The 126,557-nt window shown below is 41.0% G+C and overlaps 1 protein-coding gene across 8 annotated transcripts; it reads left to right on the top strand.

Annotated features, from left to right (window-relative positions):
* Positions 1-11,037: 11,037 nt before the first annotated feature.
* Positions 11,038-115,265, top strand: RNF13 (ring finger protein 13). 8 transcript variants are annotated; one of them, XM_037908267.2, is made up of 13 exons: positions 11,038-11,188; positions 11,482-11,653; positions 14,302-14,452; positions 21,497-21,624; positions 25,679-25,759; positions 40,970-41,095; positions 77,663-77,750; positions 80,371-80,461; positions 83,396-83,501; positions 91,755-91,848; positions 92,178-92,315; positions 110,928-111,008; positions 113,788-115,265. In XM_037908267.2, the coding sequence occupies exons 4-13, from the start codon at positions 21,511-21,513 to the stop codon at positions 114,150-114,152; spliced, it is 1,284 nt and encodes a 427-aa protein (XP_037764195.1). In that variant the 5' UTR covers positions 11,038-11,188; positions 11,482-11,653; positions 14,302-14,452; positions 21,497-21,510; the 3' UTR covers positions 114,153-115,265. The 8 variants fall into 8 exon arrangements, with proteins under 8 accessions (XP_037764195.1, XP_037764198.1, XP_043379103.1 ...); XM_037908270.2 differs by lacking the exon at positions 14,302-14,452; XM_037908269.2 differs by lacking the exon at positions 11,482-11,653 and having other exon boundaries at positions 11,040-11,188.
* The last annotated feature ends 11,292 nt before the right edge of the window (positions 115,266-126,557 follow it).

Raw genomic sequence — 126,557 nt, 5'->3', positions numbered from 1 at the left:
TAGACAAGGCTTAAGAGATCATGTGCCTCCTTCATGACATGCCTGTCCTAATATGGAATTTCTCCCTTGTGTCTGAATTAGTGGGAGTATGAATGTCAGAGAATTTAGCACTCAGGAAGAGTGACTGAGTACTGGAGACTATAGGCCTCTGTTTGTCCACGGAACACGCACAGCACAGATAATGACAGGCCCAGCCTCCCTATATCACAACATTTAATGAGTCTCATCCTTGATGTGCAGGGATTACCTCTGAAAGGGTGGTTAAATGATAGCCTAATAATGCCTGTTTGTTCCTTGGACACCAGTTAGGGCAGTGGAGTTTATGACACTGACATTTATCCACTAGGAGCTTGACTGAAACCATCACATTAGTTTCACATAGGCAACTTAACAGTCATCAGAGGAGGAAAAAAATGCAATAGTTATTTACCAGGGTTCTAGCTGAACCAGTAACCTAAAGAAAAAAGCATCCTGTGTTGACTTACTTCAAAGCTGGTAGATTACAGATCTCTTTCCCTCACCTCCACCCCAGTCTTTGTGATTCCAGGATTCCAGGTTGCTTATCACCTTGCAGGATCAGGTCTGCTGTCTGTAAAGTGCAATGCTTGATGTGTTTTTTCACTGCAAATTAATGCTTAAATACTCTTTAGAAAATATTAACACCAGCATTCAAAAATCTTAAGTGCATTTTAATTTAGTAACATGGCTTAGTATCTGACTAGTGAACCTACTCTATGATTTATTTGAGCATAAGCTTTCGTGAGCTACAGCTCACTTCATCAAATGCAACCAATGAAGTGAGCAAGGAATGCATCTGATGAAGTGAGCTGTAGCTCACGACAGCTTATGCTCAAATAAATTGGTTAGTCTCTAAGGTGCCACAAGTACTCCTTTTCTTTTTGCGAATACAGACTAACACGGCTGCTACTCTGAATACTGTATGATGGTGTCTAAAATAAAACAGAAATTTGATTGCTAGATAAATCCTAATCCTAGGATAATTCTGCCTATTTTAAGAATGGTTAGTCAATCTCTGTTCTCTTGGTAACAAATGCCAGAGTCTTCAGAAAATCCCCAGCATCAAAGGGCCTCTGAAGATGTTAGGGATATTTTATGAAACAGAATTTATATTTTTACCACAGTCCTTTATAGGGCCTGAAATGGCAAATAATATTGAATTTACTGGTGTTTTGTTTTTTTCCCCTCACTGAAGCGATTCATTTTGTATGGAATTATATACGGAGCCCAATTCTGCAATTTTACTCAGGCAGATTTCCCATAGAGTATTTTGCCCTAGTATGGACTGCAAGATCAGCTCACAATATACACTACAGAATTTATAATATAGACAGGACCATGCAATTAAAATGTAACTGACAGTGAGATATAGTACAGAAAGACACAGGCAGAGTATTATTATTGCCCCTTTGAAGTCATTCCCCCTCCAGCAACAGTTTTCCTTGTGAACTAGGAACTTTTATTCCATGTTTCATTATACCCTTCTAAAATGTCTTTTTATCCTCATTGTAATGAAGCTTAAATGACTCACTGCTGATGCTTCTTTAGTAATAATTAATAAGCAATTTCAGCCAACCACCCTTCTGAGCTGCTGATTCCTCACCTATTCTCCCAATCATGCTCCCACTTACCCATTCTAGCTCAGGACTCTGCCCCCATTTCCCGCACTGACTAATGATCTCTCCATCTGTCCTCTTACTCTCCCTGATATCAGGGCCTGTCAGAAGCTCCTTGCCCATATATAGGAGCGTTGTCAGGCTCTGTGCACATTACAGCCCCATTTTTGCACAGCAGATGAAACGAGTGAAGGCATGAGACTCCCAGGAAATCTCCAATTTCCTGTCCTGCTGTGTACAATCCCTCCTCTCAGCAGTATAGGTCTCTTAAAGATAAAGGATAATAAAAAGTTGCTTTCATTGCACCTTTTATCTGAGGAAAACAAAGTACTTTATTTCTAAATGATCATAACACCTCTGTGAAGTAGGAAATATTATCCTCATTTTCAGGGCCATCCCTAGACATTTTGGTGCCCTACACATCCCCCCCGTGGGGCGGGAGGGCTGGGGGGCGTCCCCAGGCCTCTGCGGGGTGGGGCGGGGCTGGCCCCAGGCCTCCACGGGGTGGGGAAGGAGCAGGCTTGAGGGGAAGGAGGGAAACCGCCCCCCAGCACAAGCCGGCGGAGCGGGCTGGGGCCAGGTCGCTCCACTTCCTGCCGCCCGGTGATTGCAGGGTGGGCCCAACCCCGCACTCAAAGGGTGGCAGGAAGTGGAGTGACCAGGCCCAGCCTGCTCTGCTCCCCTGGCTCCCAGCCTTGGGGGATAGGAGGGAACCGCCCCCCAGCACTCACTGGCAGCCAGCAGAGTGGAGCTGGCTGGGGCCAGGTCGCTCCACTTCCCACCACGCGGTGAGTGCACTGCGTGCCTGACCCCTGCTGCAGTCCCCTGGGACGTTGCTCAGGGGAAGGGGTGGAGTGGGAGTGGGAGCGGGGCTGGGGTGGAGCAGGGATGGGAAGAGGAGGGGCAGGGCAGAGCAGGGGCGGAGTGGGGGTGGGGCTGGGGCGGAGCAGGGGTGGGAAGAAGTGGGGCTGGGGCAGATCTGGGGTGGGGGCCATGGGAAAGAGGCAGAGCAGGGGCAGCTTTCCTGGGCGGTTCAGCCAGCCAGGGGATTGGGCTAGCCGCCAGAGCAGCATGCAGGTGCGTAGGGCACCAAGAAATTTGGGGCAATTTGGTACCCCAAATTTCCTGGTGCCCTATGCAGCTGCGTACTTTGCGTATGGGTAAGAATGGCCCTGCTCATTTTACAGCTAGGTAAATTGAAGCACAGAGAGACTAAGTGACTGTCACTTACCATGGGCTACACAGTGAGTTGGTGGTACTGCCAGGAGTCCTGACTTTGTCTCCCGCATATAACTGCTGATAACATTCTACCTCTGTAATGCAATATACAGTATTGCAATATGCTACAAGAGAAACTGCTAATGTAGCACAATCTCTTTCCTTTTAAAAAGAAAAGGAGTACTTGTGGCACCTTAGAGACTAACCAATTTATTTGGGCATAAGCTTTTGTGAGCTACAGCTCACTTCATCGGATGCGTACTGTGAAAAGTATAGAAGATCTTTTATACACACAAAGCATGAAAAATGGGTGTTTACCACTACAAAAGGTTTTCTCTCCCCCCACCCCACTCTCCTGCTGCTAATAGCTTATCTAAAGAGATCACTCTCCTTACAATGTGTATGATAATCAAGGTGGGCCATTTCCAGCACAAATCCAGGGTTTAACAAGAATGTCTGGGGGGGGAGGGGGTAGGAAAAAACAAGGGGAAATAGGTTACCTTGCATAATGACTTAGCCACTCCCAGTCTCTATTCAAGCCTAAGTTAATTGTATCCAATTTGCAAATGAATTCCAATTCAACAGTCTCTCGCTGGAGTCTGGTTTTGAAGTTTTTTTGTTGTAATATCGCAACTTTCATGTCTGTAATCGCGTGACCAGAGAGATTGAAGTGTTCTCCAACTGGTTTATGAATGTTATAATTCTTGACATCTGATTTGTGTCCATTTATTCTTTTACGTAGAGACTGTCCGGTTTGACCAATGTACATGGCAGAGGGGCATTGCTGGCACATATCACATTGGTGGATGTGCAAGTGAACGAGCCTCTGATAGTGTGGCTGATGTTATTAGGCCCTGTGATGGTGTCCCCTGAATAGATATGTGGGCACAGTTGGCAACGGGCTTTGTTGCAAGGATAGGTTCCTGGGTTAGTGGTTCTGTTGTGTGGTATGTGGTTGCTGGTGAGTATTTGCTTCAGGTTGGGGGGCTGTCTGTAGGCAAGGACTGGCCTGTCTCCCAAGATTTGTGAGAGTGTTGGGTCATCCTTCAGGATAGGTTGTAGATCCTTAATAATGCGTTGGAGGGGTTTTAGTTGGGGGCTGAAGGTGACGGCTAGTGGTGTTCTGTTATTTTCTTTGTTAGGCCTGTCCTGTAGTAGGTGACTTCTGGGAACTCTTCTGGCTCTATCAGTCTGTTTCTTCACTTCCGCAGGTGGGTATTGTAGTTGTAAGAATGCTTGATAGAGATCTTGTAGGGGTTTGTCTCTGTCTGAGGGGTTGGAGCAAATGCGGTTGTATTGCAGAGCTTGGCTGTAGACGATGGATCGTGTGGTATGGTCAGGGTGAAAGCTGGAGGCATGTAGGTAGGAATAGCGGTCAGCAGGTTTCCGGTATAGGGTGGTGTTTATGTGACCATCGTTTATTAGTACTGTAGTGTCCAGGAAGTGGATCTCTTGTGTGGACTGGACCAGGCTGAGGTTGATGGTGGGGTTGAAATCATGGTGGAATTCCTCAAGACCTTCTTTTCCATGGGTCCAGATGATGAAGAGGTCATCAATATAGCGCAAGCAGAGTAGGGGCGTTAGGGGACGAGAGCTGAGGAAGCATTGTTCTAAGTCAGCCATAAAAATGTTGGCATATTGTGGGGCCATGCGGGTACCCATAGCAGTGCCGCTGATTTGAAGGTATACATTGTCCCCAAATGTAAAATAGTTATGGGTAAGGACAAAGTCACAAAGTTAGCCACCACTGCAATCCATGAAACTCCGACTTGGTGGCTGCCTAACTCTCTGTAGAGTTAGCACCTAACCTAGGCATCTGAGTTTTAAACACTTGGGCATGCATAGTGCTGCCTTGCTCTAGGCACTTGGGTACATATCTCCTGCCTAAGTCCCAGAGTGACTCATGAACTGGAGTGAAGACAGATATTAAGCCACTTAAGTCACATGCAGGGCCTCTGAGCATACCTATCAGGTCCCATTCAAAACTCAGCAGGGAGGGCGAGAGAGGCAGTGCTAGCACCCCTGCCCCTGCAGCTTTTAGCCCAGCAGTGAGAGGATTTGCCTGGGCTGTGGGAGACCCAGGTTCAATTCCTCCCTCTCTGCCAGAGCGTGGAGAAAAGATTTGAAGACTGGAGTCTTTCACTTCTCAGGAGAATGCTCTAACCACTGAACTATGGGATAGTCTGATGTGGATTTCTTTTAATCTCTCCTGTTGAAGGTGTTCCATTGTGAAAAAATGACTGGAGCAGGGTGATCAAGCCCTGGGTCTCCAACTGCCAGGTGGATGCCCCAGCCACTGGACCACAGAGTCATTTCCTCTCTCTCGCCCAGTTGTCACTGTTCCACTTCCACTGTGGATAAATACTTAAATAGTGATTGGGCCGGGGCATCCACTCTCCCAATCACTCTCATTATTTATCCAGAGTGGAACAGCTTCAACAGGAGAGCCTGAGGGAGCCTCACATCACAATATCTCAGAACTCAGTGTCAGAGCACTCTCCTGAGAGGTAGATCCTCCTGATAAGTTCTTTCTCCCCCTAATAGAGAGGGGGAACTGAACCTGGGTCTCCCACATTCCAGGCACATACTCTAGTTACTAGGCTAAAAGTTATAGGGTGGGTTAGGTGCCTCACTCCGCACAAAGCAAGGCGGTAGCACCCCCCTATGTCTTGCTTTGTATGGAGTGAGGTGCCTAAGTCATTCCCACAAGAAGCAGCTTACGTACCAAAGGTGCCTGACTCTCCAGGGTCAGGCTCCCATTTGTGGATTGCAAGCAGAGATAGGCATCTCTCTGCTGCCCGGACTTAGGTGCCCATCTCTGAAAGACAGGCAAGGGTTAGCATACACCCCTGTCATCAGCATCTCTGCACTTAGCATGTTGGCTTTTGTTGATCACATTTTAAGGCAACTCTCTCTCCCCATTCATTGTATAAGGCAGAACCTAGACACCTAACTCGACTTTGTGTATTACAGTGTTGTTGTATGATTGTTTTAGGCACCTAAATGTGAAGTACTGTGACACTCAGTGTTGCAACACAACTCCCTTCATGGATTCCACCCCAAATGTTTTTCTTGTGTTCTAGTTAACATGGCTTGTTTGGCTGATTGATTACTATTCTTTGCAGTTATTATTGCAAGATTTTTTACTCCTTGTAGGGTTTTGTTATTTTCAGCCTGAAAGGCTTCTCACATAGAGAAATCATCTCTGCGTTGTAATGAGATGTGCAGCTTTTTGTATTTTGAAAGAAAATTTAGAAAAATGTGTAATCGAAAGTTATCCTTCTGTCTCCTAACTCAACAGAAAGTAAAGCTGGTGGTTCTAGGAAAAGCTGTTCCCCACAAAGCTACTATAAACAACACAGCAACTGACAATTTTAATTCTAAGAATTCTGCTGTATTTTGTTGAAAGGGACATATTTTTAACCTGGCCTCTCATTTTGCATCCACAATTAATTGCGGGTGTAAATGACAATACTTAGGTGTTTAACTACCTGATCTGTAGAAATTTGGACCCAACATCTAAACTACCTCAGAGTTGGTTGGAGCACCAGCTGGTGGGAAGACTATGGCAACAAGGTTCCACAGGGAGCAGCGTTGCCAGGGGTGATGGAGATGACTAAAGAAACACAACAAGTTTTTGTGGATACAGACTAACAAGGCTACCCCCTGATAAACAAACAAAAATTCTCTATGCAGGTACCCCTGTGATTTGCAGTTACCAAGATGTCCATGGAATTTCTTTGCCATCCAAGATTTGGTGGGTCATTTATGGGTTTTCAGGGGTCTGGTGGGTCTTGTCATATTCCTGCTTCAGGGTGGGTAAGCTGCAGAAAGGCAAATCCACATATCCCTGGATTGAATTAACTGCAGGAAATTATATGTACTAAAATTTGGAGTTTCCTGGTTTTCCTGCTTATAATTATATATTCCTTACTCTACTCAGGGGAAACTTTAATTGTATATATACACATATGGACAATGACAGATAAATATTCATTATCGTCCCAATTCAGCAAAGTACTTAATTAAGCCCCAGCCTAATTAAGCACAAGTAGTCCCACTGAAGTCAGTGGCATTACCAACATGCTTGAAGACAGACATGTGCTTAATTGAATATCTTGCTAAATCAGTCCCTACCTGGTGATTGACTTCAATGGGTATTTTGCCTGAGAAAATAGTGTAGGAGTGAGTCTTATGAGGGCCGTCCCACATTTTATATACATCTTTACTTCCATCCCACATAAACCTGCTGTGATCTCTTTCATATTACTGCAAGTTATTTACAAAAGAAATGCTGATACTAGAGAACATGTTATTTACCTAAAAGAAATAAATTTTACATATTTGTGCATTTTTATGTCTACACCTTCCTTTCAAATTTTTCCTCTGCTTTTGGGACATGGCAGTTAAGAAATAAGAAAGTATATTAAGAGGAGCGAAAAAAAAAGCAGAAAAAGGAAGAGTGGAAGAAGCCAAAAAGGAGTGATGGGAAAGGAAGGGAAAAGAGAAACAGCAGGGAGGAAAGAGAAACATGGGCATGAAGAAAAGAGAACAACAACAGTTGGATAAGTGTCCACATAGCAACCGATTTATTGTCCCTACACCTTGTAATCACAATTCTTTCAAAAAGACAGCTTGTTTATTAAAACAAGTGCAAAGAACTATACTGTACATGTTTCAAAGAAAAAAAAATCCAACAAAAACATGGCAACAGTGAACTAAAAGGAATGCATGTTATCTACCTACATGGAATGTGGAATTTGTGGGAGCCCTGAGTATGACTTTCTTATAGTCCCATGAGTGTGAAATTTACTCCATTAGCAATCTACAAAACCTACCACTACAAAATATTTATTGCAGGCCCTTTCCTAGCAGAGTTATGCAGTGACTCAGGAATCTTGTGGCTGGCCAAAACAGAAAAAAGGCACAGCCATCCTTGGAGTATGTAAACTAAAAAACTCCTCTACCTGTGTTATTTATGCCTCTCCACAGCCAAAACATAGGCTTAAAAATAAAGACATAAAATAGGCTTACTTGCCTAATCTTCCACACTCCAAAAAAGTATATCAGCAAAACCTGTCTCCCTCTAAGTTGTGGGAAGGGTGCTAATTATATATCCTCCCCAGCAGGTTTTGTCAGGACTACAAACATGGCTCTAGGAGGGACTACATTTCCCAGCAAGCCTGGTACCCTTAATTTCCCGGAAAGACTGGGAGGGAAATACTATTTGTCAGTCATGGTCCCTCACTGCAGCAGAGGAGATACAAGTTCCAGTCCCCCCTACCCATAGAACTTCAGCCTAGAGCACTAAAATTAGTCAGCAGTGTGGGTTTCTTTACAAATCCCAGAATGCTTCCTCTGAATCCGCTTTCTTCTCAGCAACCAGGTGCTGTTCTAGTAAAACCTACAAGTTAAAGGGCAAATATACATTTAAATCCCTTTGTGGGAATAAATGAATCCTCAGATAATATGCCCAAGCACTATGGTGATAAACACCTTAGAAATACATTAAATACTATATAATTATTCTTAGAAGAAACAATAAAGAATAGTTAGATAAATACCATTTATGCTACAGCCAGTTCTGAAATAAAACAGACATTGCTGATGCTTCAGTAATTTCATAATAAATATGAGGTCCAGTCTTGCACCTCAAAAAACATACCACTGAAGTCACTGAGTGTTTTGCCTGAATAAAAGCTTTTTGTTTTAAGGTAACATTTGCTATCAAAATCCTTAACTTACATTACTCTAAACACAAAGAAAAATACTTTTCTACCAACTATTCTGTGTTCTCTTTTTCATCCTGTGTTGTCATCATCTCCCTAATCTGAGGCAAAATCTGTTTTGGGGTATTTATTCATATGCACAATTGACCATTTAGAAACCTAACTGACCAATTGTCTGTGCAAACATGTTTTCCTGCACAATCATGGCAAATGCTTGTTTCAAATATCTGTGCATGAAACCAATCATAGCTTTTGTTCTTTTTTGTTTCTGAAAATTTGGCTCTTAAAACCCACATGAAACAGACAGCATCTTTGTTTGCTCAGATAGCTTGCTTGACTCACCTACAAAAGAGTAAAGTGCATCCTCTAACCTATGAAGGTGGAGCAGAGTCTAACAAGATTTAAGCCTATGGTTCTAATGAATATAGGTACACTATTCAAACCATGATGCTTAGATCACTAAGCTCTTCTCTCCACAACCCAGATTTTCAGTGAAAAGTGAGTTATACAGGGTAAGATAAGGATCATCAGACTTCAGGTTGAAGGATGATGGCTGAAATTGCAGAATTTCTCTTGCAACATCAAATTTAGTCAAAGGGCACAACTGGAGAACATGGAATTCTACTGAGTCAGAAGCTAGCTGGGAAGTATTATTTAGGTCAATCTTTGTTGCAAAAGAGGTAAACACAAAGGGACAAATTCAGAAGTGATCTAAATTACACATTGAATGGTGGGAGTAATTTACAAGCCACTGGAGCCTTACCAGGAGAAAGAGGAGTCATCCGTAACATAGCAATTAGCAGTAGAATGTAGGGTAAAGTAAATCTCTTTGTCCTATTTTATCTTACATTTGCCTTTCCTGCTGTCATGGGTGTGTAGGTTACAACCGCTCTCTGAATTTGTCTCAAAATATTTATAATGCATAATCACCTCTAAAAGCATACCTTATACCTAACTCATTATCAAGCATTAGTACCTTTCATTCTAAATGTTTGGTAATTTATTCCAGGGGCTTTCAAACTGGGGTCTGGGTCCACAGACAATGACTAAGGGGTCCACAAAAGGTTGCCATTACCACAGAAAAATGGTTTTCAATGCGTGGTCCACGAACCATTGAGGGTCTGCAACCTAGGTCTAATATTTCCAAAGGGGTTCACACCTCCATTTGAAAATGTGTAGGCATCTGCAAATGAAAAAAGGTGCTCTATTACAAGGGTACCACCTCTTTTCTAAGAAGGCTGATTATATATTACTGGCCTCTTCTACAGTTCTCTCCCTCAGTGGAAATGTCTCTCTCTGAGAAAATCCTTGTGTGGTAGAAAGAAAAGGAATACTTGTGGCACCTTAGAGACTAACCAATTTATTTGGTTAGTCTCTAAGGTGCCACAAGTACTCCTTTTCTTTTTGCGAATACAGACTAACACGGCTGCTACTCTGAAACTTGTGTGGTAGGTACATCTGAAATCTAGTCAGGAACAACCTAGAGCTGGCAGTAACTGAAAGTTATTGGTAGGGATATGTAGGGATAGCTAGCATCACTAATTCACTGAAAGGCAGCAGCACAGATGAAATTTGGAGAAGACAAGAGAACCCACCCCAAACCGAAACTGACCACATAAAACGAGCTCAGCCTAGCCTATGGCAACTCTTTCTACTGTTCGCAAAAAGAAAAGGAGTACTTGTGGCATCTTAGAGACTAACCAATTTATTTGAGCATAAGCTTGCGATGCATCCGATGAAGTGAGCTGTAGCTCACAAAAGCTTATGTTCAAATAAATTGGTTAGTCTCTAAGGTGCCACAAGTACTCCTTTTCTTTTTGCGAATATAGACTAACAGGGCTGCTACTCTGAAACCTTTCTACTGTTGTCCTTTTAAATCGGGGGGGGGGGCACTTTCAAGGTTGGAAGGTCAAACCCGTGGCCTCCCAGCCATGCTGCCCATGCCCACGCTGTGCTCTCCCGGCGCGGGCAAGGACCCCGCTCTCGGAGCGTTGTGCGCAGCGTGCTAGGCATTTCCACTGGCCGCCCACTCACAAGGCTGGAACTGCCCAGCCACGGCCCTGGGAGCCCGGACCCCGCGCACAGGCGGGCACGGCCCCCGTCCCAAGCAGAGGAGAGGGCTGGGCAGACACGACGTGGGTGAGGGTCCCGGCCCGCGCAGTGACGTCACTGCCATCAGGCCAACGAACCAAACGGCCGTCAGATCGCACCTGGGTGGACCTGTTGGTCCTTCCACTTCCCCCCGCCTGCATCCCCCTCCGCCTCCTCCCCACGCCAGCCGCTCTCCCTCCGCTATCTCGCTCTTCTCCTCAGCGGCCTCTGCCCGCTCCCGCGGCCCCAGCAGCCGCCCTCAGACTGCAGCTCCCTCCTCTCCTGGCCCGGCCCCAGCATCACGTGGAGGCGGGCTACGTGCGGCCCAACGGGGGCGGATCGGCCGGTGAGTGACGAGCCGGGCGAGCAATTCCTGGCGCCTGGGCTGGCCTCTCCGCCTATGCGGGGGCCCGGGGCGGGATTTCCGCCGCGCTCTGGCTCCGCGTCTCTCAGCTGACGGGACAAACCCATTTGTCATGGAGTCGCTGTAGGCTGGTCCCGGCGCTCGGCCCCCAGGTAAGAGCTGCCTTTGCTGCGGGGATGGGGGCGGGCTCCGCTCGGGCCTCCCGGCCAGCTCAGCCTGGGTCGCTGCTGTCACGCTGCCGCCCCCAGGGCTTGTGGGAGGCTAATGGATCAGTTGCCCCGGCGAGCCGAGCTGCACCGGCTTGGGGGGCCAGGACTGCGAGCTGGTTTTGCGCATTGAGGCCGAGCTAAGTCTCCCCAGGAGCAGAGTCGCTAGCAGCCCAAACGCTGGAGCTGTTGCTAACTTTCACTTCAGCTGAGTCTGGCATTTCCCTTCCCTCCCCCAGCCTGCAGCGAGCTCAGGGTAAGCAGAAGAGAGAAGAACGAGTGAGAAGAACAAAATGCTGACAAAGCACCACCGATTACAGCTACAGCCCGGGCTGGGGTTTCACTTCTGTATTTCTTGTGTGTGGTTTTCTCCAGAGCTGTCTGGCCGGGGATGCTGACCATATTTATGAGGTAGTGATTATCTGTGCTCTCCCTGGCGACATTTGGCAGCTGTGTAAGGGGGAGCAGGTACTGGCTGGAGAGTGCAGCCTAATGCCGCCAAAACTATTAATAAAGAGGTCCAAACAAACTGGTTGGGATGTATAGACTCTGTTTACTGTCTAGCGCAATCCATGCTTTGGTTAACAAAATCCTGAGATAGTGAGAATACAGTGCCGTCTGCCATTCTTCATAGCTATTCACCAGTAATGCCCCTGGTGCTTTTTAGTTTTCACTCTCTGCGCAGGTACCTGTCCTAGCCCAGCCCCAGAGGTAAGGCCATCCTGGTATGATACAGATTCAGATCTGGTGTGTTCTGATGAAACTCAATGCACTGAAATGCTGGGGGGAGTATCAACAGAATATTATTAACATTAAGCAGCTAAGGTGGGTTTGTTCTCTAATTGTGAAACTAACAAACCTCCCCTGCACCACCTGGAACTTTTTAAGAGAAATTAGAATGTAAATGAAATGAGTGATCCAGATATTAATATTTCTAAGTGTTTTCTTTGCTAATGATGAATAGCAGCAGAGTTTACCAAAATGCAAACTGAATTACAAAACTATAGGCAATGGAACAAATTCAAGCCTCGCATAAGGCTTCTTCAGTTGAATTACATCAGGGATGAATTTGGTCAGATATTAGGCAGTTCACATGATGATTTCACATGATGTGTGTACATGTAAGTATCTTTGCCACTGGAGGATGGATAATCTGAGGTAATAGGGCAAGGACTATCATTTGGATGGGGACTTTTTATTGTGTGGCCCACACTTTTAACAGTTAGTCTCATGGTCCAATCTCTCCTCTCCCCAGACAATTATTCAGCACCATCTCCCCTCTCTACAGAAAATCATTCAGCACCATCTCCCCTCCCATTGGTGCCTGTGCAGACTTTCCCTCCTGTCTTCAACCACATAAGTTCCTGTTGCACCTACAGCAATTGCTTACATGGAAAATTAATATTAGGAAGATATTTAATATTTTGTAATAATCTCTAATGTAATTTAGTAGGTTTGAATAAGAAAACCAGATAGCTCTCTGCAAGCCACAGTATGCTGTGTGTGGAGCACCAGTGGCCTATGGACACTGATTTATATGAATATTCCCTGATAACAGGGAACAGCCAATATACAATTATGCCTTCTGTAAATGCTGCAGTATTCTATGTTCGGTAAAGGGTGATTGGTCCGAGGTTCCATTCACCATAGGGGCAAGCGATTTGCCTAACTTCACTTTGTTTTCTATCCCACCACGAAGTTTCTTGGTTATAGGGAGCACTGACAGCAACAGCTGGAGTTAGTCTAACATTTTCCCCCATAAGACCCAATTTTCAGTAGCTTTGTATCTTTCCCAAACTAACTGTGCACATTTAAAAAAAAAAAAAAAAATTGATACAAGATCTCTGCCTCAGACTGATTTTTTTTTTTTTTAAGACGGTTACAGCAAAAGTGGCTTAGCCATTTCTGAGAACAAGATTGGCAAAACAACTTATTTTTTTCTCTAATGCTAAATTTGTAGCACCATAAAAGAAATGGTTGTATCTCCATGCAGTGGAGCAGGACTTGACATTTGACAGGGGGTTGCTTGGGGGAAGGGAGGTGCTTTTTACTCTTTATCAAAATATATAGTGAAGAAGAGCTCTGTGTAGCTCAAAAGCATGTCTTTTTCACCAACAGAAGTTGGTCCAGTGGGAGAGATTCTCAGCCCAAGTTTTTATGTGCATTCTGCATTGAGCATTCTCTAGCTCTAGGGAATTCCTACATGTAAACTGCACTGATCATAGTCTCAGGACCCACTCAGCTTCCTGCTTGGCAGGCACAGAGCTAGAGTTTCGGACAGGATATAGACACTGTAGCAACAGTGCCCTCACTTCTGACCTCAGGGGAGGTCCGCTGGGATGGGAGCACAGGAGGATGCCTTCTGCTGACTGATGGTGTTAATTATGTGTACTTCATAGTCTTCATTAAAGTTTCACACTCCTAAATCAAGGAACAGCCAAGTAGTAATCCTCCCATTCTATAGTTGGGGTAACAGACGTTTCAGATGGTTGCTTCTGGCAGAGTTGAGAACAGAACCCTATCTCTAGTATGGGAGACATGTATTATTCACTCAGTCACACTTAACACTTTCTGTGTAAAGAACAATCTACATGCTTATCTGTGCTGTGTCTACAGTCACAGTCCACTCCAGAGCTAGAAATAGAACCCAGGTATCCTCATTCCCAAAGTTTCGCAGATATCTAGCAAATAATTATATAAGCCACTTGCAAATTGTGTGTTGTATTCCCCTCTTGCAGTTGGAATACTGAATTATACTATACTCTTGCTAACAGTTGCTCCTTTTTAAAGTGGTAGAGATCTGTGCTTTGAATCTAGAACCCTGCAGATGATCCCTTTGAGGGTGAATAGGGTTCCAACATGATGGAATCCATTTGCTTCTTTAAAAAAAGCACCCCAAAACACACCACTACGGAAATTACATAAAAAGAACCTCTAAGGAATAAAGTTTGAAGTCCAGGAAATGCCAGAATTGGCTTAATTCAGCCCCTTTGTGTATATATATTATGATGCAGTCTTTTGTTATGTGATCATATACTATGTGTTCTGCAACTCCCCAGCCTTATTCGAATGAGCAGGAGTCGACAATGAATGAGGCACAGAATTCTGAGAATTGAAGAGATATTCTTTTGTGTTTGAGGCACTGTACTGGGACCCATGAGAACTGGGCTCTGTTCGTTGCTCTGCCACAGATTTGCTACATGATTTTAGGTAAGACAATTTTAATGTGTATGCACAGTGGGGCTGAATTAAGGTTGTCTGTACAACCTTAATTCTAGTATTTCTTAACTTTGAGTGCTTGACTTTTCAACCTTAATGTTGTTTTATCATTATTTGTATAACTGCAGTAGACGTAATGTTTGCATATTCACAAATTTCCCTCCCTTATGAAGAGTTTTCTTCAGGTGGATAGTCATAGCCCCTGCATTTTCTGTACTTCAAACTATAGCTGACAAATTGTGATAAGATGGAACTAATAAGATTGTGGTAAGAGAAACTAACCAGTAACAATTCTATGTATTTATGTAAAAAATAAAAATTCATGGATTACAAAAGATTTTTTTTTTTTAAGAGACAGATTTGTGTGAGTTCAGTTTCCTCTATTGCTCTGTCAGTCAACAGTATTACAAAGCTTCATGGGTCTAAATTGCTATGCCAGAGTCACAAAATTACTTGCTTCTAAAATGTCAGCTCTTCCTTAACTCCCATTAATAATGAATTAGAAGTACTCTCTCATTTAGATTAAACTTAAGCCAAATGTATCCAGAGAAGACTCGCCTTTCAATGTTCACTAAAATGCAGATGGAAACCACAAAAAAATAAAAATAAAAGGTGGGAAAACAGCTGCTCCACTGAACGTGCAACTTTTGAAGCTTACTCAGGCAAAACTCCCTGTGATTTTGATGCAGGACTGCAGGTTATAAAATGTAAAAATATACACATTAGTGCAATTCTACAGCTAGTCAGTTAAAATAAATCAAGAAATGCAATGTTAAAGTTTCAAAAGCATCATTAACTCAGTCCCCTTGTACATGCTAGATGTTATATGGATTTACATTTTACAATCTTTTTAGCAGGCCTGATCGTAATTTGAAAAGAGGCTTCCAGTAAGGAAGAAGCTAGTATAATGTTTAGAGGATAGAACTGTGAGTCAGGAGTTTTGTACTCTGCTCTGGTACTGACTGTAGTAGTCTTGTCTGTGACTCTTGGTCAAGTCATCAAAGTCGCAATTTTCAATCCTGGGTGCCTAAAATTAGGTGCACAAATCCTTGTGAAGTCACTTGAACAAGACTACTTATTCAGAGGAGCTGAGTACCCACATCTCAGTGGAGTGCCTCTTTAACAGAATTTTACAGATTGATAATACTTTACTATCTCACAGGCATGTTATGAGGTTTAACTCAGTTTTTACTAAGTGCTTTGAGATCCTCTGAAAATAAGTGCAAATTATTAACAGTAAAATGAGGCACTCAAGTAAAAAAAAAAATCACTTGTCTGATTTTTTTTTTAACCTATTGTTGTAACACCCAACACTAGTGTAAATGAAAGAGTTTGGGAGGAAATTATCCTATATTATACCATTTTATATATAGCTAGTTTCACTGCTTCCCCTATATAGTCAGTAAGTTTTCCCTCTGCTGTTTGTGCAAGCAATTGTAAAACCAGGGACATTGCTAGAGAGTCAGAGGCAGGTGTGGAACCTGCAACTCACTTTAACTCAAATTGACTAGATATGTTGGTTGTGTCCCATTAGCTACCCCACAGGTAGGTTGTAAGGTTCAGTTCATGGTTCATAAAACACCTCAAGATCCTCTTGTAGAAGGTGTTCTAGAAATACAATGTATCAAACCATAATATTAGCCTAACACACAACTAGAAATGACAGTAAATACATGTTCAGTGTCACCTAGTAATGCTGCAGTTGGGATCTTAACTTTTGGAATTCCTGACGTGTCTATATTCAGGCTTAGAAGAATTTGATTTTTAATTGATAAATGTTAGTAAACATCAATTTCACTGTACTCAAACAGGAAAACATATTTCCATTGGTAATCAAAATTTACAGACAGCAAAGAAGGAAAAATGCTGCTTGAGAACTTAGTTTGATTTAAGAATATTTATTTTGTCAGCATCACACGCTGAAATATACAATTTATGGTTTCAACAGTTAAAAGCTTTCACTTTTTGAATCCCAATGTTTGTCATTAAATTCTCTCCCCTTCCTTCTCTGCCTCCCTAATTTCAGCTGTGAAAATTTAAAATTAAAGTTTTAAAGTGCTTTAAAAAGACATTGATATGTCAAAATTATAAAAAATTGAATTTTGCCAAGCCTATTTATATTTAATTCTACTTACTTATTGCATTAATGTAGTTTCTTCTTCATTTAATGTCCTTGTATTTTAAAAGGAAAGAATCAAAGATTATCTGTGCTTAATATTGGTATTGATGCAAACTGGGCTTTGAAGTTCATGTCTTAATGAAGTAAACGGGGGGGTTAGCCTTAAAACTGAGTACAAGTTGCAACAGGGACACATTTAAATTGTGTTGGGTGGGCCTTTATTAAAAGGGAGATCTAGATCCTGGGCTTCAGCCAAGGACCTTTTATTGTAGCTCAGGGTAGAAGGTGCAAAGATGGCTTTAAATTGTGAGCTGAGCTAGACCGCTGATACAAATTAGATTGGAGTAAGGGCTACTCTAATTTATGGTGGCTATCAGCACCTTCTGGGGCTATTCTAGGAGCCAGAGATAATCTGGGAATTAGTGACATTCTGGCTACACCTCTTTCTGGTCATGTCCTTAAACTGGCTACTGGGAAAGGGTTGCTATGGGAGCAGCATCCTCCAGCTCCAGCTGGAGGAATGGCAGAATTTGCCCAATGCTGTTATGTGATCATTATCTGCCATCCCAGCCTTGAAGGGATTTGTGTCTGTCATATTCAAGAATGATCTTGTGTTTGATCATATGGTCTTGTCTAATGAAAAACAAGCAAGCACTTGTCTTAAGTATTAATGTATTTTCACACACATGTGGTAATTTAGTCTGGAATAAAGTTTCTCCACAAAGGATAATTCTTTACTCTTGTTATAGACTTGACCACGTATAAAACCAATTCACTGCTCAATCTAACCAATCTATTAGCTGCTGAAATTAAAAAAAAAAAGTAAGTCTAGGATCCAACTGAGTGTAAGTAAACCACACTTGGTATCCTTAAAAACAATGAGGAGTCCTTTTGTGGCCCATTCATGATCTTTTTGACTAACTGAGAGCAGGAGCAGGCTAATTAACTGATCTGTAAATCAAACGTTAGCGGTATGGCATAGTTTATTGTCCTTTAAAAGTTTTATGGAGTAGAAGGAGGAACTTTAGAGTGACATCAACGGGAGTAGTCAGGGTAAAAATATTATGTAAATACCCAAAAAGTGTCTTCGGTTAAAGACACTGATAAATTAAAATTAGATGTTATTTTTGTGGAACATACAATGTTAATATGGAGCTATATCACATCACCCTTTCTGAAGCAGAACTCCCTCTGATTTCAGTGGAGAATTCTGTTTAAAAAAATATCGTTAATACAAGGAGTCATGGAGAGCGACTCTAAATTAAATAAGTTTTCTTTCAAGTCCATCATGAATAATCCAGAAGGGAAGGGATTCTAGATTTACATAAACAGAACAGACTGTGAACACTTCCTGTTTTATTTGGGTCCTCCAGAAGACATTCCTTAATTACTACCTGTTTTCAACTCCTCTTCCCCTACCACCTCTGTTCTCACTTTTGTATTTTCCTCTTTTCTTCAGTGTTTACTTTCCATTTAGTTTTGTTTTTATTTATCTCGTTATTCAGTGGGATTGACATGCATATATTCTGTGTTTAAATAAATCATAGGTAAGTAAAAGGGTACAGAAACTAATATTTTTTGTATACCAACAGCCCATCCCTTATTCTGGGGGCAGACATGGGGTAGTGCCCCCCACATCTAGTAGGGGGAGGAGAGTCAGGCCAGGCTCCCCGATCATTCCTTGGATCCAGCCTTTGGCCCATTCCTCATCTCACCCCTTGCAGGCAGAGCAGACTTCTGTAGCTCAAGTGGTAGGTTCAGTGTTCAAACCATGGTGATTATACATGATTGGGGCGTGTTACAGTTGCACATAATGAAATTTGTTCGTACTTTTTAAAAAAAAACTCAGTGTAGTTTAAGGGTTGTTAAAAGTCAAACATTCAGAAGTTAGGAAATGTTAGATTTATGGTTACCTGTCCACTTTTAATTTGGCCTCCTTATGTGTATGCATTATGGTAGTTTTTAATTACACGCCATTCCCCCCCCCGCCACAAGATACTCCCTATTAAGTGCAGAGGGAAACAGACTTAATGTTTCATGGGCAACATAAATTTAGCATTTCCTGAGTTTACAACCTAAATAATTCTTTTTATGTATGCAGTTATTCAGTTTTTGTATAACAGTAGCAACTCGAGGCCCCAACTCAGATTAGGATCACATTGTATTAGGTACTGTACCAGCACTTAGTAAGAAATTATGTTTGCCCTGAAGAGTTTACAGACTAAACAGGTAAGTCAGACAGAGGTTGAGAGAAAGGAAAGTAACACAAAGAGTTACTAGAGAGATGTTTGGCAAATGTCATGTTAGTTCCATTTAAAAAAAGAAAAAAAATTTAACCAGAACTGATCATACATACTATGCAAGTATATAAAATTTTCCATCTCTATTACAGTCATTAAAGACATGTTAAATGAGTTTATGAAAGCCATAAATCTCATAACAGGTTTGAAACAGGTGGGTTAGTTTCTTTTCAAAGCCCCATTGGATTTATTGGGGCTGGGGGGGGGGGTGGGAAGTGTGACTATCTATGCAAGTAAGGATTATTATTCACGTGAGTGAGGCTTGCAGGCCCCTACCTTGTATTCTGAACATTTCTGAGAAGGCATTCCTAAAAACAATTGCCTAGCAAACCAAAAAAGCCCCCCAGAACAATGAATCAGGAATTTTAAAGGGCAGTTCCTCTTTGAAAAGTGATTCAGCAGAGCAGACTTGCTCCCTCTGGTTATTCAAAGCAAAGTTGTTAATTTTAGTGGTTTAAATCTGGTTTTTAACATTGTAGAATTAACACAACTATGGAAGACGGAGCTGAGATCAATTCCTTCTTACACATCTATAGAATTGTTTAGGAAGAGCCAGATTCATAGCTTGTGTAAATTGGTGTAGCTCCATTAAAGACAATGATCTATGCATGTTTACGCCAACTGAGGATCTAGGTCAAGTGTTACAAGTAATAGGTCCAATCAGTTACACTTGTGCAAACCTGAAAACAACAGGGCTGCACAGATATAGCACAGCAATATGAATAATTATGCCCTATTACTTATTATTTGTATTATAGTGGCACCCATGGGCCCAGTCATGGAACAAGGCACCATTGTACAAACACATCACAAAGACAGTCCTTGCTCCAAAGAGCTTACAGTGTGTGAGGGCAAAGATTTTCAGGAGTGACTAGATGTTTTGGGTGCACAACTTGACACCTTAAGGAGATCAGATTTTTATAGGACAGCTGCCGAGCACATTCTCAAAAGCAAGTTCATGTAAGACAGTGGTTCTCAAACTAGGGCCGCTGCTTGTTCAGGGAAAGCCCCTGGCGGGCCAGGCCGGTTTGTTTACCTGCAGCGTCTGCAGGTTCGGCCAATCGCGGCTCCCACTGACCGTGGTTCGCCACTCCAAGCCAATGGGGGCTGTGGGAAGCGGCGCGGGCCGAGGGATATGCTGGCCGCCTTTCCTTGAGCCCCCATTGGCCTGGAACAGCGAACTGCGGCCAGTGGGAACCATGATCAGCCGAACCTGCGGACGCTGCAGGTAAACAAACCGGCCTGGCCCGCCAGGGGCTTTCCCTGAACAAGCGGTGGCCCTAGTTTGAGAACCACTGAATTAGAGAACATGCTCGTTTAAAGTTGCACAGTGCTCCCTTATAACATTGTTTGTCCGCTACTTGCAGAAAGAGCAGCCAGTTGGAGCTAACTGGTGGGGGCTTGGAACCAGGGTTGGCTGGCAGCCCCCCTATCAGCTCCCCTAAGTTCCCTGTGCAACAGCTGCCCAGCAGGCTATCAATTGCTGGGCAGTCCAGCTTTCCCTCCCTCGACTGCCAGATGCTACTCCTGCCCTCCACCTTGGAGCCTCATGCTTGCTGTGCAAGTGGGGTGGAGGAAAGAGGCATGCTAATGTAAGGGTGTCCCCCTCTCCCCTGCTCCTGCCCCACACTCCTTTACCCTTCTCCACAGAGTGGGAGGATACACGACAGGGCTCAGGACGGAGGGAGCTTGCTGGCAGCAGGTACTGTCTCAACTTGCTGATCTACTTAAAAAGGCAGTTTACTTAGAGTGGAGTCAGCGTACTTAAAGGGGCAATGTGCATCTCTCTCTCACGCACACTGTGTGTCTCTCTGTCTCTCTCTACCATGCTGCCTTCCCTCCCTCCATTCATGTTGCCTTGTAGAGTGTGAGGCTACATTAACAACGTGTTAACCCTTGAGGGCTCAGCGGAGTGCTAGTTCATCATTTAGTAGTAAGGCATTCCCTGGGAAATATCCTACCCTCTGACTTCACCACCTCAACCAAACTTCACAATCATCATTGCTGTGTACAGTATTAAATTGTTTGTTTAAAACTTTATATGTATATATAGTGTGTGCGTATTATATATACAAATAAAACAGTCTTTTGTCTGGTAAAAAAAAAAAAAATTTCCCTGGAATCTAACCCCCCCCATTTACATTAATTCTTATGGGGCAACTGGATTCACTTAACATCATTTCACTTAAAGTAGCATTTTTTCAGGAACATAACTACAATGTTAAGCAAGGAGTTACTGTAAGAATATGCATTATATGCATGTCCACCGCTTAATGCCAACAGTTAGTTGCTTGGATAGCTGCATATTGTCTGTGTAAAATATTTTCATTGTTCCTGTCAGCTGAATATCTAACCATTCTAGTGATCTAGACATCAAATGCCATGGAAGCTACATTCTTTGGGAAAACTGTACCTAATTGTGAAATAATATCAGATAAAGGTTTCTTATCAATTAAGAATAACCATAAAAATCTCTTAAAATATTCCTTTGAAAGACAACTTTTTAGCTAATCTAAATAGATATTGATTAGTTTGCTCTGATCAATAGGAGACTAACCAATAAGGAAATAATATCTGCTACATAACATGATTTATTTTATTTTGTTTTATTTACAGATATTTAATTTAAAATGCTGTTGTCAATAGGAATGTTAATGTTGTCTGCCACTCAGATCTACACCATCCTGACAGTTCAACTGTTTGCTTTCCTAAACCTTTTGCCTGTGGAGGCAGACATTTTAGCGGTAAGTGTAATAAATGTTTTTACATGCAAATGAATGGGAATTTCTTTCAGATTTTCCTACTTATAAATCATATCATGCGATACATTTTAAAACATTATCAGTCCAAAGTTAATAGCACCTATATATTTTACCAATTACATGAAGCCTATTCAAAAATAAAGGTTAGGCTTTTCAGAGAAGGTTAGGGTTAGAGTTTAGTGCTGAAATCTTTTTGAAATTCAGTGTGAGTAAGGCATTTAACTCCCTTAGGATCTCCTGAAAGTCCCAGCCAAAATATGTAGGACCATCTCATGCTATAGAACTTTAAAAAGAACTCCCCGCTGATTTAATTTAATTGTCAAAATAAGTAGATAGCAGACAATAATACTTTCTATGGACTTTTAAAAACTCCTGTACTGCTGTTTGCATGTGAGAATTCTGTCCAGAGTAATTTACAATATGATCATGGGCAGTGAGAAGAAGATTGTCCCCTCAGATCCTCATTTATTTACATTGAATTCTGTAGTCATGAAGATATGGCATAACATATTAGAAAGGGTTGAATACCATTTGGATATAGCAAGTTGTGTTCCACCCAATTGTGATTAATAGAGAAACTAGTGGAAAGTTCTTTTTAAAGATCTGTGGCATGATATGGTCTTCTATTTTCCAGCTGAAATTTTCAAGGAACCCTAAGGGAGTTAGGTGCTCTACTCACACTGACTGGTGTTAGTATGAACAGTAATGGATACAGACTGAGTTTTTATTGGTATATTAGAAAACAGAATAAGGCCCTGATTCTGCAAACACACACATGTATGCTTAACTTATGTACGTGAGCAGGCCCACTGATTGCAACTTCATATAGGTGGGTAGTCCCATTAAACATGTGTTTAAGTACTTGGACAACTGGGACCTGATTTGGGAGTAGAAAAAGCAAGCTGTTATCCCTAAGTGTTGTCAACATATACACTCTCACACATATGCACACACCCCATCCCCAGCAGAATTAAATGTTAAGTAGATATCATCTCAGATGATCTCATGGTTGGGTACTGTATAATGTTAGAAAAGGGGTTCACCACTTATTACTCTATTTATGCATAACAGTTATATGAGGGAGTTACATTTTTTCTGTTTGGGACAGGTGTTCAAGCCACTGAAAAAATTTCATAGCTCTAATCAACTATTGTGTTACCCAAGGAAATTATTATTAAGATAAACTGAGGAGAGAGTGAGTCTCAAAACAGGATGATTAAGTAATCAAATGAAAATGCATAAAGTTACAAGTTCCACAAGTTTGTGGTAATACAAGGTTGCCAAATATAGAATTGTGTTATTTTGTACTTAGGATGGTTTTACTAGGTCACTATTATCACTTTTCAGTATCTCTTTTTAGCTGGATATTTTAGAAAAAAAATGGATAGATATGAACTGCTTTATTATGGAACAGCTAGGTGTGAAACTGGCTTTCCATTAAAAGCCTTATTCTCCCTCCCCCAATCCTCCCCACCCAATCCTCCTATCGCCCTTTCCCAGAAGGAAGAGAATCTTTCTGCATGCCATTTTTCATGCTAGGATAATTTTTTGTGTGTGGGGAAGTTTTGGTAAAATTCAGAAATGAATTTTTTTTAAAGTTAGTGTTTTGAAAAATTACTTGAAATGTACTTTTGAAGTTTTGTGGGTTTTTTGGCAGAGTGACAGAGGGGTGTCACTGTATCACCAAAGGCCTTTTTGTGAAGTGTCTTGTAATATTTTAGGAGGATTAGTGGGGGAATTACAAAGTACTCTATTTAAAACAAAACAAAAAACCCTTGCAATACCTCATGCTAAATTAAGGAATGATGGGATTAGCAAGGGTCTCATTAAAGCAGCGTTATACAAAGGAAACAGTGGAATGAGAGTTAGGGGCCATCAATGGGAAAGGAATGCTTGCCCAGCCACACCATGCAGAACTGGAAAATTGAAACTCTGTAGATAGCTTGAGAGATTTTGTAAATTAAGGATTGTTTGTTTTTTTCTCCTCAGGGCTGAAGAATGTTTAAGATCCCCTGTGCACGGGGCTGGGGTGGGGAAGTGCTTTGCATAGAGGAGTGCGTGCTTTAAAGTGGCAGGATATAGAGTGGGTGTGTAGGGATGTGTGTTGCAGATGCATACAGACTTTACCTGTGGCAACAGCCCGGGCTATTTTTCTAGAAAACATCTTCAAACTTCTTTTAAGAGTTTATAAATATAAGTGGACGTGCTACTGACACCTTGAATAGTTTGGAGGGTGGGTAGGTGATGTGGGGGAAAATGGTGTGGGAATTGTCCCTAAGGGGCATAGTGGTGGAGCAGTTGTTTGTAGGGGATGTGGGCTGGGGAGCAGGAGACTGGTTGGCACAGAGCTGTGCTACCTGGTCTTAATACTGGGAGCCTGGGGAGGGCAGGAGAAAAGGATGCTTGGCGTGATGCAATTAACTGTGGAGGGCAGCAGGGATGAGGGTATGTAGAGAGGATCAGGGAAAGACAGAGGTTCTTATTCATATAGCGCTTAACGTTTTTATATCTAGGCATTTAAGTGCTTAAAGTTTTAAAGTGTGGATAAAAGCTTCCCCTCCCCCCTTAAGTTTAACTCCATTCTCACTCACCATCAGTCTTACTGATCTCTTTTGTAAAGTACTACTGATGAAGAGTGCTATATAAGAGCAAGGAATTATTAAAGCTGCAGAAGGGGAGCCCTGCTTTGATGGGCCCCAAAAGATCCTTCAGAGTAAACTTAGATATTTGCAAGCAAAAATTTGTATTTAACAAGTTAAGTTCAGAAGTGTGTCTTGACAGTCAGTGGGATTTCTTCCATTGACTTGAGTGTATTAGGTACATTGATGTTAGTCCTAGAACTACAGTTTGAGAGCTCCTCTGTCTCAGACTTTTGCTCAGATGATGTCTCTTCCTTATGCACTAAATATAACCATATCTTAACATTTGAACTATATTTGGCAATCCAGGGGTGTAGGCAGCATGAATAAAGCTTTTAAAACTATTTAAATTCCTTAGAAACAACAAGGAGTCTGGTGGCACCTTAAAGACTAACATATTTATTTGGGTATAAGGTTTCGTAGGTAAAAAAAACCACTTCTTCAGATGCATGGACCAGTGGGTTTTTTACCCACAAAAGCTTATGCCCAAATAAATATGTTAGTCTTTAAGGTGCCACCAGACTCCTTGTTGTTTTTGTGGATATGGACTATCATGGCTACACCCTGATACTTAAATTACTCAATTATTTTTAAATCTTAAAATCGATCTTGCTACAATAAAGAACTTTTACAAGTTTGGGGTTTTCTGCAGAAAACTGAAAATCTGCCAAGATCTGTTTTTGCCCTGTTTATTAGAGACTTGTATGGTACCCACCCACTACCTGTGGCCTAGGGCAATAGAAAAAAGAGTCACAGGGAATAGGAAAATGTGGCTTATGCAGTTTTAGAGCCATTATGCAATGTTGTGTATGAGCTTCCATAAAAAAACATTTTAGAACTTAACTGTTTAAACTGAGTATCTTTACTCACTTCCCTAAAATCTTTGTAGGGTGTTCAGGATTCCCTCCTGGGACATTTTAAAAAGCTGGTTAATTTCAAAGTGAAGAAAATCCACTCTTCAGAAACATGTTCATGAGGCATAGAAAGATGTACCCTTTGCTCAAAGTGCGCTTTGGCTACAGCCAGTTTTTTGCAAAAGTGGGTTAACATTAGTGCTTGAATTGAAGGAGAGGTTTTCCCAACATTTAGTGGAATTCATGTTACTTTCTTGTTGTTAAATCATTCCAAATAAAGGAAGACTCTAGAGAACTTTGAGTTTATTACATGGAATAAAGCTCTTCCATCTGACATACTAAAGCAGATTGGGTTGGGCAATATGTGGATGAAACACCACCAGAAAACCCGGAGGGACTGGAAGCAGCAGTGTTTATGATTCATTAGTATAGTGTTAGGAGGCACTATGTATAGTACATTTTTGCCCTAAAGAATGAGGTTTTTCTTGTGTTTTCAATTTGATACATGTTATAGATCTGATTTTCTTTTATATTTATGTTTAGTATAACTTTGAAAATGTAACTCAGACATTTGATGATCTACCAGCAAGGTTTGGCTACAGACTGCCAACTGAAGGCTTGAAGGTAAGAAGCAGCATCTCTGAATAAACAAAGTATAAGCTAAAAGAAAATTCTTAGAATGCATTTTGTGTGCTATGTAAATATGTTGAAAATAACTTTGTCAACACTAGCTTAAAGATAGATTTATAATTTTCACAGATATACTTTAATAGGGGACTAAAAGAGGATGTATGATGGGGTACTATCCTCAAGCACACCTCCTTGTGTCCATGCAGGAACACAGCCCTCAGCTCCCTGTTGGTGCTTGCAATCATTTAATCTGACGCAGATACTGAGAACAAGTCCTTTGGGGGGGGGGGGGTTCAGTTTATTAACTTCTTTTCTAGAGTACAAAGGATCCTCCTTTTAGCCCCTCAAGTCCAACCCTTCTTCTCACTCTAGGGCTAATGACAACAAGAGTCCCAGGAGTCCTCCAGCCCTCCTCCAGGGGCCTGTGTACTTACCTTCCTTGCATCCAGTGGTTCCACAGCTGTCCTCCTGGGCCTGTGTTCATTCAGAGCTTCTAGCCCTGCATTAGGCAGCCCTTATCTCTAGGCACTCCATGTCCTGGGAGCCTTCTTTCTCTGGGAGCACATCCTTCAACTGAGCCCTGGTAGCCTTTTCAGGTCCAGGTGCTCATTACTCAGTAAGCTGTCCACCAGCCAACTAGGCAGTTAATTGCTTACAGGTGGGTTTATTCTCCTTAAAGAAGCCCATCATGCGTAGACTGGGCCATGACTCCCCTTAAAGGGGCCAGCCATCCCATGACAGGATGCATCTGTTAGTCTTGTTTATATAGGAAAAATATGGTATGGTGGTCTACCATATAGCAAAGTCCTACAGTTCACACTGATTTTTTTGGATATAGTATGGACCACATCTTGCAAGTTATTGAGCTCAACTACTATCCTGGCCTATAGAAAATGTGGTTGTCAGAAAAAACAGCCTGAGTGGCTACATTGTACTAAGTTACTTTGTTTTTGTGATAAAGCCTTTCATGTTTATTTTAGTGATAAGTAAGTTTCTTGTAGTCAAACATTCATTGCACTGGTCCCTATCTGAGGTACATATTAAAGGATGTCTGCAACAGATGTGCACTTATTAAAGTGTACATTTAAACAGATCCTGGAGCTATGCAGACATGAATCTAGCATCCTTGTATTTCTGTACTACACTGTGCTATCACTGAATGATTATTATAACTGAATTTAGCTGGGCAGGAAAAAGGTTGCCGCTACATAGCTCTGCATTAAATTATCTTTATAGGTTATGAAAGCTGAAATTATGGAGCTGAGTTCACAAACTGACTGACAACCCACTTCCTTAAAGAGACAGAATATCTTCAGAGAGACAGTTCTTTCTAGATGAGTTCAGGCAGACTCTTCTAAACCTTGATGATAAACTTAGCAGATGGATTATTGTAGGAGTGCACCTGCAACTAAACCTGAAGAAAAATGCTTTTGACAGACACCTTACCTTCTACAAAAGTGTAATTTGGGAGCAACCACACCTGATGACGGAAGATTGAATACAGGATGCAGAGGGGTTGGCCATAAGTCTATGAACTAGCATGTCTTCTGAGTGCATGCATTCCATAATCTGAATATATGAAGAGCATATTGCTAAATACATACAGGCTCCATGAAGAGTCTGGCTTTTCATGTCCTCCACCTGGCATATCATAGAATCCTAGAACTGGAAGGGACCTCGAGAGGTCATCTAGTCCAGTCCCCTGCACTCAAGGCAGGACTAAGTATTATCTATACCATCCCTTACACGTGTTCGTCCAACCTGCTCTTAAAAATCTCCAGTGATGGAGATTCCACAATCTCCCTAGGCAATTTATTCCAGTGCTTAACCTCTCTGACTGTTAGGAAGTTTTTCCTAACATCCAACCTAAACCACCCTTGCTGCAATTTAAGCCAATTGCTTCTTGTCGTATCCTCAGAGGTTAAGAAGAACAATTTTTCTCCCTTCTCCTTGTAACAACCTTTTAGTTACTTGAAAACTGTTATGTCCCCTCTGTCTTCTCCTCTCCAGACTAAACAAACCCATTTTTTTCAATCTTCCCTCATAGACCGTGCTTCCAGACTTTTAATCATTTTTGTTGCTCTTCTCTGGACTTTCTCCAGATTTGTCCACATCTTTCCAGAATTGTGGCACCCAGAACTGGACATAATACTTCAGATGAGGCCTAATCAGCACAGAGTAGAGCGGAAGAATTACTTCTTGTGTCTTGCTTACAATACTCCTGCTAATACATCCCAGAATGATGTTTGCTTTTTTTGGAACAGCGTTACACTGTTGACTCATATTTAGCTTGTGATCCACTATGAGCCCCAGATCCCTTTCCGCAGTACTCCTTCCTAGGCAGTAATTTCCCATTTTGTACATGTGCAATTGACTGAGGAGAAAGGGGAAGTGATCTCACGAGAAGTATTCAAAGTATGGGTCCTACTAATAAAGTCACTTAGTGTTGCAGAGTATAGGGCAGAATGCACTTGGTCCCTGGGCAGGTGTGCAACCAGAGTGGAGGCAAGAGGACACAATGAAGAAAGGAGGGGAGGGAAAGAAGAGGGTAAAGGGAACCTCCACATAGTACCTGGATACAATGAAAGTCTTGATGCTCAGAACTTCAGGAGGAAGCATATATGGCAATGTTAATACTCCCTCAGAAGGGACTGGGCCTGCATCACCCATGTGCCCATCTCTATTCTGCTTCTGCTGGGGGAGTGCATACTGTTCCCTGTAATAATGTGGCATAATGGCTGCTCTTCATCTGCATTCTCCTGAGTTCCTGGAGGCATTATGCCAGTATGATGGCCACCACCTTGACTGACACCAGGCATTGAACTGGGGATCTCTAGAGTCAAAAGTATGAGTCTCTACAGCTTGAGCTAAACAGCCAGGTTGTTACACTGACAGTTGTAATAGCTTTGCCTCCTCTATGGATTGAGCACAAAAGGGAATATTACACCAGCTTGAGGCACAGCATGTCTTGGAGCTCCTTCTGAGTAAATACAGAGCTCCACTAACCCCAACACCAGGTTTCACCTTAAAGGCACAATTGAGACCTGAGATGCTGATAAAAATGTGCATCAAAGATCACACCTCTCATAGTATCAAATAATTTGTATTGTTAAATCTTTATTGCCTTTTTGCGGGGCCTTCACACTGTGGCATTTACATTTTGAAGATTCATCCCAAAATGAATAGTTTTCAGGCCATACCAATATAGACTCTGGATCCTGTAAACACAGACCTTTTCATCATCTTTTGGCTTTAACGTGGTACAACAACTTAACTTAGTGTTGGGTAACTCTGGGTTAACGGTCAAAGCCCAACACCAAAATCCAAACTAGTACTGAGATATGAATACAAATATAAACAAACACCTCTGGTGAAACTCCAGTGATTTTAGAGAAATTGGCCCCTTTACGGACAAGAACATATAAGTCCCTACCTGAGCAAAGGCCAAATCTACAGCCCCTTGAAGTCAATGGGAATCTTTCCATCTACTTCAGTGGCTTTGCATTAGGTAGAGAATTAGCAATGTACTACTTAATTTATAAATTAGCTGTCCAAAAGCCATCTCAAAGGCACAGTTTTTTGTCTGTGCCTGAGGCCATGCTAAGCTGTACCTGATTTCTTTTTCTTTCCTTTTTTGGGTGCTGTAGTCACAGCTGGTAAAGCGCAGAAGAGAGGCTTAATGGGCAGTCACAATCACTGCAAAAAGCAAATTTTGGTGACCTTTTTTGCAAAAGAATTCTTTGTGTGTGCTGTAATCATGAAATGTGAATACAATTTAATATTTCCTGAGATTCCTGAATCTTTTGAATCTGAATCCTACTATTGGATTGCAGCATGTCTTCCTGTTAGCTATTTTCCAGTTTATCTTTTAACATAAATTAGCATTAATTAAACAAACATCTATATAACTCATAGCTGTAGCTTCTTCAACAATGTTATGTTAGGGCCATAAATGTATTCGGTCCTTCACTTAAAAGGGCTCTAGATTTCTTTGTAGTAAGTTTCTTTATGATGATGACAGAAAGGATTTGTTTTTGCCAGTCTGTAAGAGAATAGGATGCAATGAACACCTAGAGAAATTGTGCTGAGTAAAATCTTGCAGGTCTGTGTGAATAATCTAATGCAATCAAGTACAGTATGCAGACTGTGCTTCGATATGCAGCAGCTAACATATTGCTAGATTTTTCCTTAGTGACAAATTATACCCCGTAGTTCTAGAGTACAAACGAAAGCAAGCCTTCTCTATGCTAAACACCCATTGATTTTAATGGGATGTTTGACTGAAGGACTTGCAGATTTGGATCAAGATTTTTAGTATGATGTTCTAATGTATTACTAAAAGAAAAGGAGTACTTGTGGCACCTTAGAGATTAACCAATTTATTTGAGCATAAGCTTTCGTGAGCTACGATGAAGTGAGCTGTAGCTCACGAAAGCTTATGCTCAAATAAATTGGTTAGTCTCTAAGGTGCCACAAGTACTCCTTTTCTTTTTGCAAATACAGACTAACACGGCTGTTACTCTGAAACCTAATGTATTACTATAATACTATTATACATAATATCCTTCACAAGTCCAAAGGCACAATATGAAATAATCCTAAAAGCAAGAATAAGCATTAGTACACTGGACTTCTTTAACCTTAACTTAAAATCTGACACTGAATTATTAACAGGGAGGTGTTGCCACAGCCTAGAAGCGTAGTTACAGAAAGCTGTAGTTCCTTGTGTTTCAATGTTGGATTTAGAGCACACTGCTTATTCAAACCAGTGTGATGCTAGGGATGCTGTGGTGTGAATGATAACTCAGTAAAATATCCAGGACCATGGCCACTAAGAGCTTCCTATAGAAGTTTAAAAACTGATATGATTTTTGAGAAGCTAATGTAACGATATTAATTTAGGACTAATATTCTGAGATAATCCACTGCTCATGCAAATTTGAGCTGCAGCATCTGATATGAGTTACAACCTGTGAACAGCAGAGAGGAAGCCCTACAAAACGAGAATTATAGTAATCTGATCTTGTGGTGGGTGGGGAAGGGAAATCACTAATTTCCATACCAAGATGTGGCCCTCAGGCCAAAAAGTTTGCCCACCCCATCTAGGATAATCAAGCCAGGAGCAATAGCACCACAGGGTATAAGAAATAAATCTTAGGGTCCATTCCTGCTCCCCCGATGTCAGTGACAAACATCCCATGGATTTAAATAGATACAGGATTGGGCCCAGTGTTAGACAAACTTATCGTAGAACTGGAAGGGACCTCAAGAGGTCATCTAGACCTGTCCCCTGCACTCATGGTAGGGCTAAGTATTATCTAGACCAGTGCTTCTCAAGCTATCTGATGTGGGGGACCGGCATTTTTTTTTTCCAATGTGCGCGCAGACCGGCAGCCGATGGTTTGTGGACCAGCACCAGTCTGCAGACCACCACTTTGAGTAGCACTGATCTAGACCATCCCTGACAGGTGTTTGTCTACCTGCTCTTAAAAATCTCCAATGATGGAGATTCCACAACCTCCCTAGGGAATTTATTCCAGTGCTTACCCACCCTGACAGGAAGTTTTTCCTGATGTCCAACCTAAACCTCCCTTGCTGCATTTTAAGTCCATTGCTTCTTAACCACTGAGGACAGGACAAGAACAGAAATTTTTCTCCCTCCTCCTTGTAACAACCTTTTATGTACTTGAAAACTATTATGTCCCCTCTGAGTCTTCTCTTTCCCAGACTAAACAAACCCAATTTTTTCCAGTCTTCCCTCACAGGTCATGTTTTCTACACCTTTAATCATTTTTGTTGCTCTTCTCTGGACTCTCTCCAGTTTGTCCACATCTTTCCTGAAATGTGGTGCCCAGAACTGGACGATACTCCAGTTGAGGCTTAATCAGCATGAAGTAGAGCAGCAGAATTACTTCTTGTATCTTGCTTATAGTACTCCTGCTAAAACATCCCAGAATGATGTTTGCTTTTTTTGCAAAAGCGTTACACTGTTGACTCATTTAGTTTGTGGTCCATTAAAAGCCCCAGATCCCTTTCCGCAGTACTCTTTCCTAGGCAGTCATTTCCCATTTTGTATGCGTGCAACTGATTGTTCCTTCTTAAGTGGAGTACTTTGCATTTCTCAGTTTCATCCTATTTACTTCAGACCATTTCTCCAGTTTGTCCAGATCATTTTGAATTATAATCCTATCCTCCAAAGTACTTGCAACCCCTCCCAGCTTGGTATCATTTGCAGACTTTATAAGTGTACTCTTTATGCCATTGTCTAAATCACTGATGAACTAGTCTAAATCACTGATATTGAACAGAACCGGACCCAGAACTGATCCCTAAGGGACCCTGCTCGTTATGCCCTTCCAGCATGACTGTGAACCACTGATGATTACTCTCTGGGGAAGGTTTTCCAACCAGTTATGCACCCACCTGATAGTAGCTCAACCTAGGTTGCATTTCCCTAGTTTGTTTATGGGAAGGTCATGTGAGACAGTATCAAAAGATTTACTAAAGTCAAGATATACCATGTCTTCTGCTTCCCCCCATCCACAAGGCTTGTTACCCTGTCAAAGAAAACAATTTGTTCTTGACAAATCCATCCTGACTGTTACTTATCAACTTATTATTTTCCAGATGTTAGCAAATTGATTGCTTAATTATTTGCTCCATTATCTTTCTGGGTACATGCTTGATTACATTAAGAAAAACCCCAACCTCCTAATTACCGTGGTCCAGAATGTGGCTAGCCTTTACAGAGCTATACAGTGTGGGAAGGCGCTACTAGGCAGTAAAGAACTTCCTCCCCCATCACATGGATCTGCTCTGCCCCATCCCTACACTGCATTGAAACTAAATATCACAGTTTAGCCTATAGTCAGTGGGTGAAAAAAAATGCAGTAGGTGTGTGTGATATAAATTTTAGTAAGTCATCTGATACAGTGCCTATAAAACTCACACTCCAAATTACTTCATGTTCACTTGAATAGGAATGGCTTGAAAACTGGCAGAAGCCTCAGAAACAAAGGGCACTAATAAAGGGCAACATGCCACATTGCTGGGAGGTACGTAATGGGGTCCAGCAGGAACTAATGCTTGCTCCCATCTTATTTAATAAGTTAAAATGAAAGAGCAAGGTAATGAAATATATATGAGATACTAAATTGGGAAATGCTGTAAATACTGGAGATGACAGAAATACAAAGGGGTCTAGAGAGGTTACTAACAAGGACAGAAAATGGAAATCAGCTTGGAATAATGCAAGATAATACCTCTGGGGAAAATACATTAAATATCTGTTTCAAATTAAGGAAGCAAGAATCGCGAGTGCAGGTTTGTGCTATGTACTCAGGGGAACAGAGAGAGTAATCCTTTTCTCTGAGGCTACAGTATGACGATACCTGGAATGTAGGCAAAACATACAGACAGAAGAGAAACAAAATGGATTCAAGAGGAGGTGGGAAAAGGGTGATCGAGGAGGGGTGGATTTATGAATAAAAAGATTAGCGTGTGTCAAATAAGCATGTCTCATCATGAGTCTATTTCCAGGTAGACAAACAGGTTATACTTTTAATGTCAGCATCACAATTAAGCAGCCCCTTAACCCAAGCCCTGCAAGCCTGGGTCAGCAGGTATGGGCCAGCTGCAGGTGTCTAACTGCAGTGTAGGCATACCTTGTCAAGCACCTGTACAGGAGTGGGAGGGAAGTCTCTGTAGCATGTACTGCAACAGAAATAGGAGGTGTTGTGTAGTGGACAGGCCAGGGAACCAATGGTTCGAAACAGGGAAGGAATTGTTTTTTCTCTCACCATCCCCCTGGAGCTCAAGGAGGAAATGTCATACAGTCAGACCATTTAAGCAAGGTCTTAGACCATGTGTACATTACTAACCTCACAGCTGTACTGGTACAGCTGTGCCATTGTAAGGTCTCCCATTTAGCCACTCTTTGCTAGCAGGAGAGAGCTCTCCTGCCGGCATAATTAAACCACCTCCCAATGAGCAGTGTTAGCTATGCCCGCAGGAGAGCCTCTCCTGCAGACATAACTCTGTCCACACCAGCACTTTTGTCGTTGAAACTTGTGTCAGTGAGAAGGGTGGCTTTTCTCATACCCCTCACCGATAAATGCTTTACCAACGAAACTGGTAGTATAGACACCTGCCAGTTGCAAAAGCCATGTCTGCGTGACTTCACAGGAGCCTTTATGCCGGGGTGTGGAAACATAAAACCAAAAACTGACATGGAGGCACAGGGCTTGACTTCTCATTGATTCCCTGGTATCCGTGCAAATTCCAAGGGATCTCTAGAGTGGGTGAGCCATCTTCCTTGTGGGGAAACATCCCTCTCTCAACTGAACAACTGTAGAGAAATCTTACAAAAGGAACCTTGTATAAATTCACACACCCCGCCCCATATTTTCTTTTAGGAGGGTGTGACCAGGACTAGTTGTGTTTAAACTAAGATTATGTCTATACATAGCACTTCAGTGTAGACAATCATTATAGCAACAGGAGGAGTTCTTCCATTGCTGTAGCTAATCTACCTCCTCAAGAGGTGATAGCTAGGTCAATAGAAAAATTCTTCCATCAACCTTCTGCTGTCTACACCGGGGTTAGGCTGGCATAGCTACATCTCTGTGTTGTGGATTTTACATCCCTCTGAGATATAGGTATTCTGATGCAAGTTCAGTGTAGACCAGCCCTGAGATACAGAGAAATTAATTTGCCCAAGGACGTACAATGAGCCGGTGGCAGAGATGAAAAAGAAATAAGGATTCTTAACTTTTGATCCTTTAACCATTAGACAGACTGCTCCTCTTGATTTATTTAAGCCAGTTGCAGATGAGTGATAGGTGTAAACTGTCCTGATCCTTTATTCCTGAAAGTAGTACTAAAACAGTTTCATTTTTCTGTTTATATTAAGATTATTAAAAATTGCTGTTATAGCTGCTGCAGTAGATTCAAAATGGTGGTAATTATTATTTGATGCTTATGATCAGGCTTTGTCAGTTGATTTACCGCTTGTAAATATAATTATCAGCTACTGAAATAGCTGGTTTCGAAAAGAGAACAACAAAAGTAGGAAATTCATCTTTGGCTTACAATGGTCCATTCATATGGAATCCTCTCTGGCTGAGAGCCCTTGTATAACAGCTCCTTCATTAAACATTCTTCATGTTAGATTTTTGGTTTTTTGAAACATACCCTTCAATTTCTATATTTGCATGTACTTAACTTTAGCAGCTATTTTTCTGTAATGTAGCCTGGTATGACTTGCCTAAAGCTTCTCTCTAAAAGGAGATTAAAGACACAGATTTATTACTCTAGTTAAAATAAAGTGAATATTTTATAAGCAATTACCTAACAATAATACTTGCTGTATGAGTCAGTACCTTTCCATCCATTGCAGTAAACTTGGGGGAACCCAACCTTAGCTGCTTGCACAATGATGCAGAATTTGTAGTGGATATTGCTGATAATAGTTCCAGACAGTGCAATGTGTCTGTCATCACAAACTCAGCAAAGCCCCGATTGCTTAAAGGGACACTAATTTTAAAGATCATATATTTTTCAAAACAAAATATCTTATCTCTAATTAGGATTAAATCTAAAGAATTTTAAAAATCAAATTTACTTTTCATGCTTTTTATATTTTCCTTGGACAATGAAAAAAATTTTGCTTTGGTTTACAGTCTGTTTTGCTTAGTGGAGCTCCTACATTAAAACAATGCTGCAATATTTGGGTTGTAGTACTCTAAAATAATGACACGTTAATGAATGTTGACTTAAAATGGAATTTCTGGAGAATTACTTTTGAAACCTGCATTGTATTAAATGAGTTCTTGATAAGTTAAATAAACAATCAGTAACAGTAGTTGTTGATTAGACAATTACTTTGAAGAGTTACTATACTATACTTTTTAATTTTAGCCACAAACAATACAGTCCCTTTCTGGAGAGAGACAGAGTTCTGTGAAAATTGAGAGAAGTCCAAGGAACATGTATGAATGATGCTAATAACCTAATAACCTGAAAAAATACAACTTGACCATTGTAACTTCAATTTTCTGACCCACAACAGCACAGCTTTCTATAATTTGCATGTACATGAGAAAAAGAGTAAATGCTTTTATTCTTTTCCTGTTTCTCCTCTTCCCTTCCTACTCTCTTAGGCCTTGTCTACTCTACAAAGTTATGTTGGCAAAAGTTATGCTGCTTTAATTAAAACCACTCTTGCATGTCCACATTAGTTCCTTGTGTCAGAGTGCATCCACCTAACAGCTCTTGCATGGACACAGAGAGCAGTGCACTGTGGTAGCTATCCCACTGCACAACTGGCCACAGGGTGCTTTGGGAAGGGCTTGCAATGCCTTATGGGGCTGGTACAGTGTCACATGATGCAGGTTTCTCAATCCCATGGTTCCAGGAGCATCCTAGATTCATAGATAGTAAGGTCAGAAGGGACCATTATGATCATCTAATCCGACCTCCTGCACAACGCAGGCCACAGAATCTTACCCACCCACTCCTGCAAAAAACCTCTCACCTATGTCTGAGTAGCTATTGAAGTCCTCAAATCGTGGCTTAAAGACTTCAAGGAGCAGAGAATCCTCCAGCAAGTGACCAGTGCCCCATGCTACAGAGGAAGGTGAAAAACCTCCAGGGCCTCTTCCAATCTGCCCTGGAGGAAAATTCCTTCCCGACCCCAAATATGGCGATCAGCTAAATCCCGAGCATATGGGCAAGATTCACCAGCCAGATACTACAGAAAATTCTTTCCTGGGTAACTCATATTTACCATGAATATTTAAAGATCAGTTAATTACCAATCATGTTATCCCATCATACCATCTCCTCCATAAACTTATGGAGTTTAATCTTAAAGCCAGATAGATCTTTTGCCCCCACTGCTTCCCTTGGAAGGCTATTCCAAAACTTCACTCCTCTGATGGTTAGAAACCTTCTTCTAATTTCAAGTCTAAACTTCCTGGTGGCCAGTTTATATCCATTTGTTCTTGTGTCCGCATTGGTACTGAGCTTAAATAATTCCTCTCCCTCTCCGGTATTTATCCCTCTGATATATTTATAGAGAGCAATCATATCTCCCCTCAGCCTTCTTTTGGTTAGGCTAAACAAGACAAACTTTTTGAGTCTTCTTTCATAAGACAGGTTTTCCATTCCTCAGATCATCCTAGTAGCCCTTCTCTGTACCTGTTCCAGTTTGAATTCATCCTTCTTAAACATGGGAGACCAGAACTGCACATAGTATTCCAGGTGAGGTCTCACCAGTGTCTTGTATAACGGTACTAAAACCTCCTTATCTCTGCTGGAAATACCTCTCCTGATGCATCCCAAGACCGCATTAGCTTTTATCACAGCCATATCACATTGGTGGCTCATAGTCATCCTATGATCAACCAATACTCAAAGGTCCGTCTCCTCCTCCGTTACTTCTAATTGATGTGTCCTCAGCTTATAACTAAAATTCTTGTTATTAATCCCTAAATGCATAACCTTACACTTCTAACTATTAAATTTCATCCTATTACTATTACTCCAGTTTACAAGGTCATCCAGATCCTCCTGTATGATATCCCGGTCTTTCTCTAAATTGGCAATACCTCCCAGCTTTGTATCATCCACAAACTTTATTAGCACACTCCCACTTTTTGTGCTGAAGTCAGTAATAAAAAAGATTAAATAGGATTGGTCCCCAAACTGATCCTTGAGGAACTCCACTGGTAACCTCCCTCCAGCCTGACAGTTCACTTTTCAGTAGGACCCGTCGTAGTCTCCCCTTTAACCAATTCCTTATCGACTTTTCAATTTTCATATTGATCTCCATCTTTTCCAATTTAACTAATAATTCCCCATGTGGCACAGTATCAAACGCCTTACTGAAATCTAGGTAAATTAGATCCACTGCGTTTCCTTTATCTAAAAAATCTGTTACTTTCTCAAAGAAGGAGATCAGGTTGGTTTGGCATGATCTACGTTTTGTAAAACCATGTTGTATTTTGTCCCATTTACCATTGACTTCAATGTCCTTAACTACTTTCTCCTTCAAAATTTTTTCCAAGACCTACCATACTACAGATGTCAAACTAACAGGCCTGTAGTTACCTGGATCACGTTTTTCCCCTTTCTTAAAAATAGGAACTATGTTAGCAATTCTCCAATCACACAGTACAACCCCTGAGTTTACAGATTCATTAAAAATCCTTGCTAGTGGGCTTGCAATTTTGGGTGCCAATTCCTTTAATAGTCCTACTAGATTGTCTGTCTGTCTGTCTGTCTGTCTGTCTGTCTGTCTGTCTGCTTTTCAACTGAAGTGGGGGGGCAGGGAGAGGAGAATGGTGTGTCTGGGGCAGGAGAGAGAGCGCAGGCTGACCGACCTATCCTGGGGGAAGGGGACCCCCCCAACACACACACACCACACATATCGGCCTCCTGCTCGGCTGTGCTCCGCACAGCAGTCTCTCCCTAAGCAGCCGACTCTGCCTGCCTACCTACCTATGGTTCTGAGATTCCCTCCAAGTTCTCCCACAGCTTCCTTAACTGCCTGGATTGGCATCCTGAGCAACTGTGTAAGCTCTCTGTGCTGAGGAATGTCAAAGCAGCACAGCAGTCTCTACCCCCCCGCACCCCCCCACCCCCCCCCCCCGACCTCCCGTACCCAACAGCAGTCTGCCTGTGGCTGTGTTCCTGGTGCAGGGCAGAATAGGAGCATTCCATGTAAATGATTTGCTCTTTGTTCCCCAAATGGAGCTGCACACTCAGCTGTCAGATACTTCCTGGAGCTTGGAAAGGGGAGGGATGCATGCCTGCAGGGCAGCAGAGGTCAAAACCGTGAGCAGAGCAGTCACTGCAGGCATTGTGGGATAGTAGTGGAAGCCAGTTACGTTGACAAAACAAACAGCAGTGTCTACATTGAGGCTTTGTCACTTTAACTTTGTTGCAAAAAGCTTTATGCCTCTCATTGAGGTAGTTTTATTTTGTCGGCTAAACAGCAGAGGTTTGCCGCCAAAAGTAGTTTTGTGGTATGTACACCTCTCCTGTTTTGTTGGCAAAAGGCAGCTTACTTTCCCCCTTAGAAACAGAAGGCCTGCAGCTATGGAAAGTTACAAAATGAAAGTAAAGTAGAATCTTTTAATGTCCTTATATTAACATTCAAGATCTCCACTATGCTAAAAAGGCTTTAGCATGGCTGACTGTCTGGTATTGCTCTACTATTGATTGCCTAGTGTTACTCTTCTTCTGCCTTGTCCAACAGGCAAACAACATTTTATACTGCTTTAATGATCTTGTACATATCATCATATGGTGAAGCATTATTAATTAAAACCAATTAAAAAAAATTGTCAGACTGGCTTGCCCAGTAAGGTGTAGTCTTGACAATTCATGGATTGAATAACAAAAAAAAAAAAAAAAGAAATCCACTCAGTATGTTCAAATTATTCATGTTTCAAACAATTCCAGGCACTTTCATTATGTCTTGCTAAGCTTCAGGCTTAAACTTCCTTGTTACCATTAGGAGACATTCAACCTTTATATTTAGGATATAAGGCTGCAAAAAGACAATTTTTAAAAAATTGATTTTTGACATCTGATATAAAAATTGTTACAATAAATTATCTTACAATAGTTTTTTTTAAAATTTTGGACAACATTCAAGCCTGCATGTCTAAAATTAGGTGCCTAAATCTGTATTAAGGCAGCAAAATAAGCAACCTGCTTCCTCAGAGGTACAAAGTACTTGCAACTCCTAGTGATGTTGAGAAGCAATAAATACTAAGCACTTCTGAAAATCAATCCTGAAGCGTTTCAAATTCAACACGCAACAATAATTCTGGATTATTTAACACATTTGAAAAATGTTGATTATGATTCTGAACCTGACACTTTCCCTTTAAGGAAATCAAATTAAGATACAGCTCCAATTAGATACAGCTCAGATGGCATCAGTGCCACTGACTTTTTCCACCACCCTTTCAAATACCAGAAGTTCAGGAATGCCAAAATATTGTATTGTATATTGAAAAAAAATCTGTTAGGGCCCAGTTGTTTTCTCTGCTTGATAAGTTCAGGGGACCTAAAGTGGATGAAAATGGTGTATGGGTCACACAAATGAGCTGAAGCGTTCTGAGGTATATTCCCACTTCCACTGATACTTGGGAAGACCTTCTTCAGATACTCCATGGGATCAACTCTCCATGTTAAGAGTAAAGTGCCAGAGATAGGGTTAAGGTTGCTCTCCAGAACATCTTCCACCTTTGACTGACTTGCAGTGTGAGGTATGCATAGCATTTCTTTCACCATTATCTTATGTTGCTTCCCTGTCAGCATTGTGAAACCTTCTCATGAAGTAATAGTCTCTGGGTAGCAGCCAACATGGAACCACGGCAGCTCAAAGAGGGATTAGGGAGTAGTGCCAGGACATTCAAGCACTATAAACATGTCTCTGCCCTTGCCAAGGTCCTAAAAACTTCAGGATTTTTCAGTGGATCTTAGAGCATCTGCAGATTAAGAGGGTCACACCCAATCTATGTCCCATGGTGGTGTGCAAACCCAACCTTATGGTGGGACAATCGAAAAAATGCCCCAGGCGTCAACATTCATGGAATTTCCTGGTCCTTTTATGATTTTTCCCTCTTGTGGGGGATGTTATGGCCCTTGTCAGAAGTTAAGTGTGCATGCATCACTGCAAACCTTGTAAAAACCTTGCACGTGTAAATGCAAATCTAGTAAGTACTTTCACAAGTGTAGAGATGTTCCTCGCCTTCCCTCTTTGGTAGTGCTTGTTGGCTTAGTGTGCCTGTGGTTCTGTTAATTACAGTGAGCAGCCTTAAAAAATTCATCTTGATAATGTTATTGTGCTATGTGCAGTGTTTCCCATACTGAACTATAGATACACTAGAAATACTGAAAATTCTGAAGAGACATTAGTAACTAGTGTAAGCCAACAGGAAAATTAAGGGCAACTAATGGATATATTCAGTTTGACTTTGTGTTTTCTCTGTAACCCCAAGCAGCACTTTGATATTAAAGATCCTATGTAAATAAATAAAATATAATATACAATGTATCACTGTGAATTTTACAAGATTGAGCTCCAGGAATTTGCTTGGCTTTCTTTTGAAAGTATGATTTTTCCCCTAGCACTTGTGTTGTGTCACATAGAGCTAGAACTGATAGTATGCTGTCACTTTGTTTCAGGGCTTCCTAATAAATTCAAAACCAGAGAATGCATGTGAGCCCATAGCACCTCCACCACTAGAAGACAACTTCTCTCGTGCTTTCATTGTGTTAATCAGAAGACTTGACTGCAACTTCGATGTTAAGGTAGGCCTCTTTCATTTTAAAGGTTTGTAAAATTTAAAGCTGCTGGTATTTCTGAATGATGGCCATAGTTAATGTCAAAAAGGGCTCTCCCTGACACATGAAATGAAAGAGTCGCATAATCTAGAGGCAGGCTACAGTAATCATAGATGTTGGTTAATTTGTGGCTTTTCACTTAATATTAAACTTCATGTTATTTTATGCACCGTTTGTTCAGGAAGTAACATCTATAGCCAGTAAGGATTGACGCATCTAAAGTGAAAGGCTCTCCATTTGTGAGGTTGGAAAGTTAGAGACTAGAATTATTTGTTTTGGTGAATATCTAGCTTTAATATTTATTACTTTGATAGAGTGAAAATGGGCCCACTATATGGGGCAACAAGGACATGCTAGCCTCTTGGGCCTTCTCGGCCCTACCAAAAATGGTTCATGTAATTTGCCACTGATTTTCATAGGATAAAACAGGGTTCAGGCATTTTTACCACCATGTGGTTTGTTCAGAGCATGGTTATGTGATACAGGAGTTAAAACTCCTGAACTCTGTCCACAGTATAGTTTTCACTGTTGCTAGTGCTGGCAATGAATTGTGGTCCTATATTTACTAGTATAGAGGCAGGCTTTCTGTCTTGTAACCTGGCTCTGTACCAGACTGAGACTTCCACAAGAACTTCACAGGTTTAATATAAAATCTTGCCCCTTTCTGTGTATATGTTGTAGTAGGGGCAGAAGGTAGATATAGCCACTTCCTTCTCACCCCTATGCAGCTTCAGGACAAGATTACAAGAACATTATACTCGGGGAACAAGCTACTGCTTTTACTAGTATGTTACAACCTCAAGGGGATGTGATCTGCTAGCTTGGGGAAGTCAGGCCCCAGGTTCCTGGATGCATGCTGCAGTATGCAGTACTAGCTGCTTATGTGTTCTACTCCTTTTTGGAGCAGCAGCAAGGACACTCAAGAACATATTTTTCCCCCTGGCCACCCTGAGTGATCCTGTCCTGAGCTGACGAGAAGATTCTAGTGCTGAATGTATCATCAGACCCACCATGCCATTTGCCTTTACATCACTCCTAGGAGTTAGAGCAGAATTTAGTCCTTAATACCTGCATTCTTACATGCTGTAAGAATTGGTGAAAAATTAAGCAATTGGTTAAAGTTTGGTGTAAGACAAAGGGGCATCATGATGTTCTTAAATTGGACCTTAAGAATGGCAAACAAGTTGGAGAAAAATGGTGGGGGCTGGAGCACCCATTGGCAGCCCCCCTACCAGCAGCCCCATCACCCCCCCGCCACCTGCCTGCCGCAATCAGCTCTTTTGTGGCGTACAAAAGGATAATGGGGAGAGGGGAGAGGAGCAAGGATGTGGCGCGCTCGGGGGTGGGGGCGGAACAGGGCGGGAAGAGATGGGGCTGGGAGGGGGGGCAGGCGGTCGAACACCCCCTGGCACAATGGAAAGTCTGCGCCTATGAGTTGGAGGGTGTGATGTAAGGTGGAGGGTGTGATGGAGGGTGATCTGGAGTGAAGCTCCTTAGCTTACACAGATGACATTGTATAAATGGCAAACATGTTTGAATTAATGATACTCTTCGCTACCTCTGTAAATTGGTGTAGTCAGCTTGGACTTAACAACCACTTCATCATCTTGGCATTTATTTTGTCTTGGAAAAGGGACAATAGATTAAAGTATTGAAATGCAACAGTGAAGTCGCAGAACAAGTAAAATCTTGTGTACCTAGGAAGCTTGATAAGTGCCGATAGTTCCAGCAACGATGTGGTTAAAAGGAGATGTGCTGATAAAAATAGTACGTATGGTATCAAAGTGAAAATTTATCAATCCAGTGTACTAACAGTATTACTCTGTGGTGTAGAAGCAGTTGCATTAAATGAAAACAGACATCAGAAGGCCGGAGGCAGTAGAGATGAGAGTTATTCAGAAGATGTCAGGTGTAAAGCGGAATGATTTTAAGACAAATAAAGTTGGAAGGAGAGTAGGATATGAAGTCAGCATAAGGGATTAACTGCATTCAAAAACATTACAATAGTGGGGACGCTATAGAAGACAAACAGATGATAGGATGTTAAAAGAGATTGTGTGAAAACAACCAAGACTGTCAGATCTAGAGGCTGACCACTGACTAGATAATGAGACGTACACAGGAACATGACCTGGCTGGGTATAATGGAGGAATAAACCATGACTAGGAATGAATGGTGACATCATGCTGCTCTGTGTCTGAAAAGATGCTTTGATGAGAAGACTTTTACATTTTATTGGTGTAATAAAAGTAAAAATGTGCATTAAGACTGTTACTAAATTTAGTTGAGCAAATTGTTTTCTGTGGTTACATGTATGCAGCTTCCATTGCAGTCAGTGCGCCAGATTTTGGGCCCATTGGAGTCCATGGGTATTTTGCCATTGTGTTCTACATGATAAGAATTTGGTCTAGTGAGTGTTTTTGCATGCATATATAGGGCAGAATTTGTTCTTATAAGTACCACTGTACTTATGTCACTGGTAAAATTGCTACCTAATCTCTAAGTATGTATTTAGCAAAGAGAAGGTATTTATCGTAGGATAGTCAGATACTTTTCAACATTTATATTGATTTCTTGATTGTAGTTTCATTATCACGTGCTTTCACAAGCAGTAACTAACCTCATTTAAAAGGATTTCTGTACTGGTGTTGAGATATGCTGTGCTAACCCCTAGAGGCAATAAGGGGGGTTCCATAGTTACTAAAAAGTTATCAGGAGATTTGAGGATATGGCAGAAAGAACTAGAGATTAATAACAAACATTTTTCCAGTTATTGTTGAAATCTGTAATTCTACTGCAATTGGGGTGTAATGTTGGAACGAGTCAGTGAATTTATGGCCCTTTTTAAAAAAAAATGCTATTCTGTATTTGCAGACAGATGGTAAAAATTGTGTGTTACTTTTTCTCCATTTAATCCATGTCTTCCCCATCCCTCTTATTCTCTTGCCACCAGTAGATACAGCAACTGCTAAGAGTCATCTTGCTAGTTATAACTATAGCCTTTTGTGCAGGCGTTCCCAAACTTTTTCATAGTGTGGACCATGTCTTAATAGAGAGATTTTCTCATCGGCCTCAAGTCATCCTTCTGTTCACCATTGTGCAGACCACCCACCTCTTCATTTGCTACTGCATGACATCTCTGTGCAATTCCAGCAATTTTGTAAATGGAAAAATATTAACTCTTGGTAAATGGGTCACTATTAGATGCATCAAGTGTTTTGTCCCTTTGAAAAAACTTAATCAGGCTCTTAATTTCATCTCCTTCCCATTTATTCTTTTTCCCTTGCCTCCTGCCCTTGGCTCTTTGCTGACTAGTCCTCCACTCCCCCCGCATATACTTTTCTGCCACCTTGTTCCTCCTGCTCTCCTTGTCATACTGCTCAGCCACCTGGTCCTCTTTTGCCCACTGCTCCATACAGTGGTCACCCTTAAATTTGTCAATTATCTTTGACACCTAAATAACTTTACTCCAATATTTGCAGTATTCAGGATATTTGCTATAGTAAATATAGGGAAATGCATTGGAATATTGCCTCTGCCTACTTGTTTTCAGCTGTTTCTTCAGGACTCCAAACTCTTCTTTGCAATCCTGAAGATGCAGTGAGAGCCAACACAATTTAAATATGTTGCCTATAATTTCTAATCTCACACAAAATGGAGCAAAAATTCTTTTTAGGGAAGAATGTTCATGGATGGCAGTGCCCTAAGTAATGGTTTAATTCCTCCACAATGAGCGCACAGAATTGGTTGCAGATCAGCAAACTGAGAAGCCTATACTCAAGCAAGAGTCCATATACTTCAGGAATTGGCAACTACATTGTGTCATCCTCTCCCCACCTCCCGGTCCTTTGGGGCATTAGGGTGTTGTTAAGCTGCAGCAGCCCAGCAGAAGTGGTATGGAGCATTCTATCTGTGTAGGTAAACATGGGCAGAATGGTAGGTAGCAGGGTAATCTTTGCTATGCCTGATTTAGAAAGGAGGATGGATGGATGATTTGAAGGCCTAACAGGACCATTGTGAGAGTCTTATGTGGCCCTCTGTATAACACAAACTATAGAACTTGCCCCAAAAGAATTCCTACAGTATATGTCTTTAAGAAAAAACATTCAATCTTCATTTAAAAAATTGTCAGTGACTGAGATTCCACCACAACCCTTGGTAAATTGTTCCAATGGTTAGTTACTCTCACTGCTAAAAATTTACACCTTATTTCCAATATGAATTTGTCTAGCTTCAACCTCCACCCATCGGATCATGTTATACCTTTCTCTGCTAGATTGAAGAGAAACCCATTATTAAATATTTGTTCCTGTAGTGGTTTATCAGCGGGGATTCCTCACCCTCCAGGTCCGTAGGAGGCCACTCCGGCTCTGTTCATCGCCTACTGTGGGGAATTAATGGGGCGACAGTAGTCTACAGCTGGGTCTATAGCACGGGCCTGTGGTCAGGGGCTGAGCAACAAACACAGTCAGGGAGCCCAGGCCCTTAGTCAGGACGGGGCACTAAGAGTCTATGTTCAGGGTCGAGCAGCAAGGGGTTCGGGCATCCTAGCTCCAGCGGATGGCTGACAAGCACTGGCTGCTCAGCCTAGAGAGGCGGAGACCACCACCCCAGGATTGGGGTGGCGGGGGGGACATAGGCCCACCCACTCCACTGTGTCTCAGCCCAGGGCCCAAACAGTGGCAGAGGGGTCTGCTACTGTGTGAGCAGGGATCCTGACCACAACACGCTGACTGGATTTACGGCAACAACGCAGCTGGACTAGGGACAGCTGTCCCTGGGCCACTTCCTAACTCCCCTTCAGGTTATACCTGGGTTTGTAGAGGGTTGTCCAGATTGTCCAGGTAGAAGGTCTGCGGTAGTCCTGATAACTTCTCCAAAGACAGGTCGGCGTATGGCTCCAGCCAGTTCTCAGCTCCACAGCAGTCTCCCAGCCCAGGAGCAAGCAGGAGGCATCTGGCTCCTCCAGCAGCTGCAGCCCAACTGAGCTCCCAGACCCACCTTCTATACTGCCTGTCCTTCCCATGACTTCCAGTGGGAGGGGTAAATCCAGCCTGGCTTCACCCACCAGAGCTCAGTGAGGGACTCCTCACTCTCCAGGTCCATGGGAGGCCAATCCAGCTCACTACAGTTCCCCATAAAGATAGTTATAGACTGTAATCAAGTCACTTCTTAACCTTCTCTTTAAGCTAAATAGATTGTGACACTCAAGGAGTCCAATAAGACCTGGTTTCTAACCCTTTAATTATTCTTGTGGCTCTTCTATGAACCCCTTCCAATTTATCAACATCCTTCTTGAATTGTGGACGTTAGAACTGGACACAGTATTCCAGCCACAATTGCACCAGTGCCAAATACAGAAGTAGGAGCGTCTCCACCTTTCTCACTACCACTCACGCTTATTGCCACAGACTAGTAGTTGGCATACATGGATGACAAGGCCCAGATTTATTCTGTTAGGACCAAATCCTGTAGCCACAAAAGTCAGTGGCAAAACTCCCAGGGATTACAGTGGGACCAGAATCCGGCCCTTGAATAATAAACAAGGGAGACTGTTTTCTGCCTGGGCAGAAAAATATCTGGGGTTCAGAGCTAACACAAGGAGAAGAGTTTTGAGTGCTGGTGCAACGCAATCATGATGGAGAGGACTAAAAAAGAAAAAATTGCATTAGGTATTTGTATTGTAATAGTAAAAACTATTGTCAAAGCATTAAAAGTGCAGCTGAGCTAGTACACAGAGTCAGACAAAGTGCTTAGTAGCTGCAGAGAGCCCACAAATCCTATCAACTTCGGCTATGGACTACACTGCTCAAAATTTAGCTTGTTAAGTTTACGAAAGGCAAAATCTGCAAACATTTACTGTTGAAAACTCTAAGTGTCTGCACTTCTTTTAAATAGATATTTGAAAATGAATATACATCAGTGTAACATTAGTGGAAATCAACTAATATACTCCGTTTTGAAACTGTGTGGTTTACAGTTAAAATGATTGCTTTGTCATCTGCAGATAAGTTTGACTTGTTCATTTTCAGGAGCTCATTAAGGCAAAGATTTTTCTCTTCATTCCTCCTGTTGCTGGCACCCAGTGCCGAGAGGCAAAACAACATCAGGGTTTGGTTCGCTACCTGGTGTGCTTCACCCAATAATCACAACGGGGTGGAGAAGCAGAAAAGTTTATTTGAAGCTTCAAAAAGGTACAGGGAGAAGAGAATCTCAAATCCTGTACACAGAGCAGGAAGTTACACAGGCTTTTATACATCCTTTCTTCAGCATACTTATCCAATAGCAAGCTGCCCTAAGTATCCATATAGCCAGCCAATCCAGTTACCAGCTAGTTCCATTGTTTTTTGTATCATTTGTTAAACTATACATAAAGCTGCTTTATTCAGCATTTTTCTTCCATATCTGCCCTGTTTGGCCTTGTTTAGTTTCAGGCAGTCTGACTCTGCAACATATTGTTGCAGATCCTCAGCATAACTGCTGTGAGTGCCTCCAGGCGGGGGGGCCAAGGACACTTGGGCCTAGTACGCAGAGCTGCTGCGAGTGCCTCCAGGCGGGGGGGGCCCAAGGACACTTGGGCCTAGTGCGAGGGGGCTTCATCGATACTCGTGGTCTTCCAACCCCTCGAGTTACCTAGTGGCCATGCCCCAGTGTCCCCAACACTCCAAAACATCTTAATTGTACTGACAGGTTTCAGAGTAGCAGCCGTGTTAGTCTGTATCCGCAAAAAGAAAAGGAGTACTTGTGGCACCTTAGAGACGAACAGATTTATTTGAGCATAAGCTTTCGTGCGATGAAGTGAGCTGTAGCTCACGAAAGCTTATGCTCAAATAAATTTGGTAGTCTCTAAGGTGCCACAAGTACTCCTTTTCTTAATTGTACTGGTATGTGAAGCCCTATTATAGCAAAATCTGTTAGTGATTATTTTAAAATCTTTTGATATAAAACATTTACTGTGGTTCTGTTATTCTGTTGCCTTCCACTATATCCCAGGACCATGAACAACATTATAGATAACAGTGATTGGTGGCATGTGTTTTCATAGATGCCACACTTTAAACTTTTCCTTTACAGTACCCATTCTGACCTGTAATTATGGATGCAAAAGTGTAATTTGTGATGTGATATACAATATTTAAACACAAGTGTACGTTCTCTATTCAGTACATCCTGGACCTGTTTTGGTGTTCACATTTTAGACATGAATCAGAAGGAGACCACCTTTCATTTAGGGAAAATGTTCTTCCATGGCAAAAGAATTTTTTTTCAGAAAGTTGCAGTGCCTTAGTGCGATACTGAATTGCACTCTTTGCTTTTGTTGGTGAACATTATTAACATTATGACAGATTGAACTCGGTCAATATGTTTTCTGCCTTCCACTCTCCTTTTTTTTTTTTTTAAAGCCTCTTTCAAAATGGCAAGTCATAGATCAATGGAAATATCAAAGTTTGTCACGGAAGTTTTAAAGGAACACTTATAGGAATGCTTTGAGATGGAATAATTTCATGGAACCTAATCTAGTATGATCTTCAACCAGTAGATAGGTGTCTCTCATGCCTTGTTTCGGAACAGGTGGCATTTTGATCCTGACAGATAATCTTGTCTTAGTAATGAAATCTTTAGACGCTACTGAATGTCTTAAGATTTTTGTTGGCAAAAAAAATAGTAGCATTCATTTGCAGTTCCACACCCCATGCTCTTACCTACTGCTGCTTTATTTTTGTGTTTTTAAAAGGTTGTCTGGTTTTCTTTCAAGAATCTTATAAACAATATATTGAAGAAGTTGTTCAGAGCTATTCTCCTCAAGAGGTCAATAAAGGTTACAGTCAAAGGTTTTGTTCATTGACCTTTTCAGATTCCTTTTACATTTGGCTGCCCATGGAATGTTTGGATTCTTCAGTCTTTGCTATTTTTAACATTCATTTCTTTTGCTAAGGTGTAGGTGGCCATCTTGTCTGAAGATTGCACTAGTAACCAGAATAAAGTCTGATTTACTAACTTCTGTAACCTGTCCTGTGCAATGACTTAAAGTCCATGCTAATTTTTATTTGGTTTGAAACACCAGGGCTAATCTTGTATGGATCTACATTGGTATACATATAGACACAGTCCAGTCTACGGTTATATCTGTCTCACCACTGGCCATTAATTTTATTGTATGTATTATTTCGGTTATGGTACTTACGTAGGTAGACTTATTTATTTACCCTGCTATCTGGTACCATCTTATTACCTGGGATCCTAAAGTTTCCAGTGTTCAGACTGGCCCTAATCCTCAGCTATTCCACACTGGTGCTTAACAGGAACAGGGAGGCTGCAAAGGTGGTTTTGTTCTTTAAATCATCTCTGTGGTCCTCACATTCTGGAACTTCAATATCAATTAAAGCAACCTGAGGGCTTCTCTATCTTATATATAGGCCCTAGAATGCAGAGAATACTCAAAATACAGTGTACTCCCACCCCTCTCCTCTCCTTTCCTTTCCCTATCCCTGACATGCTTCCTGTAGTTGGAGTGGTCCTGCTTTAGAGCTGCTCCAGCAGCTCCTACATTGTACGGAAGCCCCTTTATGCAGAGGTTATTCCCCAGGAACTGTTTCCTCCCTGATTTAAAAACCCTGTTTTGTTTCCAGATTGGTATAGAGGCTTAGCACTGCGGAGAGATGGGGCCACTGTCTTTAAGATCACATGGATCGGTCCCAGAATCTTTTATATTTTTTTACATTTTTTCTCTGAGCAGTATCAATGGATTGTCATATTTCCATATCTGGTACCGAAACGCATATGTTGATCCAACAGACTGCAGCTGCTCCCACTAAACTGCGTGATCATCTTTCCAGTATTGAGACTTGGAAGTCTGATGATTTTCTTACTGAATCTGGCAGGACTGAACTCTTATTTGTAAGCCGCTTTAAGTTCAGGTAATTATTTAGCTTCCTTGGTTAGTTCCATGGGGTAGTAATAGAGTTTCATTCTCCTTATTTTCAAAGTTGATCATTTTTTATTGTGAACCTCTCTTTTAGACTCACATTAGCTAGAGCATATGTCAAAGCTTGATCCCTGTTCTTCCAGTGAAGGAATGTTGTTGATATTCAGTGAAGCATTGATCCTCCAAGCAGCAGGGAATACTAATTTCACTGTGATAGCTTCCCTGTCAACCATCTTGTTGTAAGACTGCACAGCCTGCCTGTCTCACTGAGAAAGTGACAAGGCCCCAAACTGAGTGAGAAGGTAACAGATAGGGACAGCACAGGAGAATTTGAACTGAGTGGAGCTAGGCACTGAGAAGGCATAGGCTCTTAATGTAATTGTTAATAGGTTGCTAGACTGACAAACTAAAACCTCTATAGTAGTAGTAATGTTTTTTCCTGAAAAATTAATAGACCAAAAATTTAAAATGTTAACTGTCTACTCAGAGTTAAAACCCAGTCTTATTATGAAGGTGGAAGACTAGCAGCAGGTTAATTAGAGATTGGAGTTGTACAGAATCGTGTACAGAATGTACAACTAGGTGCTTTGCAGCTAAGTGGTGTACGTATGCATCTGGTGCAAGCAGGTCACAGCCCTCAGTGCCCATGTACAGCATCTTGAGTTCAAAGTTACTGAAGACACAGAATTGGACTGAACTGTTTATACACCATCACAGATCCTAGTGAATGCCCTTCTGGGCCACCCACTAGGACTGCTGTGAGGAGAATCCAAGCTTCTGTGCTCTGGATTCCCTGGAGTGTTTCATGCTTCTGGAGCCTGAATGGAGTCCAGCCACTGCCCCAAGCTTGGGGTCGCTAGATCTAGCAACTCCTCTCCCAGAGTATTGGAACCCACTGTCCAGTTGCCTCCTCCCTCCCCACCCCCAGATGGGCACAGTGCTGACCCTTTGGGAGCCCCGGTACTCAGATAAACCACTTTCCCAGAACTCCACCCCAAAGGTGAGAAGCTTTTGATTTAGTTTAACTCACTCAGGAGACACACACACACTTTGTTCAGCCTTTTAAAAAAAACTTTGTGCTATTTATATTTAATTATGTAGAGGACAGGAGAATTTAGATCACAAAAACAATAAAACCAATAAATGCAATGTCCATCACTAGCTCACTCTTCACTGAGGAGTCCTTAGGAGGGCAGGGGTCACCTGTGTTTTGGCAAGCAGACAGGGTCCTCTATCTTCATGCCTACTCTGCCCCTACAGCACATCCCTCATCTTAATCTGGTTCAAAAAACAGCTGTCCCAGTCTCTTCCCCCTCTTCCCGTGAGTCCTTTTGTAGGTTCTTGCTGCTTTTGTTCAGCCCTTTAGGAGAAATGGGAAACTACCAAACTCCCCTCCCTATAGACAACAGGAGGGAAGTCTCTTTTTCCAGGTGGAGCAAAACTATTATCCCACGGTGTTTTACTTTAAGTGCTGATCATTCACCATTGTCTAGGGCCTGGCAGAGCCATGACACATCCCTGCTAACTCATGGTGGATCCACATGCATATACAGCTTTCCATGACATAGTAATTTCCTGATACAATTGTCATAAAATCCTCCAAAATGCAGAAGTGGTAGACACAGAACACTCAATTAATCATAGGTATAGCCTATAAAGATAGTTTAGAGCAAGCCCACCTACAAATTGACTTCTCAGATCCTCCAGTTGAAAAAGCCAGTCTCATGCTGGAAAGGGCGCCTGTGTGGAATGGAGAGAGACACCGTCTTAGACAGGACTTTCCTTCTGACAGAGATAGTGAAGACTGATAATTCCTCACACACAGTGGCTCCAGAGGATTGAATTTCAATACAGAGACAGACAAGCTGTAATGAGTGGCGAGTTGATGTTCAGAAATATAGACAATGGGTATGTGGTTACTGTGCAAACTGCATGATGACTTACTTGCTAGGTACAAACATCAGAATGAGACCTAGTGGAAGGGGAAGATTATTCCACAGCTGCCTGCTGTAAGGTTCTCACACCTTTCTCTGAAGCACTGGATACTGGCCACTATAGGAGAGTGGATACTGGACTATTTGGACCTTGGATCTGATCCAGTCTGCTAATTCCTATGTTGTTATGATTATGTACACACCAAATTTAAAAAACTAAAACCTACTCCAGGTTACAACATAAAATCACACATCTGAGCAAGATTTTTAATGGCTAAAAATCCCTATTTTTCATGTTCTACTTACTGCAGAAGTCTGAATGAATTTTCTTTAAAGATTTTTTAATTCATTTCTGGTTCAGAAATTTCAGCCTAAAACAGATTCTTTGGGAGAGTTTTTAGCTCACTGACATTAGGAGCCAAGAATTAACATGCCATTCCACCCATAATACTTTGCTCTGCCAAAGCCATATTTAAAAAGCCCTTGTATCCTTCCAATCTCATCTTATTTCCTTTGTTCAAGCTATCCAATAGACATGGGCCCTCCCCTGACTTGGTCTGCTATGCTTCCCAACTCTCTTTCAAGTCCTCCCTTAATTATGCTTATTTTAAAAGGCCTATAAAACCTAGCCCTCCCTGACAAAAGTGTACTTTTTTAAAAAAAGTAGAAACTCCAGAACAATTAAGCCCCACCCCGCAAATAAATAATAAAAAACAACCTATAGATACACGCTAAAATTCACTGTTCATTCGTTTTTGCTTTATATTGCATCCCTTCCCCAATCCTTTATCTGTACATTGCAAATTTTTTATGACAGGAATCGTGTTTGATTACTTATCTGCAAAGTGCTTAACACATTGGCGCTACGTAATACAATTTTATTAGTAGTATAATCTTTAATCTGAAAGTATCTAAATTCAGTTTAAACAATTTATCCCAATTTTAAGGAGTCCAGCGTTGGATGTTTTTTTTTGTTGTTTTTTAAAGAGAGTTATTTATAGGTTTGTTTTGATCTACCTTCATAGTTTTAAAGGAGTCTTTTCTTTAAGCATACTCATAATTCAGATTAAATTATATGATATGAATTAAGAACAAAATATACATTCAAAAAAAATCTGTGACAAATATGGGATTTTTCAGACCCTGCATCGTGTAGGTCTCATCTTAGAATTTCACAGTTGTGTGCAATAATGGAAGAAAATTGCTGTTACTCATTTCCTTTTCTTAGTAAGTGTGTTGAAGAGGGAAGAGAGAGTTTTAGCAATGGAAGTGACAAGATGTTTCTCTATTTGGAATCCAGTATCATGGCCTGTGAATCTCCCAAATGATTTGATGCCTATGGAAGCAAGGACTGCAAAAATGCAATTGCCAGTTTCCTTTAGGATAGATAATTGTTATGACAAATAGTACAGTAAGGTTATCCTCTTAATGAAGGAGGCACTGATTTGGTTTTATACCCCCCACTCTATTTGTTGGCACATATTCTGCCGTCAGTTTCAGTTACACATTGGAAATCCAGAATACCATTTATTGCAGTGGAATTATTCTGGATTTACCTGGGGGTAACAGGGCAGAATTTGGCCAGGTGTGCTTTAGAAACACACAACTAGCCTTGTGCATTTTGCATGCTAACCAGCAATGACAGGAACAACCAGCAATGTTTGATACAGCACTTGGGCATGTAGAATGTCCACTGGAGTTGTGTGTAGGGCATTCAAACATTACATGGAAACAGCTATTGATGAGGAAATATTACTGATTTTGATGGGCAATCACTCGTTACCGAGTATGATCATCTTCCATGGGACTTATGGGTCCTCAGGTGGCTAATAAGGCCAATCCTTGAACCACAAGTTCTAGTGCAATGAGGGCAGATGTTTTCAGACTCAGCAGAAGTCTGTTGACCATGACTGGAAGCCAGTCTCTCCTTCCTTCTGTGCCTCTTATCCTCTTCAGCTTGTCTGCGAGCAAGTTGAAAATGCAGGGGACCATCACGTAGGACTTCACTCCATTTTAAGCAATCCTTGGCAAGTGTCTCCCAAGTGTCAATGTCAATATTACACTTTTTTAGGTTGTCCTTCAGTAAATCCTTATAATGCTTCCGTTGTCCACCCACGTGACAGTACCCTTCTTTCAGCTGAGAGAACAGGACCTGTTTTGGGAGACAGTGGTCTGGCATTTGGACAACGTGACCAGTCCAGCGGAATTGCTGATGGATGATCATTGCCTCGATACTGGTGGTCTTTGCCTCTTCCAGGACACTAATATTGGTGTGCCTGTCTTCCCATTTTATCTTCAGAATCTTTGTACAATATCATTTCTTAACACACAATTTTGTGCATTTCTATGAATTTGCTGGGCAGCTATGGCCAAAGAATATTGGCAGCTGTTTTGGGAGCATTTTCAGAATGATTTACAGTATTCAGTTCGTAAGTTGTATTTATTCTAGAGATGAATGAATGCTAAAAATGGAATTCAAAATCTTCAGTTATGGCTTGTGTGTTCTAGGGAAGAGAAGCTTGTGCTCTGTTTTCAAGAGTGATGGGGTTAAAGAAATGTCTTACATGCCACCTGCATGACAAAAAGATTTGTTTCATGATCTTGGTAATATAAAAAAAGTTCAAACTTTAAGATTCTTATAATCACATTTTTTAATTTTATGTCTATAACAAGGGAGCACAGACATGATAAATAACTGTACATATTCCTAGCTTTGTATTTTGGCTTTTCCCTTTCTCAGGGGGATGGCATTTTATAAATAAAGCATTATTCTTGAAAAGGATTCTGCGGTTTTCTGAAAATTGAACTTGTCTCCTTCAACTTACCATTGACCTCGTACTGGATCTCGAGCACCCTGAATAACAGAAGGTCAATGGGAGTTAGTTGGAAGAACTGAGTACCTTGAACGCACTCGATACTTTAAAAGGTTCAGGCTTTGAATGTTTTGACATGTTGCTCAAAACTGGAGATGAGGCCAGATAAAGAGCAGCCTTCTTAGCCCGTATTACCAAGTAGCTTTTTCTGCCAAGTATGGTATGGAATCCTGGGGCAGATCTACTGTGTCAGAAAGCAGTTGCGATATGCTTCTGTAGAAATTTCCATTGCTTTTGAGACTCAATTTATATTAAAATGTGCAACTGAAGCACTTCAAAATTATTTCACTGATTAGAGTGGGTTCACACTTGGGCAGTTGTAGATCACTTAGATATTTTTAGTGCATTTCCAATTAAAAGTACCAGGAAAGGGAAGTGCCAAGTTGAATATTAGGCTGTTAAGTTTCAGAATGGATTTTCCTTCTGTGTGTTTTACATTCCTATCGGTTACTGATCTATGTCAACAGTTAAAACTATTTCTGTGATTTTATGGGTGAGTCAGATCCTCAGTGTAAACTGGCATAGTTCCGTTGGCTTCAATGGAGCTATACCAATTTACACCAGCTGGAGGGTTTGTCCCCTTCTGTTTCTGCCTGTATCTTCTGTACATATGCCATGGCAAAGGCCTCTAGTAGGAATAAATTAGGTTAGCAAAAGAAATTTTGTATTTTCCATCTTTGCCAACACTATTTTAGTATGAAGTAAGTCTGTATAGTGTGGATCTGATTTATGAATGTGGAAGCGATCATTCCCCTCTATTCAACACTGGTGAGGCCTCATCTGGAAAACTGTGTCCAGTTTTGGGCCCCACACTACAAGAAGGATGTGGAAAAATTAGAAAGCGTCCAGCGGAGGGCAACAAAAATTATTAGGGGACTGGAACACATGACTTATGAGGAGAAGCTGAGGGAACTGGGATTGTTTAGTCTGCAGAAGAGAAGAATGAGGGGGGATTTGATAGCTGCTTTCAACTGCCTGAAAGGGGGTTCCAAAGAGGATGGCTCTAGACTGTTCTCAGTGGTAGCAGATGACAGAACAAGGAGTAATGGTCTCAAGTTGCAGTGAGGGAGGTTTAGGTTGGCTATTCGGAAAAACTTTTTCACTAGGAGGGTGGTGAAGCACTGGAATGCATTACCTAGGGAGGTGGTGGCATCTCCTTCCTTTGAGGTTTTTAAGGTCAGGCTTGACAAAGCCCTGGCTAGGATGATTTAGTTGGGGATTGGTCCTGCTTTGAGCAGAGGGTTGGACTAGATGACCTCCTGAGGTCCCTTCCAATCCTGATATTCTATGATTCTAAGCTGCTTTCAAATGTCAAATTTGCATGCCCACTTGATCTTTTTAAAAGAATAAAATTATATTTATTTGCAAACATTTGTTTGCTGTTAACTGTGTCAAAACAGTATATTCTTAAGATCTTTTGAATTCATTCAAACATTCAACTTCCCAACTGTCAGATGTACCTTGGAATCTGCCAAAATTAAGAACAGTCTTATTTATTTATAATTAAAAAAAAACAAAAACCCAGCTCAGTGGGTATGAGCATGTCTCCCTCTTGAGGCTGGCCTTAACTATAATGCTCTGCTCCTATGAATAATAGCCTGGATTAATATTCCATGCATCCATATAACTGCATGATTATAACACTGAAAATTATATGCATTTTGCAATCCCCTTACTGCAGAAGGGGTACAGTATCTGCAAATCTGACTTCATCTAGTTGTCTTTGCTTCATACTAAAAGAGAGACTGGTTTTGTATTAGTTGGTGAACTCTAACTTAGTATCCAGCATATGTCTCCTCCTGGCTCACACCTCTTTATCAGCCTGATTGTTTCAATCTTCAAATGAATGCCATATCTAGTCATTGCTGTTAAATATTTATTTTTGTAAAAGGCTAAGAAGTTGAGTGGGGTGGGAAATTGTTTACTGTGCTGGGAAAATATTTGAGATTTGGGAAAATTTTTCTATCCCAAATCATGACAAAAAGTCAATCTCAATTTTTCATTTAAATGATATACCGAAGAAATAATGTGCATTCTGGTCAGTCAAAATGTTTTGTTTTGATCATTTCAAAATGTTGCATTTTGACTGTTTTTGTTTTAAAATTTTAGCCAATTTAAAGTAAATAATTTTGAAATGGAAGCTAGAATTTTAATTCAAAAATGTCAAAAGTTTTCAATTGTTGTATGCAGTGTTGTAGCCCTCTTGAACCCAAGATATTAGAGAGACAAAAGTGGGTAAGGTAATATCTTTTGTTGGCTGAAGAAGAGGTGAACACAAGATCAAAATCTTGTGTCTGACTAACAGAAGTTGGTCCAGACACGCTTTCGAGCTTATCTCTTGAATATGAGCTGAATATAAGAGGCAACACAGCCATGCCGTTGTAAAGTGCATAGTGTAGACATAGACACCACCTATGTTGACTAAGGCTATGTTATGTTGCTACAGTAGCACAGTTGCAGCATTGTAGCTGTGCTGCTGTGTAGACATAATCTTAGTTAAACGGGCAAAACTCTTGCATGTAAATTAAGCCTAGGTTTCTTGTCATGGTGATAAAGTCTTAATTTCCCAAGAGAGTGTGTCCAGATTGACTTTTTGCTCTTATTTGTACATGGAGGTATTTCCCCCTTTATTTGGCATAAGAGTCACACACTACAAAGAAAATTAACACATCACTATACTTTCTCTTGCAAAACTTTTCACATTTGTTACCCAGTATAACAGCACTACATCACTGCTGTTTTCACCAAGGCCTAGGTGCCTTTTACAGATGATTACCTTCAAAATGAAATTAAGCATCTGATGATAGCAGAAGTGATTATTGTGACTGCTGTATATTCCCATATCACAAGCATTATTCCCGATCTACAGTAGGACTAAACATCCGCAATATAAGTCATCTAAAGAAAAACTCATACAAAGTGTTGACATTTCTATGCTGCTTGCTGCCTTTTAGAATCTATCATTGAAATCAGTGTGGCAAGATTTAGGTTAATAATTGTTTAAGTCAGGAATATAAAAAGCAAATGATTATTCAAGATACAGATAGGCTGGTGTGTAAAGAGTGATTAATATATAGACTAATATAGCCTCCATTTTATTTCTAGTCCATTTTGCTCTTTGTAGTACTATTGTAGCCGTGTTGGTCCCATGATATTAGAAAGTGGGTGAGGTAATAGCTTTTACTGGACCAACTTCTGTTAATGAAAGACAAGCTTTTATGTTTACAGAATACTGTGTAAGCTCAGAACCTTGTCTCTCACCAACAGAAGTTGCTGCAGTAAAAGCTATTACCTCACCCACCTTGTCTTTTTGCTGGTCAGCCATTTTGCTCTTTCATTCCCACTGTATGCATACCTCACTGTAGTGAGCCGTCAAGAGGAATCAGCATGAATCAGGGCTTTCCAGGACTGATCATTTGCTCAACATCCTTCTTGAAAAAAGATGCAGGCTGGAAGCATTTTAATCTCCATTGTTATAGTGCTTTCCCTTTCTTCTTTTACTTCCCGTTTTCCTCCTTTTGTCCTCCTTTTCTCTTACTTCCCCACTGCTTCTCTCTCCCCTCTCACTTACAACCTGGCCTCTATCTGCTACACCCACTAATGCACTGTCAGGCCATACTGAGGAGGTGGATGCAATGCTACCTATCATGAAGGTAGAAGTACTGCAGCACTTCCTTTTCCTGACTGTCTGGTGCTTCACCATAGCATACCAGCCCATCATGTATATTCCAGAAGTCAACAGCCCCTGCAGCCTCCCCACAACAATCTAATTGTTATATTTCTGATGCATTTTGATTTTTTATGATTTTGCACTAGCAAATCTGTGAAACATTTCATAATTGCTAAATGCCTAACATATTAGTACCTCTTTCCCCTTGCCTTAATAAAGGTAGTTTATTTCATACATTATGTTTCCTCTGAGTAAAGAATTCCATCTTAATTTGTTTTGTGCCTAGCAATATCCCTTTTTTTCTTGTATTTAACACTTGTTCAAATAGCCCTTGAACATCCATCTTCTGTCCTCTTAAGAGTTTAATACCGCAGTAAAGTCCCCTCTCTTTCTTGTTTTCCAAAGAATGCCAGTTTACTATAACAGTACACTGTGATCTTGATGCAGGTTGACATTTCAAGTTTCCTTATGGATTTCTGTCCAGTGTCCAACCATACTGTGTCCTGCCCACACACATGTAATTCTCTTTTGTTTTAAGTCCCTAATACCTTCGCTGTCTGTCACTTGTAACTAGAGCCTTTCTGTTTGGGGCCTAATTCACTGGAATAATTGAGGGTGGTTTTTGATTACAAGATCAGATTGAAGGGGGAGTGTCACAAAAAAAGTGCATTGTGTATGTGGGGGGAGATCGTTTTGCAGTGTACTGTATCTGTATTACTCACATCTGTGGTTTAAAGCATAATACCTTCTTCCACTGTGACTTGGATACTATGGGCAGTCACCTCTCCCACCAGCACATCACTAGTTCTAGGAGCCATAGTTCAGGCTCAGGTTTGCTGACAGTGAATTTTAGCAGATTCCAGTTGCTTTCCTTCAATATGACAAAAAACTCAATTAACTGATGTTTAATTTTCATGCTACACATTTGTGCATTTCACACTTAGTTTTTTTTTTTAATGTGTCCTATCATTGAATAGGTAATGGAATCAAAGGTTGTGACAGTTACTATGACATTCTAGCTTCTCTGTAGTTTAACCTAATATAGATGTACCTGGTCAGATGGATTCAGGAAAGTCATGGAGCAGTCTCAAGACCTTCACGGGAAAATCCTTTGTTGCTAAGCTACCATAAAGCAACTGTGAAAGAGGAGGAGGGAGCGCTAGAGCTGCTATCTGACTATAAGTCTGCTGGGAATTCTGCAGAACTATAACAGCTGTCCAGATGCAGTCTAAAGAACACCAGGAAAGGCTGTTGGAGTACAAGGAGCTCTTGACCTGAAGTTGCGAAATTCAAGTTCAGGGGTGGGAACAAATAGTAGGAATCTGAGTCTAAGGCTGATCTCTATCAGGATGTTGACCAGAGGAATCCTAGGCTAAATATGATCTATTTATATATTGAAATATTTGTGTATGTATTTGTCCCTCCTGGAGCAATAAACTGCCCTTGTTTGTGAACAATCCATTTTTTAAATTTAATTTTACACAAGCAAGATTTGCACACCTATCACAACACAAAAATAAAGTACTTATGCAAGTAATGCATTCACAGATAATGTTACATGGATATGGATAAAACTCTCCACAGTTAACAAGTACCTATGTACTTACATGCCCCACCCATCACCATGGTGCCTGAACACCTCACATACATTTAATTTAGCCTTAATATCATTGGGAAGAATGGAAAAATATTACTATCAGCATTCTACAGATGGGGGGAAAAAACAGGCACAGATAGGGTAAGTGCCTTACCTAAAGTCAGAGGCATGTCTGTGGCAGAGTCGGGAACTGAACCCAGTTCTAAGTCCCCACCCAGGCCTTAAGACACAAAGAAAGAAGTATGTGCTTGTGGTTGTTTTGATTAACTTGGGCTTGTACCCTTTCTAGCAACTTCACAGTCCAGCAGAGTTGAAACCACTAAATTTCACCTGGTTTCACATCAAAATCTCAACTTTCCCATAACTTTGATGCTAAACAATGTCATTTCTCTTTTGACATTTGACCCAGGTTGATGTAAGAGATTAATGAATTATAGTAAACCTTTCAAATAGAGATAGGACTCCAGCATGTAGAAGGCACACATAACTAGGTTGTTTACTAGTCAAAAGCATAGGACTGTTAACTGTTACAATCTTACACACACAGATTTGTCAAAACAAACAGAAGCAGTGAGTTCCTCACAGTCAGTGGAAGTTTGACACAAAGGGATTACAGGATCACTTCTTTGGTCAGTGTTTAATCCATTCTTGCCCCTCTGTAATTTCTCCTTAAATATACTTAATCTCTCATGTAGCTTGCTGTTAATGTCCATGGCAAAATGGATTTCATATACATTTCTTTACCAAGCACAGATAACATGATCAGTAGTTTGGTAACAAACACACACAGGGCTAGACTCACTAGCAGAGGATCTGTCCTCCATTTCTTACATCCTAACCAGTCATGACTTCTGCCAGCACACATTACATACTGTCCAGCAACGTGCCTTACAAGTACATATTGCAGCAGTTTGTACCGTTATGTGACATATGTGAGCTGAATGATATGTCCAGCTGACTTTCTGGCTAGGACATGCCACTGGTCAAAAAATCATTGTGTCTGTAAACACCCACCAATGCCTATATTTATGAACATTTTACATTCGGTTGTGTATTCCAGTTTGTGAAGTTCTGAAATAATTAAAATGAAGGGTATTTCTCATGTTTTAGTAATTTGTCTTGAATTATAATTGGAATAATTTCTAACTAAAGTATATAATTCAAAAGGAAGAACTACAGGTAGTTGAGAATAAACGTTTCATTGTTTTATGGAACTCAAGTCCTTCAGAGTGTCAAACCCACGTACTGGCCAGATCCTCAACCATGGCCAAGAAGTGCTTGGTGCAACATGCAGAAGAGGAGAAAACAGTGTTTTTTTGACAAGACCCCAATTCTGGGGCTGTTCTATGTCAGTCCAGCCTGCAGACACAAATTAGAGCAGCCTCCTGTCTACTGTAATTTGTTCTGACTGACATCAGACCCAAAGGATTGTTCCAGCAGCTGTTCACAGGAGAACAGTAGTCATGCCCTTGGTCCCTAGACCTGCCCCAAGTGATGACTGGAAGGAGAAGGGATGTGGTGTAGGAGCCACTACAATGGCTGTGTAGCACATGATGTCTCTACTCAGGGGTGTTGTTTTGTATCCAAGTAAGGCAGCTTCATGGGAGCTTCACAGTAGTGGAACAGTGCAAAACTGCCCTAATGCCTCCAAGTGACTTGTAAAATTGTACCTGTATGTAGACAGGGTTAACTAGGCGTCTGTGAATGCTCTTTTTTAAATTCTAGAAGTACAACATTATTAATTTCTTCAGCACTGACCATGTATTCAGCAATCTCCAGTGCTTTTCAGGCTGTAGTTGTTTATAACAGGAATGTAGGACTAAAGTTTTAGGTATGATACTGCATCCTCAAGGCTTCCAAAGCACTTTGATTTAAGTCAGTAATGTATAGTATGTATTATACATATGCATTCATTCTTCTGCCACTGAAATGCAGCCACCTTTGGTATGATATGCAACAGTTTAGTAATGCACAATAACTACTCAGGTAGTTAGGAAACAAAATAAAAAGAATGCCCTCTTCTCCCCCTCAGCCCCCACTCCATTTACATTTTGGACAGTTCCTTCATTAAATTAAATCAAATGGGAACAAATTTGTGTCAAGTTTATTGCAAAATACATTACATAGTACATACTGAGTCAATGGCAGGATTTTTCATTGAAGTATAAATTCATTTGCTCTTGGCTAGAGTTAATATCCTTGAAACTTTTCATAATTTGTATTGACATTGATGTTGTAAAACAGATTTCAGCATATTTTAGATTTCATACACAGTAGATAGTTGAGTGCTCAAAAATGTATCTCTAAAAGCTGTAGTGGTGAGTTAACCCATGTGCATGCACAATTGTCATATACATTTCCCCTTCATGCACACTGCTGTATTGGTAAGCGGTTGTGAGTTGTAGGCATGCCTGCCCTTTCTTATGATAGGGATTTTTGCACTGGTGTAATTATGCTGGTATAACTCCCCAGTTTAGGCTGGGTCTACGTTGCCACTTTCAACGCTAAAACTTTAGTCATTCAGGGGTGTGAAAAACACCCCCCCGAGCAACAAACGTTTTAGCGCTGAAAAGCACCAGTATAGACAGCGTTTTATTGCCAGGAGCCACGCTCCAGGCAATAAAGCTACCACCATTTGTTCGGGTGGGTTTTTTTAAAATCACCAGGAGAGCTCTGCCCTGGTGATAAAGCGCGTCTAGACTGCCCACATCACAGCGCTGCCGCGGCTGTAACGTGGGCAGTGTAAACATACCTGTAGATGTGATGCATTGGTGCAAAGTGAGCTAGCACTGGTGCAGTTTACCCCACATTGATGTAGCTACCCTGCTGCAAAAGTCCCTAAAATACTAATGGCCTAAATTTAAGGGATTCATAAATATATACACAGGAAAGGGATGGAAGATTGAAATGACCATTTTTGACTCCCTCAGCACTTGTGTATATTAGTCTCTGTATTTAGCCTCTTATATCCGGGACATCCTCCAGATATATTTTATTACTAATAAGACAAGTGAGGGGGCAAGAAAGGAACAAACATGAATGATGAAGGAACTGAAGGGCTGCAGTGCTTCTGTAATCTATTTTATAATCTGCTAAAAAAAAAATTGGCAGGCTTTCCCCTCTTAGAGGTGTCATAGCAGAGGCAGCCGTATGGTTTCGTATATCAAATTTATTTACAAAATATGCGTTTAAACTGGATGTTGGGTATTATGAGTAAGTGAAAATAAACTACAGTTGTCAAACTACATGGTTCTTTTCCTTACTAATTCTCCCAATTCACTCATTTGCAATGGGTCTCCCAGTCAGTGCAAATTAAAGAGGTTCTACTGGGCTTTAAAAGCCAGCAGTAATCATTGTAACCTACTTTTAAGGTGTACTTGGAGCCAGTAGAATAGCTGAGAAGAAGAGTAACATGATTGTTGAGATCAGAGAAATTTAAATGCACCATTGAATTGAGTGAACTATTACTATGTGTAGGTGGTTTAAAGAGATAAATTCACTAACCTTTGCTAATGTGGCTGTGCTCTTATTTTATATACTCCAAAATAGATACCAACCGTGACGCTGTATGGAATCTGGGGGACAATTGAGGATATTATGAATATAAATATTGTAAAATTGTAATGAGTTATGCCAGATATAACATTTTTGCAGATACCTTACATGGCCTAATTTGCCAGATGTGATAATCTCATTTATGTGTCTGTATCACCTTTGCATTATAGGTCAGAGATATGTATATATGTCTGTTTCAAAACTTGTGCTATGCTTCTGAGTGACACCCCCAGACAGTTTGGCATCAGCACTGTCTAGCCTGCTTGATGGCCCATGGAGAGCCATCAGCTACACAATTGATCCACTGAGAGAAGGCAGATACACCTTATGACTCAGCAAGGCATGCAGGGACGTGCCTGTGGACAGAACTCTGAGGCTTTCAAGCCATGTGCTGGACAGCTTGTGTTTCAAACGAAGGAAGCATAGGCTGCATGGCAAAAGACTATAAAAGACAACTGGATCTTCTCCATTTTGTCTTCAGTTCTGCTTCTTACCTCTGGAGGAACTTTGCTACAAACTGAAGCTCTGAACAAAGGACTGAATTACCCACCCAAGCTGTGGATGTATTCCAGAGGGACTTTCAAGTCAGCAAACTCACCAGTACTGCTAGGAACCTGATATATGCACTTTGAAGTCTTTGTATGTATGTAACTGTTTTACCATCTCTCTTCTTGTTCTTTCCTTTTCCTTTATAATAAACCTTTAGTTTTAGACACGGACGGATTGACTGGCAGTGTGGTATTTTGGGTAAGGTCCAAACTAGGGTTACCATATTTGAACATTCAAAAAAGAGGACATTCCACGGGGGGAGGTATTTGCACTGGTATCTACCAAGTCGTGTTGTATTAATGTGGTGTTATACTGTTATATATGCTGTGCGCTACATGTCGTCTATATTGAGTATATATAAGAAAGTGATATGGCCTCAAAAGTGAAGTTTAATTATTTAAAGTTTACTGTACTTCTTTATATGTAGTGAGTCCTTTCCTTTCACCAGTTCTTCAGTTTTCTTTCTCCTCATGTGCCCACACATACTTCTCTGTAGATCGCATTTTTCTCAGCAGTGGTTGATTGCTCTTTAAGAAGGCATGAAAGTCTTTACAAGAAGTTTGTCTAAAGTTGTACTGTACAAGTAGAATTCCTTTCAACAACTCAACATTCAAGTTGTTCCTTTCCTTTGTCCACTGGCTTTGCATCAGTGAAAACATTCACTCTACATTTGCATTGTGAGAAGGAATAGCAAAGAAGAACTGTGCAATCTTTAACAGTTCTGAATGACACTCAATGTTTTTGGATTTCTCAAAATATTTGGTCCACTCCTGGTGTGCTAGCAAATTACTGAACTCTTCATCACTGTTGCAACTTTCTGTAAACTTCTTCAGGTTGCTGACCTGATCAAAACACTTCACATCATCAATTTGTACTATCTTATCGATCAGGAACTTGATACAAGGTTCCACATCACTCCAATTCAGTGTCTCATTCAGGGTAATCCACTTGAAACAAGAGAAGTCTTCCAGGGGTCTAAGCCACTTCTCCAAATATTCTAAGCATCTGCTATACATATTATCTACTTCAGCACAGAATTTGTCACACTCTTCATCAATTCCTTCCATGCGCTTTTGTGCCAGTAGTCCCTTACCTTTCAGGGACATAAAGTTGTGAGTCTTGCGTTCAAGAAGGATAGTGTGAACCGAGTTCAAACTTTTCAGCACTTCCACAACAGAATTGCTTTCCCTTTCGATTTCTTGGATGTAAGTTTGGAATACACTCATGAGTGAATGCATGTGCCAGAGGTAAATCTCACTTAATTCATACTCAAAAAAATGTCTTAAGCACTGTGGGTGGTTTGTCCTGTGACGGAAAGAATGACTTCAAGGCCGGAAACATCTGTATCAGCCTTGTAATGCCTGGAGATAATGACAGCCATCTTGTCTTGCTATGAGAAAGCAGCTTTCTGTATTCAACATCAAGAAACTCACAGTACTCCTTCAGCCACTCAGTTCGGACAGTGTAGATATGAAAGTACTGGTAAATTTTAAAAATAATGTTCTCAGTGTCAGCGTTCATTGTTTCTGCTGGATGGTGAACACAGTTGTTCAAAATGTGTGCTGGGCAACCCACACCAATTAATGTTCTCTTCTGCAACAACTTCTTTAAGTTTGCAAACACATTCTTTCCATCTTCATCATGCCGGAGTCCTCCAAATATTGTATTGCAGTTGTCACCTGTAAATGCAATACACTTCTCGAACAAACCATTTTTTTAAAGCATTTCTTTTACATAATGAGCAATCGTATCGGCATTCTCATTAGGTGTGTTCTGGACCACAATCAATTTTGACTGCAAACCCCCATTCTTCCAGTCGAAATACTGAATAATTACTGGAAGTATTTTCACTGAACCGTGATTGCTTCCGTCTGTAGCAACTCGACAGTAAGCTATGTCAATTTCTTCAAACGTTTTCAGAACAACATCAACAGAATGCAGTGCAAGCACAGAGATAACAATTGCTTCTGTCTTGGTTCTAGCACTTGAAAATTTCCATGCTACTTCAGAATCAGGGAATGTCTTCTTCAACAAGACAGATGTGCAATCCATTGACTTAAAACTATTATGATGCTTAATGGTGTGGAATGCAAAAGCACCTTCTGCTGCAGTCACAGCATTCTCTGATTTGCTGCCTGGTTTTACAAAATAATCTGTCAATTTTGTTGATGAGCTCTCTCCTCGAACTGCTTTTTTGTGCTTGTCTGAGTCCACATGAGTTTTTAAATCATTAGCACCTTCATTTTTCACAGAGACGTAAGTACCAGGTCTACATACCAAGCACTCAGCTTCCCATTCTTCTCTACCGCTTCAAAAACATGGGAATTTTGTCTTTAGTTCTGCAGTGAACTTACACTTTCATTTTGGCGTTGTGTTTGGGGGTAGTAAAATAAAATATTAAATAACGAGCTCTTGAGGAAACACTACCGTGCACCCGATACGAACTCAGAAAAGACACTGAAATTGTCGACGTTGCACTATCGCCACTAAGGAAAAATGAGACAACTTAATAATGTTTAAATATGGGGCCCAATTCTGCTGCATGTTCAGGCCACTTTGTGCTAGTGAAGCAGCCAGTTTAGCAGCTGAGGGATTCCTCTTCCTTGGCTGGCAGAGTCCTGGAAGTGGATCTTAAGTCACCCCACTCTGGGCTGCTGATATAGGGGACATGGCTGGGAATGTACATATAGGGTGACCAGATCACAACAGTAAAATATCGGGACACATTGGGGTGCTCTCGACCCCACCCCCGCTCCTCCCACGCTCCACCCCCATGCTGCCTCATGTCCTTCCCCCTCCCCACTTGGCCCCGCCACTGCACCCCTCCTCACCCCTTGGCTCGCCGCTGGCTTGCTGTGTCCCTCCTCTGTCCTCCACCCACCATTCGCCTCATCCCACCTGCCATTCATCTCCTCACTCCCCTGCCAGAAACCCCGATGCCCACCCCAAGAACCCCCACCTGCCGCTGGCTCGCTCGCCTCTTCAACCCCCGCTGTCTGCCGCTGGCCTTTTCAACCCTTTTCAATGCCTGCCTCTGTCTCGCCGCCCACCGCCTCACTCTCCCCGCCCGCTGCCCACCTCCTCACCGTCCTGCCCGCTGCTGGCTCCCTCGCTGCTCGCCTCTTCAACCCTTGCTGCCCGCCACTGGCCTTTTCACACACCCCCACACCCTCTGCTGGCTCACCACTCGCCTACTCACCCCTCCTGCTGCAGGTCCTTCTGGGTCCTAGGATCGGGGCAGCCAAGGGGTGTCTACGTGCTGTGACCGCGACAAACGCGAAGTCTGTGGCTCCCATTGGCCGGGAAAAGCGCCAATGGGAGCTGCCGGAGCCACAGAGCAGGGCTTGCATGCACCAGCAGTGCTCAGAGAGCCCTCCACCCCCCCCACCCCGACCCGACCCGACCCTAAGAGCCAGAGGGACCTGCCGGGGGGGCGAGGTGGGGAGTCCTGGCAGTGCTTACCTGGGGTGGCTTCCAGGAAGCATCGGGCAGGTCCCTCTGGCTCCTACCTAGGGTTGGGTCAGGTCGGGGAGGGGGTAGGGGACGCGGAGGGCTCTCTGCCTGCTGCCACTGCCTGCAAGCCCCGCCCCCACAGCTCTGATTGGGCAGGAGGGAGCTGGTGCAGCATGCAGAGACCCCCTCCGCTTCTGTGCCCAGGGGCCACCCACACTGCAGGCTTCTGCCAGCGGGCGGGCGCCGGGAGCTGCCCCAGGAAGCGCCGCCAGCCCCAGGACTTTGGTGCGCGTGGTGAGGTGAGCGGTCCCCGATATCGGGACAAAGGGCGTCCCGACCGATGTGGCGAAATCCCGGACTTTTTTAGATATTTAAAAATTCCTCCCGGACGGCGATTCAAGAACTAAAAAGCCAGACATGTCCGGGAAAATATGGATATATAGTAACCCTAGTCCAAACCTATACTGACCTGGTTACATGGCTGACCCTTTGGGGTCAGAAGAACATTTTTGTATATGTGAGCAAAGTTTAAAATAACTTCTCACTGTACTGGACTTAGGTGCTGATGGGAGCCAGAGAACTGGAATGCATAAAGGGGGCTGTGATTTCTTTTTTGCTTCTTGATAACAAGTGTGGGGGATCAGAAGCAGAGTTTGTGACTGGTTGAGGAGAATAACTTTAGTGTTACTCCCAAGACTGGTGGGTATCTGCTCTCCCTTTCGTTGCCTGCCCTGACCTTGGCATTTCCAGTGACAGCTGCCCTGGGCATCACAGGTCACACCAATATGTTGCTGGACTTGTTCCCTATCCCTGCTAGGAATTTTCTTCTAAAAACCTAACACAGCTTTTAGTGAGGGTTAATACACCCAGTAATTATGATCAAATGAGAGAATTAAGTAAGAATTATTTAAGTTCTGTTAAGGTAAGTAGCCATGACTTCAGTGGAAAAGTGATCAAATTAAGGAGTAAGGGCCAGATTTGTGTGTGTTAGAGCAGTTAAGATCCATGGAACCACCATTGAGATCTTATTTCAAGTTTGCACAGGTGTAATTGCTGTTAGAATTTAGCCCCTTGTAGGAGAAATTCTGCTGTTTTATGCCCTGTGACCTCAGTGGGATTTTTTACAGTATCAGAACACTCAGTTCCTTTCCAGGAATTTCCTTCTGCTGATTTGGGTTCAGCTTGCCTCCTTCTCAATGAAAAGCATAGCACTCTCAGAGATGCTATTTATCTGGTCTTCACAGTGAATTCCCAGTCAGAGGGTAAAGTAATGCATATTCCAGACCACTGTTTTGACTTGTGTTACCATCAGAGATACCTACTGATGCCAGCGAAGAACAGGACTGTAATCCGGACAGAGTAGGGTTTCAGAACTGGAGGCTCAGATTTGCATGTGAATTTGAAAACTAGAAGTGTTGTCAGAGAGAGTGGAGGCGACGCTAAGCACCCTCAATTCTTATTGATTTAAGAGGGTTGGAGGGTGCTCAGCCCTTGTCAGGAGCAGGCCATAACAACCTTATCTTTCCATGGTAAAAGCAGCTCCTTCCACCAAATACCCAGTACTTATAAGCAAATGCACTTATTGCACCAAATAAGAGCACCATTTACTTGGTGAAAGTACTTGGAAGAAATGTAAGCCTTTGTCTTCCCACCATTCTGCAGCAGTGCAGTTTGTCAGCATCTCCATGTATTAAGAAAGCTAAAAAGGCACCTAACAGAAGTGTAAAAGCTACTTTGACAGCTCTAACTTTGACGTACAGTGAGCCGGATTCAACAGGCATTGAAGTCAATGGGAGTCTTTCCTCTGACTTGAGTACACTTTGGATCAAGCCCAATATGAATATTTTGATGCGGTTCCCCTTCTAGGTCTTCTTTTCTGTGCAACAAGCAAGCACATTGAATAACTGCTTCATGCATATCCCACATCCTTCAGTCCTGAAACCCAATTTTCATTATCTGCTTTTTTTAAAACTTCATTTTAGAGATAAGTTATTAATGTTTCAGGAAATCTCAACAGCTTGTAGGTATAACGAAGCAATAAAATTTGCTAGTAAATTCTTAGTTTTAACAGTCATTTTGCTCAGATTTATTCATTCATTCTGGCATTTGATTGAGCTGATTTTTATTACTTTGACTGGTTTGAGAGTACTTTATTACTTTGACTGGTTTCATTTGAATTAATCCACTACTTTTGTAATATCTTCTGTAGGTTATCAGAAGCCAAGCTTCATCCTCTAGGGTTTGAAACAAGTTACCTCAATGGCATCCATATGAACTCTCCCCAAAATATCAACTGATCTGAACATCAATATATACACTTTGCACATTGAGGATTTGTTACATGACCCAGAGACTAGTTTGGTTTCATACAAACTGTATTGTGTCTTTACATGGCCTTCACATACTGTAATTTCTTTGTCTGTGTTATGTAAAGAATGCAGTTCTTTATATTGTGTATATATAAGCATTCGTCAATAAAGTGGAAATAGGATTTTTAAGGCTTTGACTGGGAAGCTTTAGTATTGGTGTAACCTAGTTGGTTTGATTTGGTCATCTGTGGGGAAGATACAATGGGACATAATTAGGGTGACCAGATGTCCCTTTTTTTATAGGGACAGTCCAGATATTCAGGGCTGTCTTATATAGGCATCTGTTAACCCCCACCACCCATCTCAGTTTTTACCCTTGTCTCTGGTCATCCTGGACATAATTAAACCAAAACTATGACAGCAGTCTGTATTTATGTAATATTGTATATGCTATATAAGACAGAATGCTGGCATGTGGAGAGTGGAAAAGAAATTTTTTGAAATGGAAACTAGGATCAATGTTATATATCAGTAATTATATTAATATAGACGGAGTAGAGAAAAAGGCATAGAGAAATATAGCATATGGGCTAAAGCCAACATCTGATGGAGAAATGAAAAAGCCTAAATGACAGGGGAGAAGGATGTAGCAAAATAGCAGGATTAAGGGTCAGATCTCTCAGTTCCATAAAAAGCATAGCTTTTTAAATAATTGAACCTTATTTCAGTTCAAACTTTGCTCTCCTCTGACTAGGTTGAGTTTTTCTGCATCTTGTAAATATACACAATGGATTGTTGTTCCATTGGAATGTGTAGGGGAGAGGGAATTAATAAATTGATTTAAAACTATTCAGTTTCAAAATAGCTAAAACTTGGGAGGGAAATATAGAAAATTCTTAGTTAAAAGAGACTAATGCACTGAGGTAAACATTCACTTCTGGTTCAAAACAGAATGGACAGATGGAGTTGCATGTGACACGTAAGAGCACACTTAGCTTACTATTTCCTATCCTCCATGGAGGAGCCTTCTAAATCCATGAAGGAGTCTTGAGGATTTCTTTTTTTTTTTTTCTGCCTCATACTCTCAGGGTCCTGCCTCATGATCAATATTATCCTTGTGGCCAAAGAAGGCAGAATGTAATTCCTTATTCTGTTAGAAGTGACCCTGCTGAGCAATGCAATCCCTTCTTAGTGAGTTGGCTCTGCTGGCCTGGAAAAACACAGGATACCAGGAGCAGAAACTGAACCCCAGTGTTTTTTGGGACAGCGTAGAACCACTCCTGACCTATATCACATCACATCTGCAGATGCCTCCCTCCCCTTACAGCCTATCCATAAACACATCCTTCCACTTACATCTATTTATGATAGCAAAACCCTGAAGCCAGCACCCATCCATCCATCCATCCATATGTGCATTCCTGTGAAATACACATAGTGAACCAATCCTTGGAGTTGGTAGGACAAAAGAGTACCTCTAACACTAAATTGGCCAATGTCTCAGCTACTAATCACAGAGGTGTTGCCACCACTACTCAAGTTGAATTAGTAGCTTACTCAATTGATTTCAATAGGATTTCTTGTGGTCTAATATACTGCTTAACTTCAATAGCGGCAGCAGAATTGGGCCATACATAGTTTAGCCTTACCATACGTTTGGGACCTAATCCTGATCCTACTAACATAAGTGAGAAAAATCTGTATTAACATTAGTGGGAGCAGAATGAGCTTTTGGTGGATATGCAGAATAAAAGACTAAGTCATCAGAAATAGCATATGATTTTAAGTTCCAAACACAATTTTCCTTGAAACATTTGTCAAGAATATGTTCTAGTCCCAAAGCTATGCTTATTCATATTGCTCAGAAACTCTTAATCACACCTCTTCCAGATAGTATTTCTTGTTTTAGGTGTGGGTTGCTTTGCATGTTTTGTTATTCATTAATCTTCCTTCTCCTAGGGGAGTCCTTTCATTTCCTCTTCAAACCATATGTTTGGTGGTAGTGCATTTTGTAAGCTTTCACAAAAAGCTCTTATAAAGAGAATTAGATTATATTGGCAACTTGTAATCTTAAAAAGAACAGCTGTTACTTTTTTTAAACTGTAATAGAATTTTTTGACACGTGGGTTGGTTTGTAAATATGGGAGAGCTTTCCTTTTTTGTACTCCCCATGTAGGGTAGTCTGTATGTTAATCAAACTCCTGAATGTCTTGAGTTTTATGCTGTCTGCTAAAGATTCTGTAAACACATGTACCTTTGATTTTAAAGGAATGCTGTCTACTTAAAAGTCCTATAATAAGAGACAAATGTCCACATCTACGTTGAAAATAACACCTTCCAGCAGTTTCCAAACTTTATTGGTTCACGTATCACCTTTAAATTGTTGTGAAGTGAATTGATGAAACATCAAGCTCATATATCACAGTGGATGTACTACAGTTTGGGAACTCCTGCTTAGATTAAAATTGAAAGAATGTCGTAAAGTTTACTTTAGTGTTTGTGGCTTTGTTTAATTCTTGCACTTTTCCTGGCTTCAACAAAGAAAGACTAGACAATTTCATTTTCACTTTACATTGTACTATTCAATACTGCCTTGTTTTACATTGTGCTATTCAATACTGCCTTGTTTGGACAATAAGTTAGGAATTAAAATTTTACCGGAACAGAACGAAGTAAAAAAAACATTGAAAAGGCGGTTCTGATTTTACATCGGATGGCCACTAACTGCATTCATCCTTTGAGAGGTTCAGGGTAAAATGTTTAAGTATGTTTAATTGACTCAGGAGCTAAGTTCTACTGAAAGTCAGTAGGATTTAGGACCCCAAGTGCCCTCAATACTTTTGAAAATTTTAAAGCTTTTATTCTAAAAAGAGGAATTTGCATTCAAATTGAAGTTTTAACCAACAGTTTGACAGTGTCTACAAAAATTATTCAAAATGATATGTAATTTTAGCCACATGGACAGAGATGAAGAATTAAAAATTTAGCGTGATGTGAATTTATTTGCTACCTTTGCTGAAGAAAATATTCTGTGTAGTGGACCACTTTTTCCAATACGGCATGTTAAAGAAATGTTTAAGTCTCACAATAAGTAATTTTTCTCCATGGATGACTAATAACTGATAATTGTATGCAGTGTTGTAGCAATGTTAGTACCAGGATATTAGAGACACAAGGTAGGTGAGGTAATATCTTTATTGGACCAACTTCTGTTGTTGAGGGAGACAAGCTTGAGCTTATACAAAGCTCAAAAGCTTCTCTCAGCAGCAGAGGTTGGTCCAATAAAAGGATACCTCTCCCACCCCATGTAATCATTTTTATCATAGAGACATGTGGATGATCAAGATTGAGAACAAGTGCTACCGTAGACAAAGTAAAGAGTGCAAATAACTTGATGAACACTCCCTCTTTGGCTTTGTCCTTTATGCCATTTTGGTGAGTGATGTTTTTGGCAAGTCTTTTTTAATGTCCTTTCCATCTCTTTATTTTGTTCTTCACTTTGAAGTCATCTTTATCCACAAGGCCATTGCACAGCTATACCATGAAGGTCTCAGTTTTCAAGCTTGACCTGGGGACTGTGGTTTTTAGAAGTACTAATGTAAAATTGGAAAGCTAAGATCATTAACACCTTCCACACCATGATTTCAGTCCCTTGGGATGTGAAATCTGACTATTTTTTTTCTAGTTTTGAGGATACAGGTCTTGACTCTAGACCAAATGTGCTTCCTTCAAAAACACAGAAAGCTTTGAACAGCTCTATGCAGTATGTAGCTGCTGCAGCAGCTATTAGTCTGCTGGAAAAGTCCCTGTCTTCAACATTAACTGGCCAGCATGTATGTTATAAGCGTAAGGATTACCTGACAATGGGATACATAGGCTACATCCTTATGAAGAATGTAGCATCAATATACTTTTATTAAGCCCATATTTAGCTAGGATGATGCATGGAACACACTGGAAACCATGCAATAAACAGTGATAATGCAAGAGATCAAATTCACACCACTGAATTATCAAATCCTACCGAACGAGAAGCAGCTCATCCCTATTAGATTGCTGCTGTCATGACTGAATGAAGCTATTGCTTCACAATGGCAGCTTAGGGAGCAGTTATCACCACTCTGGCAACCCAAGGGAAACTACTGCTTCCTTGGTGGCCGAAAAGGGGCTGCTTTTCATTGGGCAGGAAAATGGAAAGGGAAGGAAGCAAGCAAGCAATTTTTAAAATTTTGATCCAAGTACTATATGTATTATATTTAGGCTGTCAAGCGATTAAAAAGATTAAGTGCGCGGTTAAACAATAGAATACCATTTATTTTAAATATTTTTGGATATTTACTACCTTTTCAAATATATTAATTTCCTTCACAACACAGAATACAAAGCGTACAGTGCTTACTTTATATTTATTTTTGATTGAAAAATGTTTGTTTTTTACAGTGCAAATATTTGTAATTCACCTCATACAAGTACTGTAGTGAAATCTATCATGAAAGTTGAAATTACAAATGTAGAATTTGTATGGAAGCGTGTCCTCTGGAATGGTGGTTGAAGCATGAAGGGACATAGGAATCTTTAACGCATCTGGCACATAAATATCTTGCTACGCCAGCTACAACAGTGCCATGTGAATGCCTGTTCTCACTTTCAGGTGACATTGTAAACAAGAAGCAGGCAGCAGTATCTCCCGTCCATGTAAACAAACTAGTTTGTCATAGCGATTGGCAGAAAAAGAAGTAGGACTGAGTGGACTTGTAGGCTCTAAATTTTTAGACTGTTTTGTTTTTGAGTGCAGTTCTGTAACCAAAAAAACCTCAAAACAAAAACCTACATTTGTAAGTTGCGCTTTCACGATAAAGAGATTGCACTTCATTACTTGTATGAAGTGAATTGAAAAAGACTAGTTCTTTTGTTTATCATTTTTACAGTGCATATATTTGTAATCAAAAATATAAAGTGAGCACTGTGCACTTTGTATTCTGTGTTGAAATTGAAATCAATATTGAAAATGTAGAAAAACATCCAAATATATCTAATAAATTTCAATTGGTATTCTATTGTTATAAGTGAAATTAGTATAATTAGGGCTGTCGGTTACTTGCAGTTGACTCACGTGATTAATTTTTTTGAGTTAATCGTGATTAAAAAAAATTACTAACTTTATATTGGACTAATTCCATCTCCAGAGTGATGACTGTCCAAAACACTTTAACTTTGCTCTTGTAGCTTGAACCATAAGCCGTAATCAGAATAACTCTGAGATGGAACTGTAGATCTGTAATTCACAGTTGCCAGTTGTGGATAGATGGATAGATAACAAGAGAAAGGACTAAAGAATTTGGCCCACTATGTTTAAAATCTGACTAGAAATCTTTTAGAGGATCAAACAGTAACCATTAAATCTGCTATGTATGTATGTGCAGGCCTGCTTATAGAATTTTAGAAGTGTTACAGTAGTTGGCAAATATTGACTTTTTTAATGAGAATTGGTATCACACCATAGTATGTGAGATGTTGTGAGTACAGGGACAGGCTGCAACAACAGGAGTATCTGGAAAGCAATGGTGTGGGACAGTAACTGCTGGTAAATTGATGTAGCCACTGCATTTACCCATCACATAAATACAAGTGTTCATATTAAATCCTGCTTGACAAATTATAGTGGGCTGGCCAAAAGTTTGTATTATAATTGTTTCCCACGTGAGATGCTAGCTCAGTCCAGTGTGAAGGTGGAGAGCACCTGATGCTACTCCGTTGGCCCCTATAGCCAGCTTGAAAGTGGTGATGGCACACTTCCCAGAAGGAGCCACATGTCTAGCTCTTAATGACTGGGAGGATGATTTATTATTTGTATTACCATAGCATCCAGGGGCCCCATTCACCTCATTGTGCTAGATGCTGTACAAATGCAGACCAAGATGACTTTCTATCCCAAGAGGCTTACAATCTAATGATAAGACAGGCGACAGATGATATAGATGGAGTATAACAACAATGAGACAGTATTGGTCCTCATGATAGGCAGTGGTCTCTGTACACTAGCAACCTAACTTGTCAAGGGCTTTGTTAGCATCACAGCAAAGGAGACTTGAAGAGAGATTTGAATAATGGATAAAAGTTGTGGATATTTATGGGGAACACTGCCCAATAGCAAGGGCAGCATGAGAAAAAGCACTGAGGTGTGTGTTTGAAAATTTAACAAGTGGGCAGTGAAGGATAGCATCATGGGCCAATTGCAGGCGAGCACTGACAGCTCAATAGTAAATAAGAGACAACTGATAGCATGAGGATTGACTATGAAGGGTCTTAAAAGTAACTACAAGCAGCTTATGTTTGATTTAATAAAGAATATGGAGCCAGTGGAGGGATTTAAAGGGAGGGGTGACATGATGAAGTGACAGGCATGGGGCAGACATCTTAGCAGCAACATTCTGAATGGATACAAGTAGGGAAAGATTGCATTTGTCAAGTCCAGAGAGAAGGATGTTGCAGTAAACGAGAAAAGAATTTTGGCTGCATGGATGGATGTACTTTGTATTCTGCATCTTAGATATTACACAGAAACAATGAGCAAGATTTAGATATAAACCAGATGTAAGCACCAATTTGAACATGATACTCAGATGCGTACCTGAAGAACAGGCAGGATGGTGCCTGATGTCCAGAGTGATTGAGAAAAGAGTAGGAGGGAGGGCATGGGCAGGAAGATTAGGAGCTGTGTTTTAGCCATGTTTAGCTTGAGCTGGTGGCTAGATATCCTCAAGGAAGTGTCAGAGACAGGCCAAGATTTTAGTCTGGGCAGGAGACAACAGGCCTGGAGTAGGGAGGTAGATCTGAGGTATCAGCATAAAGATGGCAGTTTAATATATGCTTGCAGATGATATTACCCAGAGATAAAAGTACAACACTGTCACCTTGAATGGTGGATAAAGTAAAGGGCCTCCAATGAATATCCAACCCAAGTGATCTGACAATCAGAAATATTTTTATAAATATGGGCTCAGATCACTCAATTACAGCCCAGGAGTTCACTGTGCAATTCTACACAGGGGTTTAAAAACAGCCTTTGCAGTCTCTGGCTGATCTTTTGGCATAGTTTAGGACAGTTTACAGACCCTAGGGGCCCTTTAGCAGCCACATATCAGTGAAGCATAGGATAGCCAGAGCTACAATGCCATGACTATACCCCTACGCTGGCAGCAATGCAGCTGCTTTGCACTGCACCTTAGGATCTGGTCCATAGTCATAATTCTGCACTACTATAATAACACATTAGTGATATTGTGAACTGACAAGTTAAAGAGATCCAAGCATGATCTAAAGGCAAAGATTATGACTTAAATGTCATGTTAAAGATAACTAGTGGTTAATCAAAATAAGTTACCCTCTTGATTTTCAGAAATGACAAAGGTTTTTTATCTTAAAGTTGAAGGATTTTAGGACTAATTATGTAAACATGAAACCTGCCTGCACAGAAGTGATTTTTATACATTCTTAGAAAGAGTACAGTAGCATCCTATTTTAGGAATATCTGCTTGTTTGAAAAAATGCCTTATTTCTAAATGAAAGTGGAGTCATTTGCACTCCTAGAATGTTGTAAATTAGTATTTTGTTTTATTGTAGAAGACTGATATATTAATATAACAAGTACTGTATACGACTTACAGGTTTTAAATGCACAGAGAGCTGGATACAAGGCAGCTATAGTTCACAATGTTGATTCTGATGACCTAATTAGCATGGGATCCAACGACAGTAAGTACAGGTATCACTTCTCTCCTTTTGAAAGTTATTCCACCCACTATAGCATATGGTATTAACTTCAATTTATTATAATCAGGAGTTCCCCCTTGTTTTAATGTATTTAAGATGTTAGAAGCTGGTGTGTGAACGTATGTGCCTGCTTATATATGGTATTTGCACCACTATGGTGTTTGTGTTCTGTGCAAGCATTGTTCTGTCTATTCTCCTTGTTAAAATTTTGGTTCAGCTTTTCCATGGAAGTCAAGTGGTTAAAATTTATGAGCAAGAGGAGTGTGATTGGCCCAATAAATAGCTGGAATGATGTCGGTTCTCGTTTGTTGTTACTGAAGTAGGAATACAGCAAAAATAGTTACTGGTGCTCCATGGGATGAGGATCCAAAACATATTGTAATTTTTGGGTGGGGAGTCTTTTTCCATGCTCACTGTTCTGTGCACAGCTGTCTGTTCACCTAAATAACCCCCAAAGGATTAGACAGGTACATACATTTATTCCAGTGAAAAACTGAAGGTATTCCCAGAACACAGCATACAAGAGGTATGATTCCAGTATATGCTGTTTTGATATGATACATTCAATAGGTAGTAAGTTGAGAACATATTTGCAAGGTGGTTGAAATGTCAGCTTCCTCTCATGATATGTATTTCAGTGTTTAATGAGAAAGTGTTCATGTGATTTACTGTTGAGGGTTTAAAATATTCTTTATCTCTAAAGTAGCACACTGCCACATAATCCCACTGTTGCCAAGGAAAAAGTATTCAATTTCTATTATTGCATATTTTGGATAGATCCAAAATATTGCTTCTGTCTTAGTGCTGTTAATTTTCTGTGATATTTTGATCCTTTTCCTTCAGCTTTTCTTCAGCTGATTGAGTACTGAACAGGAGCATAACTGTGAACAAACACTATTTCCAGATAAAGAGACACCTTTCAGTGAGCTGAGAAATTCACTTTCAACAGACAAAACACTAAATTGTGGGAAAGCTGTAAGAAGTGTTCTAAGTGAAATCCCCAAGCATGTGATGCTTGCTTGGTTTCAAGTTTAGCTATAAACTCAAAATGCAAGAGAGGTTTGCAAGAAACCTTTGAAACAATTTCAAGTGACCACAGGCCATTATACGTTTTTTGCATTGCAATCAGAAAAGTATGATTCCATAGTGGGAAACCTGAACACTTTGATGTCAACCAGATTTCACTGGAACTTCGGATTCATTCAACCTTGAAACTTAAAGTCACAGGTGCAAATCCACATGAACTGAAACCAAGTAAGCAAACCCAGACAGTTCACACAGCTTTACTTAATACATAAATGAAGCCTGCCTTGTTAGCTGCCCTACATTTTGCACCTCTCTTTTAATATGTACCTTTATATATTTACTTGAGTGGCAGCCTGTAGTTATAGTTATGGCACAGGACTGGGAGTCACCTCTGACACTTCAGGCCTGAAGTGTCAAACTGAGGATCCAAAACTGGAGTCTGCTTTTGAAAATTTAGACCTGAACCTTTCTACACTTCTGTGTCTCCATCTGTCAAGTAGGGACTAGTATGTCCCTTTCTCACAGGGCCAAATTCACTATTGACTTAAGCAGTTGCCATTCCACTGACTTTAGTGAAATTGAACCCGCTTGGTGAATTGTTCCTCCTATGTGTAAGACACATTGAGATGGACCATAGAGTAGCACAAAATATATTATATGGATTTATTGAGTTGGTAGAGCACGACAAAGCTATTTCTATTTCAGATGCACCATTGACACCTCAAAGCGTGTAAGAATATTATACAGTTGAAACCTGCCTGTGGAAACCCTTTCCATTTCAAACCTTATAATATAGTATTAACTCAAGACCCATATTTATATATTTTCTGAAATAAGATGAAGCACTGTTGAAATGAATTAGTGTAAGTTAGTAGAGCATCTATAATTTTGTTTCCTCTCTTTCACTTGGTATTTTTACTACAGAGAGTTCCCCACCTGAGGTCAAGAGAAATGTTGCAAGTTTTTGTGATTGCATTCTGTGATGGGGGGGGGGAAGGAGGAGGGGGCAGGGGGATGTTGCTTTCCTTCAGTCAGATTTCTTGTGAGACATGGGTAGTGAGGTTGGGCTTGCTCATTCCCTCCTTTCTACTTTTGGACTTTTTCCAGCCTAAAGTCATCTCCACTGCTTTCATTTAGATGAAAATGTGGAACATATAGGACCAGATCCTCAGCTGGTATAGGTCAGCATAGCTCCTTGAAGTCAATGAAGCTATGCCAATTTATACCAGCTGGGGTCTGGCTATAATTAGTAATGCTTTGGTTAAACTGTAATTTACCAAAGGATTTCTTGTTATCTTAAATATTTTTGAAGAATTATCAGTTGATGTTTGCACAGATAGCAACTCTAAGATACCACTACTAGTAGCACAGGGTATCGTTTTGTAGATGGACACTTTAGTTAACAGAATGTATTAATAGCATATTGTATACTAAGTCTATCTTAGAAGAGGTCTCCACACACTGATTGTCTCATGAAGTCTTCATGGCTCTTTATAAGACAACCTTAATTATTGGTGTGCCCATAGAGACTGAGTTCTGTATGTCAGTGCTAGTCTTTTGTTCTTTTTATGTACAGTTGAAGTTTTAAAGAAAATTGATATTCCATCCGTCTTTATTGGCGAGACATCAGCTAATTCACTGAAATATGAATTCACTTATGAAAAGGGGTAAGTAATTATTTACCTTTTTAAATATGTAACCTAATATGCAGTAACATCATTCCTTGGATTGTTATCACCTCTGTTTAACCTTTACTGAAGATCAAGAATTTTTTTCTGGATGAAATCCTGGCCAAACTGAAGTCAATGGAAGGCTTGCCATTGACTTCACTGTGGGCCAGGATTTCACCCTCTATACTTTAAACATTGACTGTAGATGCTTGATCCCTATGAGATTATGTGGTAAGTATTTTTAAATAAATAGATACTCTGACAGAGTGGCCAGTCTAAGAATCTGAAATTGCGAAAATAAAAAACAGAATCAGACTTTTCAGCAGTTCTTTACTTTAGGGCCACAGTTGTTATGACTGGCTGCAGCAAAGATGTAGTTGCTCTTAAAGTTCCCTTGAAGAATGCTTACTGAATACTATTTTTTGAGCCTGTCAGCCTGACTAGTACTTTGGCAGGCTTCTTGAGATTCATAAGATATTTGTGGCCACTTTCACATTCTTAAAGGATACTGCACATTAGAAATTAGCTTAGGGGAAGCATCATCTAAATTTCACATTCAGCATGTTTACTCAAAACTAAACTCATGTCTTTGTCAAACTTTAATGTATTTACTATAATTAAAATAATGGTGTAATCACTGATAAAGTTACACATTTATGAATTTATGATAAAAATGCTCACTTATTCATACTGATGGTAGGCTGGCTTCCCTCCCCCCCCACATTTTTCACCCCTGTTGGTCTGTCAACTGAAAGACTTAGAAACCCCCAGCTGTACTTTTAGATCATACAAAGGTAAACAGATACCAACCCCAAACATCTTCCAATATTAGCCTAATATAAAATCTTATACAACTGTAATTAAAATTCACCAGTCCAAGCCCAAAATCCCACTCTTCACCATGATGACTGAAAATTTAAAAAGTTACATGCCCATCCAGTAGTATTATTTTCTCTGAACAAGCAACATTTTTCAAGGCTGTCCTAAGAGAAATAGGCCTGAACTGAATTTTAGTCACTCAGTTGGATAGTTGCTACAAAAACACAAGTCTAAACAAAATTCTTCCTCCTGGTTTCACAGCAGCAGCACGTCCTGCTGACATGAGAGACTCAACTTTGTAAGGACCCAACCTCAGGACTCTGCTGGATAGACTGTGGGAGTGCAGGTGACATATGAGTTTGTAGGGTAGAATGCTAACTACCCTAGTCTAGCTAAGCCCTTCTAGCTATTGTAGCTACGTTAGTACTGAAGTCAGAGGAAAGTCTGTTCTACTCTCCAGGATACAGGGAAAGGTGCCACAGAAGTCGGGGTGGTAGTATCAGGCAAATGGAATAGCAACATAAATTAAGATATTGGCTTTGCCAGTTCTTGGAGGCTGCAACCCACAAAAATGAAGCAGCATGAAAGTAATTCTATATGTGAACTGTAGAGACTATGGGAATTACTCTACAGTTGAGTCCTCTTACAGTCTGATTGAATGGCACACATGAGCCATGCTGCTAACTGTTTCACATCAGATATTGTTTTATGGCTCTATGTTATTTCAAGGCATTCATGGGAAGGGAAACAAGTGTTTGCAGTCACTGAATATTGATGGAATATATGAAATCATGCTGGAATATAGGTTCTCTCTTATACTTATGTATCTTTGCAGTTTTACTACAGAAAGATTTTTGAATTAATGCAGCTGTAATAAACATGTGCAAAGCTTGCCTCTAAAATTTGAGCTAGGTTTGGCAAGATTACTAAGGTTTGCAAACCTTTCCACAACACTAGGCAAGTTTTCAGTAGCTTGGAAGGCAGCATAGTCCAGGGACTGGTATATGAGAGTGAGTTACAGGGTATCTGTTTTTTTGTTGTAGAACTTAGGTGAGTCACTTAAACATGGTATAACTTGGGAAAGCAACTAAAAATTGCACTTGGGGTTCTGTGTTTTTTGTCCCTCCGTTATTTTTATTTCAAGTATGCTCTGTCCACATATGAAAAGATTTTTCCTACTTGCCATTTCTGCAAACTCAGCATAGGATATAACCGCCAGGCTGAGTTCTTTCCTGCTTATCACCAGTATCTGAGACTTTGTGAGCCAAATTCTGCAATCCGTTTTAACTGTGCAGTGTCATTGTTTTCAGTAAGGTCAAACGATTGTAAATGCCAGCAAAATATACCCCAGGATAGTAAACAGTTATATTGACGATTGGAAAGGATCCAACAAAGGGGAAACGAAAACACAACCAAAATATGTCTCTCCCCACACCTACCCTCCTTTAAGACATTCACAGGAAAGGAGCATCCTTCAAGTTCAGAAAGTCCTTACCTCAAGGCCCAGGTTCCGTTCCTCAGAGAAAATTTCCCAGACCTGAAGAAAAGCTCTGTGTAAATTCAACAGCCAGTAGAGTTAGTCCAATAAAAGATACTATCTTCACCCACTTTGTCTAGTATCCTGGGCCTGATAACAGTTACAAGACTGCATAGGTCTCCCAGTTATTCATGCAAATTAGCAAGGTTCTACTTCGTTAACTAGAGGAGACAATGACCATTTAAAACTGACTCATTCTAAAACAGATATACACAGTCTATTTTCAGCTGAATGTCTTCATGGTGAATTGGAATGCACATTAGGGGTAAAACCCTGGCTCCATTTAAACCAATGGCAAAATTCCAGTTGACTTAATTGGGGCCAGGAGTTCACCCTGATAAGTATATTGATTCTAATGATTGCAGTTTTATCTATTTATTTCATTAGTATTACACTGACTGTGTTGACCTTTTAAAAAAAAGTGGCTGAATATTTTCATATTATAGATACTCCTTTTATGTCCCCAAAGATGCTAATTTTTCTTTTGATGACTTTACCCTTTTGAATTTCTGTTGTAAGCTTCACTGTTTGTTAAAGTTTAATTCATTTTAAAATTGTTTTTCTTTCCCCCACAGTGGCCATATTATGTTAATCCCAGAGTTCAGTCTTCCTTTGGAGTACTACTTAATTCCATTCCTAATTATAGTGGGAATCTGCCTTATACTCATTGTCATATTTATGGTAGGTGTTGCTCTTTAATCTTTTTCCTTCAACAAAACAAAACAAAAAATTACAGGACTGTAGCCAACTGAAATAAGTATGGCCCTGGATGCTTATTTAAAGAAACAAATAAAGTTTCAGGTAGTATTTAAACAGATTGTACTCACCTTCAAAACTTGTGTCATTCAGTTCATGGTAAGAATTCGAAGCACCCTCTATACCACAGTCCTGCTTTTCTTTATTTGTCAGTCAGCAATCTTCTTTGTTTAAAGGGAATCAAAGCCATAGCAACTGCCCTACAAAAGGAATTTCTCTTCCATGCTAGCTCTTTTTAAAGTATTGTTTTAGCTCACTGAATGAGAGGAGCTGCAGCAGCCAGCAAGTATACTAAGTTTAGTGTCATCCTAGGACCCAGTTGCACAGGGAATATCGCCACTGAATTCCTCCTGACTGGAGACCAGTGATGTGCTGCAAATGTTTCAACAAGGAGCTTGTACAAAAATATTCCCCCTTAACCTTGTGATAGACCTTGTCTCCCAACAGTGTATATGTGTTACAGATAGGACATTAGAGGGACTTAGGATGACCAGATGTTATATAGACTGTCTTGATATTAGGGGCTTTGTCTTATATATGCAACTACCCCCCCGCCCCTGAAAAAAAATAATCCCGATTTCTCACACTTGCTATTTGGTCATCCTAGAGCAGGGATTGGAAACCTTTGGCATGCGGCATTTGGCATGTTAGGGAAATCCGCCGGCGGGCCAGGACGGTTTGTTTACCTGCAGCGTCCGCAGGTTCAGCCGATCATAGCTTCCACTGGCTGCGGTTCGCCATTCCAGGCCAATGGGGTCTGTGGGAAGTGGCATGGGCCAAGGTATGTGCTGGCCACCACTTCCCGCAGCCCCCATTAGCCTGGAACGGCAAACCACAGCCAGTGGGAGCGGAGATCGGCCGAACCTGCGGTCGCTGCAGATAAACAAACCGTCCCGGCCCCCTGGCGGATTTCCCTGACGGGCCGTGTGCCAAAGGTTGCTGATCCCTGCCCTAGAGGGACTGGGGAGACAATTCATTTAAATAAAATACTTTCCTCTCTCTCTCTCTGATGTGCCTATCGTGGTATCTAACCGTAACGAACAGCTCCAGTTGCCAAGCATACTAAGTGCCTCATGCTGGGAACATTTTTATTTTGTTCCTGAAAAGTATCCTGAGTTGATTAATAGTCTAGCAGACTGTTCAACCTTGGGCTTGGGGTAAAGACCTTGTTAGAACAGCTGGGGTGGGGGAGTGGGGAAGCCTTCCCTGTGAATACTTTTGGAAAATACCTGACGTCTGGTGCAATCTGGTACATTGCAAAAACAAAAGACTTGCTCTTCAGAAACATTCATGAGCCCCAGGGGTAAGCCATCTGTGGCAGGGATGATTTAGTAGAATACAGAGAGGGAGGGTGAACTCCATCAGAAGCAGGGAAACGTCTCAAGCTTCCTGTCAGTTTGGCTGAAAATTTTTAACAAGGGGCTGCTGAGAGCGCCTAAAGGTATGTCTACACTGCAGCTGGGAGCTCCTGAGCAGACAGACTTGCACTTGTGGGGCTTGAGCTGGCATGCTAAAAACATCAGTATGGACATTGCAGCTCAGACTACTCTCAAGCCCCTGCAACCCATCCCCCACCCCCATCTTGAGACCTGAGCTGCAGTCCAAGCCCTAACGTCCACCCTGCTATGTTTAATGCACTAGCGCGAGCCCCCCACTAACACAAGTCTGTCTACCCAGGCTGGGAGGATCATTCCCCTCTGCAGTGTAGACATACCCCGAGAGTCCCCTCAAGCACATCACTGCTCCTCCCAAAGAACTGGGCTGGAAGTTACCTATGATTTGAATTTGAACTTTTCAGTCCAGTTCTTAGCAGGAATTTTCACCCTGGTCTGCAATACAGAGTTAGGTAAACACAAGGCATCTTACGTCAACCTAACTATGTAAGTGTCTACACTAAAATTTCGCTCCTGACGATGTAACCTGCCCACTACACAACTTAACTCCACTTCCATGAGAGGGGTATAGTCAAGGTAGTTAGTTTTACGCAGTGTGACGTAGACACTGCGTTGCTTACATAGGTTGTTGCTCCCTTTCAGAAGCTGTGCTACAATGCCCCACATTAACGGTTCAATCAGTGCAAGTGCTCCTGGTGAGGATATGCACTGCCAATGCAAGGAAGAAATTACTGCAGTGGCTTTACACCAGTGTCAGCTAGGTTAACAATTTTGTAGTGTAGACATGCCCTTCAACTGGGTGAGTAACTTAGAGACTCGCTCCCCAACTGTTCTCTGATCAGAGTCTCTGGTCATTCATAATTCTCCTTTTCCATAAGAAGCAGCTTCCACATCAAATGCACTATGGTGCATTTTTACAACTCTTTCAGTGATGACTCATGTTACATTGATGGTTATTTTAGTTATTTTGAATTATAAATTCAAATTAAATTATAATTTTAAAAGTGCCTGTCCTTGGTTGTAGGCACCTTTGGCACCATTAAAACATCAGTGACATAAAAGATTAAAAATTTTCCTCTTCCCAAATCCAGAGAAGAAGAAAATAACCAACCAGAGATTACCTCAAGCCCAAACAATACCTTGCCTTACCCACAAACACCAGCCCTCATTTTGTCGTTCTTCCCCCAATAGCATGGGTAAGTAGATAGTGCAGTGTGTCCTGAAGGTCAGCAGATTCAGATACTTCAAGCCAAGGGGTTAATAAATTCCATGGATGATGGCCCTCATGGAGAATGCTCCATGAACAGCCTTTTCTCTTAAATTGTCAGTGCTGCAGCTCCAACTCCAGCACCTCTGTTCATCTGCTCAGTGTGAAGCTGAAGTTCAAAAAAGCAACCAAGATGTTAGGGTGCATAAAGAATGAGATGGAGACCAATACAGAAACTATTGTAATACTGTTATGTAAATCAGTGGTACTAGATTTACATTTTATCTACAATACTGTGTGCAATACTGGTCACCCCATCTCCGATTAGAGGGCATGGAAAAACCCTCATATGAAGAAAGATTGTAAGATAAATAATGCTAATCTTTTCAAAGGAGATGAATAAGTGGATATGAGAAAAATATATAAAATAATGAATGGTCTCTAGAGAAAATAGATTATGAGCTTGATTTCAGTAGAATGAGAATTTCACCCCAGGTTTCCATCATGGATGCCTCATCAGTAGAGAGTCTTTCTTCTTTAAAGGTGCTTCTTCATGCCTTCTTGTAGACTTTTGCCACCAATTCAGCTGCTCATACTCCATCTTGGTGTTAGAACAGCTCTAAAGCTTCCTTGTGAAGTTCAGGGAAGTCTTCTTCAGGGCAAGAAATTAACTTCTTTATAGACTGATTCATGTAGATCAGCAAGGGACAAGACTGATATAACAAAAACCAGACTGAACTCATCAAAAGGCCACATCTCCTTAGAATTGCAGCTATTACCCTGACAGTAGAAAAGACAGGTTTCTGCATTACAAATAACATTAACCATGTTACAGGAAATATATGTGGAATTTTGTTGGGATGGCAGCAGAATATCCAAGCAAAGGCCATACATACAAGTTGAACAATTTGTCCTTTTTAGGTCTGTCCTTTAAGTGTAGGACCTATTGATGTCGATGTAGAAAAGGTCAATGCTCTGAATTAGCACAATTTTATAACAATTGAATGGGATAGCAGCACTGTGGTGGTGCCTAACTGACACTTGCTGAAATGAAAGCCCTATCCTGCATGATTTTGGGACCAAACAACTGTCTGTGCAAGCCTTAAGGGCTAGACAGGATTACTTTTGGGGAGCAAGCCACTTGGTGAGGCACAGCTGAGGCACTGTGACTACATCCCCTGAGTCCCTTGCTCAGAATAGCCGAATGGCTCTGCTACACAATCTTCTTGGGCTACAGCTTCTGTTCTGGATTCTTGTGGGGGGGATGAGACGTTCCACTTTTTCCACCAATGCCAGTTAGAAAACTCTCTGTTCTGGAGCTAGTTTTTAAAATCTTTTTGGCCTTTGGTATAAGGCATCTAGTCCTCTGGATAAGGCAGATCTGAGATCCTGCTTAAGTCACTTAGCTTCCCTTCCTGAGCTTCCCCCTCCGTAGTACAGGGCTATTACTAGATACCTAGAATGCTATGTAAGCGCTGCATGTTCCTAACATCATGTGAGAGTGGTAGAGAGAAGGCAGTTTCCCAAGTAATAGTGCAACTTCCCAGATTAAAAGCAAGCAAGATAGAGACAATTGGAGTTAAGTGAAGGCCAAGAAGGTCATAGATATTTTCTGTGGGTTGGACCTTTCTGATAGTAGACAACACATGTAGACTTGCGCACGGAAATAGTTGGTTCAATGCCATGCGACACTCCCAAGTAACTTTAAGATACATTTTATAGAGTCAGAGGGGAGAAGCAGGGGAGAAGGGTAGGTCTGTAAACTCCTCCTTGGTGTTAAAAGTCATCTAAATTTAACCTTCCAAATGTGAACCAAGTATAAACTACTTTCTTTGTCTGCAGATAGCCTGAAACAATGCCTCTGAGAGGTCTGGATTCCTCTGCTTCCATTAATCTCCTTATGATGTTAACTTTAATTTTTCATATGGAACTATAAATATAAAGAGAGGGATATAAATATTTCCAGGTGAACTGTGGGATGCTGACAGATGTCTACTAGGTCAGATTGTGTGCTGAAGAATTGCAAGCCCTGATTTTGTTTAGTTGTACTTAAATTGTTTTTTTTTTTTAGATTCTTTACAAAAGGACATTTAAGACAAGAGGGTACCTATTACAGACAGTGCAAAGGGCAAGATTCACCATATATACACTGAACATACAGCCATAAAAAGGCAATTTAGTACAATTCTGTTTGACTTTAATTAAATTTAAAGCACGCTTCCACTCGGCAACTATTTTTTATCCATTGTGTGGTTGCTTAAGACAGATTTCTCTGTATAACATTTTGAATGAAGGGCAGGAATATCAGAACTATTCTGAGCCTCATAAATCAACAGTGTAACATATAACTGCCGCCTGTTGGATATAAGTTTACAAGCAGAATTTTAAAATGTAAAATGATTGATTTTGTGTTTACACCACTTCATTTTGCTAAAAGTCTTTTAGATTGACTGTGAATAGTAAAAATGTAACAGTTACCAGTACTTCAGCTTTATTCCACTTATAGAAGAAAATAAAACAAAACAAACAACTGTTTCTAAGGGCTAGTCTGCTTTGACAACGCTAAAGCACTGCCACGGCAGCACTTTAACGTGGCTTGTGTGGTCACGGCAGAACCCACCTCCACAAGGGGCTTAGTTACCAGCGCTGGGAGCATAGTTACCAGAGCTGGTGCACTATCTACACTGGTGCTTTACAGTGCTGAAACTTGCTGCGCTCAGAGGGGTGTTTTTTCATACACACACCCCCAAGCGAGAAAGTTGCAGCTCTGTAAATTGCCCGTGTAGACAAGCCGTAAGGTGAAAGGTAATCCTTTCATGATATAAATTTATTACATCAGTTCAGGCCATCTACAATTGAATTGACCAGGACATTTCTCCTTAGAATTGCACTTCTTTCAATTCCCTCAATTCTATCTTCCTAGAGCAAGAGAAAACAACAAACCAAGAGCAGCTGAGCTGATCCAAAAGGGCACTGCCACAGTACATTGCTCCCAGGGGACCAGTTGTCTAAACCAACATAATCTAAAGATACCAGGATAGATACTATAATGATAGAGCCATCACAGATTATTTAAATACATTCATCTCCAGGCCATCTCCTACTATCTGAATTGCAAATAAAATACCACCTTGGATTTTTACACCTCAGTGCAGTGCGTGGCTATAAACTTGTCCAACACTGCTAACAAGTTGAGGGCAGAAATACATCTGATCTGTGTCCTGTTCCTTTTTTCTCTGTAGTCATGAATGAGAGGTTACTCAGATATCCAATCAGACATTCGCTTCAGCCACTGGACTGAACCCTAAACAGAATCCAGACATGGTCTCCCAAAAGATTTGTTGGATTTGGTCCTCCAACACTTCTTCCCATGAAGCTCAAGTTTTAAATAGGAAATAAATAAGAGGCTGTCTAGCATCTAAATCCCAGATGATTAACTGCAGTTGTGATGCTTATAAGAAGCACACTGGGTTTTTTTCAGGGGAAAAGGCAATACATTGCATTTATTGGAAATACAACAATTAGCATATGCATGCAATCACACACATACACACTGTCCGACCAGTCGATGTTATAGTTACCAGTCCAGAGTCCAGATCAATCTAGTGGCCAGCTAGGTTGATCGTGGGCAGGGAGGAGTCGGGTTCTGTCGGTCACAACACAATGCTCCGGGGAAGTCATGGCAGGACGAACCCAAAGTTTCATAGCAAGGCACCCTGTTTATGTAGTGATTTTCCTTCATTGGGACCAATGAGTTTTGCACCATCATGCTGTAATCAATTGTTGTTTAACGAGTGCTTGCTTTTTTAAATTGATTTTTTATTTTGTTTTTTTATTAAGTTTTTTAGGGAGTTACCCAATGCTGGTTTTAATTAGAGCTATTTTGTTCCCATTGATAGGTGCCTGTTTTATTTTTAAAGTTGTTAATTTGCCCTTTTCTGACATTTCCATAGGAGCATGTTGTAATCTCCTGGTGCCCTTGCATTTGTCCTTGATTCCTTCCTAAAACATCTGGTCCGGTAATGGCCTCACACTTATTTTTTAACACACACATTCCTCATTCACACACAAAACAGAATTAATTTACACAAAACATTTAACAAAAACATCAAATTGCAATGCAAAAGAACCAACCAATCATTGCATTTTTTTACTTATTTTAAAATGCTAAACCTTCAACAAAATGGTAACCCTCAAGGTCTGTCACTGCCTTAAAATGAGCTTCAAACACAAATTCTGGCTAATGCATCTTTACCAATGGCCCATTAGGCATTCCTTTCTGCTGTTCAAAAAAAAGGGCTAGCAAAATATAATCAAATCATACACTTACACATTTAATACATGCTACATTATTATTCTTTATTTTTTATTTTAAATTATATAAAATACAAACATAAAATCCTACTACTACACAGTTCACACCTGGAAAAAAAAATGCCTGGAAGTTCAGTCTCCAAAACAGGGAAATCTAAATGTGCTATAAATGCAAAGCAAAAAATGGCAAGTTGGTTTTTCTCAGGGAAGAATTACATTGATATCAACATTTCAGCTAAACTGTCATGAGATAGCATGTTTATAACACGCTGTGTATTTCGTCTGTATCACTCATACCTACATTTATACTTACATTATATTAAACAAAAGAGATAAGAGGTAGTTTTACAAGAATAGCAGGGGTCAGAAAGTGAAAACAACTCCTTAAGTGATTATCAGACGGCAAGGAAAATTAACATTGTGTATAATACAAATATTCAACAGTGTTTATTGTACCATAAGGTAGCTAGCTGTAGAGTCTCTTCTGCTTTGGCTGTATAACTGTTATAGTTATCAAAATGGTGAGCTCTGCCATTTTCCAAGTTGGATTGTTCAGTTTGTCTTTTAGCACCACTGTAGTTAAGGCTGTCTCATCATTTTCTTTCTAAATTTGGCCATGAAAATAATCTCATCATATAAAGCCAGGACATAGTAACAGACTAAAAATATCTGTGGGACTGTAAGAAAAAAAGAAGGATGATTTATTCTGTGTGATCAAAGGGAGCAAGATAGGAGACAGCCTGAAGTTAGCAAAAGGGAAACTGAAGCTAGGTGCTATGAATAAATTCCTACTAAGCAGGAAATAATCTGCTTGCGGAGTTATACTGGTATAGAACCACTGTAAATGAAAACAGAATCAAGCCAAATGAGCCATATACTGCCGTGACTACACCACCTTCTACCCCATTGACTTGAGCCAGGGTGTTGCTTCTGTGGGGTTGTACGGGATGCAGCAAGGAGTTTTCCATTATTTCCTATTAAATTATTTTCTGTATAAATGTAATATACATTCAACTTTTAGTATCATGGTCACCTAGAGATCTTACTGGTGTAAAATTATCCTGCTTCACTGCTCTTTGTACGTATACGTCTTTGCCCTTGAGTCCAGCTGGGACAAAGATGGCTGTATGTTACCCCAGTCCTGGGGACAGTTCATCTTTGGCTAACTTAGAATGGTTGCTCACAAAACAAAACTGGCTATTTCATTGTTCTTTTGCTGTCTTTTGTGTTTCCATCTTCTTATTTATGTCTGCTTCTTTCCAGATCACAAAATTTGTGCAAGATAGACATAGAGCAAGAAGGAATCGACTTCGAAAAGATCAGCTTAAGAAGCTTCCTGTACATAAATTTAAGAAAGGCAAGTGGATCTTGATTGTCTAAATAATCCAACTCCATTGGTCTTAAATAAATACTAATATCCAAATGGAATTTTTTTATAGCTTTGAAAACCAATTCTGAGACTACTTAAACTGGACAGTGCCATTTGAAATGAAAGCACATTCTAACAAAACAGACATCTTGGGCCTGCTCCTGCTCCCACTGAATTAGAGGGAGTTTTGACATTTGCTTCCATGGGAGCGGGAGCAGGAGCAGGCCCCACATGTACTGTTGTGCTTTAGGAGTTTATTATGGTATTTTATACACCTCATAATCCTGCGGGAATTCTGCACCACTGTGCACATGCAGAATTCATGTCCTTCGCAGATTTCTTTGCTTCCCTGCAGAAAATGACAGGGAAGCAAAGGGAAGCCACAAGAGTGGTCACACGCCCCTCCCAGCAGTACGGGTGCATCGTGTCGGGTGCCTGGAGCAGCTGCCAGAGAGGTAAATCTCTGCTGGGGGGGTGGGCGGGCGGCAGCTGGGGATGCCCAGGCCTATGGCTTCTACCGTGCGCCAAGCTCAGCTGCTAGGTACCAGCTGGGCTGGGAAAGACAGAACTTCCTCTTCCCCTGCAAGGAATGGATGGAACTGGGTCAGACCCACCCCCAGACGCAGGAAGCTCCACACCCCCTCCTCCGCTTCTTGCCCCATCACACCTCAGCCACAGTGGCAGGAATCACTGTATGGGGAGCTGCTCCTCCCATCTGCGCAACCCCTGTACATCCAGACCCCGCCATACTTAGAGCCCCCACCAAGCCTCACCCCCTTGCACCCAGAACCCCCTGCTGAGCCTCACCCCTGCATCCAGACCCCCTCCCACCAAGCCCATCCCCCTGCATCCAGACCATCTCCCGCAGTGCCCCACACTTGAACCCCCACCTTCCTACACCTAAACCACCCTGATGAGCCCCCCACCCAGATCCCCATCCCACTGAGTCCCAACCAGCTGCACCCAGAGCTCTACTCCACCAAGCCCCATTCCCTCAGCATCCTGACGACCCCGTTCAGTCCCCCACACCCAGAAACCATCCCACACCTGGATCTCCCCCATACTAATCCCCTTCACACTTGGATCTTACCAGCTGAGCCTGCTTGCCCCACACCTGGATTGGGGGCCAGGATTAGGTGTGCTTGTGAGACTTTGTCCCCCTCGCTCGCTATCTTGGTGCACATGGAGAGGAGAGGCAGGACCCTGGAGGATTTCTGGGGCAGGCCTGGCTCTTGCGCTGTGTCAGTCTGTGTCCCAGGGGCAGGGCTGCAGGGTGATCTCGCACCTCCTTGCAGCCCATAGCTTGTGCTTCCCACTGCCATGCTGGAACCTCCACATTTATTTATTGACAGATAAAATATGCAGAATTTTTCAGAATTTTAAAATGTTGTGCTCAGAATTTTTATTTTTTTGGCACAGAATTCCCTCAAGAGTAACCTTAAAAGCCAATGCTAAACCTAAGGTTATTTCTTATGTCCTAAATTTTAACTGTCAGCTCCTTCACACCCCTATGGCTCCCTTTCTGTTTTCTCTCACTGCATTAACAGCGACTACAAGACTGTGTGATGTTTTATTTAGTCGTGTCTGGAAACAGAAGTATTTGGGGCATGTAAGTTGACCACTGTTTTAGAGGCTCTGCATCAGCTGAACTGTGTTGCAGGTATAATCTACCCACTTTTCTGTAGTGCGTGCTGCTTTCCCTCCATTCACCCAGTGCTCCTAGGAAGCCAGGGGATGTGATCAGTTAAAAATTTAATTCCAAAATATTTACTTTGTATAGAGTTAATCACTAAAACTTAGTCAAAATTACTAAACACACACTGAGAAATTAAAAGGGCAATGATTTCTTTTATTCAGTGCAATAGAACAAGCCTTTGACAAAGTCCCTCACCGAAGGCTCTTAAGCAAAGTAGGCAGCCAGGGGTAAGAGGAAGGTCCTTTCATGGACCAGTAACTGGTTAAACAATAGGAAGCAAAGAGTAGGAATATAGTGCCAGTTTTCACAATGGAGAGAGGTGAATAGCTGGGTCCCTCATAGATCTGTACTGGGACCTGTGCTGTTCAAAGTTTTCATAAGTGATCTGAAAGGGGGATGAACAGTGAGGTGCCAACAATACAAAATTACTCATAATAGTTAAGACCAAAGCTGACTGCGAAGAGTTACAAAGGGATCTCATGAAACTGGGTGACAAAATGGCAGATGAAATTCAGCATTGATAAGTGCAAAGTAATGCACACTGGAAAAACATAATCCCAATACATACATACAAAATTATGGGGTCTTAATTAGCTGTTACCACTCAAGAAAGAGATTGTGGAGTCATTATGGATAGCTCTCTGAAAAAATCTGCTCAATGTGTGTCAGCAGTCAAAAAAGCTAACAATGTTAGGAACCAGTAGGAAAGGGATAAATAATGTACTACCACTATATAAACCCATAGTACGTCCATCCCTTGAATACTGTGTACAGTTTGGGTAGCCCCATCTCAAAAAAGAGGTATTAGAATTGGAAAAAAATGACAGAAATGTGCATCTAAAATGATTGGGGTATGGAACAGCTTTCATATGAGGAAAGATTAAAAATACTGGGACTGTTCAGATTGCATAAGAGACTAAGGGAAGATATGATAGAGGTCTATAAAATCATTAATAGTATGGTGAAAGTGAAAAAGGAAGTATTAAATTTACCCCTCTACATAACACACAAACAGGGGTTACCAATTAAATTAATAGGCAGCCAATTTAAAAACAAACATAAGGAAGTATTTCACAGTGCATAGTCATTCCTAAGGGATGTTGTGAGGGACAAAAACATAATTGGGTTCAAAAAAGAATTAGATACATTCACGGAGGATAGATCTAGCAATGTCTATTAGCCAAGATGGTCAGGGATGCAACCCTGTGCTCTGAGTGTCCCTAAGCCTCTGACTGCCAGAAGCTGAGATTGGATGATGGGATGGATCACTCGATAAATTGCCCTGTTCTGTTCACTGCTTCCGAAGCATCTGGCACCAGCCGCTGATAGCAAACAGGATACTGGGCTAGATGGACCATTGGTCTGGTGCAGTATGGCTGTTCTTATTTTCTTAACAGCCATTTCAAAAAGTCCTGCATGTTTTGGTCTGCTTCTGCAGAAGAGGAGTATCTACTGCACACTTCACTTTTGGTCTTTCACATACGCTATAATTTTGCCATGTAATAGTTCATTTGTACAAGCTAGTAGTAGGTACAAAAAGAAATTGAAGAAAATCTCATAAAAATTAATGGCTACTGCAAAGTTCATGTTAATGTGCAATGTATTTCGGTGTGCAAAAGTATCACTTTAGGGATTGGTTTAGATTCAGGGACAGAGCCATATGCAGTTCTCCACTGCCTCTGATAATGTTCCTGCATTATTAATAACATCGAGGGTACTACCTGCAAAGCAGATGTTAGTTTAAGAGTTTGTACAGTGTCATGTGCAAAGTTGGTCTTATAAAAAATAATAAGCTTTTCACTTTACAGGGTTGACTGAACCTTGCTATAATATTCTATTTCTCTGGGGATAGAATTGGCTACAAAGGAGTGATCTAGAGCCAAAAGGCTAATATTAATTTTGCTCCCTGTTAAGGATTCCTAATTAAAACCAGAAATATTAAGCGTGTTGGGGTTTGTTGGGTTTTTTTGCATTTTTCATTGAAAACATATTTAGTGTTCCATCAAGGAAGTCAGTTCATGGGGTTTACTGTTAATTATTTATTGTATGTGTTTAGTGAGAGAGGAGGAGTAATGTCTCAGTATCATCCCAATTGTACACATAGCTCCTATCGCCAGAGTATCTATTTGTAACAGCCTACTCACTCTTTTCATGTTCTCCCTCCCCTTTCCTCTTGTTTAATTGTTTTAATTTGGACTGCAAGCTTTTTAAGAAAGGGACTGTCTTCCTTGAAAGCTCTCTTGGGAGGATGAGACAGGATGAGACATTCAACCAGGATGAGACATTCAACCTGTCTCTAAAAAAGGGTCACCTTTTCTTTGCACTTACAAATGATAATCTGCTTTACACGTATAAATGCAGTTTTTCTGTGCAGATTTGAAGTTTGTAAAGTGTACAGATTTGGAGTTTTCCAATTTGGATGTTGAATTATGCTGCTTTGAAGCTTTTCTGAATAAAGACTTTTCAGTGAAGAAAGGGAAAAGTCAAAACATAGTAGGAAACCTTGAATTGTTTAGGGGGAGAAGATAAGGGAAATAAGGACAAAAATATCCAAGACAACTGGGGTTTCAGAGCAGTATAGAAAGAGTAAAACACACACAAGTGAAAGCAAAATTCTTTTTAAAAAACTTTCCTCTGTGTTTAATATAGATTCACCACACTTTGTTACGATCAATACATAGTTTAAACTATTTAATATTTTGAAAATACACCATTTGTAAAAACCAAGTGTTTCTTTCAGTGCATGTATCTGTGTGAATATTGCACACATCTGCAGCACACGCCATGTCATTCCCAGCCAGAAAACATCCTGTGGCTGGCTAGTCAGCTCACTCTTGTATTTAGGGGAGATATTGTTAGTGACCTCTAAGTAAGGTAATGAAGTGCAGGACCTTGACATTCTCTGATTAGCTTTTATCATATCTATAGCAAAGGTACTCAGACAGCAAGCTATGAGGAGACTAAACCCTTTGCTCTATAAAACTATGAATCAAGCATCAGTGGATCATTTAAAATGCAAAATGCCACTTGTGGCAAACTTATGGACTCTTTATATAGCTCCCTTCCTTCCATACCAATCGGCATTATTAGATAAAATCTGAGATCAAACCTGCAACTGAGCCATCAGAGCAACTTTATTTTAGGTCTGATACTGTATACAAAAAATGTGATCATTCAGTAATGATAGTACCAATACCTGAAGCAACTGGAACCAACCCTGTGCTCCACCAAGGATACTCTCCACACCCCGCATGATGTGACTTAGAATCACTAATTATCAGTGTTAATCAGTCGTATTGTAGAATGCAAGACTTTTTTATGTTTGAATATTTAGAATACAGTAAGTCTGAAGTGGGCCGTACTGAGCTATCTTATTAAAATGAATAACAGAGGGCTAGAATGTACTGTCAACTTTCTGCTGTTAGCTGATAACATTTTTCAGGTTTTAAAGTAGACCTAGAGGTCAGTAACCTTCCATTGCTGCTCAGGCCTCAGGCTCTGCCCTCTCCCTCTCATGTAATGCCATAGAAGTCAATCGAGTTAGACCAAAGAAGAATTTAGTCTGTTTATTTTTCTTTTTCCCCCTACTGATTTAAAATTTACCAGCTCATATTAGAGTTGAATATAAAACCTTTTGGCTAGCTCTATCTATAACAAAGATGTATCTGGAAAAAAATATTTTTTAAAAAAATCTTAGAACGATAGGTATTAATTAAGGACCTGGGTTCTCTCATCCCATAAATCCTCAGCTAATTTTAGTTTGCAGGACAGTTTTTGAGTATTTTTTTCTTTAAACTGATCCATTGTTGTAAGTGTTTTTTTTTTTTAATTTAAAAAGTATAGTCTTTGTAAGAATAGCTGTGAAACAGATCCACATATCTCTGTTTCTCACTTTGTGGAGCTAGTTCTTATTTGCAGATAGATCTTTCATTTCCTGCATGAGAAACAGAAGCCTTTATAAAGGGGAAAATGCATCCCAGATGCAACTACACTATTGATCTAATGGAGCTTCACCAGCGTTTAATTTGTGACTTAATCCTATCACACCATACTCATTTTTCTCTGTAGCCATTTAGATTGAGAATTTTCTAAGCAAGTGGGTCTCAGTGTAGTCCTGGGCATCCCATGCTGAGTCTCCATTAGCAAAATGTTCAGAACTACCAGTTCTTGATATTAAAAGTCCCATCAGAGTTGATTAAAAGCAGTTCCCCTTTACTCTATCCCCCAACAAACAGAAGTTAGTGAATTAAGTACTCACCTGTAATAGCAATGATCACAAACAGCAGCACCAGAGACTCCAACACAGATATATATATATTTTTAATAGTAGCTAATCCTCCCAAGACCTTTCATATGACTAATAGTGGCCCTACTGACATTGCTGAAAGTCATCCTCACCAACCCTGTAACTTTTCTAAATTTAATTCATGTTGATGTGATACATCATGAGAAGTCAGTGGAGTTAATCAGGGATTAATCTGGCCCACGTTCCTTTTGAGTTCCTGCTTGACCAAACTTAGAGGTCCACATTTTGTCCTCAGATTAAGTCATTTGGACCTAAGTAATTAGGTCTATAGAGACTGAAGTTAATATCCAGATTTTTCCTCAATTACACTGGTGCGGTATTGTTGGGTAAAATTTTGTTTAGTCATACCAATGCGGTCTTTGTTGATCCAAATTCTATTTTCAGTTACATGGATATAAAGATGGATCTCAATAGGGTTGTTCAGCTTTACATGAATGTTATTCTTCAGCGTAACTAGCACACAGACCCTTACCATTTAATTCTTATTAATATCAAATTTTCAGTTTGGCATTATTGTTTTATAGCTCCTTGATGTATACATACCTTGTAGTCCTTGTCTTCCTTCTGTCTAATCCCAACTACTGACTTGGCGATAAATGAGATGTGTGCTCAAGGGTGGATGGAGGCTCTAGTCTCAGCCCTGAGTATTGGGTAGTGTATATCTGTGTTAACCCAGGAGCTCCAGGAAGAAATTGTGTCTCAGAAAAAGCACAGTACTTCTCCAGGCTCTCCTCTTGCACCAGGGAGGAGAGAGTGTAGCATATTCCCTGTCCTGCTGGCTGATATATGGATCATGGGTCTGGCCTCTCCCCATTTGCTTGTGGGGTGTGGTATTGAGTATGCAGCCCCTACTTTCCCTCCTGCGCCCAGAGCCACAATGCAGGAAGGTCCTAGGCTGCTGCACAGAGGGCTGGGGTCTTACTTCTCCTTATGGCCCCATGCAACCTCACAGGACCAGGGCACAATTTAGCCTTGACTATGCAATGCAGACATTTTGAATTCTTTTCTACTGACTCTCAGCAAAGAGGCAATACTTGGGCTATTGAAAGGAAGTTTTAAAGCTGATTTTCCATGTTGTGTGTTATTCCTGGGGGCTTGTGAATAGCAGCCTTCATTTTCATGTTTGTAGATCGCATTGTTTAATTACCCTAAAGCCCATTGCGTTGTATTTGAACTCTGAACCATTTGTACTTAACACTGTCTCTGAAATTATTGCTTAAATATACAAACAACAGGAAAAAGTTATAAATATTTGATCAAGTTGCCTTTGTTGAAGTGATAGAGTGGTTACGGGGTAGTTCACATCAATAATGTATTAAACAAAGTGGAATTTGTTTTTAGAACTGTTAATTCTGATATTACATGTGGGTAAAATTACCAGCAATTCAAGATCAGATCAATAGCTAGATGAGCCTCTGTTACACTGAGATGATGACGTTGTTTACTCAAAATTGGATGGGTTTAGTGAACACTAAAAGCTAGTTAAATCCTGACATGGAGCATTTGTAAAACTCAATCTTCTAATATCTCCTCCCTTCTCTGTCCTTCCCCATTATGTCCCTTTGTCATCCCTAGTCCTGATTTCTCTCTCAATCTCCCCCATAAACAACCCTACCCATAGTCTAATCCCCCTATCCTCAGACTCTTTATACTCTCAAACCCTCCCCTCCCCTAAAAAAGTCTTAAATCTGCACACAACTGAATGGGACTATCTATCCTTAGCTGTCTGATCAGTGGTTACGCTGAGCCTCACCCCCAGTCTCCAATCTGTGGTCTAACAGACTCCATTCTCACCTCTAACCAACACAGTCGGACTTCCTTCCATTCTCATCATCCAGTCAATACACTCTTCCCTTACTCTTTAGCTACTCCCACTCCATGCACACACTAATTCTCCAGGTCCACACACTGTATCATTTCTTTACCCATCACTCCCATCTCCACATACGAGAGGGCAGAGAAGGCAATAAGTGACAATTTTGAGAGCAATAAGACAGTTTGAGACTAGGTTGGTGGGAAATAGTAATTCTTAGTAGAGGTAGGTGAAGCATATAATGTATGATGTATGCAAGAAAATGCAATGCTGTCTCCCCTTAGTTTGGGATTCTTTTAGTGGATATGCTTCAAAGCAACATTCCAATAATCTAGCTGAGTTGTTGATACTAAAATTTCAGGAAGGTCTCTGGTAAATCAGTGACTTGCTATGAATTTTTTTTTGGGGGGGAGGGAGGGTCCTCATGATTCTTAGTAAGCAGTAATAATTTCTTAGAGACAAGACAAGACAAAGAAATAGATCCCCCTTAAAATTGGGGGGGGAAAATAGGTCATCGTAAGACTTCAGCCTTATTATTCTACAAAGCTCCTTTAAATAAAAAGTGATCGCTGTGAACATATTGATGTCTAGACAGCTTGGACCAAATTCATCCTTGATGTTACACCAAGGACAAATTTAGCCCAATATTTGTTGTACATCAACTTGGCATTACAGGAATCAAATTAGGTTGATTGATGCTCCCTGTTGAAGATAAAATTCTCCAAGGCACTAATGCAAAATCCATTAGCACCCATAACCACATTTTGTGCCCTGTTAATGGTAAAGGGTCAGCCTTTTAGGTCTTGCCTCACTTGTTTGAATGGGACACTGAAGAACACTGCATAAGATTGTAATTTTGGTGTTAGGAATGCTTGTTTTCCTTTTAGCTTTAACACTCTGGTTGCCCAAAAGCTTTGTGTAAATCTCTGCACTTAGATGATTATAGGTAGTTTAACGCATAAAACAGGACAGTAATCATAACATTCCCTAACTGAATTCTCTCTAAATCTATGCCAGCAGGTTCTTGAGCATGCTGGATGACATAGGGGCTGACTGCTCTCATACTTACACTAGTGTTATTAGGAGTAATTCTGCTCAGTGAATATCCTGACATCAGTGTAAAACTGGGATGAAAGGAAAATCAGGCCCAACGTCTTTTAGTAACATGAGGTGCACTTCTGTGATATAACATAGGATAGCAAGCAAAGGATTACATGACAAAATAGGTCTCTGTGGAGGTAGTGTACTCTACCATCTGTAAAAAACTGTTAATATAAAACAGAAGATACCACACAGATTTGCTATCTTGAGACGGGCCTGATCCAAAGTCTACTGAAGTCAATAGGAATCTTCCAATTGACTTCAGTCAAGCCATGATCCAAAGCCCACTGTATAAATATTCATGACAGATAAACACACAGAATGGGTTACATATTTTGTCAGTGTCCAAAGAGTTACAACAGTTACTTAGTAAGTAGGGTTAGCAACTGGAATGGAAGACACCTTCTATGGGGTGGCTTTTGGGCACTTTCCTATTAACATGCCTATTCTCTGACTGACCCCACATAACAGAGGTACATAGAACTAAAGCATAAGTAAGGATTCGCTAACTAAATTAAGGATTCTCAATACAGTATGTGTGTCCTGATTTCTCAAGTTATAAAAATGTTATTCAAATAAGAATGGGCAAAATCTTGGGCACACAATCAGTGGGACTTCATATTTTTTGCTGTTTAATTTGTACCAAAAATTAGCTATCAAATACAGGACAAATTCAACCCTATCTACTGTGCTGTTTGACCATAATGAAATTTGAACAGTATGAAGAATAGAAAATGTGTGAATTGGGCTATATTGTAACAAAGAAAAGCTAGCAAGGAGATGCAGTTTACACTAGCATGGAATTTAAGGCAAAACCAAATAGATTTCAAATCTTGCACAGCAAATGAACAATGGTGTATTCAAATGATCACACAGAAAACAAAATATTTTAACATTTGAAAATAAAGATGTAACTTGTCCTTGATGGGATCAAAGCAAATGAATTATGTGGGGAGAAAAGAAAAGAATTAAGCCAAAATTTTCAAGTTTGGGTGCCTAATGTTAGGGCCTAAATCAGGGGTTCTCAAACTGGGGGTCAGAACCCCTCAGGGGGTCACAAGGTTCTTACATGGGGGGTCACAAGCTGTCAGCCTTCACCCCAAACCCCACTTTGCCGCCAGCATTTATAATGGTGTTAAATATATAAAAAGTGTTTTTAATTTATAAGGAGGGGTCACACTCAGAGGCTTTCTATGTCAAAGGGGTCACCAGTACAAAAGTTTGAGACCCACTGGCCTAAATCCATACTTAGACATCAGTGCCAAGATGTTCAGAGCTGTGGCTTGCTTAGCACGTTTGAAAGTCCGGACTTTTATTTAAGTATCTAGATATGGATTTAAGAACTAACTAGTGCTTAGATTTGAAAATTTGGACTGAATCTTCACATTTAAAAAATGTGATATGTATTACACTGTAAGAGTATGGGTATTAGGCTAAGGTTGAGATCCTCAAAAGTAATTAGGTGCCTAGCCTAATGAAAATCAGGCACCTAAATACCGTTGAGGCTCTAGGCCTAAGTAACTATTTTCAGGTCAGTGTAGATGATAGGAGTGGACACCATATGTTCACATGTTGAAATCTAAGAACAAATCAAAACATCCTGTACATTATAGTTTTGCAAAAAATACTCAAGTCCATTGTGCCTCATGACAGTTATAATCTTCCAAAATGAAGGGCTGCAAAAGAGAAAGTGATTAGTGACATGTCATTTACATTATTACATAGTAATAACTATAGGCCTGCTATTTACTAGGAATTTATAAATTGATTTATTCCTTCAAATGGGATTATCACTGATCTAATTTCAGTTCTTTATTAGCCCATCTGCCTGGCTGCACAGTACTGTGCAGGTCTCATGGGGGGGGACACAAAGTCTGCCAGAATCATGGCGATTTTATTTCTGCATCTTGCATTCTTAGTAAGTACCAGAAATATTGAAGTTTTACAGATGGATGAATGAGGTAACTGTTTAACGTGTATTTATGTATCTCAGTAGGTTAAAAGATTATTGCACGTTTACAAGAGGTTTTGCACATCACAAGTAAAATATTTTATTCATAATTTCTAAAATCCCTTGTAGTCTTTTGCTGTTTTTAGTGGGTAGAGGAAGTGAATGTCCGCAAAACATCTGGTAAATTAAACTGTATGAGTTGCCAAGGTGCTGTATGGTCTGGGAGGTGGGATTTGGCCATCTGAGAAGAACCCAACAGGACATGTTCCTACTAATTCATAGATCTTCCGAGATCCACAGGGGATCACACAAACCCCAAGGCACCTTTGAAAGACTGGTACATCCTGAGTATCTTCTCTTATTGCTCTCCTGCCTGTACCTGGATGGATCCCCTTCCCAGTGCGGTTTGAAAGCAAAGTGAAAGAGTCCATGTAAATAATGCAGTTTGTCCAATAAAATCCAGATAGGTTTGTTTTGGGGATAGTGATAGTGATGTGAAGAGTAGCTCTCCTAGTATCATGCTCCACCTCCAAACACAGAAAAGCTCCAGAAGCACAGAGCTCATGAGATTGGAGGGAGGGGCAAGAAGGCATATTGAGCTAGTCTTTCCTCCCCCTATGACAGATTTCAGGCCAACGGAACAGATTTCCTTCTTCTTTAATCCCCTCCATGGGAAAAAAATGGAGGAGCGTGATATGACTTGTGTTATGTATGCCATCTTCTAGCTAAGATTTTAGACATAGTTTCAAAGCTGCCTAAGGGTGTCCCATTTGGCAGCTGGGATTATGGGCTTGGATTCTATCAGGATGGGAAATCAGAGTTGTTTTGCTAAGGAAATGGTAGAATTGAAGAAGTAGGAGAGACCAACCTTGCAGTGGAGGAGCTCACATTGGCTGCAGGACTTCCACCATAGAGACTCAGTTGTTCAAGAGTGGGAGCTGAGGAAGTGGATGTTAGAGATGAGCCAAGGCTGAGGGTGGGGTGGGGTGGGGTGGGGTGAGGTGAGGTGAGGTGTGGTGTGACCTTAAAGGGCATTTAAGAAATGTTTGTTGTTTCAGTCAGATATTGCTTGTCCGCTAAATTTTGCGGTTCTTGTACAATCCTCACTGATAAAGCTTAATGTTGTTTTTCCAGTCTAAAGATGGGTATGATGGTTGAGCACTGGGCGGCTTTCCGAATGAGTACTGTATATTAAGGACTCCATTCACTTTCCAACAAACCACACCAGGCAAATCTGTATTTTCAAGAACAATGTGCAGCCATATTTCAGGATTCTCAAGGAGCATCTTTTTGAGAAGAGGAAACGATCCAGTATTTTAATGCATTGTCTTGCCTATCTGTCACTGTCAGTTAAAATCCCAGATATCTGTGTTGAACTTTGCAACTATTCTGTAATTAGAAGGGATCACTAAATACATTGTGACTGAGTAATAGGATCAAGAAATTAGATGACAGTTTCTAACCATCAGAGAAGTGAAGTTCTGAAACAGCCTTTCAAGGAGAGGAGTGAGGCAAAACACCTAAACTGGTTTCAAGACTGAGCTCAATACATTTATGGAGGGGATGGTATGATAAGATTGCCCACAGTGGCACATATGTGACTGCTACTAGTAAATATCTCCAACAGCCAGAGATTGGACGCTAGAGGGGGGAAGGCTCTGAGTAACTACAGTGAATTCTTTCCCACGTGTCTGGCTGGTACATCTCGCCATGCTCAAGGTCTAACTGATCACCATATTTGGGGTTGGGGAGGAATTCCTCCCCCGAGGAATGAAATGCATTCTTCAAGAGCAGCATACTCCAGAATTTTCTTGTAACACCACTGAAGTTTCTAGGACTTACCACTTGGAAAGCAGATGAGGCAGCAAAGAATTTTACTATAGCATTGGTGTTCGGTTAGCCTGAACACTGGGCCATGAACAAAGAAATCCTGAGTTTTAATCCCCGCTCTGTCACTGACTCACTATGTAGCCGATGCGGGGGAACAAAACAAAAAAACACCAGTCTCCTGTGCCTCGTTTCCCCATCTGTAAAGTGGGAATGATAATACTTATCTACTTCATAGTGCTGTTGTGGGGATTAAAAAGTTAATGTTGGGGCAGAGCTTTTAAAATATGAAGTGCCATATAAATATCACACAGTAATAGCAGCAGCGTGTACCATGATTGCCATACCTGCTGCCAAAATGTGTAATTAATAAATAGGTTATATAATTTGGTGTATATAATAGATTTCTCCCTGACTTAATAGTGGTGACACAAACACACTGCAGACATTTGCAGCACACACTCTTTCTGATGGTCTATCATATAACATTTCACTCATCTTAATAACTTCCATCTCCTCACCCTTTTCCATCCCAACGCAATGGCTATTACTCTGCTGATATTTAACAAACCAGTTTTTCCAATTTGCGCAAAGTGTTTTGGCTGGTGTTGGTTTGTTTTATTTGGTAGTGTCTGTCATAATGCAGAAGTCAAGCAATAGATTCCCCCCTCCCCCAACTGTGAAATATAACAGAAGAACCTGGTGCACTAGGGTCAACGTTAGAAGGATATTGAATGATTTACACCATAAATCTTAACCCCACACATAGCAAAATTCAGTTTATCCACCAGAAAGCAATGTCTCCCCATCTTAATACAACATGTACTTGGGCTTCTCATCTTACATGCAATGCTGAATTCAGAAAGACTCATTGCTTTTATACTTTTTGCCGTTTTCCCTGTAGCTGGAAAATACATATAGCAGATACCAAACACACATCATCATCAATGTAATCTACTCTTCATCTTAGTCAGTATAAAATTTGACATGAGTAAAGTATAATCCATATTTTGATAAAGTGGTATGGCTGGTACTGCATTCCTTGGCATCACTATGAGCATGCGGGTCGCAGAATCAGGTCTTACGAGAGACAGGAGTACACATAAGTAGGGTTTTTTTCTCCCCAGAATACTGAAGTATTGCTTAAATATTGGTGAGAGTCCTGTGAAGGACCTCACTAGAGTACAGCACATTTCTTAACTATCACTTATTACTAATATACTTACAGCTTTAGTTGTGTGAATGATGCTTTTAAAATATTGAAGTGCTGTAGATTTGTGTTTTCAGAAATACAGACAAGTGAACTGGGAGCATGGTTAAGTTAGGAGGCTAAGAGTCAAGAGTGTGGAGTTCTCAGTTCTGCCACTTATTCACCAGTGATCTCGTTCAAGTCCTAGCCCATCTTTATCTCACTTTCTCCCTCTGTAGAAGGAGTATTATGTTCTCATCCAGATGTTGTGAGTTTTTACAAAGCACTTTAAGCTCCTTTCATAGATGCTGTTGAAGTGTAATATATTATCTATTTTCCTGAATTTATTTTATATTGAAAGCACTATGGTGGAGAATGCTCCTTACTGTGTGTTTGTAAAGAACACTGTACATTTCTCCTCCCACATTTGTTATTTTAATAACCTGAACAAGTATCTCCCTGGTTTCAGAGTAGCAGCTGTGGTAGTCTATCCGCAAAAAGAAAAGGAGGACTTGTAGCACCTTAGAGACTAACAAATTTATTTGAGCATAAGCTTTTGTGAGCTACATGCATCCGATGAAGTGAGCTGTAGCTCACGAAAGCTTATGCTCAAATAAATTTGTTAGTCTCTAAGGTGCTACAAGTACTCCTTTTCTTTTTTCTGAAATGATTGTTTTCTTACTGCAAGGTGAGAGATTTCAAATATTGGAAAAAATGAGAAATGTGTAAAAGCTTCTTGATAAAAGTCAGGTGAAACAGACTGATTAATTAAACTAGACCTATTGTTAATGAGGTGGCTCAGTTCTTAATTCATATTAGTTAGCATCCTAAAAAGAGTATGCAGTAATCCTAAATCATCAGGGCAGAAAAGAGGAATAATTAGACTATCCTTTTTTGGTAATGTGAAGTATAAGCTAAGCCCTGAGTTGGAAGCTGAAACCAAGTTCATTTCTGTGTAAATATGTGGATGGCATCAGATTGCTACCCTACTTTCCCAAGCTTCTTACTTTTATGAATCAGCTGGAAGGTATTTAAATAGAAGTTATGCTCTGTGTGTTACAAGACTGCACAGAGTAATTGGGAAAAGGTGTTATAGAAAAATAACTATGCAGATAAAAAAAGTTGGAAATATACTAAGTGCTTCATTTTCTTTTTTAGAAAGACTAACAAAAGGTGCGTTATTGCCAACAATGTGCATTGAGCAAAACAAAAACTAACAACCTGCAATTTAAAAAAACCCAAATCTTAAAAAGCCACCTGACCAGTATATTTAATACAGCTAAAAGATATAACAATCAGTTTATTACATTTCTAGTCTGGGTCATCTAAACAGAAAAGGAGGACATTGCTAACCAAGATGCCTCTGAGTCTTTGTTCTCCCTTTGCCTCTCACTACCTCCCCTTCCCTCCCCCCCCCCAAAAAAAAATTTAAAAAAAGAGTTCCTTAGAAGGCTTAGAATACTTACAATTTGAAATGACAATTTTAGTGCTTCTGTCTGTCTCACTGAGTATTTGACAGATTTCTAATGCTTTCCCTGCAAAGCTCAGCTACTGTCATGTTCTCACAGCTCAGTTTTCCCACTGTGACTTACCCTGTTTCATAAATGTGCAAAACATACACAGAGCATAAATCTTATCCATATTTTCACTGTGAAAATTGGATCCAAATATCTTATGAATCTAGTGTTCTTTTTTCTGTAGCCTGGCATTGTGTTCAGGGGCACCCTGGCAAGCAGTTTCTTATGCACAATTCTCAGAACCCTCTCTGTAATGCCCTATCATTTAGTTATGATCTCCAAGACATTTTTACATTATACTTGCTTTGATTTCAAACACAAAGGGCCCATATTACCTGTATGTGCTGGTTGCTTTGTACCACTCCATAACTAGGTGATTAAGATGAGTTTATGGATACTCATCATTACTAGAGTGATGCAAAGCAGGCACAGCTTACTTCAGATCAGTGATTCTCAACCAGGGGAACGGTTACCTCTGGGGGTATACAGAGGTCTCCCAGGGGGTACATCAACTCATCTAGATATTTGCCTAGTTTTACAATAGGCTACATAAAAAGCACTAGCAAAGTCAGTACAAACTAAAATTTCATACCATGACTTGTTTATACCGCTCTACATACAGTACACCAGAAATGTAAATACAATATTTATACTCCAATTGATTTATTTTATAATTATATGAGAGGGGCAGCAATTATATGAGAGGGGCAGATATTTATAAAAATGAGAGGGGCAGCAATTTTTCAGTAATAGTGTGCTGTGACACGTGTCTTTTTAGGTCTGATTTTATAAGAAAGTAGTTTAAGTGAGGTGTAACTTGGGGGTACACATGAAAAAAAAAAGATAGGACTCCTGAAAGGGACAGAGTCTGGAAAGGTTGAGAGCCAGTGCTTTAGATGGTGTCTATCCCCTACAGCTTCCCCCGTTACATGTCAGACTTCCCCGTGCCTTTTTCACCTAGACTAAATTTTTCTCTTGATGCAACTTCCTTTAAAAGCTTGACTAGATTCTCTAGATTGTCTCTCACAGCCGTGTAATAGAGAAGGCCTAAACTGAAAAGCTTTGCTGAGTTGTGGGGTTGTGAGTTTGCTGAGTTCTCTCCAGCTACTGTTTATTATCAGTTTCACTTACATTTTATCACCACAGGTGCAACTTAATTTCCATACACATTCTTATTTTGTGTGAAAGTGAGTTATTGCTTAGAAGTCTGTTAGGATATGACTGGTCCATCTGGAGAACTTTTTTGAGAAGCAGCTTCTCAGCTTTTACTCAGCTTGATAGTATCTCTGTTGTTGCAATGGAAGGATCAGGAAGAGGGCGAGGAAACAACCCTTTCACAGAAAGCAGAGTAGTTTATGAACAGTTGTGGGAAAGGCAAAAATATTCTGAATTTTTTCAGATAGTCTTAAATATAGACCAGAGAGAGGGTATAAGGAATGGCACTAAGGAATAATGTGGTTGAGGTGTTTCACAAAAAGAATGCTCAAAAAGATAGAGAAAAAGAAAAGATAGAAATTTTTTTGGTGGGAGGATTATCCTATGGTTAAGGGAAGGGACTAAAAGTCAGAGGTTTAAGGTGTCAAAAGCTAGTAATACCACTATAGACACAACATTCTCTGTACACTGACACAAAAGATATTTCTGATAGGGCTGTCAATCACGCTTAACTCAAAAAAAACCAATCACAATTAATCACAGTTTTAATCACACTGCTAAGGAGTAGAATACCAATTGAAATTTAGTATTTTTGGATTTTTCTACATTTTCAAATATATTGATTTCAATTACAACACAGAATACAGTGTAACTCACTTATTTTTACAGTGCAAATATCTAATAAGAGAAAAGTATTTTTCAATTAATCTCTATCGTGAAAGTGCAACTTACAAATATAGTTTTGTCACATAACTGCACTCAAAAACAAAACAATGTACAACTTTAGAGCCTACAAGTCCATTTAGTCCTACTTCTTGTTCAGCAATTGTTAAGACAAAAAAGTTTGTTTATATTTATGGGAGATAATGCTGCCCACTTATTTACAGCGTCTCCAGAAAGTGAGAACAGGAGTTTGCATGGCACTTTTGTAGCCGGCATTGCAAGATATTTACGTGCCAGATGTGCTAAACATTCATATGGCCCTTCATGTTTCAGCCACCATTCCAGAGGACATGCTTCCATGCTGATGATGCTCGTTAAAAAAATAATGTGTTAATTAAATTTGTGACTGAACTCCTGGGGGGAGAATTGTATGCTGCCTCCTCCTTTGTTTTACCCCCATTCTGCCATATATTTCATGTTATAGCAGTCTCGGATGATGACCCAGCACATGTTGTTCATTTTAAGAACACTTTCACTGCAGATGTGACAAAACGCAAAGAAGGTACCAAAGTGAGATTTCTAAAGATTGCTACAGCATTTGGCCCAAGGTTTAAGAATCTGAAGTGCCTTCCAAAATCTGAGGGGTATGAGGTGTGGCGGATGTTTTCAGATGTCTTAAAAGAGCAACAGTCCAGCATGGAAACTACAGAACCCGAACCACCAAAAAAGAAAAATCCACCTTCTGCTGGTGGCATCAATTCAGATGACGAAAGTGAACATGCATCGGTTCACACTGCTTTGGATTGTTCTCAAGTAGAACCAGTCGTCAGCATGGACACGTCCTCTGGAATGGTGGTTGAAGCATGAAGGGACATAGGAATCTTTAGCGCATCTGGCACATAAATAACTTGTGATGCCGGCTACAAAAGAGCCACGCGAATGCCTGTTCTCACTTTCTGGTGACCCTGTAAACAAGAAGATTCTGGGTAAGTTTAGAGGGGATACACAGTAAGTATATAGAAAAACAAACATAAGAATATGTGAATCTAAATATTCATTGAGGCAAGAGCACACTTGTGTTAAAGGTCTGCATCATCCTCGCATCTGAGAGCATGACCACGGCCTACGCTGGGCCAAGGTCTGCTGGCATACATGCAAGACAACCTATGATTCTCTAGGCCAAAGCAGAGACCCTCCTGCAGTAAGTCAAATTCTTAACAAAAACATGTGGTAAAAGGAATATGACAGTTGAAAATTGTTTATATACTGGGCAGCGTACCGATAATATAAACCTCCCAAATAAGATTTCCATTATATAGTAGTGTGCTTTTTTGTTCTCTTATGACTAGATAAGTAATAGCTCCTTGTTCATTATTCTGATTTCCTCCAGTCCTCCTGCCTCAAAAAATAAATAAATAAATTCTAGTTTGTCTGTCAAATTAAAATGGGGCATATGAAGATGAATATTCTTCTGCTTGTTCTTCATCTACTGTATTTTTAATTAACATACTCCACTGACAGTTGATACATCTATATTATAATGTAGACTTATATTTTAAATACATTTTTAATAAGATTATAGAAAAGGGATTTCACACAAACTTATGGAAATATGGCCACCTTATCATCAGCCTGCACTTGAAGGGAGAGCAGATGAACATACAGTTCAAATAAGTAGTATAATGAAAGGGACAATACAGCTTCAAAAAAAAAAAAAAATTGCTGTGGATGAGAAAAGATCAGAGTTGACCTATGGACATTAAAGAAAATATCCGGAAGAACTTATCTGTATGTGTTTGAAGATTATACAGCTTTTAATGTAGTATTGATTCACAATTTTCTGCTGCAGGAGATGAGTATGATATATGTGCCATTTGTCTGGATGAATACGAGGATGGAGACAAGCTCAGAATTCTTCCATGCTCTCATGGTAAGCAGCTGCATATTGGTTTGTAATATTTTAATTATAAGAGTTATTTAAAGAAAATATTTGTGTCCAAAACAGCAATGAATTTACTGATTTATAAAAGGTAGCCTCTCTAATATGGCCCAGAGTCTACATACAGAGTCTACAATGGGATTAAAAACAGACAATTTTGGCTTCTAAACAGTAACAAGAGAAGGATAATCATAATGAGAACACAGCTAATCATTCAACCAATGAGTCCACCTTCCTTCAGTCAAATGCCCAGGAGAAAATATGGGCCTGACACTGGTGCCCTGAAGATCAGATTGTGTGTCGGTTCAGTGGAAAAGTGCATTCCAGAGTATGTTGCCACCAGTTCCCAGACATTTAAATCTAAGGACTGTTAGCTCAGCTGATCTCTACTGCCACAGCAACCTGGAGAGTGTGTCTGATGAGTAGCCTGGATATAAACCAATTTGCACCTGGAAGCCAGTGCTCTGCTTGGAGAGCTGTAATATGTAAGATGTAATAGGTTCCCTGTGACCAGTTCTGCCTAACTGAGCCAGCCATGTTGTGCAATCCAATTGAAAGGATTGCAAAGTCTAACCAGACGCAGGTAAAAATAGGTGTTTTTGGCTATCCACACCAACTAGAAATCCAGGAGCAATCAGGGGCCCAAAACCTCCCCCAAATTGTTAACATCTTGGACAAAGGTTGAACAAACCCGCTAACAAAAGGGTCAGGAACCATCCCTACTATATACTCTTATGATCCTTCCTTCAGTCCACTAGTCACATCTTGTCTGGACTGAGCCAGAGTCAGCCTGCTCTCAATGTCACACCCTCACCAGGCACTGCAAGAGTACCATCAGGTCAGATGAAAATGAGATATCTGATGACAGTGCAGCTCAAACCATCTCACTGTCTCACATAGTGGCCTCACATACCCATTCTGCTCAGTGTGTGGCTAAATAGGGTTTTGTAGAATTCCGTACAAAAGAACCTTGAGGGCAGACAGACAGACAAATGACTGGGACTTCTCAGAAAGAAAGAACAGAAACATGGCATCTACCCTAGATGAGGGCCACAAAGTTAACCAAATCTTACTGTCAGAGGTTACTGACAGATGTAGAAATCATCATGAACACTTGTCCTAGGAAAACATGTTGATTACTATATGTTAAACATGACTTTACACATAGTATAGAAAGGGATACACCATGTTTAAAAATATTAGTTGGTCATGGTTAACCGTAGAGTTCCTAACCAGCTAACACCTGTCCTGGTCCACACTTGGTGCTAGGTTGTGTTGAAGATCATGTTAATTAAGACATTTTCAAACGTGAATCATTTTCTCAGTTTAGATAAGGCCATTGAGATCAGTACAGTTGCTGTACCAAATCTAGCCCTAATACCAGACTAAGATCAAGGAGATTTGAGGACTCCAGTAGACTCCAGTGAAAATAGCCTTGCCACAACCTTCTCAGGAAAAAAAAGATTTCCAGTATCAGAAACTTCTTGAGTAAAGGTCAAATGATTGTTCACTTGAGGGAAGTGGATACTGTCCCTGCCCATAGGGTCCAACAATGGTTATTATTATTTATATTACACTAGTGTTCAGAGGCTCCTGTTAGGATCAGGACCCCACTGTGCTAGGTGTTGTCCAAAGGTAGACATGACCCATATCCCAACTGGTTTATAGTAACCAACGTTCTCTGAAGAGTTTCACTCACCGCAAGTGGCACCGCCTTGGGGCTCATCTGGGGATTAGCTCTTGAGCAGTCAGGTGTCCCCTCCTTTGCTTGTTCGCCCTGTGGTCTCTCTCTGGACTCAGTTGCTCCCTACAGCTAGATGAGTGGTTCTGAAACTTTTGTACTGGTGACCCCTTTCACATAGCAAGCCTCTGAGTGCACCCCCCCCCTTATAAATTAAAAACCCACTTTTATATATAACACACCATTATAAATGCTGGAGGCAAAGCGGAGTTTGGGATGGAGGCTGACAGCTCGTGACCCCCCCATGTAATAACCTCGTGACCCCCTGAGGGGTCCCAACCCCCAGTTTGAGAACCCCTGAGCTAGATCATTATATTCTCCCCTTCCAGGATATCGAAGTCCCACTGGACAAACTGCCTCAGGCAATCTTTTGATCCACTACCCAGTTTGTACTGCTTTTCCAGTGGCTGGTAAGGGAACCTGGACTACCCACTGTTCTGGGTTCCAGCCCAAATACACTCTGGCCAGCAACCACAGTCTGCTTAAGCTCTGACCCTCTTGCTGTTTCTCTGGGCTCTTTTCTGCCTGCCTGCCTTCCTTCCTTATCTCCTAGCCCACCTCTATATTACCACTGGAGCTTCCTCTGTTCCCTGTGGCTACTTCACTCCTTCTGGAGTTCTTGCCAGAGTCTATAATCCAAGGCAGGATCCCAGGGCCTACTCTCCCCCTAGATCACTTCCACCTTGTACCTAGCCACAGCCACCTTCCCTTCTCTCTAGGGAGGGACTGCAGAGCTCCTCCCAACAGCCCCTTCCTGCCTTTATAAAAGCTCAGCCTGCCCCAGCCAGCTGGCTTTCATCATCAGTTAATCTTTATTAGTCCCTGCCTCTCCTCCAGGTGCAGCCTATAAAGTTAAGTGGCCCATTTTTCCCAGTCAGGCATTGTGTGGGGTTGATACCCAAACACAAGATCTTTTAAAATCAGCATTATTTAGCACAAAACTGTAACACAAAATTATAACGTAACAAGAGTAACCTCAGACTGTCATTTTTACTTAGCAACTGACATACCTGTTTTGTTTCCTGACAGCATATCATTGCAAGTGTGTGGACCCATGGCTGACTAAAACCAAGAAAACATGCCCTGTGTGTAAGCAGAAAGTGGTCCCTTCTCAAGGGGATTCAGACTCTGAAACAGACAGCAGTCAAGAAGAGAATGACGTCTCTGAAAACACCCCTTTGCTTCGACCATTAGCTTCAGTTAGCACTCAGTCATTTGGGGCTTTGTCAGAGTCTCATTCCCATCAAAACATGACTGAATCTTCAGAATATGAGGAAGACGACAATGAGGATATTGATAGTAGTGATGCAGAGGATGGAATGAATGAAGAGAGTGTAGTGGTTCAACTACAGCCCAATGATGAAAGGGAGCACAGAGAGGCAAATACGGTTTGAGCTTCAAGACTGCTAGTGATCAATCTCATAAGAACAAAACTGTTCATAAAGCTATACTTTACATACACTTATATAGGGAATACATTCTATTTGGTGGCCTCTTTGGTTACTTCAATAGATGCAGCTCTTCATGTAGTGTTCTATGGTTTGATCATATTACAGACAGATTTTTTTGGTTCAGTTATTCATTCACATATTTATCTTTTCAAAATGAACAGTTTAACTGGACTTCACAATACTAATGAATAATGCCAGGAGTCTCCATCAGTAGGGATATCACAGTAAACCAGAGACTCTACTTTAAATGTCAGTATCTTGTTGAAATGGGATATAGCCAAGAAAGTAGATTTTTTTCCCCGATTACAGCTTGCAGGCAAGATTGGCTTATACTGATAGCAATATTTATTAAACATATGGTAAGCGCTACCCCTCCAACCTAATCAAAAATGTATATGGTTCCTGCGTCTCTGGGGTTTTCCCAAAACTGCCACCACTACTGAAAGAAAGAGGTAGAACAGTTCAGTATTCTTTTAGCAAGCAGATCACAAAGCAGGGAAACTGATGCTTTAATCTTGACAGCAGTGATTCTGCTACTTTTCCAAGTAATCCTGTTGAGCTTGCAAGAGCAGTTTAAGGTTGTGAAGGAAATTTCAGAATCAGTTAGGTTTAAAATAGCTCACACAAAAAGATTCATAATGAACATATTATTAATCGGCCCCATTTGCTGATAGCAGCTAAACTAATTTCCTATAACAATAATGCAGGGGCTGGGAGTGACCAAAACAGCAAGGCAAGCAAAGCTGTATATAGAAATACTGAATTGTAGTAACTGTTCTATTGATCCTCACATCATATACCTCTAAATAAGGAGCATTTTATGCTGCATTAGTCTGCTAAACTATGTACATAGATAAATTGTTTTTTTCAAGTATTTGATTTGAAAATGAGTGGTTATAAATATTTAACAGAACTCTGTACTTACCAGTGTATCATGAAATCTAAATTATATATAATGTCATTATAACTGTGTATAATCAAAATGCAAAGATTTTTTATATGGCCTTGTATAAGGGGGATTTGAAAGAATGTTAATAAACATGTTTTCCACTTTAAGTACTAGCAGGAATTTATTAAACTGTCACATTGCATACATGCTGCCTTTTATTTATAATATAATTAAGGCCAAAGAATGATGGTAAGGTTATGTATTTAAAAAGAACCAGGAAACGCAAATGTTAGGGTTCCCATAACATTAACTCACCTACATTGCACCAAAGGTATATCACAGGATACAAAAAACAGTATAGTGATCAACATTATGTGCACTGTAAGTGTGATAATGTTTCATAGAGAACTTTAACTTTTGTATCACTCCCTTGTTTAAATTTGTGATCTTAAAGCTGCACCGACGTAGATTTTTGGCATGTAATTTGTGTAATTTTCAGGAAAAAAAAAAAGATGGAGAAAAGAAAGCCTATGCCATTAATCACTCCTACTCCCCAGGCTGGCCCCTTAAAGCCAGCAGAGTCTATATTTGTGAATTGGTAACCAAATACCCAAAGCCTGGGTTGAAGAGATTCCTAGTGAGGCCCCGCTGCTTTCACAGGTCTGATGCACAGCGCAGTCACTCCTCCCTTGCCTACCACCTGGAAAAGGAAGTCTTTTCTGCTGGAGAGGTGTACTAGTAGTTAGGGAAGGTTACTGCACACTACTGGAGGAAGTCAGACTTAACAGGTTGTGGGGGCATGGGAGGAGTTGTAGATGAACAATGGTGTCTCTCAGTCCCTCACACCCCTAGGCATCCCTGGTAAGGTCAAGCAGAATGTAAGGCTTATCCTTATATCATCACCATGCACTCACCCAGATGCAATTTTTAAGTGTAAATGTTATTTTCACTTTCAAAGTAAGCCGTGCAGTTATTCTTCAGTAAAGTCCAGGCACACACCTCGTTTGAAGATAGAGGTTCAGGAAAAATATAATTTAAAATGCACTGTCTTTTTTCCATGCAAAAAAATTAAAAGAGCTTAACAAACTCTTGCCTCAAACAGCTGGCGTGTAGTAGGCTGCCTGATTGGCTACCCCACCTGATTGGTTGGAAGAGTCACCACACTGGTTCCTTAGCTCAGCAGCAGTTCAATTGGCTGCTCAAAGCAATTAACTACAGTTGCATTGTACCTGGTTGTTCCCAGCCCTGCTCCTGCCTTGCCTTGCCTTATGCCAAGTCCTGAATTTTGGCTCTGACCCTTGACTTTGGCAGCCAACTCCTGTTGTAACCTCTGGCCATGACCTACCAGAGTCCTAGTCACCCCCCAGTTAGACCAGGCTTATAGAACCTCCAAATGTGGGCAAAGGGATTTTTTTGGATGGAAGGTAGTGAAATTTTGTCTTAAACTCATGTAAGGACCAATGTTAACTCCAGTGTAGATATACCCATTCACTGATAGATCCTCCTCCCTTCAGAAGTAAGAGCAATCCAAACCTACAGCAGAGGAAAAGTATAGAGTTGTCTTCAAAGTTTTGAAATGTGATATACATGAAGCTAAACAATTCTACCACTCTGTTTATGCTACCATGTACAGCTGGCTCCCATCTTTGATGAGCATTTGTTTAAATTATGCCTATCAAATCCAAAGCCAGCTCCAGTTGCCCTCAAAAAATAGAAGTTAATGGTTTAAGATATAGCTGTATTTTGACTACTTGTTTAAAAAAGCATGTCAGCCTTCATGAAGTCATAAGTCATTCTTGAAGTTAATGTGGTAAAGTAAATGTAAAGTTCATACATTCGAAAGCATTTGCAGCTGTTTCAGCACAAGATAGTTGCAGAATATGCCTACGCTATCTCAAGATTAATAGAACTATTTGTGTAGCCCAAGTATAAACAGCTCTTTACAAAAGCCTAGCAAGGAGTCTGTTTCGGTTAAGGTGACCAGATGTCCCGATTTTATAGGGCCAGTCCCGATATTTGGGAATTTTTCTTATATAGGCATCTATTACCTCCCACCCCCTGTCCTGATTTTTCACACTTTCTATCTGGTCACCCTAGTTTTGGTGGCTCCTGGAATGGGAGAAAGCAAAAGGATAGGAGGGGATAGGTCCCATGAGATTTCCAGTCCCCCCAGAACTTACAGGGTAAGCTTGAGGTCTCGTAGGATTTGGCATGTAATTTGGACCCATAAGATCTTGCAGGAACAAGTGCAAGGTTTGGAGCCATATGCTCAGAGCCACTTCCTTCCTGTTTGCTGGTTTCCAGCAGTCAATTCACCCTTCATCTGCCTGCCTAGATAGGGCTGCAGTGGGGTAGCCTCCGTGGGGTCTGGCACTTCCTCCTTCTACTTACTGCAGATGGGCCAGCAGCTGTGCAAGGTGGCAGGACCAATCCCTGCTGGTTTACCTTAAAGTGATTAACTTTTGTGGCTACCCAGGTGGAGCTGTTCAGCGGGCATGTCCTGGGCCATGGTAAGGGCTGCCTGCTCTCCCCTCTGGGCCCTGTGGGGGTTAGGAGCCCTGGTGGGGTATTCTGGCTACCTCGGGCTGTGGGCTATGCCCATGAGGGGCTGTTTGCTGCCTTGCGGGACTTGAATTGGTGGCGGCAGCAGCTGTTGGATGTATGCTTCACTCCAGCGGGACGCTGCCCCAGGAGCGAGTCCCATGCGCCCTCCTGGCTGCAGGGTGGAATTCACCTGGTGATTCTGCCTTTTTGTTCTAATCTAGTTGGTTCTTACCCTGGGCCCATTACTGCTCCAGTGGGACAGTGGTGGATGGATTGATTATCCTGGTCTGGGACTAACATGCCCTGGCTTGTTCCTTGCTCCTAGTACAGAGCCCCTTTCTGTGTGAGCATTCCCCATACTCAAGGTCTCCCCTTAATCGCTTGTGCGGCCCTAGCCATACTTGCAGCCTAAATCTAACTTACATAGAAACTGGCACTGTTGGAAACCTCCAGTCACTGGCAATAGCTGGTATTTCCAGGGTTGGTCCTGCTGGTGACTTGGTCCCTCTGAGCTGTGGCCAGCAAGACTGATATAATCAGACGCTTAGTGAGGACTCTCCATTTCCACTAGAAATATAGACTTGAGATCCTTTCCTACAGCAGTTTAATGGGTTAAAGGTCTGCTTTAAACTGATGCACTTTAGTTAGAGGTTTAGACACTTATGTAGTTACAACATTAGGGCAAACGTCCTTAAGATAGTTAGGCCCTTAGACTGCGGAGCATAGTGTGTTCATAACTGTCCATTGAGTTCTCGTGAACCTGAGTGTTAGTTCCCATAACTCCCACAGTCCCTACAACACTTACAGCATGAAGGTTATAAAAGCTGCTCCCCTGCCCTGTCCCCACCCTCCCACAAACAAACAACAATAACAAAAAAGTGAGCCTGTTTCCTCTGTATTTCTGCTCCTCCTGCAAGAGTGCAAGAGTCTTTGTCCATGAGAATGCATCCTTTTAAATTCTACTTTATAAGCTGCAGGAAGACAATCTTCTGCCATTGGAAGGCAAATGACTACTCCCACCACACCTTGCTGAGCTCTCACCCCTCCTAATGGAAGCCAAGACAATGGTGTAGGAGTAGATCATCTGATGAAAGATCTAGAAAAGCCCTGTGACCTATGCATTGAGCAAACACTGGATGAGATGTGGGAAGGGTTATGTGAGGCTGTGCAGAACTGATCTGGTTGTTAGCTTAATTTAGTGTGTGAAATGTCTCAGCAGAGACATTCCCTTACTTTCCCCTCCAGTGTACCCTTGCTTACAGAGCTAAAGCAACTCTGCTTGTCAAGTAAGGCGCCACCTCTTTGCTAGAATCTCTGCCATGTTGGGGATATGGATAAACAGGGTAGCCCCAACGTTCTGTCCCTCTGTGCTCATGAGACTGTGCCATGTCCCCAACGCAGGATTCAGCCTTCAGCTTTGCATGGCAGCAGTCTGGTCTGTTAAATGGGAGAATCCAATGGCAGCTCTGCTGACCCCCCTGGCCTAACTGGAGCTATAAGAAAAGGCTGCAGTGTAGGTGGGAGCTTAAGCCTCTTTCCCAGCCAATGCCTGGATTTAAACATTTTATTAAAGCCAATGTTAAAAAAGATTATATAATACATAGGTTGAGAAAAGAGTGTCTATACATCTGGGCATAGTGCTGAGATTATCCGCAAATACAAAGTTTGTTTTTAAAGTCATAAGATACATATAGTGCATAATCAGCAATAACCCAAATTTAGGTGAATGAATTTAAGAATACAGTTTAGATATTTAGCATCCGTGCATTCGGGTACATCACTCATGAAAAAAGCTAAACAGAGAGTTGGTGGTGGAAAGCAAAATATATCAATGAGTGAAGATTGTCCCTAAGTAATTGAGAATTTAGGATAGGTTGTCCATTTAGAGAAAAAACAGTCCATCAGGAAAGTATTTGAGTTACTTTTCCAACTGCGCTTATTACACTGCCTTACAGTATGTCCATCTCTGTGCTTGCATACCAGTCCTGCTCAAGCACATCAATCAGTGACAGTGCAGGATTCTTCCAGTCAGATGGGTGTTTCATGGACTCACAGACTGACTACAGTGTGAATGCACCAGTCATGTGCTGGAAGACCTGAACATTAATTCCCAGATTCCTGAATGGGGGAAATGGCTCAACACTGGAATTTCTTCCATGTCTCTCTCCCTGTGTGCCCTCAAGTGGGCAGAGGGAGCGCAGATCAAGTGCTGAGCTGAGCAGAGCCCTTCTTACCCCAAATGGCCCATGCTTGTGCAAGGTGCATTGTGCTCTGAACAGAGGCTTGTATGTCTCTGTCTTCCCTGACAGGAAATGGAATGCACTTAAATCATTCTAGCAAGAGTGGAGTTAAGGGAAGGACACCAGGGCTTATTCTGTCTCATGTCTCACCCACTGCCCTGTAGAAGAGAGAGATTTCCCTTCCTAGCATGGAGCACAGCAGCCCTTTACAGGAAGGGGAAGGAGTGACTTCACCTGCATGGAATCCTTAATGTGACGAAGGCCCTCTCCTCTGTCTAGCGATAATTAACACTAACCAAACAGAAATCTGCACACAATATTCATTTCACAGTCAAGAATGTGCCTGGGCTTAACAGCAGGATAGCTAATGCTCTCTGGATTGCAAGTCAACAGATTCAGAGCTCTAGCACTGGAGGCCAAGGAAGTGCCAGAACAGATGTCAACAGTCCTATGGAATCTTGGTTGCTAGAAGCTGTATCAGCAGCCAAGGGAGCACTTACACTGCACACTTTTTTAGCTTACACAATGGTGTATAAGGAGTTTATCGGGGGAGTGAGAGGGTCTACCTATACCGGACCCCCAAATTTGGTGGTTTGTGGTCTTGCTATTTTTTATCCAGGGTAGCCTTTCACTGTAGGTCTGGGGGTCATCTGAACTCCCTGTTGGGGATTCATTGTTTGCAGGAAGGGGGAGGGTTGGGCCTGGCTGCTGGGATGCAGAGCAGTATCAGAAAGCCAGTGACCTTGCAGGTTCTGAGGCACTTAACTGAGGTTCTTCCTCAGGCCTACCCTTCAGGGGATGAGGCTGTACTCTTCAAGGCAAGTCGCTGTGTTAGTTTTCTTCAGGGGTCATCTGGGCCAGTGAGTTGTTTCCTTCAAGCAAAGAAGACTCTTTGGGGTGGGCTTTCATACTACAGGACATGTAGCGGGATGGTGACTTTCTAGGGCTCAGGTCCACAGCTCAAAAACCGATCGAATTGGGGTTGGTGAGGCTGTTGCTCTGCCCTGCTTTGTCGGGTATCTGTGTCCTTACAGGTGCTGCAGGCATATGTGGGTCAGAGGTCACCTCCGGAAAGTCCCATTCCCTCTGAACCAAATTCCGCTTGTGGGCGTGTTTAGGAAGGGGCTGTCATTCTTGGGCTTGGCACCAGGAAAGTATTGATCCCACTGATTCTGTATATGGGCCACAGCTATGGGCTATCCATTTCGGTTTAGATAGAGAGATCCAGGTTATAGGGCGCAGGTTGATCCAGGGCATATAAGTTGTGTGTGTGGCTGCCTCACAGGAGGCTGATACAGATGGTGAGCCATAAGGACCACAGGTTTTAACCAAGTCTGCTTCCTTCCCCAGGTCTATCATACAGAATGTATCATAGCATGCCTACAGCTGGCATGTGGGCACAGCATTGAGCACTAGGTTTACAGGAGAGTGTGTAATTCAAAAATGGTGTTGCACCTGAGCCTCAGGCTGGAAGCGATTTTGTCTTGGCACAGCAGATGGGGCATGCACTGGGGCCAGCTCGTACCTCTCTTGCATAGGCTGGCACCCCATGAGGACATGCCTGACATCACTGTTACGCACTGAGGGGAGAATGACCTGGGAAGGCTAAGCAGGATCTTGGACTGCTGGTGGGCACGTTTCCTGGCATGGAGATAGCACGGTATTAGCTCACAGGGTTTAACAAACTACAGTCCACCCACAAAAAAGGTGGACAGAGCCCCAAGGAAGACTAACTGGAAAGAATTCATATGGCTGGAGTCCCACGGTATCTCAGTTATCAGCCCAGAACTTTATTGAGAGGAAGGAGTGTACGTCCCTGAAACAGGATTGGCTGAACTTCTAGGTTGCCTGTGGGGGTGGAGGCAGTCAAGCTGATGCTGGTATCTCTTTGTGGCAGGTGCCCAGAGTAGGAAGTCGCTGACTTGGGCTCCAGATCCAAAATGGTAACACAGGGGGCAGCCTGAGGACACCTCCTTACAAAATGGGAGGGAGGGAATCATGTTTAACTCCCTGTGAGCAAATATGAACCAGGGGCTGGGTACTACTCCCAATGTGCTCGACAGCATTGCTGACTGAGGGGTCATGGTCCCCTCTTGCCTCAACTCCTGAAAGGGGGAGGTATGCTAGTGTAGGTGCCCAGAGACTGTCCTAGTATGATGAATGGCTGCCCCTGCACTGGGAGCAGTAAGAAATGGCAAAGGATCAATGGGATGCCAGTGACTGTACTGGGCTGACCTAGACAGAACCTTGGATGTAATTTGGCTAATGAAGTTGTGGCCTGCTTAAAACCCATACCATGTGTCCTTGCCTTCTTCCATGCAGTGAGCACTCCAGTAGACATTTTTTAAAAGCTTGCGCTCTTAAATAAAAAAAAAAGACAAGAGAGATCAGGCAAAGGATATGGAGTGATTATTGGTGAACAAAGGGCAGGGAAGGTTTATGAAAGAAATGCGCGTGGAGGAGGACAGAAAGAGAATTTAGACAAGTACAATTGAAGGAACAAAAGGGAGCGTGAAGAGGAGGAAAGTGGAGATGTAAGTAAGGGCTTGAACAGGAAGTCAAACTTTCATCTGATGCAATCAAAGACTAGAAGCCAGTAAAAGGATCCAGGCAGAAGACCCAGTGATTTAGACAGCAACAGTGTTTTCGTTGGACAAGTCAATAATCAAGGTGAAATGATACCAAGTTATGGAGGAAGATTTTTAATAGGGAGAAAAGGGCAGGTAAAGGACACGGAGCGCAGAAGGGTGGGAGATCAAAAGGGGTACCATCTAATAAAACTGTAATAATGGGGGACTTCAACTACCCTTAAATAAGCTGGGGGAATGTCAAAAGTGGGACAATGTTTTTAGATGCAATTTCTTGATTCCATAATCAATTGCTCCTTAGAGTCAAAAATAGCCTCCTCCTTCCTCTCCTCTGCTATAGGATTTAGACCTAAATAATACACAAGTTACTGCAAAAAATAAGTGTAGATGATACAGTAAGTAATTGACAATATGACAAAATGCAGCATCCTTAGGAGAGGAAAGTTACAAAAAAAACAAACCCCCAAACCCTAGTACGGTGACATTGAGTTTTAGAAAGGGGGATTTCGAAGCTTGTAAAAATAGCACTGAAGTCAAAAGCAAAGAGACATTCAATCCTTTTGGCTTAGATACTATTTGAGGTAACATTTCTCAAAGTGTGAAGCATGCACCCTTAGGAAGCATGAAGGACTAGCCAAAGGGTGGAGTAAAGGGAAGCAAACATTTATAAAGTGAAGCGAGTGAAATCAGACTGAGTTTGCAGAGAACTTGAAACAATGGCTCTGGAATTACCCCATTCATTTCACTGGGTGCCAATTCAGATGCCACTTATACTTTAATGTTAACATTAACTATTTCACTGTTCAACGCATCCCAGGAGAGGCATAGCATTATTTGAGGAGTAGTGCACACATATAAGTTAAGATGTGCAGGCCTTTAACAATACATTAGTAGGATTACAGGGAGGGGAGGAGCGACACAACTGGTTCAATTTTCCAGAAAAGAGGGCGGGTTCAGATTTCAAAAGTTTGGGAAACAGATTTAAGGAAACAATGGAGAGTCTCAGACGGCGTGCATACCTCTGAACAAGGCAAGTAGTAACCCAGTATGGCTACACAGAAAACTCAAGAGAGATCCTTCAGAAAACTGAAACCAATGCCTAACAAAGGCATTAAGAGTATAAATTAAGCAGGCAACATGCAAGGAGGAAGTTAGGAAGGCTACACCAGAATCTATAAAGTAAATAGCTAAAGATATGAAAACAAATAAATTTTTTAACAATGGAAGGAAGGCTGTAGGAGTCCATGGTTCTGGTGGACAGCAAGGGATTAAGTGCGCACATAAGGAGCATAAGTCACATTTAGCTTCTCTGTAGCATCCTTCTGTTCATTAAATTTCATTACAGAGGATATTGAAAAGATACCTACCCTTTTTGGTAATAAATGAGCTGGCTGAACTACTAATAAAACTATGAAATTTCCCATTAAAATCAGTAACTACAGTAGAGATGTGCATGCTACAAAATTACATCTTTTTTTTTTTTTTTTAAAGGTAAGGTAAGACTGGGAGCTATAAGTTAGTAAGATTTATTTCTGTACTTGGCATAATGGTTGGAACAGTAATAAATAGAACTACTAAAACACCTAGATTATTATGATAGGATAGGGAGTAAGTAGCAGGCTTCTATAAGGGGAAGTTGTTCCTTTCTAAATGTTCTTTGAACAGGTCAATAAATTGGATAAAGACTGGTCATTTAGAATTTCAGACAGCCTTTCATAAAATGTCTCATGTGGTTATTAATTAAAGTACTCATGGGGGGATGAGGCAAAGAACTAACATGGATAAGAAACTGGCTGAGACAGAAAAGAGAAAGAATTAGTCAATTTTTATCATGAAAGTTTAAGCAAGGGAAAGTCATAAGGTTCTGTATAGGACCAGTGATATTTAAGCTATTTATTAATGATCCAGAAAAAAGGAGCAAACAAAGTAGCAGCAAGGTTTGCAGACGATAGTTTAGGTTAGTCAAGACCAAGCTACTCTGGAGGAATCCTAAGAAAGTGAAGGATGGAAGACACTATTACCCCATGAAATTCACTGGAGACAAATGCAAAGTAATGCACAATGAAAGGAATTATTTGCGCTAAATATACTCCTTACTAGGTTCTACACTAACATACTAGAAAAAAATTCTAGGCATGTGAACAACACAAATACCTCTGCTAAAATTTCAGCATGGGTCAAAAAAGGAAACAATGGATAATAAGGAATAGGATGAAGAATACTAAAAATAGGTTATGATATAAATGAATGGTATTCCCTCACCTGAAACACTATATTACATTTTGGTGACCATGTCTCAAAAAACAGCAGAAATTGGAGTTCACAGACAAGCAATGAAACTGAGCATGAAATAGCTTACTTATGCAGAGTGATTGCCACTGAAGTGCAATAAGAGGCAATGCGGTAAAAGGTATACAAAAATGAATGTTATAGAGAAAGTAGTAGATTATATGAAAGTGCTCAGTGTTCTTGTATTATGAGGGTGAATGAGACTGCAAATTTTAACAGAACAAAATATTATTCATACAATGCAAGAGTTATTCTGTGGAACCCTTTGCTACAAGATACCACTGAAGTAAAGAGCTTAGGAGATTTTTAAAACAACAACAACAACGATTAAACATGTATATGGAAACATCCAGAGTTACAACAGGGAAAACAAAAACAAAACAAAAAAAATATTCTGGTGGAGACAATCCCTCAAGCTTTGAGGCATAAACCAGTCTTAGTGATTTTCCCTGCAACTAGGTTATTCCTTACCTGTCTATTGCAAGGTTCTTCTGAAAGATCTGATAGTAGCTACTGTCAGATATGTTGCTTCAATAGATAGATCACAGGACTGATCTAACAGATTGTTTCTTATTTTGGTGTTAAAAGAATATTCAAGACTCAAATCTTTAAAAAAAGTGGGGGAGAGGGTGTCTTTGTAGCATAGTGGAGTTGTCAGATACAAGAGGAAGTGGAGCTGAATTAGGAGGAAAGGAGAGACCAAGGTTAGCAAGGTAAGAAAAAAAGTTAGGCAACAGTTAGAGACGCAAAATTTTTGTCAGGTGGAGTAAGATACGGGTGTCAATGGAGACAATGGGCTGAAAGTAAGGAGTAATCAAAAGGTAGACATGAGATAAAGATAAAAGTGAAAAAAGAAGTGCCCCCTTTGACTAAGGATAGTCCTGGGGAAGTTACTACTTAACCTGGTGGGAGTACCCGTGGTGTGTCAGCAGCAGGCTCTATGGGTATGGCTACACTGGCACTGTACAGCCCTGCAACTTTCTCGCTTAGGGGTGTGAAAAAACACCCCCCTGGGCACAGCAAGTTACAGCGCTGTAAAGCACCAGTGTAAACAGTGCCCCAGAATGGCTCCCAGCACTCTAAGCTAATCCACTCCTGGAGGTGGAGTACCAGAAGTGCTGGGAGAGCGCTCTCCCAGCGCTGGCGCATGACCACACTCGCACTTCAAAAGCGTTGCTGTGGGAGCGCTCCCGTGGCAGCGCTTTGAAGTTTTGAGTGTAGCCGTGCCCAAAGACTGAACAGAAGGGAGGGGGAAGATTGTTTAAGACAAGTAGTGGGACAAGACAGATGAGATTTTTCCAAGCACAGTTTAAGAGGAGTTATCTGGAATCTTAGGGCTTGTCTACACTGGCAATTTACAGCACTGCAACTTTCTCGCTCAGGGGTGTGAAAAAACACACCTCTGAGCGCAGCAAGTTTCAGCGCTGTAAAGTGCCAGTGCTGGGAGTCTTGCTCTCAGGACTGGTAGCTACACATCTCATGGAGGTGTTTTTTTAAAAAAAAAAAAAAAAAAAACAGAGTTCTGGGAGAGCTCTCTCCCAGCGCTCTGCCAAGACCACATAAGCCATGTTAAAGTGCTGCTGTGTTTAGACTAGCCTTAGCTTTGCCAGTTTAGACTAGCCCTGAGTTAAGATTAGGGTCTCATGGACTGCCTTTGTTTCCTTCCTTGGGTAGGTGTAGCCTAGTGAAGGAGAAGTTAAGTTTCAGGTGAACTTGCAGAGACAATTCCTATATCCTCAAAGTGCACCATGTTTAGAAGTAGCCATCATGCCCGTTACCAATGTAGCTGGTGTCCTAA

Source organism: Chelonia mydas, chromosome 9 (assembly GCF_015237465.2).
Source record: "Chelonia mydas isolate rCheMyd1 chromosome 9, rCheMyd1.pri.v2, whole genome shotgun sequence".
Lineage (NCBI taxonomy): Eukaryota > Metazoa > Chordata > Testudines > Cheloniidae > Chelonia > Chelonia mydas.
The sequence above is the reverse complement of the archived record's forward strand: the minus strand, read 5'-3'. Positions and strand labels throughout refer to the sequence as shown.

Excerpts from the sequence above, each read along its gene's own strand:
- RNF13 (XM_037908270.2), top strand. The coding sequence starts at position 21,511 with ATGCTGTTGTCAATAGGAATGTTAATGTTGTCTGCCACTCAGATCTAC. Across the intron at positions 21,625-25,678 it reads TGGAGGCAGACATTTTAGCG|TATAACTTTGAAAATGTAAC; the intron begins GTAAGTGTAATA and ends ATTTATGTTTAG. Across the intron at positions 80,462-83,395 it reads GAATTCACTTATGAAAAGGG|TGGCCATATTATGTTAATCC; the intron begins GTAAGTAATTAT and ends TTTCCCCCACAG.